We start from the raw sequence: 144,179 nt of genomic DNA on the forward strand, positions 1-144,179 counted from the left end.
GATTAAAATGATAAATATTATATTGTATATATTTTACCACAACTTAACACATAAAATTAAAGATTTACTTTGAACTAAAAGCATTTTGGTAATGAAAAGAGTCTGAGAATCCCACCCAGGGTTGAAGTGTGAGGTTATCCCATATGGGTTAAGTCAGGTTTCTTTGAAAGGCTGAACGTCAGTGTGAGTTCAGGCAGGTAGGTGAGGAGAGAAGGCAGGATACAGCTTGACGGTGTTTGGAACAAGGCACGAGTTTGGAAAACCCAAAGACACTGGTCTGCAAGAGTTTCACTTCCTGCTTCTTTAGATACTCTTGCCTTTTTCAGGGAAATGCACTCCATCTGGTCTGAGTCAATAGCACTTTTTGAAATACTGCTTTGAAGATCTTGTTGATGTGCAAGAAAACTTTAGCCTATTCTTATCTCCTTTGTTTTTGATGAAGGAAGCTTTGTGATTGGCCAGGAGACTTGCAAAACCAGTAAGACTCAAATTCACATCCAAAGCTCAGGTCTGTGGAGTTTGAGCACTTTCAATTCTTGGTCCAAAGATAAAGATCTGCAAAGAACTGCTGCCGAACTCTGGGCACCAGAAGAGTGAGCTGCGATGAGCTTTAACTCCTTAAGGCTGCTCCTGCCAAAAGCAGGGTCCTGCAGGAGGCCAGGATCCAGGCTTTGTCTCTCTGTTGCCTGGCTCATGTTCACAGAGACGCAGCCTATGGAAGAGTACCGTGCCCCACCAGGCTAGTGCCCAGTGTGCACATGAAAATGACTCAGTCCAGGAAAGCAGCTTAAAAGGAAAACAGGCTACAAAGTGGGAGAAAGATCAGGATGTTGGATAGATGCTCTTAACTGTGGGAAACGGTTTTTTACTCACAAACACAGTTTGGTGGTTACCAGAGGGAAGGGGGGTGGGGGAGTAATAAAGGATAAAGGGAACCACATATACGGTGATGGAAGACGACCTTACTGTGGGTGGTGGGCACACAGTGCTTTATACAGGTCATGTATCACATACATGCACACTTGAGACCTATATAATGTTAGCAATCAATGTCACTCTGATAAATTTAATTTTTAAAAAAAGGAGAACAAGTTACAATGTGGGAGGAAGACCAGGATGCTGGAGGGATGCTATTAACTGGGAAATGGTCTTTTAAAAGAAAGTAAACCAGACCTATTCGTGATTTTTCACACCTCAAGTGGTGAGAATTCCATGCTGAGAAAATGCCACACTGAGTCCTATTTATTTGCCTCATTTGAGGGACTAGTGGACTTCTGCTTTTTGGCCCAAAGCAAACCCATCAAAGTTGCCCCCAGTCAGCAGCAATGGGAGATTCCAAAAAGACTTGTCCTGTGGACAGTGTCAACTTTTAGAAAGCAAACTAGTTCTAAATGTAAAAACAGAATCCACCTAGCTGTAGATTTTGGCCTAGTTCCATATGGATTCAGCTAAGAATAGTTTCTCTTATAGAAGTGGCTTTCTGGCCTGTTTTATGTGGGCGGTGCCCTTGCATTTGGGACTCAGGTCCCTTGCTGCTCCTAAAAAAGAAGTACTCAGCCAAGGGAACTTTAGTCCTCAGAGCCAGGGAAGCTCTTCTCCCAGGAGGTGCCCACTGAGGACTGGGAGTCTCTGAGGGGGCCACAACATGGAGCACAGCGTGAAGAAGGAATTTTTCTCTGGAGTTATGTCCAAATGTCACCTGGAAAAGCATTAGGACCAAGAAACAGCAATTCAAATCCCAAGCCTAAGGACAAGTGACGGACGAGTCAGTCTGAGGCTGTCCATAAAGGGAGCTACTTAAATGCCCTGTGGTTGCAGGGCTAGTGAGCTCTGCAAGCCCTGAGTGAGGTGGGCGCTGCTGTCAATGACTCAAGAAATTTCACAGGATTCTCATCACTCTTTCAAATTTTAGCTGACTTCCAAGTTCTTTTTGTTCTGGCCCTGGGCTATTGTTATTTTGAAAGGCCCAGAATAAATCTCTGTCAATTGCTCAAAGTTTAAAACATTAAACCTTTAAGGAAAAAAAAACAAAACCCTGGGACTGAATGATCTAGATGTGTGCACTGCAGAAGAATGTTTCTGCCAATCTTTGGTAGTTACTGGAATTTTATCAAGTGGTCTCTGGCAGTTTATAAACATGGCCGGCCCCCATATTGATATTCTTTCCATTGAGAAGTCAAGGGCCCATGTCCTTTCCCTGGAGTCTGGGCAGGTTTGTAACAACTTCAATCTACAGAATATGGTGGAAGTGATTCTGTGGAAAGCTGGCCGTTTCGGGATGCTCACTCTGGGGGAAGCCAGCCATCGTGAAATATGTTGAACTCCCCTATGACCACCATACGGGAGAGGTCATGTCTAGGCACTCCGGTCAACAGCCCCAGCTGAGCTCACAGGTGACAGCCCGCACCCACGGCCAGCCACCCCAAGAGCCACCTTGGACGTGCAGCCCAGTCACGCCTCAGGTGATCCAGCCCCGCCCAAGTGCTGGCTACAACTTTCTGAGAGACTGCAAACAAGAATCATCTAGCTAAGCCCTTCCCACAAAATGTGAGCGAAGTAAAAAAGGTCATTTTAAGCCACTAAGTTTTGGGGTAATTGGTTATAGAGAAACAGTAGCCTGATGGTGGTACCTTGGTAGTTTGGTGATTTCAGCAGAAAAGGTGAGGAGATGACGCTGTTTATATACATGCCATAAATGTCCATTGTTAGGTTGATGATTATGGTTTTTTAAAAAATCCAATTTAGTTCTTAATAACCATTATACTCTTAAAAGTTATATATGCACAATTAAAATTACATATAGTCAGTTAAGAGTACAGTTGTTCTTTATATTCACATGTTAATATTTACAGTACATTTGTATTTCATCTTTGTTATACACATATTTTTGTTAGATGGAAAATATTCACAAAGCGCTCCTTATGTGCCACATACTGCCTCAAGTGAATACATTTAATTTTCACATTGATCCCAAGAGGTAGGTGTTATTATTACTATCCCCATTTTATAAATGAGAAAACTGAGTTACAGAGAGATTTAAGTATGTAACTCATGGTCACATAAGTCTTAAGTGTTGGATTTGAAATTTGAACCCAGGTAATCTGGCTTGAATCCATGAACTTTCTGACATTCTGCTGTCTCTCAAAAACACATCATTTTACTCCCAGTTGACACATGCGCGCATGCACACACATGCACACACTCTCCAAGGTAGCATACTGAAGTACCAAAGAAGTAATAAAAATACACAATGTGGGATAGTTTCATAAATGTAAATGACCACCAGAACTCAAGTGCAAATATCAAATATGTATTATGTGGGCTGGGATGAGTAAGAATCTGAGTATATAATATCTAAAAATTAGATTTTATAAGACCATCTATTCATTTATCCCTTGTCTCTAGTTAGGAAACATTAAGTTATAAAACTTTAACATGTAGGGTTATGAAGCAAATCAAGCCTTCCCCTTACTTTTAAACATAGCACAACCACCTTCCTGGGAAACCAACAAAGTTTTTCTAGAACAATTGCAAAATAATAGTTCCCATTAAGAAATTTCCAACTGTGCTAAGGCATAGGAGAGACCAAAAAGACAGAAGTATCATTTAAAGTGCCACTCTTTATAGTAAAACGAGTCACATTATTGCCACTAAGCTTGTAAAGCTGGCTATGTATACTGGTCAATATCATGTTTGTCAAGAAAACAGAACAAGCTATGGGAAAAGCTCCCTTTTCAAATGGCACTATGGGCGTTATATGATAACAATGACACAAAGTGTGGAGAAACAATTACTCACACGTAGTGATTAAGAACATAGCCTCCAGAGCCAGAAGGCTTAAATCTACATCCCAACTTTGCTACTTGCTAGCAGTGTGACATTGGGAATGGTCCCTCCCTGTGCCTCAGTTTTCTCATGTATAAAAAAACAGTGATAATAGTACCAGTGCAGAGCTGCAAAGAGGATTAAGTAAATCAATAACGTAAAGCAAAAGCATTTTGGACAGTGCCTGGCACAGGGTGCCTGTCATATAAATGTTTGTCAAATAAATAAATAAAATGGGTGCTAGCAGATAATTTACTCTGCAGTTGGCTAAAACCACTGGTGTACAATGCAATACATCTAGGCATATATATGAAGCAGAAATGTGTGATGATTTTTGTTCTAATTAAAACTGCAAGCTAATCCCGCAGAAGAACAGACATTTTTGGTTAATAATTATTTGATAAGCAATGGCATGAATAGAAAAGACAAGTTGTTTGAGTATTGATGGGGTGCTAAACTATGCGTGCATCAAGAATACAAGAGTAAAATAACTGCCAATAATTAAATAAGTGTCAATCCATACCCAGCTTTATTCACCAAGAACAGCAGTGGCCAAACACATGTCTCCAAATCTTAATTAAATGTTGAAGGGAATAATGAAAATTATAAATACTCATATAATCGACTCACAGACACTGAATGTCTTTTTGGTGCACTGTATGAAAAAGCAGTGAAATTACAAGCATTCCGGTTCTACACTGAGCTATCTATTGACCCAGTTATCCCATGTAACAAAGAATCACCAAAATCTTTGTGGCATACAACAGCGCTTGCATTGCTCATGTAGGGGAATCATTTGAGGATTAGCTTGGCAGCGCTCTGGAAGTTGGCTGGGCTCACACACATGCCTTGGGGTTGGCTGGATATCGGCTAAAGCTACTGGGGCAACTTAGCTCAGTTCCAAGTGTCTCTCACCCTCCTCAGGCCTGTTCTCATGGCAATGGAAGAGGGTCAAGAGAGCAAGCAGATACACACAAAAACGCTGGAAGGCTGGACTCAGAACTGGCACACAGTCACTTTACACCCTCTGTTGACCAGCAAGTTGAATGCCAACCCTTATTTGAGGTGTGGAGAAATGGACTCCACCTCTTGCGGCCAGAACTACAGGCTTACATGGCAGAGAGAATGAAAACAAAGAGAAGCAAAGTAAAAGACTATTCCATCATTCCAAATGGTTTTCCCCCCAATATTTCTTCTCTGAGGAATGCATTTTTTAAATGCACCTAAAACTAGTGGGCTGTATTTTTATACAACTCATAATGCACTCTGATTCTACAATATACCCTATATCATCATGAATTTTAAGTTAAAACCATAAATTCTTAATAAGACAAAACTGGAATGCACATGTTTAACTGCCAAGAGCTTTTCTGATACTTGAATATTTTTGTCATTTGTTGGAGAAAAAAATCAATGATGTAACATTGGGCAAATTTTAAAACCATAAACAAATACTACGGCAGAAGAGGAAAAAAATACCTTTCACAGCCACAGGCAATCAGAGTGGATTAGGAAACCAGCTTTTAACTCTCAAGTTGAAATTTCAAATTTCCAATTTTGAAACAATGTATGTTCTTAGATTAGATTTGGAAACAATGCCAAATGAAATTCACAGTGAAAAAATTCATAATTGCTGGATTTGAGTCTAATCTGAACACCGAAGACTCTGACAAAGCCATCAGCTACCTGCTGCCATTGCCAATAACTTATAATCGGAAATTAAGTGTTTCTAAATTAAAAGAAATAAGGAAAAAGACAAGAAACTGATAAGATGTGGAAGCAGACCTATGACTCAAGCTATTCAACAAGGAACCAAATGACAAGATTACTTTTCAGGAGAATAATTTGGGGAAAGATTCCAGACTCTATCATTCCTATACTTTACATGAAAATAATTATGGTGAATTTTTAAACGTTCTATGTATTATTTAAAACTTATGACAACTCTTTAAAAATATACCTAAAATTGGCAGGCTGCACATATGCTCCTTGCCATTATATTGTCTGCATACAATGAAAGTTTGAAAAACAAATAATAGTTAGCAAATGTCTGAAAAGGATCTTGCCAGCCCTGAGAGTCAGCAGAATACAGATTCTATACAGGCCCAGGCACTTAACTGATTCAAGAACAGTTACTAGGAATACAGTCATTTTGCATTGCAAAAGCCACATGAAAGGACTTATTGAACAATGAGAGTAAGAAAAAATGAAATTATCTCAGTGGAGAGAATGTCCCCAAAGTAAATTTTATTGTCCACTCACTGTTTGCAAGATGCTGGGTCATAAACTACATGGTGTGTTAGTTTCCTATAAATGCTGTAACAAATTACCACAAACGTGGTCACTTAAAACAATAGATATTTATTATCCGACAGACCTGGAGGCTCCAGCATTTGGAAATCAAAGTGTCAGCTGGGCCATGCTCCCTCCTAAGGTTCTAGGGGAGAATCTTTCTGTGCATCTTTTAGTTGCTGGTGGCTACAGACATTCCTTGGCTTGTGGCTACAGCCCTTCAGCCCCTGCCTCTGTCTTCAGATGGCCATCTTCCTGTGTGCCTTATTCTCATCTGTCCCTTCTAAAAACACATCATTGGATTTAGGAGCTAACTGGATAATCCAGGATGACCTCGGGATCCTTAGCATATCCACAAAGATTCTTTTCCAAAATAAGGTCACATCCACAGGTTCTGGGTGAACCCATTTTGGTTGGGGGGTGGGTACCATTCAACCCACTACAAAGGGGAGAGGATGGCAAAAACTCAGAAGAGAATACAAACATGAGCTTCAACTTTTTAAGTTAAGGATATCGAAGATAAAACAGAAGATCTCGTATAAAATGTGTGCATGCAGGCATGCATATTGACGACCTGAAGGCAGGTAAAATGGAAGGAAAGGCCTTGTAAGAGCACTCCCCTCTCTATTATATGGTGAGTTTGTGACTAAAAGTTCTCTTTTATTTGTTCTGATACTAAATAATTGATTTTGGTCGTGCCTGGGATTCCAAATAATTAGTATTCCCTTGCATGTGCAAGCATGTTGTTCATAAATTTTATACCCACACATCTGGTTTTAATTTGGGGATGGTAAAAAGGGTTAATCCAGAATAACAGGTGGAAAAAATTTCTGCCTGGCTGTGTTACCCTTTTAAATGATAACAAAATCACCTCTCTAACTTGTTGATTTGGCCTGGCTTTCTCTATAGGTCTCTGCGGGCCTCATACCGCCTTATAAACAGGAAGAGAAGCACCTATTACACACCATGTCCCATTCATTTTTGTATATAAACATCTTAGCACATAGACTTTTAAGAGTATTTGCTAAGCGAATGTATGAATGAGTGTATAAACAATGAATACAAGTTGTCTGAGGACTAGAAGTCACACTAAAGCTATTTAGAACTGCCCCAACCATGAGGCTGAAAACCAGAGCGACCCCCTTGCCAGGCCCTGCCCTCCCCCCACCAAGAGACACTGAACCGAGCTTCCATTCTGACCAGAGAAACTCGTGACATGGGAAAACGGTGCCAGGGGTAGTCCCAGAGCAGCCTTTCCTTCAAGAATCTCCAGGATGAGACTCGTGCGTCCCGCAGCTGCAGAGTTCCACGAATTCTGAAAGCAGATCCTCACTTCTGATACAATCTTTCCTCAAGAAACATTTGCATGTCATTCCTGGGCAATGGACGGTCCATGTGGTGCCACAGAGGAAGGAGGGTAAAATCTAACTCCCTGTTTTCAGATCGGGGCTGGCTGCGGAGCCCGGCCGTGCTGGGGCATCAGCATCCTTGTCAGATGGCTGCCTGCTGTGCATGATCATTTTCCCATTTTCTACACTGGAATGACCCTGAGGCTTATGGAAAGGAAGAGCGACCTAAAAGTGAAGTAGAAAGCCCCAAACCAAAAAATTCCATCTTCTAGCTGCTTCAGCCAAAAAAAAACCTTGGAGTCACCTTGACTCCTCTCTTTATCTACCATCCCACAGACAATTCATCAGTAAATGCTGTCAGTCTTCAAAAAACACCCCAATTTAACCACTTCTGGCTGTCTGTACCACCATCGCCCTTGCAGAAGACATGACCATCCCTCCCCTGTACTGAGATGTCCATCTTCCATCTTCAGCCCATATTTCCCTACAGTCTTTTCTCAACAAAGCAGCTAGAAGGATCCTTTTCAGTCAGAGCATGTCCACCTCTGCTCAAGCCACTGTTCCCACCGCACTCAGAGGAAATAGCCAAGTTCTTACAGGGGCCTTCAAGGCTCTAGAGGCCCAGCCCACTTTACCTCTGACCTTACCTCCTACAATTTCCCCCTCCCTCATCCACTCCAGCCTCAGTGTCCTCCCTGCTCTTTCTTGAAGCTCAAATACTTTTCTTAAAGTGGAATGTTATTTTTTAACAGAACCAAACAGCTGACCTTAGCTTTCTGACTGAGCTGCATGGCCCTGAACATTCGGAAGGATCACAGACCCAGGCCACTCTTAGAGCAAGAGCTTTCTGTTCTTCTCAAAGTATTAAGGGGGCCAGAGATCCAGTATGAAGTCTACCTTGCCACAGAATTGTGGCTGGGCCTCTGCAGGCAAGTTTCCTTGAGAATGGGTCTGACTCAGTTGAGTAAATGAGCATGCAAGCGCAGGAGTGAAGGAAAAAAGCCATTTCAAACATACCTGAATAAACCACGGGGCTGAATGTTACCAATTATTCTGTTAGCTGGTGCTACAAGCATTCTGTTTTCCAAGTTATGCTTTCTCAAGTAGAGTTTGTTGACGTCCTACTACCTAAGCTGCACACAGAATCAAACAGTTGAAAAAGCAACCAACGTGGGACTGAAAAGACAGATAACCATCAGCAGATCAAGTCAGCATAGGAATGTTTTATTAATCAAATATATTTACATTTCTGGGTCAATTATCTCTAAAAGTGTGCCTGTTTTTCATTTAAACATAATGTAATCCCAGTAGATTCTATCATAAGAGTACAGCTGCATGCATGATCTCATTGGTCCTTTGTAGTCTTTTTTTTTTAAAGATGTGCATTCAATAAAGCTAAAAACGTAAGCAAATTGTTTACCATTCTCACTGCAGGATAATCATTCTTGTCATACCAGGGGCCCTCAGAGCCAATGCTCCTCACCACCCACAGTGAGTTTCTCCTCATCCTCTCGACTGACTTGTTTAAACTTTCCAAACTCACAAAGCTGAAATTGAGCACTAACCCTAACCAGTTTAATTGGTAGGAAGATGGAGAGAAACATATTTCTATTCCAAAGGGGATCATTTACAATGAATTTAAAATTAGCATATTAAGGAAATTTACACAATGCCTCGATAGCATCTAAATATCATATTTCTATTAGCATACTATTACAAAGCTAGATGCTTTCCCCTTAGTATAACAAAATAAATTGACTTGGTGACATCATGTTTACAAAATTATTTTGCTCTTCTGAGCCCAAGTTTTCCTTAGTGTCTGAGTCACCACCTTGGCCTCTGCATTTGTATTATGAGGAAGAAGCCTCTTTCATAAGGTACTTATAACTTCCCAGGAAAAGAACTATGTCTCTAATTTTGCTATTTCATTCTCTCCCAGTTGGAGAAACCTGAGTATGTGTATGAGATTATTCAGAGAAAGTAAGTCTGCAGAGGTTATAGTTTCACATTAGATAATGCTTGAAAGAAGACCAAGAGGGACTGTGAGTCCGTGGACATTTAGTCTGAAACTGCTGCTCTCACCGACATGTGGTGATCACCTGCTGTGACAGGATTTTTTTTTTTAACTCCAAAGAGTTCTGCTGTAGAAATAGATCTCCAACTTGTTGAAGTTTATATAGAGATTGTTTTCAGTTGGGAGTGATGTGCCAAGCTTTGGGAGAGGAAGGCAGCAGCGGGGATGTTTCGCAAGGCAGGAAACAGGAAATACCAGCCGGAGCCTACCATGTTTGACTGACGGGGAAGGCATGTTCACCATTTCCATAAACAAATGCGCCTGTTAGGATCTGAATTTGGGGAAAAGTAGCATAGGCTGCGATTTCAATATCATGATAAGGGGTTGCCTTGTAATAAAGTCAGTTCATAAAGAAATTTTGTAAACGGACTTCTTGAGCACATCTTATAAATAGTCTCATCTAGATTGTGCCTGAGACCTTGAACTGGTTCCTGGAGCACCTCATTCATGGAGCTGCATTATTTGTGCCTTTGATAAAACAAACCTGACTCCAGCCTTCCCATCTCACTGCTTTAAACCAAGAGGCTAACCACATAAGCTCATATTCTTAATGGACACAACTGCATAATTACTCCACTGATGCCTGAAAAGTAACTCACTTAGCATTCGGTGAGAACAAAGAAAGAAAACTAGATTTCGCTTAGCTTTGTTCAGGACGCGTTTCGCTTGTCAATAGTGTTCAAGCTGAGTTCTTCATTTTTGGCCACTGCCCAACATCACCTGCCTTCCTGTCTGATGCCATTTGTCTCCTAATGTGTATCACATATTTGAGAGGATTCGTTCTCTTTTAATGTGGAATTTTAGTTGCATATTAAAAAAAATAAAAACAACAGGGTATTTGAAGCTCTGCTGTCCAGCAGCACAGATTTGGAGATTACAAAGTCAGCAACTACAACGATGTATATTTTAAGAGTATTTTAGCATTAATGATAGTATTGTTTCCACGGACACATTTTATAAATAAATTATACTTGTGTTTATTTTAAAAAGCTCTTGTTCTCAGGGAAAAAATCTTGGAATAAGGAAGTATCTTCCCTTTAAAAAAGTTAAACTGTCACGTGGTTTGGGAGGGGGAAAAAATAAAGAAGTGGCTAAGATTAAGAATATATGAGAAAGGGATAATGATAGTATCCTTGTCCTAGAGTAACTGAGGGTTAAATAATCCATGTAAAGCAGTTAAAACAGTGCCTGACAGTAATTGCACAGTATAAGTTGCTATCATTATTACCATTCCCCCCTACAACTCAGGGAATAAGCTCAGACTTTATTTTTCCATTAAAATCTCAACAGACCCTTTCGTAATTCTAAATACAATGGTAGTTTCTCAATATATAAGAAGACAATTCAATAGTTTTATGTCTTTGCTGTGTTTTCTGACTGACATGTTTAATCATTTTTCATATTGATCTGATGAAACAGCTGACATTCATTACTTAAAATAAGAAACGAAATAAATATTTTAAATGTTAAACGCATCCGTGGATTACAGGCTAAACATCTGTGGCAAAGCTTCCACAGATAAAGCAATATATTTTCAGTTTGTCTCTCTCTGCTCAGTTGTACTCGACAGCTGATCACTAGGTTGGTAGAATTTAATCTTGTGAAGGCCTGAAACATGCGGCTCTTCCCAGGACTCCACTTGCTGTTTTGCGGTAGTTCAGATAAGTGTTAGTGATCGGAAAGCCTCAGACTCGTGGGCAGATAAGTACCCAAACATCCAGTCACTTCGTAAAATGTCTCCAAACATTTTCACCTTGAAAGGATCCTGACAGACGAACGACATTTCTGGAACCTACTGATATCACTTAAAGAAGCACATCTCTTAGTCTCTTTCCAGATTTGCTGTCAGGAATTAGTAAAGGCTGTGGGAAATGAAATGAAATTCACAGGAAGGAAGGAAAATAGAAACTTTTTTTTCTGTTTTGAAAATGTGCTTCTTTAGTTTGTTATCCCTGGCCTGGTGTCCGCAGGCATACACAGTCTTAACATGAGAACGACGGATTTGCTCCTAAACATGAGGCTGCTGGGTCGGCTCAGGGCGACCCATTGACCCCAGGCTGCTCCCTGTTTTGTGCCATGTTCCCCATTTTAAACAATTCAACAGATATGTGCATTTAATTTTTTTAAATTCATGCAAAACAAATGTAGTTATAAAGCTACTTCTAATATGAAAAGCAATAAAATATTAGTTTTTTACATGAACAACCCTGATAACCAGTGACCAGCAATTAGTTTTGCAATGATGTACCAGAGACCTGGGGCCTTGGAGGGTGATGTTCTTTCCCTGAGCAAATCCAGCCCTGTCCCCATTTGTTGCCTTATCACTGGAATAGGGTCATAAAACTTCACGGAGACAATGGTCTTAGGATGAAAATACCCATGCAACTAGCCTGCCACTGATGAGGGGAAATTTATTTTCTCACCAATAGTCATTTAAGTAATGCTGCTTGATAGTGAACACCTAATATGGGATCTTACACAAACAAGAATTCAACAAATTCTTCTTGAGTAAATTGTTAAAAAATGAACCAACTGATTGATGAAGAAATTGGGTAGTTGGTACATGTTTGTAAATCTTTGCATATCTGGACTAGAATGAAATTTTTCCAAGTTATAATCCAATAAATTGTAAGCCCTGTGAGGACAGAAATTGTGTCATAATCTTTTTATGTTATTAAAAAAAGGCAGTTTCCCCATAAGATTCCAGTTGAAAAGACATGCAGTAAATATTTACTAATTGGATCAAATTATATAAATTACAAAAGATTTAGTTTTACAGCTTTAATTACCCACACAGTAAGTCTATAAAAGCATAGGTACCCTGAAAATAGTCATTTTCAACAACGGTGACAATCAAAATGAAAAGCTTATCTTAAGAAATCCTGTGCATTTCCTAGGGAAAATCTTCAGGTTTGTGCAAGGTTATTGGGATATTTTAGAAATGTGATGCCTGCAGCCCCACGCTTAATCTTGTGTACCTCGACTTTTAAGTGACATTAGCCTTTGGTGTAGACACATAGCTAGACCAATGAACATGTACTGTGATGGTAAGTCTGACTCTGGGGAGGAAAAAAAAAAAACTGCCTCCATTGATAGAGAAGGGCAAAGAGAGATTGCTTCATGAGCCAAAAACTGACTCAGCTCTGGTAGTCTCTCCTTCTCATTGTGGCTGTCTCCCCCTTGGCTCAATGATTCAGAGCTTTTATTCTCTTTATACCATGATTCATTAGGAGGTTGCTAGTAAGGGAGACCATTAAATCTTTATAACTGCAGTTTTTACAACCACTTACAGTGTTCCAAGGGAATATCTGTTGATTTTACATAGAGAAGGCTAAAGCGATTTTGGGGAGGTTTTAAAGAAAACCCCCTCCCTGGAACATACTTCAAGTAAAAGCATTTGGGACTCCAATGATCTCAGTACCTACTTCGAGGCTCCAAGTCCATTTGCAGGTGTAGGCCTGTCTTATGGGCAGATGGCCTAGGTTGGTCTGCTAGAATCTGGCAATGGCTCAGCAATGTGAAAATTGTGAATGTACCCAATTTTCTATTTATTAAGTAGAAAATATTTTTTAACCAAATTTGGTGGACAATACATGCCAAAAATTTCTCCCAATAATAAAGGAGAGAAACAAACTTCAATGGACCGGAAGGCTGAAAGAATCTTTTGGTACAGAGGTTACTGCCATATTAAGTGAAAGTTTGGGATCAGCTGGCAAAGCCATTAGAGCGGCAGAGACCATTGTTATGAAAACCTCTCTGGTGCCGGATATCGAGAGCAAAGCTTTGTTTCTAAACCTTTTTAGAAACAAAGCAAACACATAGTGGTACTGGAAATGTTGGCCATCCCAGGCCGTCACTTTCTTGCATGGGGGGAGACCCATGAAAACTGAGTAGGATGCATTGTGCTCAGTTATGAAGTGAGGCAAATGACTGAACTAATTTTTCTTGCAGAAAAAAAATGTATCAGAAACATGCAGGTAAGTCCCTTACTGTTTTAAAAATGTACAAGCAAGTGTTTCAACATTAGTAAATGGAACAGCTCGCTCATCTGTGTAGCCGATCCATCACTGTCTTGCAGGTTTGGGGCTGATGTGGCTACATACTCTTTCCACCCTTCCCACTGTCACACGTTGTTGGCAAATACCTCCATCACCTCGGGCAAGGAATGGTAAAATCAGAACACATTCCTGTCTACTAGAAAGAATACTTTCAATCAGCAACGTTAAATAGCAGTACAGAGAGCTTACTACTTGCATGACAAGAAGCCAACAAGAATTGGGAAAAAGTTGTAGGTAAATGACTTGAGATAGGACAATGGAGGTCAGAATTAGCCAAGCTCCTCTTTGGGGCTTATAATCATATATATATATATATATATATATATATATATATATATATATATTTTATATATATATAAATGAATTACAAACACAATTAGCGAAGCCCTGTTTGACTCCATTTTGAATGTGTCAGTGACACTAAGGGATAAGGAAGCAAAATTAAAAGGGGAGGAAGATTTTTCTGAGAACCAAATATGTGATGATCCATTAAACTGAACCCCGCAGTCCCCTTCCTTTCAGTGATTAGTTCGGTGATGTGTCTCATTATTTTTGATGAGGGAAGACACTGGGGAGGGTAAAAGACAAGGAGTTCCTTAGAAGGCGATGCTTTGTTATCAGGTCACCAAAAAATCTACAAAGAGAGGTTTGTTGCTGTTAAGTTAGCATTCTAGATAAAACAGTTTTATCTACAGTGGCCATCAAGGTAGGCTCAGTCACTGAGATGCTGCTGTGACCTCAGGGACAATAGTGCAGTAGCCGTTGTTTCCTCCTGAAGTGAATCGTTTCACAGTGTGACCCAATTTTATTGAGCATCATCACTGAACTACCAGAGGACTCACTAAAGTTAAACTCTTTTCCTAGCAGTCAATCAAAGAACAGCGCAACTGTGAACATAATTCTTTGTTTCAATGGATCGCAGCTGAGAGAAGAATATTATCAAAGGCCACAGGAGACGAAAAGGTAAGTCCTATCGAAAAATTAGCTGTTCCTGGGCAGCCTGTTCTAACCACAACCCTCTCCATGGCTCCTCTTCTCAGTGTTTCCTTGTGTAGGTTACTTTCACCTATTTTTGCAGAAATGCTCACTGAATACTCAGGAGGGCCTCCCTGGCTTCACCTATATGAGGAAAGAAAAGGAAACTGCTTAAAAGGGACTTGACAATGGGGCTTGGCACTATTTTTGCTCACATATTCAAGACTTTCACAGACACAACAAAAAAAATTACTTGAAGCCTAATACCTTATATTCAGCCTCATACCAAAGAACTTTTATTTTTTTTTTAAGCTAAAATGTTATTGAAAACAAAATTTTCTCAACTAGCTGCTTCAGAACAATATACTGTATTATGAAGCTCCGTACATTGTAAATGTTTTTGAAATGGGACAAGGTAAGTCCCCCATTTTTTTTTCCCTTGAATTTTGAAATTTAAACCATTTTCTTCCACTTCCAGGCTCTTCTGCATCGAGACCAGGCGGCTGGATGGAAGGAGCCACGTGAAAAGTGCATGAGGAGTGAGCGTGGAAAACAGAAATGGAATGCCCGTGGGGCTGAGCACGGCACTGGCCGAGCGAAGGCTCTTGCTTCTGCTTCCGCGGTCCCTGCCGGGCAGCCCGCACCAGGCCACGGCCAAACTGAAACAGCAGGAAGAAGGGCTGTACAATGGGTCCCCTTGAATCATGCTACTCGAAAAAGGTGCAACGAGAAACAAGTCCCTGTGTGTGCATTCTTAGTCACAACTGTGGGCAGAAGAACCCATGTGATTCCTCCCTTTGGTATTAAATAACAGTTTTAAAAAAGCTTTTTAGAAACAAAGCAAACACGTGGTGGTACTGGAAATGTTGGCCATCCCAGGTCAGTTGTCCACTGAAATAAGTCTAATCCCTAATCATAAATAAATAATCTTTTTCCTGGTCTGACTTCCATGCCAGGATCAATATCTCTTAACATCTTACTTATTTTATTACTGCTTTTGGTTTTCTGGGACTGATTGAAAGTTGCTCAGAGGAAATCTTTGGTTTTGCTTAAGTGTCCGTGACATTTAATCATGACTTTCCTTGCAGTTTAATTCCAACCAGTCAATCAGTTAATCCACTTCGATTGATTCGGGGCTCTCAGTTATTGGCTTGCACTCATTGGGCATCCTCTGGTGTCGGCTCAGCTGGGTGGCCTGCGTGAAGCTCCTCTCACACCTCTCGCACCTGGTGGAGGCAAGAGAGAAAATTGAGACCAGGGAGCGGGGCCTGCAGGGTGATGGGCGTCCTCTCATCCTGCCTAATCAGAACAGACACTCCAAAGTGGCTTCAGATTTTCCCGGCTCAAGTGGTTTAATTGGTGGCTCCTTCCAAGGCCTGGATGCCTGTGACGGGACAAAGCCCGTCTGATGCAGAACAGAGGGATCTGTCAATAGGCAGGGGAAGGTGATTTCTCCAGAGGGCCCTGTCCTGCTGCAGCTCTGATCACTGTCAGTTCAAATAGATAAAGAACAAAAAGAGATTTTTAGGAGTGAGCCATCAAAGCAGCAGCTTGTCTGCAGTTTTCTGCTCCGTAACCCGAAAGAGAAATTGATGACAAATAGAATTTCACCTGCTGCTAATTTAAAATCAGGAATTCTACTCTCCTCAAAACAGCAGCCAAGGAGCGATCATCTCGGAATTTGGAAACCAGAGGAAGCAATACATTAGTTTGCGGTGACTATGCAGGGTGCGTGTGGGTAGTTGCTTTTGTGCAAAAGTTTTGTTACAGTATCACAGCCCAACCAAACCTAGGATTAAAACAGTGTTTGTGGTTGGGTAGGGGGTCAAAAAATCTGAAATAAAACCAATGTTTGTGTTGTTCAAGAAGTTCCCCCTTTCAGAAAGTACAGTGAAATAACGTCCCTGTGAGCGATAATTAAGGGATAGTGTATGATGAAGGGGAAACTGGTTTCACACTTTAAGAGTAGCTCCTCTCCTAAAAAGAAAAAAAAAGGATTGTAATCTAGAAACACGGGGCCTGACCTATCTCCCAGGCAACACACATTTACTAACTTGATGGTTATTCAATCTACAGTACACACACACACACACACACACTGTGACAGCAACCAGGGCACAGGGACTTCCCTGTCACTACATTGCTTGTCTGGGCTGCCCACAGCACTGGCCGTGCACCCTCTGGGGTGCAGCGACCACTGCATCCATCCCCTTAACATCCTCTCTTCAAACCTTTGAAGGGAAATATATTCAGAAGAGCTGCAGACCACAGTCTCTGTTTTAAATAACACAACCTGCCCTGGCTGGTGTGGCTCAGTGGATTGAGCGCCAGCCTACAAACCAAAGGTCGCTGGTTCAATTCCCAGTCAGGGCACATGCCTGGGTTGAGGGCCCGGTTCCCAGTAGGGGGCATGCAAAGGCAAATGCACATTGATGCGTCTCACCCTCTCTTTCTCCCTCTTTTCCCATCTCTCTAAAAATAAATAAATTTTAAACCCCCCCAAAAACAACAACAGAAATTTATAATAAATAAATAACAACCTCTGGTCCCGAGTCACCGCACTATTGGGCGCCATTGGGCATGTGGCAAAAATCATGTGCCCATTTCTTGTTATCTAGTGAGCAGTCCTCTCTCCTTTTGAGTAAATTATGCAAAGTCCCTTGCCATTGAAATAATTACCTATCAAAACAGAACACATCTACCCACTCCAGAGATTCTTGCACATTTCTGAATGTAGGGGGGCCGGCGCTTGACCACCAGGCTTGGCTCTTTCAGGGCTCTGTGCCAACTGAGTGTGTCAGGGTGAAGAAGCTGTGTTTCTTTGATTGTCTTTCAGGGAATATTTTTAGCGGCCTGTTCCACTGTTAAAAACTGCACTGTGATCTTGACAAATGTATAATGTCAGCTTTAATGTATCAGACCTATCAGCTCAATGAAAATAACTCAGAAGTATTGATCAGGTAATGATTTTTGGTGTATTCATTAACGTCCATGGGCAGCTCATCCCCTCTCTGGAGCTCCTGAGGTGCTGATGACATGTTAGTGAATTGCTGATTGTTTATTCGAAAACTGATTAGTTACTGGATTAGTGTGTCAAAATATACTACCTTTCACTGCTTGACAAACTTTCAAATTATTATATTCCTCTTTTTTTTATTTCAAAGCCCTAGAATCAATTCCAATGACAGCAGAACAGTGTGAATAATTATGAGGAATGGCAATTTACCTGGGTCACGTTTTTTGCACTTCTAACCTTACATATTAGAATATAAAGAATTCAAAAGTAGGAAGTTTCATGCTTCACAGAAGGCAAAGTGTACATGTATATGTAATATTTAAACATCCAGATTGGACAGAGACATTAAAAAGAGAGTTACATTTTTTTCTCAAGTGTTTGCCTAAATGCCTCACAGATATTTACTCATGGAAAAATTTGTTGTAATAGTTAGGAAACTACTAAGTCAGATCTAACTGTGGCATGAGATCATTACTGAAAATTCATCTTTAGTGTCATCTGCCATCAAGTATGAGTAAAAACATATGCAAAACCAGGCTACTAGAAACATCTATATGGTCTGGGAATTAGAGGAACATAATTTGTATTAATGAGGAAGTAAAGAGAGCTAGATATAAAAATATTTTTTAAATAAAGGAAGGACCTCAGTTTTATGTATATCACCTTTAATTTTAGAAAAATTTCCTTCACAAGTTATTTTCATAGCTTAATAACACTCATCAGAAGGACAGACTCAATACCTAGGCAAATACGTAGGTGCTAGCGATCAGATCTGGATGTCAGCTGGGTTGGCATTTAACCCTGAACCACGATCCCAGAAAAAGGAATGCACACGGGTACCGCTAAGCCTGGACTTCATGCAGGGGAGCAGAATAAGGAGGAGAGAAAGATGCAGGTAATGAGCTGGGAGCAAAGAAATGCTCTCGCTCACGGGGTCCTCTTCATGGCGATGACGTCACAGCCTTCAACGGAACATCGCAGGAACAGTGAAGTGGAAAGTCGGCGAAACATTTCAGCAAAGAGAAAGTCCCCAACTTTCTACCAGTGTGGGTATTTTAATTAGATTTGATTTCCTTTTAGATTTGAGATCATTCTTTACTTACTGTGATGGTTGACTGGATTATAGGACAGGGAGTTTAACAATTACCATCTGAAATTGACAGAGATGCAAAATAAGGTCAAGTTCTGTTACTTTCTGTGCCTCTACAAGCTGTCAAAAAACACTTGAATTGAACTAAACTGCACAGGGCTTCATACATATGATGTGCTCCATGCATATTTCCTGATGTGCTTTTTTAATTTGCTTTGATTTTGCCTAGATCTTATTAAACTTTAGATGTTCTCTAGAATATCCTTTGATTTTTTTTTTATACTGCGCCAAACTGTCTTTACTTAAGGCAAAATGCAGTGATGAGTATTCTCCCTGCTTCTAACAGATGAAGAGAAGAACCTCTGCCATGGCAAGTCCTGTTCTTCCCACACACAGAAGCCAAGCGTGAAGCGGCTCACGTGGGTCCAGCCAGGGAGAGCAACGGCCCTAAAAATCCTGAAAGATCACGTTCAGTAATAGGGAAGGAGCAAGGATTTTTCATTGTGAAGAATAAGATTTAGACTGCCAATTTCCTTCTTTATTCCTTCCCTCTCTCTTCCCTCCCTCCCTCCCTTCCTCCCTTCCTTTCTTCCTTCCTTTTTTCAACCAAGTACTTGGCAATTGCTGTTACATGAAATTTCTTGTTTTTGTTCCTTGCTCTCTGTGACATCCAGGCTCACAGTACAACTGAAAGCCAAAACCTTAAATATATTCCTTGATGTGCATTTTTTCCTACATGCTCCTTTACCTTCGAAATCCTAAGCCTACAGTCAAGTTAGTTACTGACAGGCACAGGACCTACCTAAACCTTGCAGGATGGAGTCATTCAGTGGGAAGTCAGCCCATGAGACTGTGAGGCAGAGCCTGGAATGTAACTGATCTCTTAATGACAAATCTTCCCCAGCTTTCTCTGGATGGCAACAGTCTTGATCTGCCTTCAAAAACCATGTCTCAGCAGAAGATTTAAGAGACTGGAAAGATGTGACAGGCTCAATCTCGCCTGGTCCCTGAGAATTTGGGGACTGAACCATTTGGGGCATCTATTTGGAAGCTGCTCAATGTGGATAGTTTAGGGTTGTACATCTTTTACAAGATTCTTTTCTTTCTTTGCGACGTTGTTTAAGCCGATACCCATTAGTTGAAGCAGTAAAGTTAACTGTTGTGGTGAAACCCATTTTATTGACTAATCTGCAACAAAAGTTTTTTTGAATGTTTGTCTTATAATCTTGTAAAAGGATATCTTCATAATATTTACAAATGTCCATGGGATGTAAATATATCCATGAACTATGGTTGGAAGATTCCCAAAACTCCCTTTGGGACAGTTCAATCCTAACCTATCTGTTTGTATACACTAAAGGTTTGGCTTTCCATTTCCTAGAATATGTTAAAATCTTGCACTTATAAAATAAGCGTACACTCAGTTCTACCCCAGGAATATATATTTGATAAATTAAAAAAAAAAAGAAAACACAACCCTACAGCACGTGGCTAATCTTAATAAAAGTAGAGGCAGAAGAAATTAAAATATGCACATAGAATCTAATCCAGCCAACTCTGGTTCTTTGCTCATTTTTCTCCCCACATGAAATTAGGTTATGGTCACAAAAGCATACTTTTAGAAAGGAGAAAGATAAAATTGCTAAAGCCCTTCAAAACAGTAATCTGATGAATTAAAAGTAAGTTAAAATGGCAACTCTATTGGAAACATGACAAAAACAGGGTGTTAAAGAAAAAAAATTGAGTGGAGTCAACGAGGTTACACATAAGTAACACCTTAACATTAATAGAAATCTATTTCCCATTTTGACCCTGAAACCTCTTCAATTAATTACTAAAATCTATTTACACAGCAACAAGATAAAAATCAATCTGATCCCTGGCACTGTGTCTAGCTGGCTGCCCTCTCTAATATAAGGGCCAGAAGGAATGTCAGTCCTGCAACTCTTTTAAAAAGCTCTCTTGCTCAAGCGCTCCCAGGGAAAGGTGCCATTGTCATCTCCCACACCCAGAGCGATGGGGAGGCCAGAATCTGGGAACCCCCTGATAATCAGACCTTAGGGCAAGGAGAGAGTCCACCTTGTAGGACACAAACACCTGCATTAGGGAACTCTACTGCTGTGCTAACCCATCTGCCCCTTAGCATGAATTAAAAACAGTGGCCCCTTTGGGCTACCTCAGACCCAGAGGTCACAGCTGGCTGGCATTAATGCAGGCTCAATTTTAGAACCCATGCAGTCTCCATAGCCAGATGTCTTTATGCAGTGAACAAGCTGCACGCATGGACAAAGATGAAAATGAAAACTATTTTTATTCGTATCATAAGTTAAACCACAATGAAAAACAGTTAAGAATAATGAAGAAAGGTAACTAATTCACTCATTCAGGGAGGTGAATGAATAAGACAGCCTTTTATAAGCTCCCTCCTCTGTTGGCAGAGAAGAGGTGGCAGGATCCAGACCAGCAGGACCCTGCAATCCCCTGGCCCAGCCTGGTCTCAGCCTGAGCACCATGGCAACAGCCACGCCTGGAGGTCCAAAGGGAAACTCAGGGGTAATGAGAGTCTGGGAAGACACGTTGGCGGATACTGAGCAAGGGGATTTGTCTCCTACTGCCTGGATCATTATCTTTCTTGCTTGATCTTGTCCTACAGCAGGTAAACAGGCTATACCTCTATGCCTTTTTTTATTTTCCTTCTTAACTAGGGGAAAGCCAGCATGGTAAACAAGTAAAGGGAGATGTAAGAGGGCTGAACGGAAAAGAGTCCGTGTCACAGACAGGGGAAATGGTTTTGAGATGACCAACCAGTCATACATACTACTACTACTAGTACTACCACGACATACTACACACTACTTCACAAATGTGCGTGGACTGTCAGAATGGTCCTTTGTATGCCTGGAAAACTCCTGCTTATCCTTCAAAACACATCTTAGAAACAAAATAAAACAAACAAAACAGAAACAGACTCATAGACGAAGAGAACAAACTAATGGCTGCCAGAGGGGAAAGGTGTTGGGGAGCTGGGTCAAAAAAGTGAAGGGATTAAGAACTGAAAATTGGTAGTTACAGACAGTCATGGGGATGCCAAGTGCAGCACAGGTGATAGAGGCAATACTATTGTAACAACTATGCATGGGGCCAGGTGGGTACTGGAAATACGGGGGTGAATCACTTTGTAAAGTATGTGATTATCTAATCGCTATGCTGTATACATGCAACTAAAACAAAATAACACTAAATATAAACTGTAACTGAAAAATAAAATTTAGGAGGAAAAAAACTGCAGACATCATCTCCTCCAGATGGCATGGATTGCTCCACTTCTGTGATACTCTGAGACACTGTACATACGTGCCTTATTGTATTTCACTTCTGCACCTTTCACCCTATGTGTGAATACTTGTTTATCAACTGGGCTTCCCCATAAACTATGAAGTCTTCAAAGACTTGGGGGCCTAGTATGAAAGAAGGTGCTCAGTAAATACTTGCTGAATGAATGAACACATGCCTAAATGAATGAGTGAATGAATGAGTGAGTGAATGAGTAAGTGAATAGGCCACCTTGCATCATTCAGATGTCCAATCCTTTCATGGTTGTGCTATATCTAGAAATGTGCTTGAATGGTCAGCCAAAGCCCTTGGAATTCAGTTCCACCTCTTTCCACATTCCCTGAATCTTTGACAATTCAGACATGCTCTGTGTTCGTTTTGTTTTTCTTTTTTTATCAACATAATAATTCTGAGATTCAAAAGGCACATGGAAAAGTTGCAAGTTGGCTGTTATAATAGATTCAAACCTCTTTAACACACAGGGAAAGAGGAGGGGAACAGTTCACCAGAATCCTACAGGGTTCAAGTTCCTCAAGAGATGTCCTAAGTTGTGGCCACCCTGCCAATGGCCATGGGCTTGCCATCAGGTCTTCAGGAACCAGGAAGAATCTTAAAACGACTTACTCCTACTTCTTTATGTTATGATGAAAAAACAGACCCAGAAAGATTATCTCATGTCCAAGGCTGAACAGTTCAAGTGAGAATCAATGTATGGGTTTCCTGACTTCATTTTCCAAAGGCCAGCCACTAAACAAGTAGGTCCTTTTGCAGCCTGGACGTCGGCCTTCCTGGCTGAGCTGGGCAGCATGGCTCCAACCCGTTTGCCAGCTCACGGAAAAAGCTAGGAGGAAGATGGGGTGAAAGGTCAGTCATACTTACTTGAAGGGCTTTTCTCCAGTGTGGGTTCGGATGTGGTTGTTGAGCGTGGTGGCCCCTGCAAAGGCACGGCCACAGTAGCCGCACTTGAAAGGCCGGTCACTAGAGTGAGTGACCACGTGGTTCCTCAGTTCTGAAGGCTGGGAAAAGGACTGGGAGCAGTGCCCGCATTGGTAGGGTCTGAAACAAATAAAGAGACTGCCTAGTCATTATTTGCTCTGTTGGTCAGTGCAGGTCAGCATCATGAGACAAAGGCCACCACTTTTCGTTGACATTTTTTGTTTGGCATAGTTCTTTGGCCACTGGGTTCCCATTACCTTACTTGCTGCCATAGGAACAAAATTCATAGAACTGTTGAGACATTGGTTCCCAAACAATTTTTTTTTCTGGTAATAGCTTTACCATTTCAAGAACCCCTGCTTTCTTGTTTCTATCCCCTCCCCCAGGCATATATTAATGTATTTGGGGGGACATGGAAAGTACAGACTTGGTTAACTGGAATGTTACAAGAGAAAAATATATAATTGACTCTCATAATTCCATAGCACTTTTAACTTTTCAAAGGGGTTTAAAATCACTTATCTAGTTTAATCTTTACAAAAATCCTCTGGGGCAGGGGAAGCGGTCCTTATTATCTATGTCAGTTCAGGAAACAGGATAAACTTTCCTCACAGGAAATAAACTCTTGATTCCAAGATTATTCTAGCAGGGGTGTCCAACCCACAGCCTATGGGACACATGCAGCCCAGGATGGCTATGGATGTGGACCAACACGAAATCGTAAGTTTACTTAAAACATTATAAGATTTTTTGTTTTCATTATTGTTCGTGTAATTAATGTGTGGCCCAAGACAGCTCTTCTTCCCGTGTGGCCCAGAGATGCCAAAAGGTTGGACACCCCTGCACATTTGGATCTTATGCTAAGTGCCAGGTAAAATACAGGCAAGTCAGCAAGCTGCATGTGTGTTTTAATAAATACTAAACTGTGTTGGGATCTGTCTATAGCACAACCTCAACTTGGAGCTGTCTGATACAGCGCAGATGAACACAGGTAAGCACCCAGATTTATTTCTTTGTAAAATAAATCCCGAATTCTACTTACTCTCCCCACCACCCAGAGTAATATTTATCCATTGGATAAATTGGGCCTTTTTCTTGAACGTCAGCTCCCCAGTTTAATCTGGTAAAAAGTACTGATCTACAGCAGTGCAGAAACGACGGGACGTCCCCGTGCTTGCAGAAGGATGGCTGCGATGCAAAAACAAATGGAAGGAAGTTGTGACAGATACCTGATAATTAGCAAGATTTTCAGACAACATTCTTCTCATCTCATGAGAATTAAACCAATTTTTGGTTTTCATAAAATGATTAAAATTCTATTTCATCTACAGAAGTTCTTCAGCTTACTTAAGCAGAGTCTGCTGAGTGATATAAAACCTGGGGAGTTTTCCCTATTTGAAGCTATTTCATATCATACTTTGACAGGGCCCTAATTTGCTTATCAAAATTTTTGTTAGGAAAATTGAGAATCTGTCATGAGGGATATTAACAGCACTCATGTCCTGCACAAAGTCCTGGTTTGTGGCTCAGACGTTTCTGGCTACACTTAGAAAGCCAACGGCGAAAGCAGACTTAATTGTTCTACCTTTAGCAAATACATAAGCTCCAGTGACCAGAAGCCAAAATGTAGGCCTAGAAGACAATGGTGACCGAGCATGTACAACAATTCAATTAAGTGCAAAATAAAGTGTACCCTCTCATTTGTCAAGTGAAGTGCTTAATTGTGGCTACTTGCCTCACTGAACACAAATACTATTATTTTACCAGACTTCAGCACACTGAGCACTGATTGTAGAATTTTTTAGCTTGATTAATAGTCCAGGATTGATCAATAACTCAATACCATACAATTTTAATTACTTACATTTAGAAATCTATTTAACTGCTCTCAAACAGGTTTCAAGGAAATATATAAGAGTCCTTGATAAGGAGTTTATCAATCTTGACAAATTGCACATGCATTTTATTATAATTATAAAATAATGCTTTGAAGGTCATTAAAATTATATGTAGATGAAAATGTCCTCCTGCCAAATCTGTTCTTGGTTGTAACTATTAACCTTAAAGAGTTGATCAAGAAATCACTATCTTAGGGGTGAATTTTTTAAATGTTATTGAAGATTATAAATAAAATAATACATTAATACATGCTATATCCACTGACAATAGATTTTTCTAATAGTGAAGGGACCATTAACATTTATTAGCCTCTGGTTATCTATTTTTAATAGCTATCACAATAAACAATAAACCACTAAATAAAACCAATTAATCTTTTCTTTTTTTTCTAACTCTGCTGTCAAAACTTGGGGTGATTTATTTGCTATAGTCAGAAGTCAATCCATCCTTTTTATGCTAACAGTCACAAAGATTTACACACAGAAGAGCAGAAATGACCACAGAGAAGCTTAGGTTGAATTCTTATATCAAAGTAATACCAATCAAAGGCAAATAGGATTCTAATATATCACCCTTACCCAGCACCAGCCTGAGAGGTGTTTGCTAGGTATCCAGTGACCTATGTCACAGCTTTTAAAACGTTGCAGAATTTAGCTTGACTGAATGAAAAGGTCTAGGATAGGAAAAATAGCAGAGGTGAATCCTACTTCAGCCTCTGACCCCAATCAGCTGTGGGACTTGGACAGGTCACTCAACTTCCCTGACTATTTTTTCACCTCTCATCTCTCTGGTAAGGGGTATGGAGTGAACTAGACGCTCTGTTGCATCCTTGTGATGTTCTGTTCTTGCTTTAGAAGTGTACTGCCTGAGATCTGTCCAAGACACAGCCTCGTAAGAGACCACCAACAATATGATATATGATTTCCACCTTCCATCACATGTGCTAGCCAGTTCGCTGTATATAGAGCTTCCTATGGGGGTGGGACGGGGTGGGGAGGGCTGTGTGTGAACAATTTAAACTTTTTAGGTAAACAATTATGAATCAGAGCAACAAGAAAACCTGGTATCAAAATGTAGGACCAAATCTTGTTGTAGTAGATCTCAAAAAACAAAGTGATAGCCCTTTCTTCTTATGTACCTTGAAGAATAAGAATTTAGACCATAAGGTCACATTCATCTTTATAGAAGCTGAATTTATGTTGAATTTAGAACTAAAATGTGTACTCCACTTGCCACTATAAAAACAGATTGTGTTTCTCAGCCTAGAAATTAGCCCTAAGAAACCACAGAAGTTATACAGTGAGTAGACAAGATTACCTTCTTTTCCTGGATTGTCAATATTTCCTAAAAAGTGAATAAAAGCAAATGATCAAAAAGTAATTTTAGTCCTGACTGGTATGGCTCAGCTGGTTGGTCATTGTCCTGCAAAAGAAAAGGTCTCTGGTTCGATCTCAGATCAGGGCACATGCCTAGGTTGAGGCTTTGGTCCCCAGTTGGGGCATTTACAAGAGGTAACCAATTGACATTTCTCTCCCTCTTTTTCTCCTTCCCTCTTTCTAAAAAATAAATAAATAAAATATTTTTTAAGTAATATTAACAATGATTACATCCTAGGATTTCAACTAGGACACAGGAATACATTCAAAACAGAATGAAAACCTCAAGCCCAAAGCAGGGCCTAGAAAACATCATCACTACTGTGGAATCTCAAACATCACAACTTCTTTTGGGACAACTGGCCGTGGCAGTTAAGACCCTGTATGCATGTTTCAATTAGCACACCCTGATGCCTCACCTCTCAGTTTACTGCTGAGGGGTTGTTGGGGACACAGGGTTAATCATCATTACTCAGCTTCTTATTCGGATGACTAACATTCCCACTAACTTTTCAAAGGACTAGCGAAAAGGTAACACTTAAGGCATTAAACTTTCAGATATCATCAAGCCGCCTTCCAAAGTTCTGTCTCCCTTTGGTGAGCCTCCCCAGGAGAAGCACAGGAGGACTGAATGACATCATCAAGTACTGTGTTCAGCTTCACTCCTTCTAGGATGACACTAAACAACTAAATGGGGATCTCCTTTCTAATACACTTTGATTCTTCCCAAGCCATCATACATAGACAACACTTTATTATTCTCAAAACAAATCCAATGAGTGTTCCTCACAAAGGGATAACATCTTACAACCAGAACAAGCTCATGGCCCTTCTACTACTTGAGATGCCCGGCAGTGTGTCCAATGATGTAAGTGTTCTCTATCTACGTTATCCAGTATGGGAGCCACTTGCCACTTGAAATGTGTCTAGGGCAACTGAGAAACTGAATTTATTTTACTTCATTTTGGTTAATTTTGATTGAAACAGTCTCATGTGGCTTAATTCCTAAAGAAACATCAAGTTTCATGGAAAACTACAAGGTGCTCCATATACAATAATGAAATAACTGAAGCACAGAAAAGGCCTGGGTTAATTTAGTTAGCGTATACCCTGTAAGATTTTAAGCAGAAAGCAGTGAGACAATTCAGTTCATCCCCTGGCATTCTCTGTAACTGGCAGCTCCTCTGTCAAAGATTAGTCCAGTAAAATGTGCAATTCATTTACTTTTGAGTCTGTAATTGGTTTGGTGTACACACAGGATAAGAATGAAACATTTAACAAAATTAAGTGTGGTTTGGTTTAAAATATTATTAATATGTCTTTGATTTTTCTCAGGTCATGAGCGCCTCCAGGACAAAAGTTGATCAGTTGGGGCCACATTCCCTCCTTAGGTCACTGTTGGCTGTGTGGAGTGAGAAATGACCTTAATTCTATGTAAGGAGAAAAAAGATTTCACAAAAGCAGCAAAAGTGCAGAGCCAAAGGACCTGGAAAACATGGAATGCTAGGAAGAAGATAACCTTCACACTTGGGGGAGGAGGGACAGTGGAACACAGAACACTGACGCATTCCAAAGAAACTATTATGATGATGGATTATCTCCAGGCTCCTCCCACCAAACAGCACCTTCCAGAATCATCTTCCCCTCTGGAACCAGTGCATTCATATATAAACAATGGCATTCAAAACACACATGTGAGCAGCTAAGGTGCACCCAGGAGGCTAAAGGCAAACTTTCCCACGTGGCACAACCGACCAAAAAAGAGAAAAGAAAAGGAAAAGGATGCAAGATGAAGATGAGCATTATAAAGACACTCTGCAAAAAATGAAACAGAACGTATTCATCAGGAAATAATTTACCATGATTGAAGGCTTTGCTTACCCCTTTCTGGAGCTGCCCCCCCCCCCCCCACCCACCAACCCCTGTGCATGTGCCTGTTGAGAGTTTCTGCAGCAGAAAAACAGAAGAGAAAAGGGATTTCTAACTCCTAGTTTGAGCAAAAGTGAGTCAGGCTGCCCTGGGTTAGGTCATAAGCTTATGCAAAACCCCAAATGTTTATGAAGTCCCTAAATAAAATGCTGGTTGATCTAGATTCCAACAGCTTCTTCCCTTCGAATTCACTTAGGAAAAAAAAAAGTCAATTGACTGAGGAAAAGGAAGAAGAGATTTAGGGAGTTGTTTGTTAATATTAACAGAACAAAATCAAGAGATAGCAATTCTGTGGTTCTTTGGACCCTCGTTGATGTATTTTTATCTTTCACATTAACTCCTATCTTACTAGGTCAAGTGGAATCTTTTTTCTGTGTTCCATCTAAATAACGTGGTAGTTGAAAAAAGAAAAAGTGACGCTGGCAACCCTGGGTTCCCTTGGATCTCCTTTCTTTATATGAAGGCATAGATTTTTTGATGGTCCCTCACATGAAAAAGCTCACAAATATAGACACACAAAGTCTCTTTGATGAAGGCTCCAATGTCTTAGGTTTCACGGCCAAATATTCAGTCTGTTGAGTGAAAAATCTTTTGGACCCAAGATTCAGGGGGCTGTTTCAAATTTGGATCTGTTTGAAACTCTAACCTGTTTACCTTCTGACTTTGTCTTCTGTGTCTCCCTTTCTTACCTCTGGTTCTAGCAAGATTTTCCTATCAAAATAAAAGTGTTTGAGTTTTTCAAAATCAAAGGGAAATGGTTTTTGACTGTGAGTTCTAAGCTTTTTCACTGTATATGCCTGAATAGGCACAAACTGCCAAAGACTGAAAGCCACTTGATTTATGCTGCTTCACTAAAGAAAGGGTGTACATTCAGCAGTGGCAATTCTTCACATGGACAAAAGAGAAAAGGCTCCAAATTTTGCAACCATCATGCACAAATTTGACGTTCCACTTTAGTTTTGTATATTTCTCTTATTTAGCACCCATGTGGTTAAGAATTAAAGAGAGTGTCTTTTACTTTCAAACTTGCTGGTACAAAGGGAACATTCTAGGTTTTGGAATGGAAAAGAATTATTCCAGTCCTATATGCTCAAAGCAAACTATGTCCCTAGAATGCAACTAGTGGGTCAAAGTGACTGGGCATCTCCTATTTATCCTTTATCTCCGATGTCAACTCAGATGTAATGGAGTAACTCAAGCATCTCCTCATCATTACTAAGGAACACTGTACTTTTTCACTTTGCCTAGGAAGGGACTAAGTTTTTGAAGTCTTAATTTTAATTTATTTGTGAATAATGGTGACCACTTCTCATGTCACCAACAAAGCACAGGAAAGGGAGAGGCAGGAACCCATGCCCGAGTAACTGGATCCCTTTCTGGCTATCCACAAAGAAATCAAGCACCCATTACTACACCTCACCTGAAGAGGGAAGGCCTGGCCACCCTCAGCTTGGACGTCTGAGTCAGAGAAGCCCATTGGGGTCTAGCACAGGAAAGGAGTCTCAAGCCACTTAGACTTTTGCCAAGAACTCTAAATTAGCTTGGAATGAGCATTGATCTAACAGTCTCTCATGCAAGTGTATTTTGTACAAGTAAGTTTCCTAATTTGTCGTATACTTCTCTGACAGTTTACATAGATGTGTTACAAGTTAGGACACTATTATTCGACAAGACAGACTTCATAAGGACTTAAACCATGATACACGTAAGGTTTTCTAAGCTTGACTGGGGTGAGTCCAAATGGTCTGCTTTGGTATCTTCCTATATCATGATGTGTTTTCATTGCTTTATGTGACATTCAGCATGGAATTATATCATACTCACAGCTAAGCTTTGAAATCCAGAAACTTTCAACTATCATTTCATTTCCCCTTGCCTGTTCAGTTATTATGACAACAAATCTGTGCAAATAACAAATCTATCCATTTGAACTCACTCAATTTAAAAAGTTTATAATAACAGGATTTAATGCATCTTGTTAATACTAAACTACTAAAATGTTTTGCAGATTTTGAATCAATATATCTTGAAGCTATATGTATATTTGCACAGCAGGCAGACTTTCAGGAAAAAAGTCCTTTCTGCGTGAAGGAAACATTTTCAAAACTTTTGTGCCACCTCTAAAGCTGGTAGTACTAATTTTCACCGGGGTCGGGGCTGGGGTTTCTCCTATTGAAAGTAAAAGATCGTAAAGGCACAACTGCCTTACCAGCCCTAAAGCAAATGTTTCCACGCTAATTAGTTACAGCAATGCTTCTAGAAGGGCACAAACAAAAACATGTACACAGGTAAGTGTGCTTATGGACCCTACAATGGGTGGTTCTTATTATTTAGGGAGCATCCACTCCCTGTCTGCCACGCCCCCACCCCCGCTGCTGGGTTTCCTAGCGTACGGTCACCGCCTGCCGAGCTGGGAGAGTGAAGCTGGACGCACACTACAGCGCAAGGAGAGCCAAGTGGCTTAAGGTAAACCCAGTGGCCAAGTGAAGAAAATAATTCAGGAGTCCTGCTTCCTAGTCTCTTTTCCTGCTTCCAAAAAGTATTTCCTGCTTTTATATTCAATGTGCATTTTCAATGCTATTCTTAGATATTTGGGGTTTAATCAAATTTTCATAGGCCGTGAAGAAGAGATAAAACACAACCCTTTCTTTCTGAATTAATTTGATTTTTGTCTTTGGCGCTCCCAGCTATCAAGACTGTCCAATAAACCAGTTTTGATTCATAAATAATAGTTCCATTATATCTACTATGCCACTCGTCAGAGTACCTGAAATTTTAATTCACTTGTTCAGCTAAATTTCATCCTCAGTTCATGGCCATAAAATTCTTTATTGACAAACTTTCAAACCAACTTTGACTCTGAGGTATCTAGTCAACATTTTTCTTCTGTGTGGATATTAGTTTATTGAATAAGTGGCATCTGTTTTCCTCCACATCACTAGCAGAGTAGGTATTTCCTTTTGACAGCTTTGCAGGATTTATGGGTTCACATGCTCTGAAGAAAAATAGTACTAAGCAAAAAATTCCAATTCATTACCTCTTAGTACTTAATTAAGTTCACACCACGGCACACCGGAGGTGAACCCTGAAACGACTGTGACAGCAGCAGAGCAGCCAGCTATATTATCTTTGGAAGACAGATAGGATTCTAATTATCCTGACCTCACTTTCCCATCTATGATAGTCACAGCTATTCCTTCTACTGTGTTCCCCTTTAGGCTTGGACAAAACTGTGTGGAAAGCAAGAGCAGATTCCCCTCAATAACCACTGTTCCTGCAGCCCTTCTAAACAATAAAGGCATGGCCATGACCTTCCAGAACGCAGACACCTCTGACCACAGTGTGTGCCCCAAGGGGTGGCTGGAGGAAGGGATAGAGCCTGTCGGGAAGGCAAGCAGTGGGTCGCACTAAGCAAACATACTGCGAGCAGAAGAGTCATGGTTACCTGTCGGGGTTCTGCGTGCACACGTGCATCTGCAACAGGATCCTCTGCGTGAAAGTCTTAAAGCACTGCCCGCATTTCCAAAGATGCCAGTCACTGAACTCCGAGTGCAGTTGGCTCGTGGAAGTCGGGCTTGCAAGGACTCGCTGGTTTTTCACACTGATTTGATTATATCCTGACTCAATGGGCCCAGATTTATCCAGGAGAGAGAAGTTCCTGCTGCACGGAGTCTGTGGGAAAACGACGGAGCGCTGCTGAGTGGCTGGGGAGAGTTTGCTGCTCTTGCTGAAGGGCTGCAGGGCGTCCTGTCTACACATGGCTTCCATTACCGTGGAGGGGACATTTACTGGGAGAACAACAGAGTTGGAGAAGTTCAGTTTTACTGGCCCTTAAAATAAACACAATTAACATGCACTTTTAAAAAAAATTTCTTATAAATCAACATTTTGAAACTTTGTTTTTCTGCACTCAGGATTAACATAATAACAGACAATTTGATTTGGGGGGAAGCACTGTTATCACAACTTAATGACTCATTCAATGCCTATTATTATGCAACTACTGTATGCTGGGGATTGTTCGTACAAGGTCTTGGCCACCCTCACAGAGATCGCTTATGACTTTAGACATATGGACTCCATAAGGTGGCTGCACACTGCACACTGCACCCTGGGTTTGGAGGGAGTTCAGATGGGAGGCACAGCAAGAGAGAGGGGACAAGAACAGCAGCGGCTGCCCAGAGAGGGTGGCCTTGAACAGTGTAGGGAAGGTAGATTGAGGCCTTCCACCAGACCTTGCCAACACAGCACCGCTCTTCAAGAAAAACTGGCTGAAAAGATGATGGAACTAAGGAAGACACCTGGAGACAGAAGTCTGGCACGCTGGTGAGATGGTGAGAGAGACAGGCTGACCAAGCAGGGCCATGGGTTCTCGACACTGTGGGAATAAGGCAGGGGGCGGGCAGGGCAAGACCTCGAAGGACCTTTAAAGTCCAAAGGAATAAACAAAAGACTTTGGGCCTAGGAAATAGATGCAGACTGTTTCTGAGCAGAAACATCAAGAAAAAAAAAATCAGTGTTCGGGGAAGGCTTGAGTGAGGCATGATTTAGACAATTGTGCCATGGATAAAGTCAGAATGCAAGGCAACGAACTATGGTGCTTGCAACTTTGGCTTTGCAATCAGAAAGACCTAGGTTTAAATCCCAACTCTGCTTTTTATGAACTGGGTGATCTTAAGCAAGTTAGTTCATCTCTCTGTGTCTTAGTTTCCCCGTCTGCAAAATTAAGAGAGAGGTAGTAATAATCCTGAAAGTAACAGCACCATGGTTTTATGGTTAAAGTGGCCAACATTTTAACTCCACTATTTACTAGGCATGTGACTATGGGCAAGGATGGAACACTGACATCCACATTTAGTCCTTGGTAAAATGTAAAATAGTCACCCAAAAGGTTGAGTGAGATAATACATAGGTAACATTTAGTAAATGCCATGTTTACCATTCAATAGATGTTGAGCTCTATGAGCCCTGGTTTCCTCTTTGTTAAACCCCCTTTTATGAGGTTTAAATGAGATAATGAAAGTATTCATCACAGGGCCTACCATTAACAATAGCCAATCTTTTTATAATAGAAGGAAAAGAGACTAGAATGAAGATGAGCCTAAAATGGGACGGGGATAGGGGGAGGGAGGAAAGAACTAGAAGAAACATTTTTTGAGGAGGGAAACCTAAAATATTTGGAATTTATTTTTCTTTTTTTTAAAGTTGTTATTGTGTTAATAACATATATTGTGTATTCACTGGTCAACCCACATGTTCAGAAGTGATTAGAACCTAATGTGCTTAAAAATTATTATTCTCCCTTTTATAGTATCTACTGTGTCAATAAATGTATTCTTTGGTTATTTCAGGGGTCAAAAAGATTAAAGACAATAGCGTGGTCAAGAGAAGGAAATTAGAGACTAAAAAGTTTTTAAGTGTTGACTGGCAAAGAGATTGGTGATGGGAAATAAACCGTGGCTGTTGGTCATTAGTTCAAGGCCACATGGAAGGAAACACATGAACTGAGAGCTCTTATCCTTTTCAGGCACAGACAACTGCTGAGGTTCCTACGTAGCATGAAAACTCAACGTGCTCAACTAGAAGAGAGTATGGAAGAGGACCATGATTGCACAGGGGCTCTGTGCCTGAGTGGACAAGTAGACACCACATGTGGGGACATAGAGGGGGTGATGTGCTGCCACTAAGGACTCTTCAACTCAGAGCATTCTCTGTACACTCACATGTAATCACACAAACCCAACAAAAGAAATAATTCAGTCTATGACACTCTGTTGGCACAACCCATCCCATCTGGAGAAGAAAAAAATAAAGCAAGAGACTCAGAGGCCTGGAAAGAACCTAGAGTTTTCCTAGTTGGCAGTTCTTGACCCTGACTGATGTGAGACTCACAGGGGATATTTTTAAAAAATTAAATCAGGCCCTGACCAGGTGGCTCAGTTGGTTGGAGCATCGTCCCATGCACCAAAAGGCTGCAGTTCAATTCCAGGTCAGGGAGCATACCTCAGTTGTGGGCCCAATCCACAGTTTTGGCACGTAAGGGAAGCAACCAATTGATATTTCTCTCACATAGATGTTTCTCTTTCTCTTTCTCTCTAAAATCAGTGAACATGTCCTTGGGTGAGGATTAAGAAAATTAAATCAGAATCATTTGGTAGATCCTAGGTATCTTCATTTCTTTAAAGTTCCCCAAGTGCTTCTAATGTATAATTGGGGTTGAGAATCAGTGATAAATAAATAAATATTTATAAATAAAAACAGCTCAAATCTAAGAAAGTCCAATAACTTGCCAAGGGTCATACATCCACTTAAGGGCACACAGCTGCACTAGAAGCTTTAGCTTTTTGACTTCCAGAGAATTTCTTCTGACCAAACTCCTATACTGTCTCTGCTCACAAGCTGTATTTCACAAATAAAAAGGACATTTTATAGCTAGTACATCTCACATGAACATATCTATCTCACATGAATGTATGTCATATATACATATAAAGGTATATGTATATATACATTTTATATATAAATATTTATGTATAATTTCAATTTCTGGGGCAAAAGTATATAATGAAGATGCAATTTGTCCACACATTTTAGACTTTCAGAAAATCTGTGCTTGAACACAGACTTTATTAACTGAAAGATAAGGAGGGATGTCTTACCACATTTTGGCATTTTTTAATAAAAAATAAAAACAGTAGGATTGTCAGAGATCAGGGTAGAACTCATCTTGCTTAGCCCATTCGTAACTAATCCGGAAGAGACAAAGCACAGGGAAACCCACAATCTTTCAGGCAACACTAAGCTCTTGCAGACTGGGAAATGCCACATTAACGGGAAGGCAGGCACAGTGGGAAGACTGTGGAATGAAGATGTCATCAACATGCATGAGAGCAGGAAATCCAGCCAAAAGCTCCACCGTGGGGAAGAGGGTTAGGATGCCTTTGGGGGGAAATGATACTCTAAGTGTAGATGATAAATTCTGACATCTCACTTATGCTCCTGGAAAGCGACCTAATAAGTTAATTTTCCAAAAATTGTTATGGCCACAAAAACTTTATATTAAACTAAAGAATTTGTGGGCCAATGAATTTTTGTTAGGTTTAATGATCAATGTCAAAATGGTAATAAAGAAAAATTTAGACCAGTTTTTATAATAATCTAGGATATATGGGACCTGAGTTAATGGTAGTAATAGTAGTATTTAGGCAGTAAGATTTGAAATGAAATTATCTTCTGTCTTATTATTTCTTCTCTGGGACTCCCCAATACAAATGTTTGTTTGTAACTTTTTTGTTTGTTTGTTTGAGATGCAGATAGCAATGCCTGCACTCTGTAGTCTACTCTGGCGTGATCCGTCATTATACGTGTGAATAAATGCAATCCTACTGAATGAAATGAATATACAATTTACAGAGAAGAATAAGTAAGGATAGGAATAAGTAATTTTTTTTTTTTGCTCTCTAAGCTGTCCTGCAGAGCTCTAGCAAACTTCCAAGGAACCCCAGAGGTCTACAAAGTATAATTTTTTAAAGCAGGACCTAAAAGACACAGAAGATTATTCTTTCTAAAAACCAGCCTGACTTATAACAACAATCAAAAAAGCATTAACAAAATTCATGGAATTATCAGAAAGAAAATAGAAAATGAATTCAGACACACTATCTCACCCTACCTGAAGACAGTCCAGATAACTGCAAAGGCCCAGCGATGACTGACGAAAATGATCAAAAAGATGAAGCGGTTTCTACCTAAAGACATACCACGCTAGTAAATTCTCTTCATTCTACAAAACAAATATTAATGGGAAGAGGACAAACCCTTAAAGCCCTAAAAGATATAGTAAGAATGAACATAAACTCATCAAATCCTGGGAAGTTAAAACAATGAGAGGCAAATTTAGGATCTATAAAACAAAGTTCTGCTTCACTCGCCTGGCCATTCATTCAATCCACAGGTAGTTTCTGAGCGGCTGCTACACGCCTGACACTGTGCGAGGTGCTGCGGATACAGATGGAACAAGAAAGCCACAGCCCCTGTCCTTGGGCCACTTAAACTCTAGTGAGAGAGACAGACAGTAAACAGCTGTTTTTACAAATCAATATTTATTCAGTTTCGTCAAATCTAAAATTCCATTAATGGCAAGCCATATCATTAATTATAAGTCACCGTTCATGGTAAGATATCTTCCAGGCTCAGAAAGTGTAAAATGTGAAAAATATACAAATTTTAGATTGACAACGTAAGAGTTGATACAAGTGAGAAAAGTGCCATGAGAGAGAAGAAAGGAAATCACGGATCCAGGGTGACTGAACTTGGGTGTGAGGGACGGCTCCGCTAAGGCAGCGGCCTTGAATGTGAGTCCTGAAGGGTACAAGGATAAGACAGGGGTGTAAAAAGAGGAAAAGGCAATGCAAAGAGAGGAAACACTGGCACCTGTCCCGTAGAGTCTGTGTTTTACGCTGAGGTGAGAAGGTGCTCAGAGGTCTGAAGAAACTGAAAGAAGGCTATTGTGGTCAGAGAAAGAAGGGGAGAGGGGCTGCAGCGGGGGCTGGGAAGGAAGGCAGCGCCATCACCAATGCCTGCGGGAGCGGCAGGTAACAGAAAGAAGGGATGGGAGGCAAGTCCATACAATAGAGATTGCTGGGGTCAGCAGAAAACTGAATAGGGCATGGCCAGTCGAATGACGTTTGATTCTAATTTTGTAAAACAGTATGTGAGCCTTGCAAAATATTTCTGAAGACTATATGTGGCCCAAAGGCTATCATATTAAAGAACAGGAGATTTATTTTCAAAGTCATTGCAAGTCAGAAAAAGAATTTAAGCTACAGTGTGAGGAGACCAGATTTATGTTTTAAAAGTATCATTGCTCTATATTGTTAAATGAAAAAGGGAGGTGTAAAACAATGTATATAAAATGCTGCTATTTGTATAAAAAGGGGAGGGGACAGAGTGAGAGCCAGAGGAAGAGTGGGAGAGTATTCTTGATACTTAAATGCGCCAAAAAAATGTATCTGAAGGACATCTAAGAATCTGTCAACTGATTACCGCTTGGAAGGAGAATTATGTAAGTCCATGTTCTTTCTGAGCTTTGATCTATAGAACCAAACTACCTATAAACAAAACAAGTGAGTAAGCTGAACCGATAAAACTAGCAAATCAATGAAACTTCATTTTGGCTGCTGTGATACGAAAGGAGTGGAAACGGGCCGTTCGGAGGCCACTGCAGTGGTCCAGGCCAGAGCGTCTGGTGATGCTGACCAGCCTCGTGGCAGCAGAAGTGGGGGAAAAAATGCATTTAAGAATATACACCCAGCAGGACTTGATAACTGGATAGAAGGGTGAGGAAGAGCAAGGTGTCATGGTTTCTAGAAAGAGCAACTGGATGGACGGGAGTGAGAGTTATTGAACTGGGGGAGAGGTAGGTGGCGGGAGTGGACAGAATGGTTTCCGTTTTACATGCTTGAGACGCCTGTGAGACATGCAAGAGAAGATGTGGAGCAGACAGTTGGATAGGAGTCTGGGGATTACTGGAGAGGACTGGACCGGAAATATAAACCTGAGTGACCATTTTAAGTCAGGTTCCCTGGGAAGAAGGCTCTGAAATGGAGATTTGGGAGTTTTGTGTGCAGCAGATTTACTGAGAAATGCTCCTGAATCAGCACCTGCTGGGAAGTGAGGCAAGAGGGCCTGTTGAGAAAGGAGATTAAATAGGTCTGGGGCTGGGAAGGTCCTTCAGGGTTGCCGTACTTTGGGACAAGGGAGCCAGTCCTTAATACCCCCTACACTGACCATCAGTAGACACAGGCTCCAGCGGAACAGAGCACAAGCAAGGTAAAGAGGCTCTCAAGCTAAAGGTAATTTCTGGAAGTAAACGCACCTGAGAGCTGTCAACCCCTACACTACCAGGAACTTGGGGAATGAGGGCCTCAACCCTGTGCCAAGGTTGAGATCTAGGCAGCACACCATGGTACCCAGAGGTCACGTCTCTCATGACAGTGGTGTCCCTGTGTTGTCCTTTCTCTCTGTGAACGCATTATCACAGAGAGAAAGGTCACAGCGTGTGACCTTCTGTTGGAGCGCTGTGCAGATCCATAGGCATCCCAATGGGTGACTTTGCCTCTGCTCCTCTAGGATCTTACAGATTTCTCCACCTCTGAACTAATTTTTATATTAGTTTCCTAACCCAGGGTTTCCATACCTGGTAGGTAGGACAAAATCAAGCCATGCCATTCTGCAGTGAGGACTGCTTTATAGAGTGACACTCTGTTTTCACCCAATGGTTTAAGCAGCACAGTTCCCCCTTGAGGTTAGCATTTCCCTAGTCCTCATTCAGAGCTAAAATGTAACTTCCAGCACCTGGATTCCTGAGAGGAGTCCAATCCCAGCACCCCACTGCATACAGCGGCCTGGAACCCTGGCTGCTCCCAACTGCACTGATCCTCAGCTTCACACCCCAGGCCCAGCTCGGGCTCCCTGCTAAGGCCATCACACATGGCACGTGCATGGTGTTCTGCACTGTAGTTGTGGGCTTACATGCCTTCTCCTGGGCTGCGTTCCTTGAGGACAGGGCCTGTGTGTGTGTGCCCCATCGCAACGTCTCCCACAGAGCCTGCACACAGATGTTCTTGGTGGGTGGAGCTGTATGTACTCTCCTCAATGTTCATGGATGTGAAGCTTAAGCAGGGCTTCCTTTACCCCTGAGCTGAGTTTTTCATTATTGAAGGGATAGTGAGGGTGACAAGCACTACACAGAGGTGCCCCTTTTCACTCTCTGCTCTTTAGAATGAAAAGAAAAAGGCAGGCCTCCCGGAGGCAGAGTTCACTCCAGCGCAGCAACTCCTGCATGGCCCTCCAGTTTCACATTCTGCTACCTCAGCTTCTCGGGCCAAGGCAGAACCCGCAGCAGGAAGACTTGTTTGACATTTACTCCCAGGTTTTCTAAAAACATTTCCTCTGAAATGAATATGAATACACCATGGTCTTTACACTCTGCAGGAGCTAATCCCCCACTAGAAGCTTTGGGGAACCTGCGCCTTCTTGGGGATGCAATCTGTCAACAAGGGGAAGCTTCAGGCTCTTCTGAAAGGCCCACAGTGGATGGAGTGGCTCGCTCTCTGGAGATCTGTTACATTTAAAACGGGCTTTTTAAAAGAAAATAGGAATTGAGGAATTGTTTCCAGAGCCCAAATGCCTGTGGGAAACGCTGCCTTCTCTTTGAGGCCAGGCAGCTTCCAATGGCTCGTCGGGGCAGAGTGTGTGCCCCAAGGCCTCACGGCCACTGCCGGAGGCAGGCAGTTACTGGAGCCTGAACCCACCGCACACATGCTCAATAGGAAGTGTGCACTTTCCATGTTGAAAGAGCCATGGGAAGAAAATGATATTTTTATAAGTGGAAAGTGTTTAATAAGTATTATTCACTAAGTAAAATCATATTTTTCTTTAATGTCTTTGGCCAAGTATCAGTTTCATTAACAAAGAGAAATCTGGCTGAAATAGTTAATCACCCAATATTTAATGGCAATAAGATTCTTAATATTTATCCAGTGAGCATTTATTAATTGTTTACTCTGTGCATAGAACTATAAGGAGGCTCTGTGGAGGCACTTTGTCAAGTAAGGTCTTTGATCTCAAGAAGCATTTTTATAAGGTTCCTAATTTATTTTGTGGCTAGCTCAGTAGGATAAAAATTGTTTTAGGATTGCTAATCCAGTTGAGATGATTTAAATTACTCAGGACTGTGGAAGGTTTTCTGTTAAATTATCTGTCCATGCCCTTTCACACATTTGTGCTTTTAAATCACACAGAGTATTTTCTCAGTACAGAATAAGGAATCTTCATTGTAAGCATCCCCTGGTCTCTCAATGAATCATATGGAATGAGAATCCATCTTAGTGTTAGAGTCAAAGTCATATATCTGTCTCCCCCACACTATCTGATGAAGCTTTCTACTGGTTTCTTGGGTGGCCAGTCACATGACAGATATACGACTTTGAGACAGGAACTGAAATAAAATTCCTATAATACCCTTAGAGGGAAGGCGGATTGTCACTGTTGAGCATTTTAGTCAGTAACTTAATTCTTTAAACTTCCCTCTAACCTCAGTTAGAGCTCTGAACTAGACGCAAAAGAGCTGCTTAGTCTACCTACTGGGTTCATGATACTTCAAGCTGCTGTGGCTTTGTGAATTTTCTTCCAAGGATTTCAGGTACTAAATGATGTAACATACACCCTGGTAGAGTTTATTCAACACTCTAATTAGCTACACTTCATGTGGGTTGGACTCTAGAAGAAGGAAAGACTGAAAAGCAAAGCATATGGTGTATCCAAAAGTACACTTTTGAATGGCACTCTGACACTGAATTTGAAAACCAGGTGGCACACTCTTAGACATCCATTTTCGGGTGGCTTTGAATAGCACCCAGGAATCCTCCAGCCTGACCCCTCAATCCCTCTCATCCTGTCACAAGACCGCGAAGCAGAACGTTATAGATGCATGACTTCCACCCCAAAGATCCATGTCATCAGTGAGAATTGCATTCCCTAAGTTGTCATTCCATGGCAGTTTCCCTTTCTGACTCATAAATCAGTCAATAGCCATTCCATCCTTCCAGTTGCTGAGACCAAAGCTGTGGAGTTATCTTTACTCCTTTCTCTCTCTTTCAGCATCCAATGTGTCAGCAAGCGCCGTTGGCTTTCCCTACAAAATGTATCCAGAATCCAACCACTTCTCACCACCTCCACGACATCTACACTGGTCCAAACTATCATCATCTCTCTCCTGGATTCCTGCAAGAGCCTCTACCTGGATGCCTGCTCCGACTTCATCCCTTACTGTCTCTACTCAGTAGCCAGAGCCATCCTGTTACAACTTTAGTCAGATCATAACACTCTTCTGCTCAAAACGCGGCCCTAGTCCCCTTTCACCGAGCCCACTCAGAGTCAAAGGCAGGGTCCTGACAGTGGCCTCTTAGGCCCTACCAGACCCCCCCACCCTCTTACCTAAGGTAACTTCTTCCCATCTCACTCACTCCCAAACACCAGTGCCAATCTCTGTGACGCTTTTCCAACGAGCCAGGAACAATCCCCTATGAGGCCTCTGCGCTTCTAGACAGCCCGCCTGGAACATTCTCCTCCCAAATAACTTTCACCTCTTTACATCTTATCCCAAAGGCCACATATCTAGAAGGGACTACCCTGATTACTCTCTAAAACTGTGACTCCTAGCTCCTGGCATGCCTTACCTCTTCTCTGTTTTGTTATCTCTACAACACTTACCACCACCTGATAAACTACTTATTTACTCATGTATTTGTTGATAATCTGTCTCCCTCCATGGGGAGAGCCAGAAATTCTTGTCTCTTTTGTTCACTGCTGTTTTTGCAGCACCTAGCAACAACATTGGCCCATAGTAGGTGTTCAGTAAATATCTGAGCAATGAATAAATGAATGAGTGAATGAATGGCTAGTTGGACTATGTTCTCTGTACTTTAGAACTCTAGGCTTTGCTATATTTATTCCCAGATAATCCTCAACACACACACCATAAAACACCTTCAGAGTTTGCGGCAGGTTTTATTAAAAGACTTCTGGAGTCCTTTTGGATCAAGGTCCGTATTTCAGAAGGTGAGCTTACGTCAAGGTTCTATGGACAGACAGGCCCATGTCAGTGGATCAGGTAGGAGTTGGGGGGCTGACACTGATGTTTTTCTGTCTGTGGACCTAGAGCTAGTTTTAGGGAAGTAGGGGCATGGAGCCACTCCGGGAAGAGAGAGCACAACGGCCCCCACGTCCACATCTGCCTCTACCGCGCACTCATGTCCAACACTGAGATTTCCTCCTCTGCAAACAGACACTCCCTCAAACAGGAGTATCACAGCAGGAAAGAAACTTTCCAATGGAAACTTGGGAAGTCAGAGGAATGTGCGACATGTCTAAAGATCTGTGTTTTGACTTGAGAATGATTTCAGGTTAGAGTAAAGTAGAAAAGAAAAGTTGATAGTAATATGCCTTTTCAGGATTCTGTTTTTCACACAGAAAAATAAAAGCAATGTGGACAAGAGATATCTGGTCATCAGCATTTTGTTCAATAGTAATATGAACACTTTTTATTGGAGTTTGTGTGTGTGAGAAAGTTAAGTGGAGAAGGAAAAAGTAACATAAAATATTTTTTTTAAATAAGTTTCTCAAATACATCTGTTCTCTCAGCTTCCTTTTCTGTCACACAATCCCAAATGATCGGTTCACAGATTAATCAACTTTGTGACAAGACATAAACAGCACCATTGAAACCAGTGTCTCTCACTGAAGCACATCAAAATTAGTTAATTTTCTTCCAAATACTGAAAATCACCTTAAAATACTCTCCAAAGAATTGATAGAACAAACATAGAAAGTTTAAGTGAAAACTGCTGCAAGTTCGCATTTGCATAGATGTTAGATTATTTTTTAGAAGACACTGGCTGCCATGGTAAGAAAGAGAGAAGAAAATTACAGGGTTCATTTAGGCTAAGAAATTTAGAGAGACACAAGTTGCTCAGTGAGATATGTCTACAATTTTTACTACCATTTCTCGTGGCCATGACTACTTAGGAGGAGGCACACCCCGTGGACTGGGGGGGGGGGGGGGGGGGTTGCTCGTGATGGAAGGGCCCTGTATTTTCATTCTCTCACTTTTGCATGTAAGATGACTGCAGCGAAACTGCACAGCCCTTCAGGGCAGAAGTTGTATATTATGCGGCTCTTGCATCCCTGTGAGGTGGCAGGCAGAGAACCAGACACACAATAGACAATCAGTAAATGCCAGCTGCCTTAACATTGCTTCTGGCGATTACTTAAAACTCTAATAGAGGTTTTGACATTGTAAACAGGAGAGGAAGGATTGGCCTGTACAAGTCAAGATGCCCTGTGAAAAAGCAAAGGACGTACAGGGAAAAGAAAATGATGGAACAGACTTGAGCACATCTGTGTTATAAGGCACAGTGATCGCTTTTCAGGAGTTTCAAACAACACTCTTAAAAAGTTAGCTTTAAAATAGGGCTTTTGAGATGTAAATTCAGAGCTAAAATAAATTCTTACAGTTTTCATCCTGGGCAATGCATTGTAAGGGGATCCCAAAGAAAGACGTATAGCTGTCATTGTACCACACCAGAAGCTCGGTACCCCTGGGAATATCTATACAGGCTCGGTAGAATATATTCGACCTATTCAAAACAAAAGAAAACCCAGCTTAGTAATATGTAGGACTCATGTGCCCCCATCCACATTTTTATCGCCCCAAAAAAGTTCTGCCCAGCTCCACCTAAACAGTTTCTGTTTGTAATAAAATCGACACCCACCTTATCATTCCCAGCAACCAATTAGAGCCTGTGACCCAGTAGGATAAAGAGCTCACAGTTTATTTCCACACTGTCCCTTCCTAGAGTGTCTTGGCTGCAGAGACAGATATTTGGCCCAGGAGACAGCAGAAAGGAAGAGTTCATTAAAAAAAAAAAAAAAAAAAAATTCCTCCTCACACTGATGAGAAAATTCTCCCCTTGGCAAACTGCAGACGCTTCAACCTTGTATATAAATTAATACTATTGATTTCTTATGTGAAAGAAAAACATTACGTATCTTCTTGCAACTTGGCATTGGGAGTGCTCAAATTTGTAATAAAATTAAACAGGTCTGTGATATAGGGATGGAGAAAAATAGAAATCTTCCCCATTGTCTTCCTTCTAAAGTCTGATACAGGAGAAGGGAAAACCCCTCATGTGAAATGGATGGCAATTCAATAAATACAAGAGGAGCACTTTACTCGGGCTAAAAGATTAAACTCTGCAATGATAGAGTGAAAGTACCAAGAAATAAACCTTCTTTAATAACAGCTTTGGTACTGTAAAGAAAAATCTACAGATTAAAAAAAAAAATGAGACCTCAACTGGTTTTCTCAATGAAGAATTGCGACAAATATTAGCCTCAAGTTCCAGATAAAAGTGTTTAGGGTTGGTGGGCCTTAAATTTAGCCTTTCTGTAAGGAATTGGCTGTAGCAGGGCAATTTGTTCCTTGTACAACACTGCAGACAGGAGGCGAATCCTTCACCACATTTTTCATGGCAGTGAGATATGCACTTGTCAACATATTTTGTCACCACAAAGTGGCTCTTGGCAATAGGATCATAAAGATCAATAAAAAAGTGCAGATTCTCAATATTTTACTTGCAGCTGCAAAAATTTCATTTATCTTGTTATTTTCCTTACTTGCTGCCATTCTGTCTCATGAGGGCACTGCTAGCTAAGCAGAATGTTTTTTCCCAACATTCTATGAATATCTGACAAAAACTCCAGCCAGTTGTCCAGACCTCACTACCCTTCCTCCCTCTGCATCCCCGAGAGCTGTGCATTTTATTAATTCTTTCCACTGCTACGTAAAAAAAAAAAAAAAATCAAAATTGGAGCTGAGCTATAAATCACTGGCATCTCCTAACTTGAGAAAAATTGAGTCTACTTTGTACTTCACCCTTGTAACATTTCATCTCTCGGTTTGGCTTCCCTTAATATAAACACAGCGCCCGGCAAATGAATGTGCTAAAACCAAATGACACACTTTGCCGCTGAAAGAGCAGAACTGTTTTCAAGCAATGGGTGGTCTTCTGAGGCACGGAGTAGGCCGAAAGGGGGAAAAAAAAGTGTAAGCGTACACCGTTCCTTACAAGCGGGCAGAGCTTCCAAAACTCGCAGAAATCTCTGCATGTTGAAGCACATCAAAGGGATTTTTCCCTTTTCAGATAATATTTCCTTTGCTGACATGTATTTAGTATTGTGGTTGGATGACTCATAAAGATAGCTTCATGGCGTCCCAACACAGTTGAAGCAGAACACATGCCAACAAACATTATTGTCAGCCTCAAAATAAAAACAAAACGTTCAGCTAAGGGTCAATCAATCAAGGGCGCTTTGAAGAAAATTCCATTTAGATATTACAAATCATAACAGAATGAATCTAAACCAGCTGACTTTTTGTGAAGAGGACATTCATGTACAATAAAAATTAGGCTGGCTCTTCAGGGTCCAACTTTTCTATTTTCTTACTCTTGGACGTGGTCACTGGTGATGGATGCCAGTTTTTTAAATTGTGTTTTTGTAGTTCATTTTATAAAGATCTGAACTAATCGAAAACAGATCGGCAGAGAGAACATGAAGTTTAAGCGCCATCATGAAAGGAGAGCTATAAAATTCACTTAATATTGACAGATAGGTAAGGACTTACTCATGCCCACCTTCCTCCTTAGGGGTTTCTTGTTTGCCCAGATTCAGACTAGGCCTCAAGAGCTCCCTGGGTGCTTGTTCCGGAACCAGCCCAACTATCTCTTGCTGCATGGACAAGCACAATCTTTACTAATTCTCTAGCTCCGGGTTTCATAAAAATCTTATTGGCAGACACGCAGCTGCAATAAAGGTGAATAAAGGCCTGAATATAGCAGTGTAACCAAACACCGTTGTACACGCGTTCATTTGAACCCTTATTTCATGACATATAACTGCATCGGAAACCAAGGCAGTGAAGTCACATGCTGCCCAAATAAGTTCCTTTTGAGCTGGAGGCCTTCAGAGAGCAAGCCAGATTTGTGCAGCCTTTAACCTATAAGGGGAATAAAGCTCGTTCTCTCTTTTTTTAAGGCTTCATTTAAAAAAAAAAAAAAAAAAAGAGGAAAGGAAAATAAATAGCCACAGGCAGGACTCCAAGTTGCCGAGCACAGGGCCTCCCGCTTTGATGTGTCAATGGTGCCTAATAAAGCTAAACAGTTGCTTCTGATTCTAAAGGGAGCATGGCTGTTTATAACTGAGGTCATATATTTATATGGCACATGTTTTCGAGGGATTTTTGAGAAAAGAAGGCTTAGTGGTAGGGCTTTTTTTCCTATGTGATCTGTTTCTGCCCTCCTGTCTCCACTTCAGCCTTCTTTAGCACTAAATGGAAAAAGCTTGACCAACAGGTGCATTGAGTAGATGTGGCTTAGCATCTGCTTCTTAGCCCCCCAGAGGCCTCCCTATGGGACTCTGAGAAATGGGGGGTGGTTCCACCTTGTCTTTGGGCTTTGCTCCAACATCTCAGGAAACCAGAGGCTTCCCCATGCTCTGGAACCACCTCATCTCCTGAAACATTCTGAATCATCCAAGGACCAAAGCCCAATGCGTTGGCACCTTTCTAGGGGTCAAGAGAGGTTACTCTGGCTCAGATCTTGCTGCTGAGCCTAATGATTTTGGAAAAGTAGCCTTGGGAAGGCTAAGAGTCCTTGGTTTCCCAGGACTTTGGGCAAAGGAACTGTTCCTCCTGGGAGAAGGCCTGAAGATGATCTGGGCTGAATCTCTGCACTCTTATCCATCGGGGGGTGTGCACATTTCTGCTGGGGCACGCAGCCCAAGCCAGTGGGTTTGCTGGGCTCATTCAGGTGAGCATGTAGAAATAAATTTACCATGTGCACTGAGTGAAAGAGGCCTTCTACAAGGATGTTTATTCCTGAATTCTCATGAAATTATGGTTGCAAGAACTAAGGGAATTTCAGAAACCTAACAAAACAATTTCTGCCAGTTCTTGCAGAGTTCCTGCAAAAATTCCTGCAAAAGTGTTGCAAAGCTAGCAGCAAGTCTGAATTTGTATATGCAGGCCCAAGGGCTTCAGCTCCATAAGTGGTAAATTGAGATATACTTTACCTGTACTGAACTACTGTTAGATTCTGTTCTCCGCAGTGCCTTGCACATCGGATATACCTCATCCAGCTTGACTTACTAGGTTCCCCACCATCAATAAAGTGCTGTAGTGTCCCATCTTGGTCATATATCTAGAGAAGAGGTCAGAAGGTCAAGTAGTTAGAATGAATCATCAGCAATCATTTTCCCTGCTTCCCTTGGTGTCTTTATGTGTCGGCTGCAAAAATTTATTGTCCTTAGGTTTTCTAGTGCTTATTGTTGCTTGTGGAAATTCAACCAGAGTAACAGGAAAGTATTTTTTGGTGACGCAAGTCAATCACACTTTTCTTATCAAGCCAATCTTCCCTGTATTAAACATATTTGTGGTATCTCAAGGATGTGAGTGACCATGTTTCCCAAAGAATATTTAACCTATTTTGACAGGCTACTCTTAAGTAATGAGCTGCTGGATAAACAAAGCAAGCTGAAAGGAGAGGCCACACTGACATGGCTGGAACATCTACATTAAAGGCCCCCAGGCTCAAACATGTAACTGTTTGAAGGCATTCGAAGGCAGTAACCGTCTGTGCAACAAGCTGGCTGACACCTGGCAGAAGGCAGTTGGAGAGTTATGGAGCTGTAGAGAACTGGTAAAATAGACTCTGATTTGGATGAAATAAATGGACTCTCACCTCGCAGAGGCTGTAGGACTTCAGCTGTCCGGACCTGAAACTATTAGGAGAGGAGTCATCAAAAAAGACAGACCCTCGAAAAGCAAAAGAAAAAAAAAAAACTTCTATATCTTAATCGAGGTCAGTCTATTACCTATTGCCTTGGGTCATCTCAAACAGATTTTCTTCAGGACTGTATTCAAGGAAGTGAAATCTGCTTCACACCAGGCAATAAGCATGGGACAAAAAGTCTCATGCAAAACAACAAGCCAGCTGGGCACAGGTGGAGTCAGTGCCGGCAGCAGAGGCAATCGGCTCGCACTTCCAGACACCAGGTCAGCCCTGGACACCTGGGAGGATACGGTCTCTAGAGGAGTGGAAGATCAGGGGTTACATATGTATACCAAGTCTAGAAGGCCATTCCCCATCCAAGGGGCATCCAAGAAGCAAGTGGTACAGTTCTTCGAAGGACCATTGTGAAATTGGACCTTTGCAAATAAAATCTGCTGTGGGACCTGAGAGCTGCTGAGGTGTTCCTGACAGCATCCTGAGAAAGCATGTCTCTTACTCTTGCTCATCAGCTTTTCTAATTTTTCATAGTCACTGAGAATTCACGGAGAATGTCTTACAGAAAGTCTCATTGGTTATATTTGGGTCCTAAAATTAGTATGGTCATTCACATTAATTTAGATCAGTATGTCTAGCTGGGAGGGCCGAAGGGCTTAGTGATGACAGTCTCTTATTTTTTTTCTTTTATCACCATTTAAAACAGCTGTTTTTTTGTTTTTTGGGGTTTTTTTGTTTTGTCTTTCTTGAACTCATTTGTCTCTACCCAAACCTTTCCACTAACTCCCACAAATAACAGATAGGCAGCAATCTAATAAATACAACTGTTGAGAAGTTGTGACTCCATAGCATGCCACAGTGATCACAGCTGATAATCAATGTAGCCAGAGAAGAATGAATCTCTCAATTACATTATATTTCAGATTAATGACTTCTTTAAATTCCCAGTTTGGGGATGATGGCAGAGAATGGAAACATTTCATGTGGTGGGTACCTCTGCTACATGAACAATCTAATGACAGACTTGGTATTTAGGTCAGATTACACTGTAGTTATTTTATTGTTGTTTTTGTTTTAAGAAGCTGTTTCAAAGATTGAAGGTCTCAACCAGAGCCTGCTGTTGACAGCCCATGCAACGGTGAACAAGGACACCCGTTCCTTGAATGCCACTGTTTATCTATAATGGAGCCAAATATGATGATGGCCCAGCCCTCTGCCTTGTCCTCTGCCCATGTACAAACAAACCTTCCATGAGGACCGCTGGTGAAAATAATTATGAAGCATTTTGAGAAGTTCAATTCTCCTTTGTGCTTCTACGCAATGTCCCCAACATCAAGGAAAACTCTCTAACATTTATATGTAGTGGGTGCTTGCTACCTTCAGTGTTAGTTCATTTGAACACCAGACACCAGCTGGTCGGTCTTGCAAATTAGTATAGTATAAAAAGTGTTTCCTCCTACTCTTGTTTCAGCAATAATTTCCGTAAACTAAGCATATTGTGACTACAGGAATCCTGCAATGTTTGCCTCTCTGATGAAACTGCTACTTGCTTTACAAAAAAGTAAATGGCTACCTGTCAGGCTTTTTCGAAATATCACACAATATAGAACATGGCATGAGGCTGAGCCTCCCTGACTTCAGCTAATACTGATACTAAACTATTTCATATGACAACTCCATGCCCATAACTGTGCGCCCAATCAGAGACGAGGAAACTCATTCGACCATGACTGATCCCCTTCTTTCCCTCAGCCCCAGAGCCCAGCTATCACTAAACCCAGTGGAATTTGCCTCCCAGACGTTTCACATGTGTCCATCTCTCCCTCTCCAGTTACCTCCCTAGCCCCAATCAGCTTCTTTTCTCCCTGGAACTATGGCAGTGGTCTCTTAACTGATCTCCAACAGCTTCCCCAGGCCTCCTCCAACCAATTCTCTAAATGTAGCCAGAGTGATCTTCCAAAATACAATCTGATTACCTCCACATCACTCAACTCTCCCCAAAATAGAAAGCTTCGTATATGTCATGCAATGGCAAGTCATAACAACATATATTCACAGCATGTGGGGAGCTCATCATGCTCATATGGCCAGCACCTCCTTTCTGTTACACAGGGAGGCCAAATGTGTATGCCTTTGCATCTGGCTCCAGATAATGCCGGGCCCTTCCTGTTAAGTGTTAACATTTAAACTCAAGTGTTTCTTAAAAGAGAAACAATGGACCAGAAGGCACTGATGCCTATTTCTGTTCATTCCTCTAGTATTACAAAAGGATAAAACTGGGAAAACACCCAAATGTGAGTGCTAAATAGAAATTAAGGACAACTACTCAAAAAGGCTCTAGGTACTAATATACACCCTGTCATTACTGTCCATCACTAGCTCAACTTTGTTTCCATTTAAGAGCTCAGTTTAAAAAAAACAAGGGGGTCAAATTTTGCATGTACACTGCCTGTCTGTATCCATCGACTGTACCAGAAAGTGGCGGATGCTCTTCCTCCTAGTGAGGAGGATCTACAAGCGGGAATGTTTCAACAGGTTTCAGTCTAGAGTAGCAGCAATAATTTCAAGTTCAGGACGTTGCTCCTGGAGGCTGCATTAACATCTATATTTGCGTGACACTAGAGGAAAGTTTTAAGTTAGAGACCTAAGAGGTCTAAAAAATTTAAGGAATTTAAGGAGACAAAGTAATGCCAAGAACAAACATTATTTTGTTTTCATTACCCTAACAAAAGATTTAAAATAAGCAGAAAAACGTTGAAAATCACGTACAGAGTGGTTAGACAATCTCCTCAAGACCTGTGAAAATGTTGAAAAGGTGAGAAATTTTGTCTATTCACATCGTATGAATAAAGACAGGAGAGTTAAATTTAGATTAGGGAAAGATTCGTTCTGACAGAACACTTAATCACAGAATAGTTCTTCGGAAAACTGTAAGGTTTTATCCTAAATAAACATGAACAAAGTTTTAATATTTGTTCTGTTCTTTCTAAGGAAGCCAAACAACTGATTCTCTGGAAGTAAAGGAACACATAGGACACTTGGTGGGAAAAGGGTTAAATTCTGCAATGGAAAACCCTCAAAACTGCAGAAAGAATATTTGGCATGTTTGTTTTAGAAAGCTGGTTCCATCATTGCTGAAAGGGAGTATAAAATGCCACAGTCACATTGGAGAACATTTAGGCAATATGAAATAAAGTTGGCAGTGCCTGTCCTATGACTCAACAATTTCATGTCTAGGAAGTTACTCCAATGAAACTCTGATACATGTGCCTAAGGAAACAAGTTCAAGGGCATTCCTTGAAGTATTGTTCATAATAATTAGGATCATTAGAAGAATAAATAAATTGTGGTTTATTTATTCAATAAAATAGTATAAAGCACTTAAAAATGACTGAACTGGATCTGTTTGTGTTAAGATCCAGTTCATATAAATATCAAATATATATGTTGACTGAGAAAAGCAGGTTGCAGATAGATGCATAGAATACCATTTCAAAATATACAAAATAACACTTTTAAATAGTCTATCTTGTAATAGTGTATGTTGTGATAAACATATAGCAATCTATTGACCTATATACACATTGTAAAATTATGAAAAGGCGCACTGGAAGGATTCCTGATAATTTCCTCATAGTACTGGCTCTGGGAAAGAAGATAATAGAAGAAAACAAAAAAAAAAAAGGTTAGCTCTGGCTGAGTAGCTCAGTTGGTTAGAGCCGGTTAGAGCACTGTCCCGAAATACCAAGGTTGTAGATTTGATCCCTGGTCAAAAAACATACAAGAATCAACCAGTAAATGCATAAGTAAGTGGAATAGTAAATCAATGCCTCTCTCTCTCTCTTTCTCCTCCTTCCTTTCCTCTCTCTCTCTAAAATCAATAAATGAAAATTTAAAAGAAAACAAAGGGGGACTTAACCAGTGAGGTTCATCTGGTTGGGTGTTATTCCACACAATGAAAGGTTATTGGCTTGTTTCCAGGTCAGGGCACACACCTGGGTTGCAGGTTCAGTCCCTGGCTGGGGTGCGTATGAGAAGCAACCAACCAATGTTTCTCTACCTCTCTTTCTCCCTCCCTTCCCCTCTCTTAAAAAATAAATAAATAAATAAAATTTTAAGGGGGGGGAATAACACTTTATCTGGAATACTTAATTTTTTCCAAAAAAAGTCTAGAGCAAACATAGCAAAGTGTTAACACTTTTTTGGTGGCCTGTACATTGGTATTTATATATTATACAATACTTGGTGCTTTTCTGATTTTTTTCACAAAGTCAAAGAAAAAAGAAAGTATAAAGAAAACTTAGCCATTTCTTTCTTCAAAGTTTAGTTTTTGCCTGTGTTGTTAAAATAAAGAAGCTGATTATTTTACCCAAGGTTAAAAAGCTATACCTGTGTTAGCCTACTAGGAAAAATAGTTGTAATATGTATCACTGCATTATTGACCACTGATTTCTTTTGTGATGTTGCTGTTGCTATTTCAAAACCACTGTTTTTGGTCTATGCTTTCTCTTTTATATGATATCAATGTGACCAGAAACATAAGTGAGGGGAAGAGCTAAGTTTTACCTTTTTAAGGGATTTTTTACAGTTTTCAATCCAGTAACACTTATGTACCATATGTGATTGAAATAATGATCACAAATTCTGCTTCGTTACAAGCCATGCATGGCATTAACTGAAAACCACCATGCGAAAGGTGTGTTTTATTGCCATCCTGGGTATTAGGAAGCACCACTCTCTCTCATCATCTAATTTTCTTAGAACAAGAATCTACTTTAGATGAGAACAGCATGAGTAAAAAATGCACCAACATTGTGTTATAAACCCTGGTCATGAATGGGTTGTCCACGGCTTTGTCATTTATGAACACTGCCAACTTACATTAACAATAATAATAATCAGAGAAACAATGTTAGCCAGAGACTGACTTGGGTTCATTTTAACCAAAAAGCAAGAAAACCATATTGTTGGTTCTGAGCAAACTGTTTCTCTAAAGTCAGATTTATGGACTAATAGCTCTCAGGCTGAATTCAGACAATTGACCAACATTGTTTTTCCTCCACAGTGCTTTTAAAATTTCAACATTTTACTTATTTTACCATTTTTCTTGAAAAAAATCAAAATATGAGCCCCCATTCTCTGGCACTCATCTACTGAAGCTGAGAAAGAGAAGGTGGCCCCCGTTAGATCAGCCATGTGTTTTTCTCTTGGGTTGGCCTAAAATTCAGTACTGTTTTTCTTTTCCCCGTAAAATAAAAAACACATTTTTAATTTTCACCAATAACTTTACCAATAACTTTATTTTTCATCAATAACCTTATTGATTTGGATATTCTAAGTATGTCTGCTATTCCCAGCATAGTATAATGTTGATTTTTCTCAATTAATGTCTCTGTTTGATTGCTCTCAACTTCAACTGGTCTACCCAACGGTGGAGCATAATCCAGCAAGAAATCTCTCACACGGAACCTTACAAACCACTTTTGACATGTTCAGTCAGTCAAATCACCTTCTCCATACACTGCACAAATCTTTTTTGTGTGTTTCAGTTGCATTTTTACCTTTCTTGAAATAGTAAAGCTTAATATGCCGAAAATGTTGCGTATTTTTTTATCTTCAATATTAAAATCACTGTACAAAAATTCACCAATTTTCATGTTTTTTTAAATGCATGTTGATATGACAGCTGTCGCAAATCAATCTAAGAAAAATGTTTTGAATGAAGTTAAAGACAACTAAGTTCTACTAGAGCCATCATACAGAAAAAAACAAATGAACTTTTTGGCCAACCCAATATTTCTCCATAGTTCCTACCACTCCCTTTTGCCTTGCAGGCTTCTTCACTCACTGATCTACCTGCCTGGCCTCTTTAAGCATCTCCGTGTGTAATCCCAGCTGTAAAGGACTTACTGCTATGCCTGAACATCAGGCTATTACAACCGGGGCCACTCTGAAGGAAATCCGTTTGAACGGATAGCCTGGCAACACTGCAAACATTCATCCCTCCTGTGTTGCCCAGAAGTATCATCTGACTTGAGAGCCCAGCTTCTGTGCTGTAGTTTTCCAGGGTGTGGGACAGTAGAGAAAAGCATTCATGTCTTTCATTTTTACCAGCAGAGGCTTTCAAAAGTGGTCTTTTAAAGCAAGGGTTCCCCTCTAATTCAAAGAAGCCTTAAATGTAATTCCACTATAAAAACAGATAAAAATTTGCTGTGGCCTGCTATGAAAATCAAATGAAAAGTTTCCTGGTCCACTTATAAAAAACAGGTAAAAAGAAAAATCCATCAGGAATACCCCACCAGCTCGGCGAGGCTCACCTTGCTCTCAGGTGGTTCCTGGGACGTCACCAAGGGCCCACAATGAATGGAGGGACCCTGTATGAAAAACCGCAGGCAGTGCACTGCCTGCAGTAGGTAGACCCCCATGAAGAGGTCAGTCACCTATTCTTCTGCAAGAACACTGAGTACTCTTTGGCCTAGGAATTTAGAGCCTACAAAAATCAGATCTGGAAGGGACCTCAGACATCAACTCTCCCAACCTGATTGGTTTATACATAAGGAAATGGGGTCTCCAAAAGTTGGGGCCTAGACAAACTAAGATAACTACTGGTCAGTGGCAGAAGGAGGCCTTGTCTCCAGGTGTCCTCACACCCCACCCACATCCCTCTGCCTTCCTATTAGAAGTGCGCTGAGGTCTCCCTCGTCCCATGGAATCTTGCAAATACCCAGAAGAGAATAAATGATCTTAGCAACTGAGCAGCTGATACAAGGGAGCATATTTTGTGCCCAAACATCAGCACAGAGCCCAGCATGTAAGAGGAACTCAAAACATGCTGAAGTGAATTGAACTGAATTTTCACAATAATTCTTTAGCTTCTTAGAGATCTGAGATTGTGTTCAAAGCTTGAGAAGAAACCCCACTAAATACAATTAAAATGTCATTCTAAGCCCTTACCACTAGGGCTTTTGAAGGAAAATATGACATCCTCCTTGAACCTAACTTCTTTCAATTCTATGGACTGCAAAGGTGAATTTCATAGGATCATTGAATTGTATTAAACAACTGCCACTATAACAGGCTGAGGAGAGAGAGGTCATTGGGAGTTTCCGGTTTAGTCCTCAGACCTCGGCACCGTTTTAGTTCCTTTCACAGCACGCTGAGGACCCAGGGAGGAACAGATACAAAGATGGTTTCTCAGATCCCCTCCAGCTAGTCTCCACCCAGTGTAAAATACAGAAAATTTGGATTTCAATAACCAAGTGTATTAGTAATTTGAGAAACTCAATAGAAAAATACACTGCCTGCCAAGATGGATAAAAATGTTTTGCTGTGAGATTCCTCTGTGCCAGGAGGTGGAGGTGCAGTATTTTGTGGCCTGTGGAGAGCCACGGGCTACAACATTGTTTCAACTGGGAAAAGTTAAAACCAGAATATCTCTGTTGCTAAAGAAAAGATTTTACTTTTAATAGTGTGGCTGTTAGTGGAGACTTTCTTAAGTATTACCAGTGAAAACATGGAATGGAAGTGAAATGGAGAGGACAGAGCGCAGGAGTTAACAGCACGCGCGTGGGTGTCAGCTCCAATGCCTGTGGGTTATAACTGTGGCTCCACCTCAGGTGGCCATGTTTCCTCTGAGCCATATAACTTCTTGAGAAAGCTGAGACCGTCGTTGAAAAAAAATGGTGCTAATGATGGGCCCTATGTCAAAGGATTGATAGGAAAGTCAAGTGACCTACAGTACATGTAAAGGACTCAAATGGGCACTAGACACACAATAAGAGTCCAAAGAGCATTAGCTGTCCTTTAGGCTAACACTCTAATTATATGGGAAATGTCAGCACAGGCATAATCTACTAACCTGCTCGGGGTCACTGAACATAAGATAAATATGCAGCATATGCAAATTCATTATTGCTGAAGTTAGCAGACCATAAACTCAATGAGGGCAGAAATGCATTTGAAATATTTTTTAAATTTATCCACAGCTACCTTACACAATATTTTGTATATACCAGGAGATCAACTTCTGTTGACAGAGGGAGAGGAGGAAAAATTGGGGACGACCTAGGGGAGCTGTAGAAGTAAATCAGTCATTCTAATTTATGCTTTTATTTCCCAGATGGGTGTGTCAAAAAATAAAATAAAATATTTAAAATGCTGGATGAATGTGAATACTATCTAGAAAATAATAAAGAAGCATGTCTTTAGTCCTGTATTCTCTGTTTCCTAAATCTAATCAGTCTTCAGTTTAATACAGTGTTATAAAAATGTCATCCGAAAGACACAGGTACCCACCACACCTTTAAAAGCATTCCTGGAACATATCTGTAACTAACAGGTAATTATTACAAGCTTTTTAATTAATTCTGGCTTCGGGACCCCAACAGACCTCTCCCTGAAAATCACCTGTCATGTAGGATTGCTTGACCTTTGCAGCCACCAACATTTCTGGCCAGAGGAGGGCCCCACTCACAGTGTCTCATTTCCACATGAACGACGGACATGCTCAAGGCAGATGAGCTGTCTGCGTAACCCAAAGTACCTGGATGAGAAGCAGGAGACATCTGTGGATGGCAGCCTGGAGCATCAGGCCAACAGAGATTCCTATTAGCCAGGGTTCCCAGGCATTGCTGCCCAAGACAGAGAGGAAGACAGCAAGAATACCACTGTGGTCTGCCAGCCTCTTTACTTTTAAACTCTCCAATCCAGCTACATCGAGGCTTGAGAAGACAGACCCCCAAAACAATGTTTTCAAAATGAGTGAAACCATTAGCCCTTACTTTAACACAAAGAAAGAAGAGTAGGTCATACACATCTGTGTACGATTTTAGTTTATATATTACTTTCACAAGCTTATTTGAGCCTTATAACTGATCTTGAAGGTAGGCTGGAATATCATTCTGCTTTACAGGTAAGATACCTTGGGCTGATGGGGTTAAGTGACTCGCCCACAGTCAGGCGGTTGGTGAGTGTGACCAGGATGAAACCCTCCTGAATCATGGACGATCGTGTCATTGCTTTTTTCCTTCACATCCCATTTGTCCGATCAGGGAGAAATAGTAGAGCTTTTTCTTTAAAAGCATCTGAAATTTTCCAAATGAGAGCCATGAAAACGTTCATGATGATTAATAATGTCATTTATAAAACAAATCCCTATTTTCAGAATAAATGTCAGTTTAGTGAGAGCTATTTAATCTGTTAATAAAATTGACACAAAGCAACCATGCCGTGGATAAAGACAACTCCCCAACACTGCATTAAACCACTCTCCTGCTGCTGGCAACATGCCATAATTACCGGGAACATCAAAACACGGGTAAGGCCTATCCATGTTTGCGGATAAAGATGTGTATTTTACAATGAAACCTTCTTCATTAAAGCAAATATTAGCTACTGTGGCCATATTTGTTTGTGTTCAGTTTTTCAGCTTTTTCCTCATGTTTATGATACTATAAGTGTTTTTCCTTCATTTTAATCATTTCTTCCTCTTCCCGCCATTAGAATTAACTTTTCCTGTTGTTATTTCTCTTTAGAAAACTCTTTCCTCTCACTTTTATTTGGAATATTTTGAAATGTTTGGAATGGCAAGATCTGGAGACGAGGCTTCAAAGGCCAAGTAATAAACGCCCCATAAAATAAATGAGTAATGGTTATATATACCGTTGCTGTATTTTCAGTAATGCTGATATAAAGCTATATACTGTACTTTGTCAATTCACATTCATCAAGTCTCAGAAATATTAGAAAATCATTAGAGGTTTATGTTGAGCTTGCAGATAATACTAACATATAAGTCAAGACTGAAATATGGTAATCAGAAAAACCGTTGAAAAGTGTCAATAAACTGTAAAACACCCGTGGTGGGGTCTGTGAAGCCTGCATCAGAGAGCTGGCCATGTGAGGGAGTGGAAATGGGTATTTTGGTCACACTGTGGGCCAGCTGCTGTTCTGTGTCAGAAGAGACTGGGTGACTGAGGATTCCAGCACAGAGACCTGGGAGCTCCCGAGAGCCGCCGAGCGCTCGGTGAGGCAGTCGCACTTATCTCCGAGGATGCCAACGGCCATCGGTCCGTAGCCTGCCATCCATCAATCTGGAGCCCTCTTCAGACATCCTCTGTCTGTTGATCAGAGGAAGACTTTGGGGAATTAGGCCTCCATTATCAGGATTTTGTCTGTGATCTGAACAAGCCACTGAACCTTTAACTTTTCACTTGGCAGAAGCATATATGCTGGAAAAGTCCTGACAGTTCATTCATTTTGCTCCATCCTGGAGCCAGTTGATGTCTGACTGGTGAGACCCACCCTCTTTGATGTTGTACTCTTTTAGGAGTGCCCTGCTGTGAAAAAAATTTTATCCATCCAAATTAAAGAGAAATATTTCTGCATCCAGCTGTTAGCTGTGACATGTTTGCCATTTTTCAGGGCACTGGCTTGGTGCCATCCACAGGCTCTGCTGCAAACCTATCTTTCTCCCCTCCTCCGTTGCAGCAATAATATCCACAGGGCACAACCGTCTCCAGGGTCCACACAACATCAACACTGAAGAGGAAAATACTGCTAATCCCAATTGCTAAGAACAGCCTCAGAAATATTTTCATGTGGCTGTTCCCTTTTTTCATTTCTTTTCTTTCTTTTTTTAGTATCCTCATCAATGTCCTTCACAAACTGTAAAATTCTTTGACATAATTCACCCATTTAAAAATTGCTTCCATTCAGTTTTCCAAAAATCTAGTTTTTAATTAAAGTAACCAACAAGAAGTCCTGACTTCTATTAAATATATTTACAAATGAAATGAATTTGGCGCCTGTGAAAACTTGTTTCATATGGGGAGAAATCTGTGTAAATGAAGAAAAACTCTCATGAAAGCTTGTATAAACATTTAGATCTAAGTAATCAAAAAAGCCTGTGTCTTCTCATATTTATTAAGTGTCATTGGGGGCTTATAAAGATTGCTGCCATGAGCTGGGTGTATGATAAACAAAGGGCAGCTCACATTATTACCACGTTTTTCTCCATGCACTGAGATGACTGAGTAAAAACACCACAGCTCCCAGCGAGCCTCCCATTTCCAGCCCTTCTCACTCTTCTGTCTCATTTTCACTTGTGCTGAGGTAGAACGAGATCAGCAGAACTAGATCTCAGCATTTTGTGTCAGAGAATCTTGCCATCAGAATAATCTCAGACTGAGTAGCAAAAATGCACAGTTACTCACCATCCTTTCTCACATCAGCAAAGGTGGGCTGTAAAAAAAAACAACAAACAAACAAACAAAAATGCTATCTGTGAGAAAGTATCAATTTTGGAAAATAAACCACAGGGACATCTGAGTTAACATGCTCCTCCATTTGGAAAAACAAAACCTTCGTTTTCCACCAAACAGAAAAGGAGACCATTATTTTGTTAAAATAATTCTAAAAATATCACTAGTATGAGCTGATGGGATTTGCACATTATGAATAATAGCATACCAAATAGATCTTCACTAGACAACTATAAAATAAACATTAAAGTTATTGCACACACTGTGGCACACACTTGAATTCTCCATATGGTTCATGCAATATATCTTAAGGAATACTATTTAACCCTTACTGCATTGGAAATTTCTGTTTTATAAAGTCTAGTGGGTGCAACACTATATAGACCTTTGTGAAAACTATTACTGATTTTACACTTCAACATGGTAGCTAATGAAGAATACGATTTCTAAGCAGCTTGAACAGAAGCCTAGGTGAAAAGTGCTATGTTAAATGACAATATTAAATACTTACAAAGTAGTAAGTAGGGAATATCCCTTAAAAGTCAGACAGAGGCTACTTCCATGTATGAGTAGACAGACCATGCCCTAGAACTCACACACTTTTTAAAGAACTTTCTGAAGACACAAAATATTTGTCCCAATGAAGTAATGGTTTCCTATGGTTTTACTTTCTTTTCAGAGCAGTCTACAGCTTTATTTCTTTGCTGAAATGTGTCACTCTTTAAATTATTATGTTTTCCTAAGTCTACAACATTCTTTTCCTAACCACACCAATAAAATGTGATTGTCAGACACAGTTTATTAGAGGGGAAGTGACCATCTGTCCAGGGCACAAAACATATTTTCAGATCTTAAATAATTTAGGAGACATTCCTTATGTCAAGTCGAGACAGTAGTGAGCATGTATGCATTTCCCTGTTTATACCATCCTGCTTTGGATCCCAGAACAACGGCAGAGATGTCATCAACCCTCAGATTCAGTGCTTCAGAAAGTGAGAGTGTGAGGGTCGCAACTGGCCTAGAGCAGGCATGGTCCTGAGGGAGAGCCGCCTCACGTCGCCCTTCTCCCAAGAAAAATGCTTACAGAAAAAACTTAATGAAATTTCAAGTTTGTCCTGGAGCAAGAGACATAGGAGGAGGATGGATTTTGGCTTTTCTGAACCATTTCCTTGAAGGAAGGGCTGCACTGTTGTATGGAGGACTGAACCAACACATGTGTTTGCCACAGGTCTCCCCCCCATCAAGATCCAGAAGATGGTAAGAGGGTAGGAGATGGCGGCCGTAACAGCGAGCCTCAAAGGCAGGCTTCTGACCTTCCAGGCAGCAGTCTTTCAACAAACATTTAGTAAGCAGCTACTACATGTCATCCACTAGGCTTAATGCAGGTCATTAAAGGCTGAAGACCCAGTCTCTACCCTCAAATAATTCACAGTTCAACAGGAGAGATGCACACATAAACAAATCAGAAGACATTGATTCTGGCACCACAATCTGTAGATTTTTCTCACCTAAAATTTTGGATATTTGATGGTTAGCATGTGTTTACTACGTGTGGGAAGGGTCATCCTTTACAATTTTACAAAAAGAACATCAGAACATAAAGAGTTAAAAAAGCTAGTTATTGAAACAAAGTTTGGGCTGTAGGCAGAGTTAAACAAATCCTTGATTAAAATCTGCCAATATATAACCTCAATGAGGGGAAAGATAAAATCGGTCTTGTTTGCCATAGTATCCCCAGGAATTAACACAGAGCTTAGCTTACTGCGGTACCTGGTTCAATAAATGTCTGTGGGTTGGTTGAGAGGTTGGTTGGTTTGGTTGTTGGTAGGTTGGATGGATGGAAGGATGGCTAGTTGGCTAGCTGGCTGGCTAGGTTGGTGGATGGGGCGGTTGGTGGATGGATGGACAGGGAGATAAAAGGATGGATAGGGAGATAAAAGGATGGATAGTTACAAGGACATAGATGAAAGGATATGACAACTTCTAGGCACCCAGGCATTAAGGGCTAGACCACGTCTCTCTATCCTCTGGGCAGGCCAACACAGTTAAGGCAGAGTTGAAAATCCAACTGGGAGAATTTTAAGGGAGACAACATTACCTGAAAAAGTGTGCTTTGCTTCCCTGGCTAAAATGAACACTTATTACTTTCCCCACCCCAGTTCTTGGGTTGTTTTTGTTTTTTTTTCCTGTTTTATTGAGGTATAATTTCATTAAAGATTTTATTTATTTATTTTTAGAGAGGGGGGAAGCAAGGAAGGAGAAAAAGAGGGAGAGAAACATCAATGTGTGGCTGTCTCTTGCAAGCCCCCCCATTGGGAACCTAGCCTGCAACCCAGACATGTGCCCTGACTGGGAATCAAACTGATATCCCTTTGGTTTGCAGGTCAGCACTGAATCCACTGAGCCATACCAGCCAGGGCTTACCGAGGTATAATTGACAAATAAAGTTGTAAGATATTTGGAGTACACATTGCAGTGATTTGATATGCATATACATTGTGAAAGGACCACACCCCCATATTGTTGATTAATACATCCATCACCTTCACGTATTCTTTTTTTAATGCGAACATTTAAGTTCCTTTAAAAATGCCCAACAGCTCTCTGCAGAGTTGAACCTGCTGCAAAGCAGGTGGATGGAGACTCCAGTCAATGGCGAGGCCAGAGATTACTAAGAGCCTGGCACATACCTGCTTTTCTGCCAGAGCTGGCCATTCCTCTCATCCCAACCTCCAGAGTGTCCCCTGTGAGGGTTATTGTTACTACCCCTAGTCTTCCCCGTAGCTGACTTTTTTCCTACTCTCTATCATGCTTCAGCCCCTCTCTGCTGGGTCCACTGCTCTCTGCATCAGGATCCCGGTAGCTGAGACTTACTCCTAGTTGTGAACCTAGGTCAAGCGACTACTCCTGGAAAGAATAGTCCCTTTTTCAGCTTTACCTTCAAGTGAGGCTTGAATGGGGGCATACTACTCCTTGAAAGAAATTCAAAGTACTATAGGAAGTGCAGAAGTCATCCAGGGACAAATGACCATTCCTGGGACTCTTCCTGTTGCATAGACGGTCCATTTTGGACCCTGTAGAGATCCAGGGTGAGGCTTCTGACTGCGTTCCTGCAGTTCCAGGGCAAGGGCACATGCTTCCTTGCAGGGTGGAGCTCAGAGGAAAAGGTGAGGGGTGCCGCAGGGCAACCCCAGCTCCTCCTGCAGAAGAGTCTTCTGGGGACCCTCTCCAAGGGAGGTCAGCACGGCCAGTCCATAAAGAGCCTCAAGTTTAGACCTTTGAAGTCATTTTCAAGTGAGGTTATACATACAATCATACAGACAGACTGAGAGGATTAAAAGGAGGCCTTCTTTGCACACTCTTAAACTTGGGGCTTTTGACTGGACCACACTGCCTGTACTGAGCCATAAACTAACATTTTTATAAATCCTGTAATTAACTTATGAATAGCACAATTATATGTTTCTGGTATTAAAAGCATTAAGTCGTTAAAGGTAAACATTTAAAGTATACCTCTGTTTTTTGTAACCTTGTTTTGGCATTTAAAAAAAATTTTTTTTTCCGTATATCAAGGGCCTCAGAAAATGGAAGTGGCCCAGGCCTCTAAACGGCCCTCGTTTGGGCTTGTTGATAAAGCCCATCTCACACAGTGGGGCCAGGGGCTGGCAAGCGTGCCGCCAGCACTGCAACATGGTGCCTTCTCACAGAGAGACAGTCCTGTGCTCCGGGATAGGCCGTCAGGTCCACAAGGCACCATTCCCTGGAAATCCAACCAAGAGATCCGGTAAACCTAAACGTCTGGGGCACAAGGTCTACAAATCCTCTAGTTAGCAGAGGTGTGACGAATGTCAACACCAAAGAAAAGCAACCACCTAATTACCACGTTGTCATAACCTGTATGATTCCTAATTCCTAATGAGGATTCACTTTTTTTCACAGGAAGCATCTATGGGTTGAAAGAAAAAACAAAGAGATCTCTTACACTGGGGTCCATAGAGAGGTTTCGGACAAGGCTAAACACCCTGAAATCTCAAGAAAATAACATATGTACCTCTAAGTAAGTAATCTTCTGGAAAGATGGCCCATAGAGTTAGTAGATTCTGAAAGCAGTATCTGCACACACACACACACACACACACACACACACACACACACACACTCCCGTAAAATTCCATACATTCAGATAGGACAGCACTGAATGCAGAAAAGGAAGTAAGAACATTTATGGATGAGCTAGAATTCGTGGGGTGTTTTATGTATGTTTGTGGAGGTACTCTTTAAAGATTGATAGGTTTCTTTGGTCTCTGAGTACTTGATCTCATTTTCATTTCCTCCTCTCTGGAGCTAGAAACCCTGAGATTCCTATGTTCCTTTTACTATATTTTCATTTTGTATTTGATTGTAACCATTTTGATGTATTGGCTTTGCCTAAATCTCTGACCACATTTCCAGGACCACTAGGAAAGTAAATTGGAATAGAGTCCTTTGGTTGGTTTATTTCATAAGACAGATATTTTTAGGTTAGAAATCATGTGAGTGGGCCAGATTACACCGTGCAACTCAGTGTTTCAGCTTTGTAGACATTAACCACTGCCTTTTCTGGACTTAGTGAGTCAATGGTTATTAATACTCCAAAGCATTCCCTTTCAGCTTTGATCAAACCCTTTGATGGCACCATTTTTTTCCTACTAAAAAGAAAGTATATAATCACATTAAATCAGCCCATCCAATAGAACCACGTGCTTTGTAAGATATAAATGTATAAATTAAAGCACTGTTTACCTTTCTCTGGCTTATGCCTTTATGTTTCCTAGTTTCTTCATTGGTACATGAGCTACAAATTAGGAATCCTGAGTTCTAATTCTGACTTGGGCAATACTAACTTTGTGACGTACGTAATTCACTTTCCCTGACTCTGCATGTCCTCTGATGTAAAGTATGGACATTAAATAAGATGATCTTTAAGATCCTCCAGCTCAACTTTTATGAGCCTATGAATTAATGACTATGTAAATGTGTCCTCAAGATAAGTACATGGCTGCTGAAACCCAGAAGAATAAAAGCCCTAACACAACCATTTTGGGCATAAATAAAAATATTCCAATGTCCAATAAAGGGGGGGTAGAATAACATAAGTCACATACTTTTCATTAGATCTATACAAATTTAATTATAATTTATACCTTCCAAGCTGTTGAGTATAACTAAGTCAAGAATAAACTCTTAAGCAGTTATTTTCTTTTTAAATTCCACATAATTGATAGTGAACTCAATTAACAAATGTGTAATGTATACACTTAGATTTCAGTGAAACAAAGACAGTAATGGAGCAGAATCAGACAGCATGGGTCTGAATCTTGGATTCAGCAATTAGGACCTGTGTCATCCTAGGGAAAACACTTATCTCATTTGTAAGATCAGAAAGATGTGAATGCAACTTCAAAGCGTTTTTGTGAGGACGAAATGAGATAATCCATGTAAGTGTCTGACACATAGTAAGTGTTCAATAAACAGTACCACAATTGTTGCTTTTAGTGGTGGATATGAGTTTTCCTTTCCAAGACAAATTTCCTTCTACTTAAATATTCCTGAAAAACTAAGTGCAGAAGAAAATGACAAAGAATTTTCAGTCCTTGGATGTTGTGTATAAAGTGGAACTGGACAGGGCAGGAATGAAATCTCAGTTACGTGACATTAAGCACATTACTTAACATCTCCAGTTTGTTTTCTTATGTGTAAAAAGAGAAAAATAACCCCAGAGGGTGTGCAAGGATTTACAGAAATAAGGCATATAAAGGGCAGAAAATAGTGACTAAGAAGCCGCCACAAAAGAGAATTCCTAGAAAATAAATTTTTTTCTGTAGTACAGTAATCCCATGATTTTAAATATTAAAGTATTAAATAATAATTCTTAAAAAGCTCTATACAATTGTTTTGAATTAAAAATATAAATGCCAAGGTACTTGATAATGTTTAAAAGATTAATTGAGGCACATTCAAACCTGAAAATAAATTTTCCATATCATCTCAGCTTTATTTCACTGTAGCACACTGGATTTCATTTTAACTTAAACTAATAGTTTGAAGGGAAAAATAATATTACTTCTATATCCTCAAAACAATAAGAATTTGATATAGTGTATGTATTTTTACAAAATAATTCTGAGTTTGGGATATAATTACGTGAAGCTGGATTTTAAAACCAAGAAAATAAAATCATGAGAAGCTTCACAGAATTTATACTTTTCTCTGTCTCAACAGAAATATTTAGTTTCTATAGTCACCCTGTAATAACTGGCAGAAGCAACCCTAAAAAAGATCATTGACTATTTTTACAAAAATATTTAACTTAGAATCTGAGGTTCAGTTTAAAAGGGGGAACACATCTGATGAAATATTAGGCCAATAAACTTTAGAAACAATAATACCTATAATGATAATTTATTTAAAAAATAACAATTTGCCTTCTCTTGATCAGTAAACCATTTCAAACCAAAGTCCCAGCGAGGGCAAATACAACATTTCTATGCCATCAAAAGGAGGACTGAATACAAAGATTCTGTCTCATTCCTAATACTCATTTCTTGGACCTCTGCTTTTATTAGAAAACAAAATGATGTAGCCTAATGAAGACATGCCATTTTTTATTAGGTAAAAAAGAGTATATTTTCTATAAACCATCTTTGCATTTCTTTCACCATAAATTAAATACATGTCAAATTCCAAATGGCATAATTAAAACTCAGCAAATGTCTTTTCATTAAAATCTAATAATTTTGTCTTGCTGAGGATATACGTGAATCTTGGCTACTTTGTACATTTTTGCTTTCAAGGATGTAATGTAACCATAGAAGATGTTACATCATGTAAATAAATTTCAAAGATGGTATTAATATAAAAACTATATCACATAACCTTAAAAATTTAAGATAGCTGCCAGGGTAATAATCAGATCATTTTTTCCAAACAAATATATATTTCATCATGTCATTTTGAACTTTTTCTGAACTTTTTTTTTTTAAGAAAGAAAACTACAATTGAGACCAAATGTTTTGAAAAAGAAAATACAGGCCAGCCGATTTGGCCAACATAGATAATTTTAGGTTAAAGGTGTTACTATATCTTAGAATTTAACTCTTTTTTTAATGAGCCACAGTAATTATGCTATAATTATGTTTTGAGCTTGCAATAATGCTTAGAATATTTTCAAATGGCTCAATATCAGCTATGACTACCAATCACACAGTTCTTTTTTTAAAAAAATTAAATGCAGGGCTTAACTGCAGTTTGCAGTTAGAGCTACAATTATGTCAGCATCTTTTCACAAATAAATTGTAAAAATGAAGTCAACTCTTTTTTAGTATTAATTCTGGTAATTGTTAGAAAGGTAATAATAGAAACTAAATATTGCTATTGAGTGTCACAGATGCTCCTCGCCATTTTACTTACTTAGTTCTATAACCCAGTTGAAAGCAATTTATAGCACATGGAGACCTTTCCCGCAGCACCCTTTGTGCCCCCCATCCTGCCTCCTTCCAGGACATCCGCCCCCATCACCCAGCTCAGCCCCCGAGCCCCTCTCTCTCCTATTTAGTTCAGCTCATGTCAGTTCCAGAATCTCTGTCTTCTTTGAATTCAACTCTGCCTATAATAACCTGAAGCCCTGAAATCCCCACATTTTAAGGACCAGTTGGATCAGTCAATACAATCAAAACAGGAGATGCAGTGACTTTATGGGATTAAGTCCCCAGGGTCTGCACAGTGGGCACATACTGAGTGAAACCTGTATCACCAAGAGGGGTTCAGCATATGCCAATAAAGAATCAATTCTTCCAAGACCTTTCAAGAATAGCAAAGACCCTGTTGCCTACACTGCACATTCCTCTCTCTCAAGCTCACCATGCAAAGAATAAAATTATGGGTGGGAAAAGGATGCTAATTTAATAACACAATGGCAAGACCTAGCTTTCACTAAATATTATCTGTAAATTATGAGCTGTACTCCGTCTTGATTGTCCCTGGGGAGATCAGTTCCAAGACCACCTTCAAAAGAGGTAGCTTTTATAAGCTACCAAGAGATTCCGTGGTATACTTCAAAACTGATTTGGGCCAGGCTTGATGCCTAGTTTGAGGGATAAAAACAACCTCTCCTTTTTCTTATTTTTCAAAGAACTGCAAATTTAATTAGAATTTTCATTCACTTAAAACATGACCTAGTACATTTTAAAAAGCAGGAGGAGGGGACATGGCACTTAACAAGGGTCAGGAAGAGGACATTTCCAATGGCTTCCCTCCAAGCCTCCAAAAACAAACAACAAACAGCGCAAACAACTGAAACAAAACCCAATACTTGTCTAATATGCCCAAATCTTGAACATTTTGATTATGTCTGCTATGCTTTAAGGAAACATGATATATAAAAATTCAAATTTATAAGAAATAAAGTGGTGATTTTGCTTGACAGAAAGCTTTACTACAGTTTTCCTTAAAGCATACAGCTCCCTCAGAGCCCTGAAGTATGACTTGAATAAAACAAACACATTTGTAACATTTCAAAAATACAGCTACTGTGCGAAGTAGGCTTTACCTGTGTGTACACACAGATAAAGAGAAGAAATGATACAGGCGCTTAACAGTCTGGGCTGAAAGGCAATGAGTAAATGTTCATATGCATGTGATAAGATAACCCACCCACTATCAGAACCATTCCTGACATTCAGGTTTTCATATCTTCCTTTTCCTTCTAAAGTGCGTTTCACACTTCCCTCAACTTGGTTCAATTGCCAACAACTACTGGTCCTTTTTGCACGTAGGATTCCAGAAGAGTATGTCAGATGCTTAACCAGTATTCATTTGTGCTCTGATTTTTTTTTTTTAAGTTACTAAGCTAGTAAGAACTCAGATCTACAATTTTTTTTTATCTTTGAACACATAATCATGAACGGAAAAAAAAATTTTAAATGACAGAAAACCATGTGTGTTGTTATACAGTTCTGGCTTCTATCAGTGTTTGAAAGGTATGGGGTGAACCTGGAGCAGGCAGGACTTCCATTACTGCAGCATTGGCATAAATGGTTTTTGCTTTATTTTTACACTATCTATACCATTATGTATTGAATATTATCCTTTAAATGATTTTACATCAATTTCTCATGTTAGCTCCACCATAAGCAATAATATTTATAAAATTGTGGGCTTGATGTACAAGTAATTTCAAGCTCTGTGGGTCTCCTGTTTGGCTCATCTATAAGTAAAATGCCAGGGTAATGTCAAAAGTCTCTTCGAAATTCAAAAATTTGGTGATCCCAGGATTCCTAGAGTGATTTGTCCAGTCACCTTACACAGTAAAGCACAGCAGAATCAGACCCAGCCCTCAGGTTTCTGGACTCCCGATTTAGTTCTCCTTCATCCTCATCCTACCGTGCACACCAATGTGCAAATGACTGGGAAATAAGCGTACTGGGAAATGACAGCGAATGAGTATCGAGTAATCATTACCTTATGCCAGGAATGGTTCCAAGGATGCACCATATATTATATCCCTTAATCCTCACAACCAACCCTTCACCTGTCTCACAACTAGGAAACTGAGGCTTGAAGAGAAGTAGCACGCATGAGATTATAGGGTTATTTCCAAAGCGGTGTACCTGGGAACTGGAGGCCCAGGAGCCTGGCTGCAGCATGTGGGCTTTTATCAGAACAACATACGATGAATTTAGGGTGCCTCTCAGCTGCCAAGGTTCCCGCGCACACTTTACTGGCAGAACTCTGCGCATATGAGAGCAGTGGGGATGGACAGAGAAAGAACACCAAAAAGCAGTAGCAAAGAGAATGATGGCTGGAAAATGATAAGGACACTGAACAAAGAAATACACTGTATCATGCCGTCTTTTGCTTAAATTTAGCATGAAGTAAGATCGGCAATATTAAACTTTTTAATAGCATCACAAGTAACTGAAAAAAATCAAAATAACATTATATTCCCAGTCTCTTCCCTGTCCCCCGCCCAAAAAAAATTAAATTAAATTAAAAAGAAAAATTGTGGCCAAAATGTCCCCGAATAGAGTCAAATATATATATATAATCTAGTATATGTAACAGATTACTTGTAAATTAGTATGTATAACAGATTATGTATGTATAGTGTATAATCTGTTATACATAGTATATAATATATAATAGTAAATACAACAGTAAATATAATACTGAATACATATAATCTGTTATATTTACTAGCTACTTAAATAGTTTCTCACTAGTTTTTTTAAAAAATATTTTCATTCTTTCTACAAAAGAACAGAAAGTAGTAACAGTTGGAAACACTTTGGCTTCGCAGGCATCTCCTTTGTAAAACATTCTACTGGATTGGGTGAATAACATGGTATATCTCACTGCCATTCTAGGCCAACACAAACCCTATAAATACATTAAGACAGAGCAGAAATAAAATAGAAGTGGTGTGGTTCACTTTAGGCCTGCGTAGTTCATGTTACACTATATAACATGCCAAAAAATACATTCAAAGTTACAGTCTTATGATCATAGACTTAAAACTTGTAAATGGAACGGTTTACAAAAGGAGATAAAAGTCTGAATTCAGAGTGGAATGGGCCTGGAAATATAGCTTTATAATTGAAATCTTCCCTGAAATTCTCACAAGAAACCTAGTCAATCTCACTTCATAGAGATCTCCGCAAAACCCACACACATCTACCAAACGTGGGGTTTGGCCGAACAAGAAGGTTTCATTTTTACTGTAAGATCTTAGGTCATCTGAAATATAATTTTAATACTTTAATTTCCTTTACTTAGGGAGAGTGAAAAGTAATAAAATTTTTTTAAAAAATCCCAAGGCAGTATAACAGTTAACAAAACAAACAAATGAAACTCTAAAATAATTATGTTGAGCTCTGTTGTCCAAATAGATTGGTCTGGTTATTTTAATATTTCTATAACATGGATAAATATGTATGTGTTGGGGGGTGTAAATATTCATGAATAGAGTCTTAGGAATTTAAAAATTCATCCAAAATTCAGCAGTTTGAGATGACTTAATGAGTTTGATAATGGGACACAGAAACTTCAATTCTTAAATCATTTGTTTTATTTCAAAGCAGTCATGGGTGATTAATCAGCATTAGCAATAGTTTAGTGGCTTAGAAATAGTTTCTGGGGCTCTGGACTAGGGAGTTAAAGGTGATTTGGGGTAATGTTGCATTACTAAAACCCCATCTACAACAATCAGTAATGGACACGCCCTACAGTATTATTAAATCCACAGATCTTTAAATATCAAGCTGAACTGCAACCCTTGGACATGTGCACATAGTGGAGCCTCCTCATGAGAGAAACTCCTGTGTTCACTCTGGCAGCCAGGGATGCCTCTGTTTTATTTTGTTTTGTTTTGTGGAAAACAGCCTTAGCTTTTTCAAGATGATGAGTTTTGCAACCCTACATTGCCTTAAAGACTTTCCACCAACACTTTTTTCTGAGTTAATGATCTTTAAGGCTTCACTGGATAGAATGAGGAAAAATGTTTTACACGCACATAGGCAAAGGTAGCTTCATTCATGTTCATATGACGATGCTTTGCACTTGTGTAGGACTTTATTGTTCTCAAAATAATTTTATATTTGTTTACCTCACTATGGTTTCCAGCTTATGCAAATCATCTAACACTGGCTAATTCTGGGACAGCATGATTCTTTAAATGAAGACCATCATACAGATTTGTTTTCAGCAAAAGCTTTTAACTATGCAAGAACAGGGATTTGGATTTTTTTTTCTTAAAGAAATTTTTTTGCCCTTTTTATGCATTTATTTTGGTAAGATCTAGTTATTCTTATTGACGGTGAAAGGTGAATGTGCCAATCACTGAAGGTTAAATGTCCCTGAAATGTGATTATCTTTTAGCCAAGTATTGGAGGCAACCTAAGTGCCTATCAACAAATGAGTAGATCAAAAAACTACGGTACATTTACACAATGGAATATTAAGCAGCAGAAAGAAAGAAGGAGCTCCTACACTTTGTGACAGCATGGATGGAGCTGGAGAGCATTATGCTAAATGAGGTAAGCCGAGGGTGAAAGACAAATAACATATGATCTCACCTGTAAGTGGAACCTAACCAACAAAACAAACAAGCAAGAAAAATATAACCAGCAACGTTGAAAGAAAGAACAAACCGACAGTAACCAGAGGGGAGGAGGGTGGGGTAGAGGGGAAAAGAAGGGGAAGGGTCACGTCGAAGAACATGTATAAAGGACCCACAGACAAAGTCAAAGTGGGGAAGGATTGAGGGTGGGAGGTGAGAAGGGTAGGGCAGGGGAAAGTGGGGGCAGGAAAATGGAAACAAATGTATTTGAACAACAACAAAAAAAACACACTTACATAATGTTCTATCACACATCTCTGCATGCTGAGTAGTAACTGGAGATGCACCAATTAATTGAAATATACTCAAATAATTAATTCCTGGGAGCTAAACCACATACTATTTTGCAAGCAATCTTATACTAGAAATTATTGGTAGAGATATGAAGTTAATAGTTTTATGTCTGTTTATAATTATTCTGACTTTAATTTCATTTAATTAATCTATTTTATGACAAACATATGAAAAAGTTCAGTTCCTTTTCAAACATGCTCATAAATTAACTTCTTGTGTGTGCTACTGTAACCTAAAATATATTAAAAATTAGAAAGCTTTCTAAATAGGTTGTGTGGATATAACAGCTAAATCCATCTACTTATACCAATTCATATTTTGTTAACTGACCATACCAACCCTCTTCATTAAAGTAAGCTTAATCTATTATCTTCAAATTAACATGTACAATTTTTATTCCATTTTTCTTGATGCTAATTTGGAGTACTAAAATAAAGATCTTGAAAAACTTAACTGACCTTGAATGCATCCACGTTCTTTTAGAGCAAAAGTCTCCAATAATTAAAGCCAGCACAATCATTAAAAAAAGAGAACAGGAACCAAAATGCAGTGGTAAAATCAGGATCAGGGTAGAAAAAATATCATGTAAAACTCACACTTTTTTTCCAGAAACACTTTGAGTTTTTACAAAGAGGGAGAACTATATCTTGGCTGACAATTTGAGAAAGATAATCTGGTAATAGAACAGAGTGACTTTGAGTTGCTGGAACTATTTCTAGAGAAGTAACCCAAAAGTTGTAAAGTGATCCTTAACTGGTTTGATTAAAAGAGGGTAATTAATAAATGACAAGACAAAATGAAAAGTTCATTATGGCATCTGATAAACCACCCAAGAAGTTAAATCAATGATTTTCTGCTTAATTTCACTATTTGTTTTTCCATATGAGCTGCCAATTTTTTTAACATGCTACAGAAGGAAGAGAAACTTTCTCTTTTTTTTCTTTGATTGATAAACATCACAGATTTTTGTTTCAAATCAATTGAACTTCTTCATGATGATCCCTGCATTTGCTGTCACACTTGTGGTGAAGTCATTACTCCATCAGAACTCTTTATAAAAATAGCCTCCCCTCCCTTTTTTTTTTTAACTACTTTGACAAGAATACCATAAACAGTTCACATCACCCCTGACCTTCAGGGTGTATATCATCTTGTCAACATATAAACAAACACACTATTGGTTGTATTTTAATAGATTCTGTAAATATCAAGATCCAATTTATCAAAAGGTTCACCCTAAGTGACAGCTCTGAAATTCGGGATTGAATTTGCAATGCTAATTCTGACTTTTAATGAAAAAGGATATTTTGGTGAAGTTTTGTCCTTTTGTCTTTTTTCCCCAAAATAGTGTAATAAACTACCAGAACTTTTTTTTCCCCCTTTTCTGTGACGAAAGTTTTGATTCCATTTCCAAAGGAGGAGACTACTAATGCTATCAAAGGTGGTTATTTCTCTTGAAGAGAAACACATGTTTGTACAGGAAAAATTTCTATGAGATTCCTACTACTCTCTCCTTAGTTTGGCAAAATTCATAACCTATGATAATAAGAATACTTTGTTTTAAATGGAAAAGGAGATTTGGACATAAGAGATAAACACTATTTCTGCAATCAAGTCATTTCCTTTTTAACTCCATATTCACAGCCATCTCACACTAGGGGACTTTGTATCTTGTTTTCATAACATAAAATGTATCATCAATATTAATGTGTCCTCTCTCCTTACAATACCCTTTATTTTGGAGATAATTATAAGAACACTGTACACTTCATGGACCAGCAGAATTGGATGGACAAAATGTCCTATTCATTGTATACGGTCTTCTAGATAATATTTGTTAAAGATAACATGTAAGAGTTTATCGAACTTCAACTGTAAAAGATATAAATTTATATCTTAACAAAAAAGAAAAAATGATGAAAAGCTCATATTATATCTGGAAGCAAAATTTAAAAATAAATAATTAAAACCTCTAAAATAACAAGCACTTGGCAAGGGTCTGTAAAAGATTGACCTGCATAGACATATATATGTGTAAAACTACAATTCTACCATTAGAAATCATCCTTGGAAACTATCTTGAGTAGCCACATTTCTCTGAGTCTGGGCCAACCACTCAGCCCAAAACTCTGATGCATTTAGAAACATTCAAAGCTTCCTGAAATGTCAACACACTTTGAGAGTGCTCAACCAGAGATATGGGGATGATATACCTACTCTTGTGAAAAACTAAACAAGGAAACCCATTAGAAGGTACTTACAGAACATCCAAGATTTGGAAACTTCTCTTTGATATAAGTTAGGAAGAGGAAACAAACAAACAAAAAAAAACCTACATAACTCATTGTTACTTGGACAGAGGAATTTGTTTAGCTTTATGTGAAGGCTGAGCCAGCAATAATTCTAATTCTGAAAGGCCTGAGGTGTTTCTCCACATTTATGCACTCCATGTGTTAAGAAATGGGATTTTTAGTGCTGAAAAGGCCACAATGAAGGAAGTTAGCTCGAGTAATAAACAAAGGAAATTTGGATCTCTCCACATGAACATTTTAAAGTAGGACATCAAGAAAGCTAATGTGTACACATCATAACTAAACTAATGCTGTATTGAACACTGGACCTATGCTGAGAGAGTAGATTTCAGGTCTGCTCATTACACACAAAAAATGGTAACTGTGAGGAGATATGTAAATTAGTTTGGCGATAATAATCATTTCACTACATATATGTATATCAAATCATGTTGCACATATTAAATATACAATTTTATTTTTAAATATGCAAATGAATTTTTTAAAAAGAAAGATAAGGGCTATAAAAAGCACATACTCTGGAATGAGACATGCCCAGGTTAGAAATAATAACGATAGTTAATTTATAGACTGCTTGCTCTGCTCCAGACACTACCCTAAGTATTTTATCTGTATTAACTCACTGAATTTTCAAAAAATATATTATGCCCATTTTGCCTTTGAGGCATCTAAGATACAGAAAGGCTAACGAACTCACTCAAGGACAACTTCTATTAGAGAACAAAGCTCAGATGCAACCTAAGTCATCCTAGATGCAAAACATCTGACACTGTACCAGGCATATAACAAGCACTCAATATCAATAAATAACTCCTATCATCATTGTTCCTTCAGCAAATTTTTATCAAAACTTGAGATACACATTTGAGTCAGACATGACCTTTGACCTCAAGCTGCTTTTATTCAATCTACTGAGAAAGACAGATATTAAAATTTATTACTATAATGCATCATGGTGTTTAATAGACTTAGCCTCTCAGGGCCTCAGTTTTTGATGTATAAAATGGAACTAATTAAACTACCCTCAAATGGATCATTCAAGGACTAAGATGGATAATGTGTGCAAAGTGTACAGAACGATGCCTGGCACATGGTAAATGCTGTTAATGTTAATAATGATAGTTTTTTAACACAATGAACAGAATATAGTAGCAGGAAATGCTCTATGTTATTAAGAATGAAAAAATACAAATGCAGCTTTACAGCTGTAAAACTTCCCAGGCAATCTCTTGAGAGAATTAGTAACTGCTTATTGACTATCCTTTGGCTCAAATGCAATTTTTAATCTCTTAATACTATAAACACTTTAATGGAACACATAGACTTTATAGTTTTTAAAAATCCCTAAGTAAATGAGAGAATTTAAGTAAAGCCATTACAAAAAGAAACCCTCTGTGCCTGATTCTAATCCAACAACATTTGCACACTGCCATATGTATTAAGAAATTAGTTATTCCCCATGCTTGAGAGTTTCCTGATTCTTCAAGATGTGTTTCAGGGCTAAGTACTGGTGAGAAAGAGATAAAGAGAGAAGAGAAGAGGAGGGGGTGGAAAAGGAGGGAAGGAGGGAGGGAGAGCTGCAAGCCAGTTCAGATGCTATTTTTATAAATTAGAATTGCTTAGGTTTGAAATACTGGATTTTCTGAGTCTCTCTGGCTTAGATCCTGAGTGAAACAGAACCTCATACTCTAATACTTTTTAATGCAATAAAGGGAAGGATACATTTACAGAGAACCTACTATGTGACAATCAACATGCTTTGAAATTTATATGACTTAGTTTCATCTAGTTCTTATTAAAGTTTGGTAAGATTGGTATTCCTCACATTACAAATAAGAATACTGAACCTAAGAAAAGTTAAAAGTGACTTGCCCGAAGTCACACAAAGGGCAGTGAGGATTTGAAGCAATCGACATGATTGCTAGGGTCTTACTCGTCATATTATCCTGCATGGCTCCTTTCACATAATGGCTCACTCCTGGCATAGCACTAGAAGAAAGAAAGAGGCTTGGGAAGACCACACAATAACCTCTGTTTAATGTCGTGGAACGCTGCTGTCCTTGTTTGCAACACAGGGTGTTTTTTAGATACCTTGATTCAGTGGCTTTAGAGTAGACCTACAGCTTCAATGGCCCCCTCAGGAGAGTCTTACCAATGCACCTGGAATTTACAGCTGCTGTTAGTTAATGATGACCTATACGCCAAGTCCTGGACTTGATATATCCTCATTTGCTTCACAGTAGCATTATCGGAGAAAACTCTAAGAATAGGATTTATCTAAAAGTAAAAGTTTAGGATCAAAATCCTTGGCTTTATTTTCATCCATAGAGCTTTCCAGGCATAGAATTAAAACTTAATAAACCTTGAAAAGTATGAAGTCTCATAACCAATGACGTTTTCATTTTTTCAACCCCAAATAAGTAGTCACTTTTCCATTTACTCTCTCAATGATGCTACAGACCAGCTCTTTTACCCTCAAACTTAGAGTTTTAACAACTAGACATGAGAACCTTTTCTCAAACTCTTAATTTTTTTTCCTTCCCAACAACTTGCATGATTTTTCCAGTGTTTCTAGTGAAAAGAGTAAAACAAAGTAATCCAGTAGGATTTGAAAGTAGGGTGAGGTCTTTGCATAAATTTTCAAAGTCTAAGTTTTCAATAACATGTGTCAACAATAAACATGTGTCAACTTTCCTTATACCAACAGAAGAAACCATCTTGTGTCACATTATAAAACATAAAAAGCTTATTAATGATTATGATCAATATAATAATGTTCGGGAAGCTAGGATCAGATGAGTAGCTAAAAGATTTCTTTCTTGGCAACAAAGGTAGGGACAAGTACAAAACCTTTAGAGATTCTTGTTATTGGCTAGACATAGCTTCCTTAAAATTAACCTTATTTCCTACATTCTAAGAAAAATGCAGGAATATGTATCATTTGTTGTCCAGGAAGTATATCTTGCCTAAACAGACAAAATTTGGTTTAAATGAAATCCAAGAACGGTAACATCTTAAAAGAACTGGGCTGCCTTCTGAGACTGTGTCAAACCCAGGTATGGTGGTGGCTGACATGATGACATTTCCATAACTAATTAGCTAAGTCCAGAGAAAATGCTTTTCCAAACAGTACTGGTCCACTGGTCCCCTGCCAGGGTTCTCAGCCCTAAAGAATTACAGAGATACTACATTTGAAACTTCACCAGAAAAATCATGATCAATAAGGGTCAACAACTCCCTGCTTTCAGCCTTTCACGCAGTCACCAACCAACCCCCTTTGACATTTTATGCCCAGCAACAGATACAGTGATGGCCACAAATGTGACCTAACTCAAGGAATACTGGTCCCTCCCTCTGCCTTTATTGATATTAACCTACACTCTCTCAGATTAATGAAGAAGACTGGGCCTAGTTATGCATAAATAAGAGTAAAAAGCTGAAATGAATTTGTTAAGAATTCCTTGCAGGTTGGTTCCTCATTCCCAGAACTTGTCTGCTGTGCCAACTTAGTCCCTACTTCCTAACTATTGAGATGTAATATTGAGATGTAACCTTAAAGTAATATCTGGCCAGCTGTAAATGAACTACTACATCTCCTATTCCTCCTGCCCCCGCCCCTGTACACGTACACACAGGAACAACAGAATAAACATACAGGGATAAGGATGAGAACGCTCTAGTCCTGAAAATGAACACATATATGTTGTGCTCCAAGATCTCTGAGAAAGGACATTCATAATTTCTCTCTGGGACCTGCACTTTGGGTCTCAATGTCCTTCAGAGCATGCAACCCCTTCTCTTTTCAATAAGACCATTTTGGGAATCCACTTCTTTTTCAGATGTCTGAAATCAAAAATATTTTTTTCTAACTTTCAAGTCCTTCCTACTGAAAGTCATAAAAAGGGCCAAAGAAATGGAGGAGGAAATGTCCCATTCTGAATATCAGGTAACTTATTTCCTAAGCCAAATTACAATTTCCTCCAACTAAGAGTATTCATCTAGCTTACAATTTGCCTTAAATCTATTAAGCACATAGATGGAGTAAGATTGGAGGAGGGACCATGTCAAGAAGGCTTTGCATTTCTGGCAAATGGCTCACTGTGTATTTCATTTCAAAGCCCTAATTATGTCTGCATAAATAAACTGTGCTACGCGCTTGATGCATAGCCATTTGTCATATTAAAACAATGGCATCCAAAATAAATCCCCATTAACATTGTTTAACTTTAATGCTTTGGGGTGTTTGCTACTCAAATGATTAAAAAAATGGAGTGATTTATGATACCACAATTTAAATGAGGCACCAAAACAAATAGACTGTGAGTCACCAAGACCTAAAATATACTACAAGCCCAGCTGGGTTAGCGATACAAAAGATACCCACAGCTGAAGAGTCCCTGAGGGGGCGGGGGTTGTCAGTGTGGGTCTGTGTGGGTCTGCGTGCATCTGCGTGTGTATCTGTGTGTGTGTGTGTGTGTGTGTGTGTAACTATAAGGATTGAGCAGAATACTGGGAGAGTCTTCAGGAAAATGCAATGCAATGGTTAAAAAAAAGTTTTAGAAGTTTCCCACACTCAGTCTCCAGGGAAATATTTGTAACGATGAGGTTCTGGAATCAAAGCTTTAAGGTACAAAACATAGGAATACAGAAAAAATAATTATTTTCACAGATCTAGATGCAAAAACATAGTTTTTTTTTCTTTATTTTACTTTTCTCTTTTAGAAAACTGTTAGAACATCTTTATTTTATATGAAGAAAAAATTCAGAGCTTGAAGACATATCCTTTCAGAGGTCATGGATCAGTCTTCTAAAGTAAAACATGTTGCATAGGCCAGAAAATGAGTAAATGGCAGAGTTGTCTAACTGTCCAGACATCCCTGGTCTTAACCATAAATCTTCCGGATGCAGCAATGACTTGGTTTTTACTGCTGTCAAACTAGTCCACTTTCCTCCTGAGTAGAGCCATTTTAATCCCTATTCCCAGCCCCATCTAAATTAAGGCAGTGTGATTGCCAAAAACAGCAGTTTCTGAATTAGACACTGTACCTGGGAAACACCCAAACCATGGCATTTAATGCCAGCTCTAAATTGGGCTATTGTCTTCAAAAGCAGATTTGGATAAATCCATTCACCAATGGAGTAATAATACTTTTGCCTTAGCCCTGGAGAAGCAAACTTCCTGTAAATACTTCCATAAAAATACTTGGAGCTCTTTTAAAACAAAGCACCATATGAAGTGTGTCTAAACAGCACCAAAGTAAACTGAAATTTGGCAACATTCATTCTAACAATGGGAGTGGCTAAAGTGGACAATTTAAGATAAAATTATTTCCATTTAAGTCTGGATTATCCTGCTGGCCACGTACACTGAAATAACCAGATAGGCTTCCTGTTGTGCTGCATAAACAGTCACAAACTAAAAGAATTCTGGTGTGTTTGTGCACAATACTTGCAGCATGAAACAGAGATGCACAACCCAACTGGCCTTCAGCACAGAAGGAGCAGCCACCCAGCCTGGCGGTCAGTCTCCAGGGCTGGCCCGCCCAGGGCCAGGTCAAAATTTGCCAGGGATCCCGTCTTTCATCTGACCTTGCTCATTCCACTCTGGTGAGCTTTGCTTCATGGCTATAATCCACTCCATTTCGCCAGTTTTTCAAAAATATTCAAATATCCCAGCTCTCCCTTTCCCCACCCAAATTTCAGCTGTCTCTCCCTTTCTTCTCCATGTTATTCTTTTTTCAGTTGCCCTGTAATGAGAGCCCATCTGAGACAGGAGACTAGACTAACGGCAGTCAGAAAAGCCAGATAAGAAATCAGGGGGCACATCTTGGGGTCTGTATCAAATGAGCCTAAAGCTTCAAACTTTATTAGAGTGGCATGAGAGTTTGTATGGGAGGATAATGTGAGCATAGGCCTACAACTGCATCAATATTAATATGAGAAGAGTATGAAAGCAATAAAATGAAAATAATACATCCAACCGTAAGATATTCTTTCTGCAAACGTGGGCCCCAAGGATCTTAAGATAACTGGCAAAGTTTATTTACTTGGGGTTCTTTTTGCTTAGCCATGAACTGCAACCACCTGTAGAACCTGGGCATCCCATCTTCTCTGCCAAAAACGCAGTATCTGAAATGTTCAAAACTTGATGAAAAAAAATTCAATTGCCAGCTAAATGGTTCCAATCATCCCTGTAATGGAAGCTGAGAGCTTCTGACCTGACCACAGGTAGCTTCCCAAACCTCCAAAGCATGTTTTCCTACAACTCAAAGAGTCAAAAGGGCCAAATCATGAATCATGAGGTGGGATGCGCCTCAGAACACACAACAGAGGTCCTGTAGCAAAAACTACTAAATGAAAAAGGGAGGGGACGCATAAATGGTTTATAGTAGAAAAGACCACAATGTAGACAAGGGATCAGGGAAACTCATCCACTCAGAGAAATGTAAACTGATAAAAACCCTTGCGAAGAAAATTAGGGAAAATAAAAGCTGTATAAACATTTTAACTAAGAAATATAAAAATTACACCAGGAAAACAGTCATAGATATGCAAAAAACTACAGGGATTCTAAGAGAGTATTATCTATACCAGGAAACCATTTAAGCAAGACAAATACCAAAATTAGAGCCTACCCAAATGCTGAAATACTAGGAAGCCACCAAACTTATAGTGAAGAATGTTTAGCCATTAAAAAAAACTACAATATGTTATATTAGAAAGCTACAAAAATGTTCACAGTAGGATTTTAGACTTCGTGTTTTAAAAACCCAACACACTAATTTGAAAGAACACAAGCACCCCTATGTTCACTGCAGCACTATTGACAGTTGCCAAGATATGGAAGCAGCACAAGTGTCCATCAGTAGATGAGCAGATAAAACAACTATGGGACATTTACACAATGGAATACAACTCATCCGTAAGAAAGAAGAAAAGTTTACCCTTTATGACAGTATAGATGGACCTGGAGAACATTAAGCTAAGTGAAATAAGCCAGTCAGAGAATGACAAATACCATATGATTTCACTCACATGTGGAATCTAATGAACAAACTGAACTAACAAGCAAAATAGAGACAGACTCGCAGATAGAGAGCAGGATGGCAGCTAAGGTTGGGGGCGGGGGAGGGGAGGGACTGTGCAAAAATGAAAAAGGACTCCTGGGCATGGACGACAGTGTGGTGATTGCTGGGGGAGGGCATATAAAGGGACTAAATGGTAATAGGAAAAATACAATGAAAAATTTTTTTAAATAAAAGTTTACTGCCATATAAAAGACTAGAATTTAATACAATGAAAATAATAACAGTGAATACTTATAAGCAGAGAAATTATAGTGATTTCTTCCTACTTTCCTACATATTGTTTTTAAAAAATTTCCTTGCCAGGAAAAGATAACTACAGATATAATGCAAACAGAGAAATCTTAATACAGAATTCTCAACAGAAAGCAGTGAAAACACCCATAGAAAGAAATAATTACTGGGAGAAAAAGAAGTAATTGTAAAAAAACGCCTTATGTCATCTAAATCATCATCCATACCAGAAGAGAGTCCCATTTTGAGGAACTTCAATAAATAAAGGGTTCACATTTATAAAACAAAAAAACTAGGGAAGTAGGTGGTGATTATTTACATTTCAAACATTTTACTCCTCTAATAAATATTCATTTGAAAGGTGTCTTAAATATGCTCCTTGGCAAAGGTGTTCTCAAAACTCTTCATCCATCAGAATTAACAACACAGCTTTTATTAAATGCGAACTGTGAGACTACGTCCCTCATGATTCTGATTCGGTAGGTTAGAGAGGTGAGGTTCAGGTTCTCACTGGAAAAAAGGGAAAACACCCTCCTCCACTACTTAACTGTTATAGATTTAAAAAGACCTAAGAGATATTTCAACAAAATGTAATGTAAAGATCTTTTTTAGATTGTTATTAAAAAAAGTCAACTGTAAAAAGATTTGGAGGGGGGAGTCAAGGAGATATGGAAATTAGATGATATTACCATTATTAATATTACTGGATATGATAATGGTATTTTGGTTATGTGCTATTTTTTTCACCTGTATCTTTTAATCCTAAGTATTTATGGATAAAATGTGATAGTCTCAGGCAATTACTCTAGACAGTTTAACAAAAAAATATGAAATAAAAAAAATCAAAAAAAGGCAGTAAAGAACAGAGGAAACAAAAATGGAAAGAAAAATTATTCAAAGCGCACACTGGTTACAAGAGGATTTATTGTATTATTTCTCTCTATTGATTTTACTCTACTGCTTATATTTTATATTCTATAAAAAGTTTGAAAAAACAAAGTATCCCAGTGGTTTGGAAACCCTTGCCCTAGTGGTTTAAAGATATTCGGTTTGTAAAACTAGACCTGAAAAACAACTTTTCAGAACTCTCTCTCCTGTAAAAAGTAGAGAATTTTGCATTTTTAGAATTTTCATTTTCAAATATCAGTGCATTACCATTTATAAACATCAACTTACAGATCCTTAAAACAGCCCTGTTAAGCTCAAGGTTAAAAAGGGGGAAGGGCAATACTCAATAAGCACCTATTACCTATCATATATTAAAACTTATCCATTATTACCATAACCCCTATAGGAGAGGAATAATTCCCAATACATAGAAGTCTAAATTATGGCTCCAAAATGTTAAATAACATGTATAAATATGTTCACTAAAATAATGAAAAGCTATAACCTACATAAATGCTAAATGTTTAACAATAAGAAAACAAACAAGCAAAATCTGACTCATTCCTTTGGTGGGTAATATATTAAATAGAATGATTACAAAAATATTAATGATACTAGAACACATTTAGGTAATACTTTTAAGTAAAAAAAATTCAGCATAATACATAGACATGCGTGCACATGTGTGTGCGTGTGTGTGTGTGTAAATACATATATATATATAATTTTTTAGAAAAATACATTTAAAATTCTTGAGTTTGTCTCCAGGTAGTGGGCTATGAAATTTTTATTTATTTTTTTTGTATTTCTTGAATTTTTGGTAATAAACACCAATTGCTTGTTTACGAAGGAAAAAAAAACAATATATAAAGAAACTCAGCATTGCATAACTAGTCAGCTATACCCCGCAGACCGAGACTGTGGCCTGCCTGACTGCTGCCTACATGACACTGCCTCCAGATGCTGGAGCAAAACATCTTATCATGGGTCACATCGCCTCCATCCTACAAACAAGTGACAGAACACCAGGTAACCATGTCTAGACAACACTGTTCGGACATGACACATGCCAGCTTCAAAACAGTATCTAGAATATTTTTAAATAATGTACATTTGTTTCTATTTAGAATTTTTCATCTTCTCAAAACATGTATCCATTTCTGAGACTTTCTAAGAGCCACGTTAAATCTGTTTTTGGAGCAAGGTGAATTGTGAATAAATAAACCCCTTTATAAAATGAAAGATATTCAAAACTAACCAATAACTCTTTTACAAGATGTCTAATGGATATTGGTATGTAGAGGAAATGATGAGGGAAAACTTTTAAAAATAATAATTAACTCAAAATTTTCAAATTAAATAAATTTTGAAATATAGATTAAAATATAACTTTTAACCTTGTATAAAGGCCTGAAATAAAACCGAGCTAACTTAACTCAGTTAGTGTAACCATAGATATATTTTAATTTAAATGAATCTTTACTTAGCTTGCTCCTGTGAATTCCTTTCTGTTGTTTAATTTCCAAACAAGAGATATTACTGCTAGTCTTAAACGGAAGAATCATCTGGGAAGAGCCTGACACCTCTGACAATGTAGTTCTAAAAACAGAAAATTATAGATTATCGGAGAAAGAACTTTAGAAGTAGCAGTTCAGGGTCTGAAGCATGTCTTGGGAGGCCACCCAAGGACTCCAGCCTTCCTTGTAGTCCCCCAGCCCCAAACTCTAATCTTCAGCTCACAAACAGATGCATTCCTTTAATTCCAAGAGGGGGCAGGGCTAGGCATCACTACAGAAGCTCGTAGTCACTGTACAGGAGTGGAGATGGTACAGCTGAGGAAGCAGCGCGGCGGTCCTGAAGGTGGTAGGACTGTAAACCCCACCTATAACACGCGCCAGAGCGCCAGCTGTTCCAGCTGCTCCAGCTGAACTCGGTGCCTCTCTCCCCCTCGCAGTTCTTCATGTGCTCCTAGACGGTCATTCTTTCACCCAGGTCTTCTCAACTCCCAACCATTATCATCAACTTTGTTCTCATTCCTTCATTTTTTTTTTTTAACTCTCTTCTCTTGTTTTTCCCTATGCTAATGTGGGCTCACTTAAAAATCTGGAGTCCTCAGTATTCTTGTTAGTTGGGAGGTTAGTTTAAGTTTTAAGTTATTTTCTCTTCTTTCTTGATGTGTGGGAAATAACAACAATGAATGCTATCCAATGCATGATAGCCACTCTGTATACTATACAAACTTTTCTGGAAGTATCATATGCACACACAGCCCCATCTTTCAACTCTGTGCCCCTAGGTAGCTGGGTTTTTAGTTTTCTGTTTGTTTTATCCCTCTGTATTTGCACAGCTCAGTACTGTTTGCTGAAGGGACTACATAAGGGCAGAGACAATTAGAACCTGACTCTATCAAAATGGAATCGTCTGTGAAAAAGCATAAGGTTCCAGCAGATCATACAACTGCGTGTGACCTTACCACAATCACCCTCAGAAAAGAAAAAAGAGACATTTCTAACACAGAGAAGTGTTATCTACCTAAAAAGGTTCCCATTCTTCTTTTGAGCATCATTCTGTTCCGACATGTCCCCCCTCTATGCCCTTGTCCATCTAATTAGATGTTACTCAGTGTTACATACCAAATCTAAGGTATTACAACACTCAAGTGTCCTAAAAGTGCTGTGCACGCTGACTGACAGCTCATGTGTAAGATGCTTTTAGTCATCAACATTCTCTGGGGAGCAGGGATGTCTCTAGCTTTATCATAATCTCTATCAGTCTGAATGAAGGGAAGATCTCAGATGTCGGTAAAACTTCCATTCCCTATAGTTACACCAGCTGAAATAGTATCTGTTGACTCAAACCCACGTCCTCTTCACCTGCTGCCAGCCCTCCTCAAGTCACCTGCCTCAGGATTATGTTGTAGTAGATTCCAGGATCTTGGCACCTCAACTCTCAACTCTCTAATTAATTTTCAAGAAGCTTATTGATGTGCCTTCCTGTTCCTTAGTCTCATTTCTTCATATCGCCCCTCTGAGAGAGATCCACAAAGCAGGTTGATCTTTAAAACAAAACTACTTGCTTACTCCTTTTCTGGGCTTTTGCATTGTTATTCTTCCCATCTTATATTCCAGCTCTCCTCTTTGTTACTATTCCATGCACTCTTATCCCTGAAAAACTTGAATGCAAACCCACCTTGAAAGGCCTTAGATGACTCTCCTCCCCACAGCTCCTTCAACCACTCTCCAGTTTATCCGTCTGGATTTTTGCCATCCGGTGCTCTATCATATTCACCTTGCCTTATTTGTGTTATTTTAATATTTCTCAGACAGTTGATGTGTTGCTTATAGACTGTGAGCTTCTTCTGGACACAAACTGTGTCTTTCTAGCACAACACTATCATCCTACAACAACCCAGTATAGTACCTAACACACAACAGAGGTTTATCAAATCTATTTTGAATAAGTGGATGAACGGCTCTCCTCAGTCACACTGCAAACACCTCCAGAATCGGGACTGCCTCCATTAATTCTACACACATCTCCACAAGTTCTGGTCCAGTTCTCTGTTTGGTAGTCACCATGTATACAAAGCAATGTTGCAGGGACTTTACATTCATCCGTCTGCAACACGCTTCACCGTTGCTTTGAATGAAACTCCTTGTTCTGGCAACTTCAGCAAGATTTAAATAGAATCTATCCTTCGAGATTTTACATCAGCAGGGGGACTGAGAAAAACCCATTGGTGACTCTAGCCAAAAGGAAAGGTGATAGGACACCAAAAGGAAACTCATCTTATTTCCTACTAGTTCTCAACTCCTTTCTACTGTGTCTCTAAAACATCCATTTTAAACTTTGCAGACACACATTTGCTGCCATGCAAAGTCAAAAGCATGAGAATTTGCATTGTGCCAGGCCACCAAACAGAGTTTTCAGAAGTAGAAGTAGAAGTCACTGCCGCTCCTCTCCCTTGGCCAGGAAGAAAAATGCCAAAAACCAAAGATACCTTGAATGACCCACTGCCTTCTAGGGCAGTCGCCAACCTTGCCTGTGACCACTGTAGCCTGAGCGCCCTAGCGGCAATTGCCTGGGTATGTTTACTGCTCTCCTCCAGTCCCCACCCTCCTTACTAGGAGTCCTAAGTCTGTTAAGTGTTGCATAACTTTAGAGTTACTCTGGACCTGGGTCCAAAATTAAATGAACTGTTGCAATATGGGGCATCCGGAGCCCCAGGGGGAAAGTCATCAGAAAGGCCCAAAGCCCTTTTGGGGATCCTGAGCTCCCTAGAGGGGTGAGGGGAGCCAGTTTTTGCATAAAAGCCAGAGAGGCAAGACGAGAATCACAACAGAACGTGGTAGCTGGGAAGCCAGTTTGTTTGAGGTAAGGAACATAGGAATCTGCCAGCTCCACAGAAGTGAAATAAATTAGGAAGAACAAGGAAATTACTGGCTGGGAGACAGAGTTATTATGAAAAGCTGATTTCACTGTCCAAAAATGTTAGCCTGCATTTATTCTCAAAATTATCCAAATATTTCAGCAAATATCTATTTATACGCTTGTTTTCTGGACATTTGCTTACTGTTTTTCTCTCCTGTCTTTTATAAAGTGTGAAAGTGATTTGCTTTTGAAACCATTTCCTCACTTTCATCACAACCTGCAGGGCCTAATCTATCAGCCCCTCTACATCCACAAAAGTCTGCTCTTGGAAAAGGGCTTCAGCTGGCCTGAAGCAAAATGTCCTGGAATAGAAAAAAATTTTTTCACTTTGCTACATAATTAAGTTTGATTTGCATATTTATCCCCTCTAACAGCCACTGTGGACAGTGCTCCAAATGTGCTTTTAAAAGATATTCCTGTTTTCTTACAGAACTCCAGATCTGGAATACAAGATGTGCAAAGATATGAAACAACTTTCTCATTTGAACCCAGTTCAATATTACCTTGGCTATGCACAGTTTGCAAACCAACTTCTCTCTGTTTCGTGCATTTTAGAAAACAAAGCTCATAATAACAAGTGCATGAGTCATTCACATGGAGGTGACTTACAATTCAACCTGAATTAACTGTAAATGCAAGCAATTGGAAAAAAAAATTAAGGCCTTATGTTCAGTGTTGTCACTACATTTGTTAGGGATTTCATCACTGTGTGGAGGCGTTTAGTTCCAGGCTAACATTTGGACAGATGGAAAGCTCCCCTGGAGCACACAGGTCAAAAGAGCCAGCTCCAGGCCCTCTGAGGAAGAGCAGGCAGCCTCCTGGATCCAGCTTCCCCATCTCACTCACACCAGGCAGACAGAGCGCTCCCTGCATTTGAGAGGCCACAGCTACAAAATCGGTGAGCCGGTTGTGAAATCGCTTATAAATTATAAAGTGATGGACAAATGTTTACTGTTGTTTTTAGCATTGTTGTTGTTAGTATAAAGGGAGTTTTTCTGTGTGTGTTTTTTCCTGCAGGTATTTTGGCAAGCATGATCCAATACCCTCAGGATATCAAAGGATTAGTCGTATTTTCAAAGTAAGAAGAGAGGGAGAAAGGGAGGATCAACACAAATGTTCAAAAATTGAATTCAACCATATTAAGAGTATATAGTCAATATGTATTTTATAGTATATAGCTAATCATTTTATTGACTATATACTCAAAGAATCTTCAATATGGGGGCAGTGCTTATAATTTTATGTGGTAAACAGCATATTTTCATCTATATATTAAGAGAAAATACTAACTGCAATAAGAATGACACCAAATTATAGCTCAACTTTTCCCTTTTAAAATATTTTTCTGCATATTCCAAGTTTTCTTCCATAAATATGCTTAGCCTTTGTAATCATTTAAAAAATCAAGACTTCATAAGAAGCACTGTGAAAAATGCAAGAGAATATGAGAAATGGCCCACTCTGAGTAGAGAAGATAAATGAGATTTTCCAAAGATGATTTAGGTGAGTCAGAGTAAGCATCCCTCTCCTCAGGAAAGGATTCCAGTACAGACCTCAACTGGAACATAGAATGACCTCATGACTAACAGATTCCAACACATTTAGGAGTGGCAACACCATTCTGAAGTCACTATACTACTGCTTCACTGTCAACCACACAGGAAAAAGTGAGGACTGTTCCCATTCCCAGCAGAGGAGGGAAATGACAGGAGCCACCCAAACCATTCCTAACTACAAGGAGGGGCCAAAGTAGGTTTACAGTTTTGAGTACACGAAACTCAGCGATTTTGTGTGTGTGTTGTTATTATTTACTAATTACTGTATTATTTTCCATATGAACTGTAAACCTACTTTTGCCCCTCCCCATGTATGGTTCTTAATTTGCATTTGCCCTATAGATCCAATCTACAGAGATTTATGGAAATGGAGACACGTTAGCCCTCCTCTAGTCAAAGCTCTCCCTACCCACACTCCCCGGCTGACTGTAAACAGTCCCACAGATTTAAATTACAGCCATAGGCTCACAACTCCTAATTTATTTCTCCAGCCACCTCCTGTCCTTTGAGTTCCTCCTAAGAGCATCCACCCTTGCCCCACCACAGACTGTTCTCCACACAACGCCCAGGGCGGCCAGTGAGTGATACTCCTCACTTAAGATCTATTTCCCCCAGAACAAAGGTAGTCTTTCCCACAGGCTAGTTTATCTGACTGCAGCTACCTCTGACCTCATCGGCCAGCACACTGCTCTGAACTCACTTCTACCACGCTGGCCTCCCTCACAGCCACAAGGTCCGTTCCTTTTTCCATCAGGTCTCTCCTCAATTGTCACCTTAATAAAACTGCCAAATCTCGCAAATAAACATACAGGACACCCACTTAAAATTGAATTATAGAGAAATACCAAATAATTTTCAGCCTAAGTATGTCTCAAGTATGAGCTTACCAAACTAACCAAGGCTGCGCTATCAAGTGATAAAACAAAACTTTCACAGCTGTCGGGGGGCTGGTTGAAGGAAATGTGGAAAGGGTAGTGAAAACCTGGGATTAGCCCAAAGTGAATTATTGGGAAATGCAACTCTTAAAAAGTAAAAGATACAGGCTGCCTTCTAGACAAAGAAGCAGCCCAGGCTAAATCACAGCAGTGGGAATTAGCAAGACTTCGGTAAAGAGCAGGAAGCAGTTCCCATAGCGGGAAGGAGACAGGCGTAAGGCTGGGCTTGGAAGGGCTGTGGGGCTCCGCTGGTGAGGGGCTGATCTTCCCCCAGGAGCGCCTTTCCTCCCAACCCCTGACTCCTGGGGTATTAGCCATTCACATCCCCGGGTTAAATTCCTCCTCTTTCCCCAATCTTCTTCCCAGCAAGAAGTCACCACTTTCTCCTGTGCGCCGAAAAAAGCAATTTTTTGCAGTTTCCAAGCGGAATTACTCATGGTCCTGCCGCTCAACAGTCTTGGAGGGTAGAGTTGGCCTTAGCCATCTCTGTGACCTGCAAGATGCCTCACGCAGAGTAGTTTCTCAATAAATGTGTGTGTGTCCAAATGCTGGGGAGTTTACATTTTCTGGGATAATAAATATGGAGCCCACAGTCCTAGAACACTAGGTGGACTAATCGTGTCAAGGGTCTGAGCTACAGGAGTCTGTGAAGCTCTGGCTGGGGCTGGGGGACCAAGGCTGTGTCCACCAGGAAGGAGAGCTCCCACCCAGGTCCAGAGGCCAGGCCAGCTGCATGGCAAAGTCTGCGGCAGGGCCTAGGGGCCCATAATATAATGGGAGTTCAGGTCTGGTAGTGGGAGGGCGCAGGCAGCATAGCTACAGCCTAGTTAAGAAAAAGACTCGGCAGCCCACAACACCTCCATGGAAATCCTACCTTTACTACATATGACCTTGGGCAAGTTACCTTACTTCTCTGTGCCTCCATCTGAAAAGTTTCTTCACCTGCAAAATGACTGCAGTATTCTTTACTTCATTGGGTTATTCTGAAGAATGAATTAACCCTACAAAGCTCTTTAGCAGAGTGCCTGGCACATGGTCTCAGCTTAATGGTGTTAGCTCTCATTATTGCTATCAGAGCAACAGTATTTATTAAGCGCCTTTTGTGTGCTAGACACTCTGTTAGTTGCTAGGATACAAATACATTAAAAAGCTGTTACAGTAACTCCAAAATGTTGGGCTCATTGGCCAAAAAGGACTATGAGAGCAGGGTAAGTTAAGGATAAAGAGACACCTATTTGAGGAGACGTGCGATGGGGGCAGTTAGTGAACTCAGCTTGAAACAATGTCTGGATATAAAAATGGAGATGTCCCACAGACAACTGAGGATATAGGATTTACGAGTGATCGGTGCAGGAAATGGGATCTGAGAGCTATACCTCTTAGGGAGCCACTGAAACAATAAGAACAGAGAAGTTGTCTGAGTGTGAGAAGGTAAGATGAGAAAACAGTCTGCCGCATGCTCAGAGACTGCCTTCTGTCGATGGCAGACATGGGAAGCCAAGGAGGAAAGCAGAAAAAGATCAGCAAATTGGCAGATAAATGCCCTGGCTGGTGTGGCTCAGTGGATTGAATTCTGGCCTCAAAGGTCGCTGGTTCGGTTCCCAGTCAGGGCACATGCCTGGGTTGCAGGCCAGGTCCCCAGTATGGGGTGTGTGAGAGGCAACCACACATTGATGTTTCTCTCCCTCTCTTTCTCCTTCCCTTCCTCTCTCTCTAAAAATAAATAAATAAAATCTTTTTTAAAAAATTGGCAGATAAAGTTGGCATGTGAAAAGTTTACAGACTGCAAGTCGCAAATGTCATCATGCAAGGAGCATAGATGGCCTTTCTGTATGATATAGGCCTGCCCAGAAGGGGCTGGCAGGAGAAATGGAGACAATTCTGCAGTCAGATGTAGCACTGGCAAGAGCTGAGGGAGTTAAGGTGTCTGCTCATGGTCACATAATGCAGACCCAGTGAGAGCTGGAACTCATGCCCTGTGAAGACTACCAAATGCTTTCCAGTTGGCCACCTCCTCCTGAAGCACGCCTTGATTATGGAGGGGCTAATTATACAATGCAGTTTACATGCAGTTTATAGCTTTCTGCCTTTTTGGCTGCTTCCTTGTACCTGGCCAGGTAAACTTCTGAAATACAAAAAAGACAAAAGTCACAGGAGTCAATTTTGCTGTTAGTTCTTTCAACTCATGTACATATGTATGTATCTACCTACCTACCTGCGGGGATTAGGTGATGATGGGTTGTAAGGAAAGAAATTGGAAATGCCCAGAGATTAGCCAAGGTGTAGCAGGAATAAAAGCAAGGTTGAGACTACAATTAACATACAAACAAGTCTAGACCAGGTATGAAACTGAAGCAGAAGAGAGGCCAGGTGAGATCAAGAGTAACCAAGACAAGGAAGAATTGGGAAGGGAAGCCAAGAACCACAGAAGGAAGGCAGGAAAAAAGGTAGAGCCTGGCATTTACTTCTTAAAAGTGTAGTTCTGGGACCACAAGAGACATCTGCTAAGAAAATAGATTCCTGAGCCTCTATGCAGTTCTACTGAATTAGAATCTTTTAGGGGCAGGTCCCAGCTTGAATTTTACTGACCTCCCCATGCCTTTATTTTAGAGTTTAAGAATTATTGAGCTTGCTCTGCCTGGCTGGCTCAGTGGATTGAGTGTCAGCCTGAGAACTGAAAGGCTGCCAGTTCAATTCCCAGTGAGGGCACATGCCCGGGTTGCAGGCTGGGTCCCCAGGTGAGGGTGTGCCAGAGGCAACCATCCGATGTATCTCTCACACATGAGCTGTTTCTCTCCCACTCTTTCTCCCTCTAAAAGTAAATTTAAAAAAAAAAAAGAATTACTGAGTTAGAGGGAAAAATCACAAAAAAATTAAGGTCTTTTTTTGAAATTGTGATAAAATACACAAAAACTTTATCATTTTAATCATTTTTTGTGTATTGTTTAATAGTGTTAAGTATATTCACACTGTTGTGCAACCAATCTCCAGAACACTTTCATCTTGCAAAACTGACACTTCATACCAATTATAGATTACTATTATTATACCCATTATTCCTACCATTTGTCTATTTAATAGCTTTGCTAAAGCTCAACTAGCTATCCTAGATTCGGAGCTGACGTGTTACCTTTGGAGTGTGGATATGATTGTACTCCACAGGTTTATGGGGCAGAGTATAAGCTGAATTGCTTATCAAATATTTTGAATATCACCCCTGCTTAGATTACCATCTAAGTAAAACTCCAGATACCATAATAGAAGTGATTACAATATTAAATATATATATGAGAAAAATATTAATTTTATTCTAAATTTTCCTTCTTTATGACATGCTTTGGTATTTACATTTATTTTTTTCATCTAAAATTTTCTAAATGCAGACTGTCACTTAGAATTCATGCTTTTTATGGGGTCAACATTAACACATATTCAGAATTTGTATAACTTGCTGTTACATTGGTGCTCAGTGGTACACATATAGCACACACTTTGTTTTAAAATTAATTAATTAATTTTTCCAGATACATTTGTCTCCGCCTTCCCCCAACCAATTTCCCTTGCCCCCTACCCCCTCTCCTTCCCTCAATTCTTCCCCACTTTGGTTTTGTCCATGAGTCCTTGCTATATGTTCCTTGACTTTCCCCTTCCCTTCCTTTTCCCCCACACACACCTTTTTTATGGACAGTGGCAAATGTGCCATTATGTTGACTTCTTGTCATTTTATATTTATTGACAAGCCACAATATGCTAGCTATTGAGACATTTTTCTATTCAGGATTCAATATCCAGTGTCAGACCTACCTAATGAATTGCTCCTGACTTGAGGTCCATGGTTGAAAGACCTTCACGTTTAGGGTGTCCTCGTGATCTTTCTTGATGTTATTAGTCATTCCCCTTACATTTTAATTTTGTAAGTCAGTTCTCTGTTGTGGGGATTAAGTGTGATTTCACTTACTGAATCATGTACATCTAGGAAATGTTCTCTAGGTGCCCAATATTTGTACTTCCCCTTGTTGCCCTCCACTAGAAATATAGTTTTAGAACTTAAAGTCATCCAGTGATATTCTTTTACATCAATGTTGTGTGGTATCCTTTAATACATATTTTTTCCTACTTATAAGCAGTGCTAAATAAACATGCATTTAAATATTATTTAAGTCTGATTTTGTGGTAATTAAATCCCAATTGGGTGCCATGGTCTACTGTGTATAGTCTTTCTTTTTAACAGACAAATAATGAGGTTCTTCATAAACTCTGTGCAGCAGTCCACTAAAAACTTAAAATTTACAATTAAAATCCCAATTGAAAAAGGGAAAGTCTCTTTTGCTACAAAAAAGTCATAAATAGTCTCTCTAATTTGCATAATTGTCTAATATGGCACTCTTTTATACATGGAAAGCATTTTGAAAAGATTTGATCTTTTTTTACTAATACCTTCATGCACAAAAAAAGGAAAAAAGAAATTTTCTCCTTCCTCTCTGAGGACCACTAAAATTTCCCTATAGACCCCAGAAAGACACTGGTCTTATTAAAGATGTGTGCTATAAAACATACAAAAATATCGGTAGAAGTGTTTCTATAATATCAGTAGGTTCTGCAGACTGTTAATGAAATTTCCCAACAGAAAAAGATACAGAGAGGGGAGAATGGGCCTAGACACAAAATCAAAATCTATTCATGGGTGAGCCAAATTTAAACATTTGCAGGAGATCCTATGAAAACAATCCCACTGATTGCTGCTTTTAAAATCTTTTGCAATATCAAGGAGACAGTGCAAATATCTTTTACCAATCTGTGACTCAATGAAATAAATGTGTATTATATTACTTAGTCATCTCTTTAAAGGCCATTATAAAAATCATCAACAATGGTACCACTCACTGGTTTATACTTTTATACAGTTTGAATTTCTTATGATGGGCATTAACTATTTTCAATAGAAAAGTTCATTTCCCACCACTATAAAGCTGAATAATTAGATTTTCCACTTCGTAGAGTATGCAGGTCAAATTTTAAATTTAATTGCAATAAATTGAAATTAAGCTTTCCTCAGTAGTCCAATATTTTCCAGGACATTCTTCCCCAGGAACTATTTGTGCATTGTTTTATATCACAAGTTAAGTTTAATATTAGTTTCAGACAAACACAACAGGTTGTAAAAACTGTACTCTACCCTACAACTTATTTATGGGTTATCTACCATTATGGAGTTTGCATGAATATCTGAGAATTTAACACTGTTACTTTTGTGATAAACACTAATGTTCCCAAGTGTGCTAACAACACTTAGGTCTTGGTGCTTTACAAGACACTGAAAACATGACTTGATTACATTTCATTTGATTTCAATTAAAAAGCACTTAAGAATTAGATTACACTGAATGTTTCTATAGAAAACACTTCATTATCTGAGGCAGCTTTAATTTAAAATGATCACAGAGAGTGAAAAACACTGTTCATTTTAATAAAATGGGCTTAATCCCATATCATTATTTCATAATTGCATGCAGTAGATTTTGGTTTATTAAATAAATGTACAAGGGCACTGGCAAAAATATCTATAATACTGAGTGCCTCATTCACAGTTCACCCAAGGCAAATCTAGTCCCATGGCTTTTGAGTCTTAACAGGAACCAGAAGTACTGCAGGGAAAAAAAAACCAGTAAAAATGAGAAGATAATATCAAGACAAATGAAAAATAATGTCTTTTCACTGAATTTTTGAGCAGTGAATTTTATAATCAATTAAAAATGAGAATGAATTTCTGAGCAACTATAATAAGCAAACATAGTCAAATAAAAATGTAAGGTGCCACTGAGCCACAGGACTTTCCGAAACATTTCTCCCTTTTAACTAAAAACTACTGTGAGATCAAATTATTACATATACACTTAGAAATCTAGACAAACTAAAAATTGTTGGCTTTTCCAAAAATGTTAAGCAATTTTCTAAAGCATCTTTATTTCTAAGCCCCAGTATGTATTAGAGATCTAAAAGTGGAAAATGATGATTAAAAACAAAATGATGATTAAAAGTAAATGCCTAAAGACAGTTATAAACTGTCTTTATAGACTGCATGACTAGTTTTCATTGGTTAGATCACTGTACACACATTTGGCATGCCCATCTCTGATATTTCAGGAATAAAGGTAACTTTGTGGTTTGTGGTTAGTGATTAAGTACCAAGTGAACTTGTTGTGTGTGTTCTTGTATAGGAAAACCTGCAGCATTTTGAGCTTTTCACATTTGTAACAATGTCTTTATTATGCCTTCCAGAATTAATTGACCTAAAATCCAGCAACTCCAAGATATATCTATTGGATAATTAGAACTCTAAGGACCAACAAATAAAACACATTATTGACTTTTAAATCTTCAATCAAACAAATATTTACAGCTGCAATTTGCAAAAATTATTTCCTTTTAAATTGGCATCGTCTCAAAATCTGTGCTACTGACCTAAAGCGTATTCAGGGTCAACACCCTCCTCCGAAGTTAAGAATAAAATATACAAACAGTGCTACGACTTTAGAACTACCCTCACAACCTGGGTGGGTCTCCTCTGGAGACAAATGAAACATCATAATTATAAGCTTCTTTGAAAGTCTGCCTGACCTTGAGACCAAGAGCAGCAGGGGGGATGAGGAATAGTGACTTCGTTTAGTGACCAGCAGCGATAGATATCAGAGAATGTGCTTGTTGTCAATGATTGTTGCTGAAATCTGTCTATACCACACTGGAACAATCAATTTTGTAAATGATTGCAATAATCAAGGAAATTGCCTAATTTATAAATCCTTGCATACAGCATCTTAATGGATTCTTCCATTTTAATGCTGATGCCTTCAGAGCTAAATGAATTGTTGTCCAGGCTGTCATTACACGAAATGATAAAAACATTCCGTCTGGTGGGGAAACCACATCTCATGGATATTCAGACCCTCAACCCATAATCACTCATTAGTGACTTCCAAGAAATTTTCACACTGCTAAGCCTTACGAAGAGCAAAAGAGCGGGCTTATTTGTGTCTGCACTTTCCTGTAAATCCCTGCTTTAGTTTTGGAATTTGAACAAATTACCTTCCACTGAACTGTAATGCACTGGATGTGTCCCCAGTTCTGACAGACCCATACTGTCATAGCTGTTCTTTTTCCCTTTCTGTCTAATGCTGGGCTATTTTTTTTTTTTTTTACTACGAAGCCTCAAAGTGAGCAGACTCAGCCACTCTCAACTTCCAGATCACAAAGCACATCAACATGGATGATTCTGGATGCACTGAAGCAAATGGGTGATGTTCCAACCCTGCGAACAGGTAAATCTAGAGACTGTACATGGAAACCGTGGCTGCACACTTAGCTCTTTCCCTAAGCCTGCCACACGTAGATTGCTCTTCTCAGTTAAATCTTGGCCAATTGATTTCAGCCAATAGTGTGCTGTCAGTACTTTACTTACTGCTCAATCTCACTAACCTGACATTTATGGTGCACTGATTGGCCTCTGTCAGTGGTGCTGGTTGTAAATTCACTTTGAAAAGCTTTGTGTTAACAGCCTTCAACCAGGCTCCAAGAAGAGTACGAACAGGCAGCCTGACAATTGCTCGACCTCCTGCCCTTATTACAGTGAGTAAATCAGGGTTTGAGCCATTAGGCTGGAGCCTGGGGCCTACACAAAAAGGATTGACATGACGAAAGGTCAACCTCTGTCACACATGTGTAACAATTTGGATAATGGAATTCTGTAACTTATCTGAGTGAGGTGGCAAATGCTTACAAGGAAAAGTATACTCTGCTCTGGCTTCTCTGGCTTTTATGCTAAGTAGTTATACCAGAGTCTGTATTTCTTGTGTAAATACACAAGGAATGTCTAAACTCATGAAGTCTTGGAGTGTATATGAGTCTTTAAAAGAAGAAAGAAAAAGAGCAAAGCAGTATCAAAGTGGTTCTATGCACAGCATTCTTTAAAACGGCAAAACACTTTTCCCACACTATCAACGTATCACATCCATCCTTTCAGAAAAGAGAATTTTGATATCATGAACATGAGTCCTCAGCTAAATAATAGGCCATTTTAATATTCAATTTGTAAAATCCATGATACTATACTACAACTCTATGTGATTTCTGGATAACACAACAAATTTACTCAAATACTTAGAACTGCCTTAATTGACACACTGAAATATAAACGCTCCCCTGCAGGTTTCTCAGGCCCAGCGTTATCCTAATCACATTTTCACCAGCTTACTTGCTGCTGTCCAGTAATTGGGGGTGGTGGGGAGAATTTCATCTGTCCAGGAATCTCTGAGATTCTGATTTGAATTTCTCTACCCCACACTTTTAAGTCAATGTGAAAAAAGAAAAAAATTATATGACATAAGAAAATATTCAGTTATGGGCCAAAAAATGCTTTGAATTATTTTCTTTACATGGACAAATGCTATCAATAAAAGAAGAAGTCTGTAAACAATAGATAAACTGAACTGACTAATGAGAAAAATAGTCCTACTGATATAGAACACATCATTCTTTATAAAGCATTTGCAACTAAAGCACTGTAGCGTCACATGCGTATCTGAATTAAACCTCACTAACATGAGAATTTCCAAATGGCAACTATAATTGTTTTAAAGCAGAGTCATTTTTGGACTTAGAAAATCAAGGTGGCACTATCCAGGGGAATGCCTAACTCAAACGGACCAGGACTTTAAATGGACTTTTTCAACGCTAATTATAAGTACTAAGTTTTTATTTGTAACACAATGCTGGAAACAATTCCAAGAGGTGGCAGATGGTTTTACAGTTTATGTAAAACTACGAAATGCTCACGCTCTATCAAATGGGCACCACTATAAAAGACATCTTCAAATCAAATGAGGCAAAATCAAAGAGATACACCAGCTGTTACCCTGCATAACCTAAAGCATAATAGTAACATCACTATGGTTTACTTTTTAGGAGAAATTATTTGGATTTAATAAAAATGACATATTCAAAACCAAGCTGACAAGCAATTTAGTATATTAAATGATAAATTACTAAGAAACACAATTTTTACTTCAATATAACTGTGACAGCCACATAATTCTATCCCCTGGTGTTTTGATGAGTCAAGTCAAAAGGAGCCAAAGTTTATAAAGCAAAATATAAAGTATGTAATTAAAGTACTATCACAGGAACAATTTTTAAATGATTTTAATTTAATTTAAAAATTATTTTAATCTAAAATAATTTTAAGTGTTTTTCAACAGGCAAATATATACAAATGGGTACGGTACAATAAATGGAATTGGGTCATTTACTGAGCCATATAAAATACATTTAAAATATAAAATCAATTCATTTTCTTCTAGTACCAATTACCTATGATGGTTTTGAAATATAAACATGTAGCAACGTGTAATATATTTTTAATATTGGTTTTCATTAATGTCTCTTGATCTAAGCTAAATGGTAATGATGAAAAATAGGCCATTCGCTTAAAAGCAAAACTCTTATTAAATCTAAAATATTATGGCACAAAATCAAACCATAAAAAGAACCATATTATGTTACTCCCCTTGAAAAATAATGAAAGTTTCCACATAGTACAAGTGAAAATGAGACACTCAAATTTACTCAGGCAAAGAGAAGACAGGTTCTGTAAAATTAAATCCCTTTCTAGTACCTTGACTATAATCCTAACAAGTCACTACATTATTTCAATTAGCAGAATAATTTTTTAAGGTAAAAATAAGTACAATTTATTTTGTCATTGTTGCTAAAATTTCTTGTCAAATCAGACTTTGAGTTGAAAGGCCTAAGTAATTCTAGCCTATCTTAAACTGTAACTTTATTTTAAACTTCCGTGTTTTATTCCAGTAGAATTTTAAGTATACACTGTGTGCATTCCTCAGGTCCAGTCATATTAAATTCTGATGTTAAGCAGAAAGGGAAAACCATGTGCAACTAGATTAATTTATCTCAAGGGAAAAGAGCACATTAATAATTGAGATAATGTTTTCATAAATGTTGGAATCAAATGTGCCTTTTCACTTCTTTATTAGAAAACACATTAGGATAATATTATCTCACTCTCATCAATAAGACCTAATTGCTGAGAAAGGCTATGTTTTCTTTGCAAAACATTCAGAAAGATTTTTCCCATTACGTCCAAAGAGCTAGAAATATATCATACATCCAAGTCTTCTTGGAATAAATGTATGTAAGCAAGGCAAGTGATTATTGAATCCACTCTGTAATGTTTTTGTTTTAAACTATCTGAATTCATTTTTTTTTGTAGGACACATTAAAATTCTGATTCAAAAAGAAATTGACCAAAAAGAAACTAATAATTTCACTTTTGGCTTATTAATCTCCTTAAACTACAAAACAATTACTTTTGCTTATTGCTAAAAAAAAACTCTTAAAACTTCTCATAAACACCCAAAAGAGTCAAAACACATTAAAGGTAACAGAATGACATTTAGCTTTCTTTAAATTGTTTCATATTTAAGAACCAGGATTATATACAAAGAAAATATTACTAAAACATGAAAGCACACTTATAAACCAAACAAGCTCTTCATAGCTGATGTATGTTAAATATTAAAAAGTCATTTTTCTACAAAGAAAACATAGCTTTTAATTATTAAACAAAAGGAATAGCTAAGGTGAATCTGATTTTTTTCTGTAATAAGCCTTCATGTGTATAATAAAGTACAACCATACTAAAAACAATGAACTGTAAACTGAAACAAAAATCCATCATCTACTTGGAAACAGTGACGGGAAAAGATTAGCAATCCATTTATTGTACTAAAATAAAGATAAGTAACCCTGGTAAGATCCATCAGGACTTGAGTATTGAACTCTAAATATAAAGACATTTCTTCATCAGCAAGTGACTCGAAAAAAAAAATGTGAAGAAGAAAAACGATTCCAGTTGACTTTTAAAATAAAATACTCATGATTCAACTGCTTCTAATTTTTTTTAAAGATCTGCTTTATGTCAATCTGATATTCTGGAAGATATCTAAAAGAGTATGTTTTTAAAATGGATAATTTTTACATGAGTCATTAAATAATTATTGCCAAAAGTTTCCTATACACCCACAGTGTATTCCAATTACTGATTCCTTCTAATAAAAATAATAAAATGATTTAAAATTTTTTCACAATTTAGGTTTGAAAGAATAAAATTTAAGGAACAATCCAACATTTAGAATCTTCAATTATAAATTTAACTTAATTCAAATAGTCACATTCCATAAAAATAATAAATCATAATGCTTAAAAGTAAACTCATATTTCATATCTTAAAAATAAGTACACTAATAAAAACTGAAACCTATTAAAGTGTTTTATCTTATGAATGGACATCGACTCTAAGTTACCTGGCCCCAGTCAGTTACATTTTATACGATCTCTCAGGAGACTGATCCATTTTACTATCCTTTCAATCTCCTAAATGTATGTTATTCCAACTGTTCTTACAGATGATAAAAAACAAAGAGACTGTCTTGAATTAGGAGAAGGGACCTGTAGATCACTGAAGCATACACCCAGCAACTTATTTTCATAACACAGAACTAATTCCATGTTCCACCCCCTCCCCCACAACACACTCAACTCACATACACAAACAACAGGTAAAACTTACTTTATGTCTAATGAAGTATCAGCAACAATAGCAAACACTCATTAAATTCCCCAGTCCCTTACTACAACAGAAGTTAAACTTCATTAAGTACAAGTAAAGATATAAAATAAAGGCTCCATGTTTTTAGTGTTAATATGTAGCATTCATATTCTGTATGTGTAGTGGTCTCCTGACGACATCTCAATCATCCAAAGCCATTTTGGGGGGGGGGACGACCCATGATAAACAATAGGATTTTCTTCACGTTTATGGCTTTGTCCCCTAGCACTCTAACCTCAGGTCATCACAGGGCAATAGTGTTCAGGTTTAACAGTTTCAGATAGAGCAAATCTGTACCACTGAACAATTGCTTTAATATTTCCTCAGAAAAGTATTGGCAGATCTTTAACTGTATGGTGTTAGACTTCCTAATAATACCACTGGAACATGAAAACTGCCTAGAAGTGTTTTCTAAACTTTAAACCACATTGGAGGTTACAACTAATTAGTCAGAAACAAAAACCAACTGGGAAATATTTCAAAACCAGACGCTTTGACTATGTCTCACTTGTCATTTTTTTCTATCTGAAAGCTCTAACTTGTAACCTGTCTCTATGTACCAAGCCATTTTCTCCTGCCCTCTTTTCCTATAAAAATGTGTTTAAAAAAGGAAAAGGAAACTTTTGGTAAAATAAGTATGCCCAACATCTTTTTTCCTCACTCAAGACTCCGTTCTAGAAAGACTAAAAATGTATAATTTTCCAACAATAGTTTTGGAGTGAAATGGAATCTGGGAGCCAGGCACAGGGCACCAGCGATAACCGTAGGATACGTAGCCCACACATACCCGGTAGGGTACGCAGCCCACCTGCCCCTTGTAGTCATCTTGGGCTGTTCAGCTGTGAGCTCATACACTTAGCTCCTCCCCCATCAAAGGAGGCTTTGCAGACACAGGCCTCCATACCCCACTGTCCATAGATAGTCACATAAAGGTTCTGGAGACCTGGTCTGTTTTTCACAACACAGTATCTCCAGGGCCTAACATAGTGCTGGGCAGAATGAGTGCTTGGCAAAAACAGGAGTGGACTATTGAGTCCCATGAGTTTTAGTTAGTGAATATGAGGCAGCTCACAGTGAAAATGATCATCTTGACAGGCCACTGAGCCAAGTGTGAGGGGCAAGCTGCTGCAGAGATGAGCCATTAGTGCAGCCCTGAGGTCCATGCCAACTTGGCTGCTGGCATTTCAGAAACCTTCCTTCCTGGCTATTCCCGCTCCATGGTATTGCCCAGCCTCGGTCAGGTTTACATATTGCCCTTAGAGGTAAGACCTCCAGGATCTTGTATTTCATAAATAACTTCATAAGTCGGAGATAGCTAACGAGTGGGGGAATTACCTACTGGCTTAACGGTCTGTCTTTTCCAGAGTGGATCTCAATAATCAACCATGAAGTTTGGGAGAGAGCTCAGGTTAACATTTTTCAAAGAGGTGGTTTATTTTTAAATAATAGTGTCAGCTAAGATTGTGTTATTGAAGCATTTTCATTAATTGGATTATACCAAAGTGCTCAAAGTTTTCCTGTTTTGGTTTTCTGTCTTCTTGAAGAGTGCCTTGATGTACCGCAAAGTACAACAGAGAACCAGAATTTATGATTTCTGAGTCACAACACTATAATTTGCTTACTGCAGGAATTTTGAAAGTTATGAACAAAACATGTTGCAGTCTCTCAGGTTCAGTGTTTACAAAATTGTTTTTATCTGACAAAACGAGCCTGCCTCTCTTTCCCCCTATTTTTGCTTATGTTCCTTCTTGCCCAGTGCACACAAACATATTGGAAGAGCTTAAAACGGGACACAAAGTCCACCTAGCTCACACCCTTAAGGCCCAGGCGCCTCTGCTCCATCCCCTCAGCTGGTTTCTCTTTTTCTCAAGATCCCTGGAAATAAAAGATCAAATCTATTCCAGCTGGAACAGAGGGTCCTTAAGGTGATTCCACTTTCAAAAACCTGCAGACCCTGTCTTCCTGGCTGGGTTGCTGTTGCGTCAGGTGGGGCTCTGCACCCCTTTAATACAGGCGGTGCAGACACCGGTATTAGCATGACCCGAGAAATCTTTTCTCCCCTACTGCTCTCTAGGAAACGATGGAGGCTCGCTCTCCCCGAAGTTGCCACCCTCCAACAGCCAGGCTCTTCGCCGGCCAAAGCTCTGGCTCGGGGGCAAGGTGCTCGGCGGCGGGCAACTTACCTCCCAGAGATGCTGCGTGTTTCTTACGGCGCCGGCCTGCACTTTCTCTGGGGGCAGGAGTACGCCCTGGAAGGGCCCAATCCAGGTGCCCTGCTGGATCCTCTGCGCCGCGCAAATGCCGTATGCCAAGCCGGGCACGGTGCTCGTGCACAGGCACACCTCCCGCGGCAGGTCTCGCAGCCACTCCGGCAGCTCCGGCGGGGGCGCGGCGGCCGCGGCGCTACCGGTGCTCACCAGCCGGCGCAGCGAGTGCAGCGGCCCGTGCATGGGGCACTCTCCGTGGCGGTTGTCTGCGCACATATCGCAACCTGCCGGAGACACGCGGGAGGGAGGGGAGGAAAAGGTTAACTCCGCAGCTCCGGTGGCCCATCCTCGGGAAAACCCCCAAGACAGCAGCATCCCCGCCCCCGGTCAGTCACCTGCAAAGGAGGTGTCGCCGCGAGGGCGCTGAGGCTACTGGGAGTAGGAGGAGAGGTGAACCCCAACCGCTCCCTTGGAGTTCGCTGCACCCAAACGCGCCTGGTAGAAGGTCGGGACCCGGGAGCCCCCAAAAGCCTGGGTACGGATGACGCTGTAGTCTCCGCTGAACCAACGGCTCGAGGCTTCTCTTCCCAGTTTCTCTCTCTCCCTCTTCCCTTTGCCTCTAGTTCCCTCTGATCTTCTCCCCTGTTCCCGCGGATTCTCTATCGGGTGTTTCAAAGGGCGTTTGTCGTTGTACCATGAAGAAAGCCCGTCTCTTGCCAACCTGATTATCTTGGAGAGTTTCTGCATTGGTTGCTTGGATATATTTGGGCTGCCTCTTTTTATAATTATAGAAGTTACTTTAAAAATCACCAGAGCAGGTGGGCGATCTGTCTGTTGGGGAGCGCCATTCACACTCCTCTGGACCCACGCGCCTGAGAGGCCCCAGGGCCCCAACCCGAAGGCAGAGCCGGAGCCCCAGACACGCCACCCAGGGAGCCCCGGGCGTCCCGACAGTGCCCGCTCTGGGCAGTTCAGCCAGGTGGGGACTGATGGGAAAGCGGGGGCTGTTCTGGGGGTTTAGGACTGTCTATGTTTTCGTGCCGGCTCTTCCCAGATGCCAAAAAGAAACGAACAGCAAATTTAATGATCGGAGTAACGGCTCTTTAATGATCAGGATAATGGTTCACTGGAGAGGGCCCCAACTCCTGCCTAGGCCGTGGATTCCCCAGGCTAAATGCTATCATCTTGCATTATAAAGTGAGAGTTGTGAAGCTGCCTCTCTCCGACGTTCCCCAGAGCATCCAGAGCTCGAAGGGACCCCCCCACCCCCTCCCGGCTGGGCTGTAGAAACCCGGTGTCCTCCGACTCAAACTCGAGGTTAGAGGCCAGACGGCCGCGGGAAGCAGGGCCTGGGCGACCGCGCTGTCGGATCGCAGCGCCCTCCGGGTTATTAATGGGCCTGGCGGAGCCGCTGCGTCTGCGCTCGGGCCCGGCAAACCTGCTTGGGGAAGACAGCCTCGGCGCCCGCCGGCGCAACCTGGCCTCCCTGGCCCAACCTCCTGGGGAGCAGTGGCGCCCCGGAGCAACGGAGCTCTGTGGCACCGGGCCTGATAGAGAGCAAGTCCCGACAGGGGGAGATGGCCAGAGCTGGGCAGGGGCGGACGCGCCGGGCCAGTGCTGGGTGGGGGTCGCCCTTGGGGCCTCCCTGTGCCCAGCCTTGGTCAAGCCAGTCCTGGTGGATCTCCCAGGGTGCAGCCTCTTCATGCTGAAACACACAAAATGCCCAAGGAACTTGTGACAAAGTGAGTTACTGAAGAATCTTAAAGGAACGCCTAATCAAAACACACAGCATTATGAACAAACCCTCTTTTTGCCATTTGCTTCACAGTCAGCTCAGGGTTGACCATGTGAGCATCCTGTCTCAGGGAAGGGCTCCAGCCGGCAGCGCCTCTTCTGGGTCAGCCACTCCTCATGCCTCCCAGGAGAGCTCAGGGAATCAGGGGGCCTTCTGACTGCAGCTTCTTGGAGGCGTCCCCAGGCCTCTCAAGTGAAAAGCAGCAACCTGTTTCTGCAGGTAGTGAAGTGTCTATGCCTCTGGACCTTCATCCCACAAAGCCCCCTCTTCCAGCAACACAAACTAATGTAAAAACTGTGCCTGACTCTGCTTTTGACCTTAGGGCATAGATGGAATGTATTCTCACCCTTTTCTACACGTCAAGTCAACCCTTCCAGAACACACACAATTCACACACCCTCTCAAGCTTCTGATTGTGAAAATAAAAACTTCAAGATAAGCAGGGAATGGAAAGAAAGACAAAAACTCATAATTACCCAGCGCAAATTATGTGCCAGGCATCTATCTTGACCCAATCACCGTATTATCTAAGGGTCATGATTCCCATTTTGCAGGTGATGTGACTGAGGCTCCATGAACAATGTAACTTGACCATGGACCAGAAATCAGAAGTTGGTAGAGAAAGATTCACAGTCACATTTGCCTGACTCCAAAGCCTCCAACTCAAGAGATCCAGAAAGACTAGGAAGAGCTGGGAATTATTTATATCCATCATAACTCAATCAAAAGAATTGAAATATTTCACTGAAGTCACTATTTGGGGGCCACAAAAATTGTTACAGCATGGCTGAACTACAGAGTTTTCTCTTGTTCTTTCCCACACTCTTGACTTGGGGGTTAAAGTAAGAGAATAAATTTGAAAGTAAATAGATAATGCCCATAATTTTGAATTATAGTGCCTTTCAGCACCTTAGCAAAAATAGCTTACAACAAATGACAATAAGCAAAGGCAATATGCCCATAAAAATAAATCACCCCAGGTTTTTGATTAACTGACTGTCCCTTTCTGGTTGGCTCAATAAAACAAAGGGTGAGAAGCAAAAGCAGTTCAGTATTCACTTCCCTAACAGTACATACCAGAGATTCTGTCAAGTTTCAACATTTCCATAACATGGAACGTCACCCCAACTATATCAGGAATAAAATAAGGAACAAAAGTACCAACCTCAGCCACCACCCCCACAGCCAGCAAGCACATTTTTGGTATTTGTTATTAATGATAACACTATGGCTAGGCCTTTCTCTAAGAAGTTCTCTAAAGTTCTCTTCAACTTGTTTCATTTCTCTCCACAAGATATTGAAAAAACCTAGCGGCAGAGTGAAAAGTTGAGGTTTTCCCAATATTTAGAAGACTACATGCATATTAGGTCCACAGCAGAGTAGGCAAAGCCAATCTGCTTTAATTAGTCCACCCAACATGAATCTTCCTAATTTATAAACCACTTTGTGCTATATCAAAATACTCTGTCAGAAAAGTTGACCAATTACATCAAAATACATGTTATATCCTAACATTACTGTTTTTTAATACACAAAGCTATGCCACTGAAACCATTTGGCTTCTGAAATATGTCTTGGAGTTCCATAGAAGCTTGAGGATATTTAAAACAAGTAACTGATTACTTGGGGTTGACAAATGTGGCACAAGTAGACAAACATCCTAGCAGAGTGTTTTCTAGACAGCAAGCCATAAACACCTACATGAAAAGGTTTGAGGGAGAGTGGGCTAGATGCCCAAACTACACACACATATATATAATACATATATTACACAGAGCATTGCATGCCAAGCAATACATAATACAAGTCTATTTGTATTCATAAAGAAGAGGCAAATAAATATTCCTACTTTCCCTTAAAATCAGGGTAAGTTTTTATACAAGTTCATAATTATTATTCAAAAAAGGGTTTTCTGTATCTGTGAGAAATATGATATTATCCAAGCAAGCGAGATACTTTGAAATGCTATTTTAGCAGCAGGGCATATAAGAAAATCTGGTCCCTTTTCTATCATGAATAAATCTGCTGATGTCCCTGTTTATGGGTCCCTTAATAAGGGGAGGAGGAATCATTAAGTTATAGACTCAGTCGCCTACTACTTCAGTAGGCCAGGCCAAGCAGAGTGAAGAGCAGACTTTCACTCTTCATTTCATAGCTTTATATTGTTTGAATGTTTGTACAAGTGCATGTATTAATTTTGTAATTGAAAACAGATCTATTTTAAGAAAAAGGGGACAAAACAGGCCATGGTGGGGTTTTTGTTTGTTTGTTTTGTTTTGTTTTTTTCCCTTCCTGGTATTTTCGTTAGTCCATCTAGGAAAGGTGAAATATAAACCGTTTCAGGGCGGTTTTGGTGTCCGGAGAGACCAACAGCTATGTGCGAGCACAGGCGGAGCTTGGACGCACGGGAAGCACCAGGCTCCAGCGTGCCTCCCCCAGCCGTCGCCAGCCCTCTCTGTCTTCTGGGAAGGGAACCAAGGAGCAGCTGAAAAAGCCTGCCTCCCTGCCTAGGCAGAGGTAACCGCAGGGCTATAAATCCCCCCCAGCCACCCCTGAGGTCGCAACCCTCAGTCTCGCAGGCCGAGCCCGGCAAGGCTAGGGCCCATCGATCGCTGCCCACTGACGCTGCCCCAGGAGTGCCGCCTGCTGGCAGCGCGTCCTGTGCTCCGTGCATGGGCAACAGACGTATGGGCTGCTGCATGGATGGGGGCTGGCCGTTGGGGCAGAGGGCAGGCAGAGCTAGATAGCTAGGAACCTCCGGCAACCAGGGTTCACACCCCCACCCCACCCCCGACGCCCTTGCCCACGCCCCGCTCTCTTGCTTCAGCCAGCACTTCCCCCTAGTCCTTCCGGCGCTACTGGCTGGAAGGGGTGGCGAAACAGTGACCAGGCAGGCTGCCGGTTGGAGGCCCCCCAACGCAGTCTGCATTTTGAAGGCCTGACCCCCTTCCTGCCAGCATAGGGATTTCTTGCAAGGCCAAATGTGGCCCCCGCCACAGAAATCCGAAGACTCCCACTACGCCTCACCACCCACCAGGCCTTCTCTTTCCACTTTGCAGGGGTCTTCTAGGCTCCTCCGATAGGGTCTAGAAGCAGATGCAGACGTGGATGACTTAGCCCAGACACCGGGAAAGGGAGCCGATTGCGGTCGCGGCCCACCGAAGGTCCAGCTGGTGCAAAACCTTCTAGGGCTTTCCCTAGGCGAGTTTAAAGCTCCTGGTCAGTCTCAGAGGCGTGGGTTGTTCATACTCGTAGTGGCTGCCGGCTGGACCCCGGGGGGCCAAGGAGAAGAGACAAAAGAGGGAGAAAATAAAGAGGAAGGGAGGAAATGAGTATTTTATTTGCCTCCTGATGACTGTATTAAAAAATTAAATGGGAGTGCCTGCGTGTGCGGGTGAGAGAATATTGCATGGAGATAAACCTTGCCGGGCCTGCCCCTGCGAAGCCGCCATATACAATACAATGCAGAGATGATGAATAGGAGGCCCAAGAGAGATCGAAGCGGGTCTGGGCTGGCTCCACTCGCTCCTACAAAACTATAGGGCAATTAATTGTGGCTTGTCCCCTCATCCTTCATCTCCTGGTGGCACATATCGATGGAGATTACTGCTGATGGACCATTTTATCACCTTAAATAAACAGTCGCCACCTCTTCTAACCTCAATCTAATATATGGCTCTATGTTCAGTTTCAGGGCGCTAGATAACGAATGATGTAAAATAACTAAATCATGTGTGTTATGGGATGAGGCTGGGCCTGCACACAAAAAGAGAAAAATAGAACAACACGAAAGCCCACACACTGACGCCCAGCCTCCCACCCACCAGGGACCAGGTCTGAAGTTGGAGTCACTAGCTGGCCACTGGCAGCTGGGTGTGCCTCCGTGGCAGGAAAGCCTGCTGGTGGGTGACTGGGCCCGGGAGCTTCCCAAACAGGACTTGTGTTTTCCAATTGGGTGAGAAGAGAGTACAGAATGTCAGAAAATATTCACTCTCCTTTATCTTTTTCAAAATAGTGCTGGGCCTAGATTGTTTTCCTTCCCTTGGCCACCCTCCCCAAACTCTTGGAAAGGGTGGTGCTACCAATGGGAATGCCTCGGGGCCCTTGCTGTTTCTAGTGCTCTTGCGCAGAGCTCCCCTAATCCAGGAGGACGCAGACACCTTCAGCTGGGCAATTTGCAAAATGTCCGGACACCCGGCAGAGAGACTGGGTGGGGGCTTAGTTCTAATCTGTGTCCAGGTACAGGGCAGGAAGAGCTTCACCAAAAGGTATGAAAATCTAATTGGCTCAACCTTTTGGGTACAATCACAAATGCCAGGCATGCCCATGGCCCCTGCTTACTACCTTCCCAAAGTAGTGACAGTGTCTCAAACAACACACCAAAACCCAGAAGGGGCCACTGCCACAGAGACCGGGGAATCAATGGCTTCAGGCAACCCAGCAACAATGAGGGCAGTAATACAACAAGAAAAAGAAATGGCCCCATCCCCCAATTATATTACACACTGCCCCCACCCCCGACTTTAAAAAGATGAAAGAAGAGAGAGCTAAACACTCAGAGCTTCAGTGGAAAGTGTACTTCAATCATAGACTAAATTGAACACATGGAGTTAGATAACAGAAATACTGTAACGGAAACAGCTCACTCAGCTAGCTTATATGGTTTCTGCTGTTTTAAAATCTTTTCTTGGGAAAGAGAGCTACAAGACCTTTTGCTATGGCATTTGCCATAGATGCCAATAAAGTTTCAAGGTAAGACTACTGTTACTGATTCACAAGTGTTACTGGGTTGCTGATCCTAAGCAAAAAGTTACTCTTGTGTAGGGAATAGAAAGTGAGGAGGCCCCATTCTCTGCCTTGTAGAAAAAAGAGAAAATGACTCAATACTAAGTAACAAAATGAAACAATGCTAATGGTCTCTTCACAGAGTTCTTTTAAAGGAAGATAGCAAAAGACTGAAAGGAAAACTAGGGAAATCTACATGTCTTAAAATAATAGGTGCTTCCCTTCTGCCTGCTTCTCACCACCCCTCCCCCTGGAAAAATACAACCTGGGAAGGGGGAGAGCTCTGCCTAGGGAAACAGTGTCCCATGCTTTTCTGACTTCTTCTGAGTCCTAGTTGGATTAAACTCAATGGCTCCATACTTCATCTTTGTAAAATATATCCCAGAGTTTCAAATGAGCGTCTGTGCTTGCTGAGAGAAGTTCCTGGAAGAATGGGAGACGTGGTCCCTCAGCATTACACAGAACTACCCCTGCTTTCTATTTTCTTTCTCAATTGCCCTTTAATTAGCGAGCAACTAAAGTGTAACTCTAATAGGACAATATGACTTCCTTTCCCCTCTGTCTTTTCTCCTGCACTTTACATATTGAAGTAATCAATTGGACTCAAAAAGAGACACCAAAAAAACTAACATGATAGAAATAATTTAAATAAATCATACTTCATTTCCTCTAGCCAGAGGAAAAAAGTTACCTAGGCAATAAACTGGTTCAAAGAGCTATATACTAATTAGGAGTCTATCCTAATTCTTTCTCTGATCAGTCTAGGGTTTTCTCCGGTGAGAATATATTGAATTTCAAGACTGTACTGTAAACAGCACAGGAATCTCAACACACAGCCCGGGGTTCGGGGGGCACTATTGGTGGCGTTTCCAGCACTGGTTTCATTCAGAAGAGAAACTGCAAGTTTGATAAAACACTCTCATCCCACAGTGACTATACTTACATTTAGTAAGAAATGTCTTTTTTCAAAGCATTTATCTTTTTTATTTCACGTTTTAAAGAACTGCTTTGAAAGCAGCATATTCAAGAAATTCAGTAGGACATAAGTATTTTTTGAAATCCATTAAGAGAATATAATTTTTAAAACTTTTCTGAAGCTCTGAAATACAAGCGACTTCTCAATTGCCAAATAAATTTGAGTGGAAACCTTCATTTTAATTAAACCAGTATTTACCGTCAGATTCTAGAAAGGAAAATAAGTAAATTTAACTGCTCTTTTTGTTAGTAATAATTATCCCTATTAGAACAATTATTTCCCATCATTATGAAAAGATTAAGACAACTTAACCACTAGGCTCATGCACAGTTTTTTCATCAAAGTAATGAATTTGGGAGTCCTTCAAAAAACTATAACCTGGAGATATTTTGCTTTTACAACGAATTAAAAAGTTCACAGAGTGGTAAACAAGCTGCAAGAAGAAACTTATTCAAAATAAAATAATAAGACATGTTTATGATCCTCACACAGAAACTAGATGAAGTAATGAGAGGAAGAAAATGGGGAGTGAATGATCTTACAAATCCTGTACTGCTTTCACCCTCTTTCAACCTGATTTAATGTTCTCTCCACAAGTTTCTGCAAGTGTAGTTAGCACTTAACCCAACACATCAGGTGTAAACATATCATAATTTTTTAAATTACCAAGTAGAATCGGATATAAAGCAATACATGTTCTTGGTCTTCATCGAGAGTCTTGCTTCAAAACCTTGGGATGACCGTTTGAAATTATGAATACAGGAATCAAAGCTGGAGGAGACCTAACGTTTAATTAGGCATTTGCTATTTATTTAGGGGACAAGGAGAAGAGACTTCTTAAACTAAATTATTGTCATCCAATTTTTTCAAATAACTAAACCATCAAGCATGGCTACAGATTGCGAACGTTTACAGAGTCAAGGGTGCAAGGAGAATGTGGGATCCGCAGGGAACAACCCTATCCTGAACATGGAAAATTTTTCACTAAGTAACTGGCTCTCTCTCTCTCTCTATCTCTCTTTCTCTCCCTCTCCCTCTCTTCCAAATAAATGGTAGACCTAAGAGTAATCCCTGCCTGCAGGGAGAAACTAACCCAATTATCAACCAAGACTCTTACTCCCGCGAGGCCGGGCTAGCCAGCGGCTCCCGGCCGTTCCCCCAGACAACCCCGCAGCCCGAAACTGAACTGACGCAGTTAACTCCAGAAGTAAGGTAGAGACGAGGAACAAGCCCTGGAATCCACGTTCCCCAGAAATTCTGAGCCCCTATTTGTCCGTGCTCTGGCTAGGCCGGTCCTCTCTCGGGACTCTCCATCGAGCGCTAAGTAGCCGACCTTCCTGGGGCGCTGTCCCGCGGGAGCGCGGAGATGCGAAAGCCCCGGCCTGCGAGCGACTCAGGTCCTACATACTTGGGGCTGCGAAACAGAGGGTGAGGAGAGGCTACGAGGTAACCCCTAGGTGACACCCGGCCACCCCAATCGTTCTCCTTCCTTCTCTAACGCCGAAAACTTTTGTCACTGTGTTCTGGGTGGTGCGGGGCCCGCTGCCTGGACCAGTCCACCACCCGGGGTCCCTCTCGTCCGACCTGCCTCCCAGACGGGCGCGCGCCCTGGACGGCGCCAGCGCCACAGGAGAGAGCGCGCGGGCTGCGGCTACGTACGGTTGTTGGGGTCGCTGGTGTGCTGGTTGAGGGGGATGATCTCCATGCGCTGCTGGCCGTACAGGTAATAGTCCAGCTCCTCCGCGCTGCAGCGGAAGCGCGGGGCACCGCGGCCATCCCCACCGCTGCCGCACTTGGAGGGCCCCGGGACCGAGGCGGCGCCGAGACACAGGTCCTTGGGGGGCAGCGGCTCCGCGGCGACGGCGGCGGCCAGAGGCGCAAACACCGGGAGCTGTGCCACGGGCAAGGCCGAGAGACCCGCCAGCGCGGCGGCGGCAGCGGCACAGGAGGAGGCAGAGGAGGCCGAGGTGGAGGAGGAAGCCGGAGTGGAGGAGGAGGAGGAGGAGGAGAGCGAGGCGGGCCGCGGGCGCAGGCTGTCCGGCGGAGGCTCAGCGCGCTCAGGGGGTGGCGGCGGCGGCGGCTGGAGAGGCTGCGGCGCGCCCAGGGGACCCGCGGCACCACCGCCCTTGAGCGGGCCGCCGCCGCCGCCGTGAGGGAAGAGTTGCTGCCAGTGCTGCAGATAGGCTGGGTCCACTTTGAGGAAGGCCGAGCCGCCGGGGTCTCCAGGCTTCAGCATGTCCGACGCCTCGCGCTGGGGGCAGAGGGCAGAGAGGAGGGTGCGTGTGAGCCGGGCCCAGGCCCTGGTGCAAGAGGGACAGGCAGGACGGCCGGGGAAACCCTGGAGCGGGAGCCACAGCCTTTGGCTTTGCCAGCGGCAGCCCGGTTCAGCGGCTCCTTCCTTCCAACTCCTCTGGGGCGCAAAGTTTACTCTGAAGCCGCCGCGCCGCGCAGTAGGAGCTGTGTTCACGCCGCCTGGCCTCGCAGTCCAAAGCGCCAAGCTACCACCCTGCACGAAGCCCAGAGAAAAGGCGCTTCCCCACGGAACTGGGCTGCACGACGCAGCCCCCGCCCTCAGCCAGCGCCCGGAGCCGACCCCAGCCGGAGTGGCGCAGCCCCTGAGTCGCGCTGGCCGCCGGCGCTAGGAGGCGGGTCAGTCTCGCCCCCCGCCCCCAGCCCGGGACCTCCAGCCTCCTATCCTGTGGGCGCGAGACACTCAGCCCCAGAGGAGCATCGCCTTACCTGAAAAGTCGGAGCCGCCGGCGGCGGTGTGTGCGTACGTGTGTCTCTAGGAGTGTGCGGGAGCGTGGGCACCCCAGGTGCGCTACATGTCTCTGGCAGCGCAGGAGGAGAGGCTTAGAGATTCGGCTAGGGGTACGCAGGCCCGCGGAGGACGGGAAAGCAGTTCGGCCGAGAGCGCGGGGGCGCGGCAGGACCCGGGTGCGGGACAGGATAGCGGTCGGTTGTTCCGATTGCCCGCAGCTGCGTCCCGGCTCCTCGACTCCACTCTGGCAGCCTCCTGGCTGGACACGTGGGTTTTACGACAGCACAAAATACAGAGCGTGTGTGTGTGTGCGTGTGTGCGTGTGTGCGTGTGTGTGTGTGTGTGTGTGTGTGTGTGAGAGAGAGAGAGAGAGAGAGAGAGAGAAATGTGGGGGGTGGGGGGGATGCCAGAGGCAGGCCAGAAGAACCAAGGGGAGGGGAGAGGAAAGAAGGAAGTTCTAACTCGGCTGGATCCACAAACTGCCCGTGCGCCTCTCCTGCAGAAATATCTCCTTCGCCGTCCCACCCCCGACTTTTATTTTGGCGTGACGTCTCCCGCGCGCCTGTTGTCTCTTTCTGCCCATGATGTATCTTTTCTAGGTACTGTCTCGCTGCCCTGACCCAGAAAGCAGTGGAAACGTGGAAACCGGAATGCATCTCCACACAAGCTCCGGCGATCGAATCCGGTCGGGCGCGTACGGCTGGGCAAGAGGACCAAGTCCCGAGACCGGGTTTGCGCTTTTGCCCGGCTCAGTCCCCCCCGCCCCCCACCAGGAGTACTGCAGGGTGCCAGAGTCGAGTAGCCCATCACCCAACTTCTAACACGAATCTGAGGGTGGGGGAAGTGGGCAGGAGGAGGGAGTTGGGGGCGGGGTGGGTTGCGCCTGGAAGGAAAGAGTCCACTCAAGTCCACAGCAGAGGAGGCAAGCTTTGTCGAGCTGGGAGACAGGAGACCAAGGGTCTCTAAAGGGTGGCAGGTCCTGGCAGGGCTGGAGCCGGGCTCTGGGCTAGAAGGCGGCTGCAGGGGAGTCTCACACCACCCAGCACTTAGCCCACTCACTCTCCAGTTGTCTTCCTGCCGTACTCGCTGCTGCTGCTGCTTGTTGGCATCCAAGGCAAGTATCTCGAGTAACGCCCAGTAGTACAACTGTTCCGGGACACGGGTGAGGCTTGTCTGCCTTTGGGTGCCCGGGACTGCACCGCGGTGGGAGCGGGGGTCATGTATAGGTCTTTTGCCCCAAAACCTAGGATCCGAGGAGCAGGGTGGGAGTGCAAACCTACCACCACCTTGCCCACTACAGCTACTTGGGCCACGCCCGCCCTTCCCTGCACTGTCTCACTTCCACAAATTAGGCTCCTGCCTCCGCGCCCCGGATCTTCCAGGCAGTTGTAGTTTGCGGGGAGGGGGCGCGCAGACCTGATGTGTGCAACCCATCCTTTCAGGCGCGCTTTCTCCTCCTTGGAGTTCTCTCCACATCTCAAAGAGAAGAAATGGCATTTGTCTTTTCCCCCAACACACCAACTTATTTAGCACCCGCCTTTCTGAACAATTACTAGGCACACTTTCCTGATTTCTGCTTGTTCCTTTTTGTCTTCCCACCACTCATTTCTCCTGAGCCTGGGAAATACGCTGTTTAGACTTTGTCGTGGTCTCCCGCAAAATGCTTCAATGCTGTTTGGAACAGGGTTGGACTGAAAATGTTTTGACTGGCGTCGCTGTGACAAGCTCATCAGTCATCCCCGGATAGATTGATAGTACCCGAGTTTAAGGCAGACACCACGAGGGAAAACCCACGGTGCTGTGAACACCGAGGCGAACCGGGCAGGCTCCGCCGGCTTTGAACAACTTCATCGGAAGGAGAGGATGAAGTTCCAGGCCTGTTGCAATTAATCTCATCGCAGAACTGCCTAGCAGTGGCTGTCGGGCCAGGAGGGAAGGGGCAATCGTCTCATCTCCAGATTCAATGGTGAGAAAGGAAGAGACTCCTCTGTTCTCAGGGAAAGACCATCAACACCGGGGATAGGAGCCCAGACTCTGCCACAGCTCGGAGCTCTCTTGTCTCCGAGCAAGCCGGCTGCTTACGCGCACTCGGTCCCCAGTACTAGCTGTCCCCCAGACACTTGAAAATCTCAGAAATTGGAGACACTAGCGACAGCAACTGTTCCGGAGGCTTCATGACCCCATCCCCCCTCCCCGACACATACACTCTGGTAAGCCCCGGGGTCCTTCCTAATAAGATTAGCAGACCAGCTAGTGAGCGCTTTCCACATGCCAGGCACGGGTAGGCGCTTCAAGTACATTTAGTCTGCCCAGCAACCATGCGGAGAAGGCATTATCATTAACGCCAATTCTACAGATGGGGACACTGAAGCTCAGAAAGGTTAGTTACCTAAAGTCACGCCGCTAATGAGTGATGGAGACAGTGAGGCGCCAAGTGCGTTTTCCCGCTCACCCTAGCCAAACCTCTACCCCAACCGTCTGGACAGACGCCAGAGGGGTGTGGGGACAGCTTGGGGGGAGGTTTGTCTCCCCTTGCAGCCTGGGCCGAGGGAGAAAGGGATACTCTAGCGGAGCCTTCCTTCCCCACTCTGCGTGTGCGTGGTGTCCCAGACCCGCCCTTTTCGAGGACTCCCCAGCGGTCCCTGTCATTAGTGGGTCTCGGGTGACCAGTTCCCAAAAGCCTTAGGGAACTCGCGTGTAGGAGGTGGGCGAAAGTTTTAAGGGGCACTCCTATAAGGGCCAGGAGTCCAGATGCGCACGAATAAGGTCTCGAAGGGACTGTAGCGGGGCCCGAGCCTTCCCAGTATCTCCTCAGTGGGTCCACGACTCCGGGAGGGGCCCCTGCTCCGCCTGTGCCCTCCAAGAGCAGGGCCTGGCTGGAACGGAGGTCAGCGTGGTCCTTCCTCACCCGGCACTCCCGCGATCTGCCAAGGCCGCTTCCCATCCACCCAGCTGATCCTGGGCCCGCTTGGTCACTGCAGCCAGCCGCCCTGGCACCTCTCAGGTTTTTAGAAAGTGAGCCCACGGACCATCAGGATATGTACCCCTCAAATCTGCACCCCTCCACTTCTTGACTTAGAAGGAGACCGCAGAAACAAATCACTTCGACCACTTAGGAAGCGATCAAACCTTCATAAAAATCCATCGCTCCCAAATCAATGGATGAATATTTGCTGGGAATTTGTTCCGGAGGAATAAATAAGGAGCGTGGGTGTATTAAATGCAAACAGGGGCGGGGGGGGGGGGAGGACACGATGGTGTTTTTCTTCATTGATTAATGACCTCTAAAATAAAATAAGTGGAAAGAGTCTCTGGGATCGATAAATTAACTACCCAAATTCATTGTTTCCTAGAGCAATTTTTTTCCCGGAAAATTATCCTGAGGCGCCCACTGTACCCTTAGCTAGGAGAGAAGAAGGGAGTGGGAGGCCAGAGCAGGGAGGGAGTGACAGGAAGGGGCAGGAAAGCAAGAAGAGAATGCTGTCCAGGAGACCCTCTATCTGATTTCGTTTGACATACAATTTTCACGTTTGCCTTCCATATTAATTATTTTTTTCCTGATGGAGGATGGGAACAAATGGTCCGCTGCCTTTGACAGGACTCCAATAAAGAATTCAACAGCTCTCCTCTCCGCCCTCAGCACTCTGCTTCTAGGTTTAAGGTCATGGGTGGCTGAGTTAATAATTCATTAATATAGACATTTATTCAGAAGGGTTCTCTGAGATCCACCCTCCCAGCCTCCTCCCAGAGATTTATTTTCTTGGGAAATGGATTGGGGGGCAGGGGTGCTGGGCTGCAGGTGAAAGGAGGGAAGAAGGAGTAAAAAGAAAATGGAGAGTCTGGATATAGCTAGGAGGAATCTGTGTCACCCCAGCTTAGTGAACAGGTCCCTCTAGCCCTCTGCCACAAGCCTGGTTGAAAAATGTGGCATCCGGACTGCACAAGGACCCTGGCCTCCAGTCGTCCTTTTCCCTGCCTCTACCCCTGTTCATTGACACTTACTTGCAAAGCTCTGCTCCTCCATGCTTTTGGATCTGGCAAGAGCCATCGAACTGAGGACCTTGGAATGCAGGCAAAGGGGGAAATCTCTGGAAAGAGACTAAGCGCCCCCCACCTCCCAATTCCTAAAGGAGGAGCTTTGCAACTTGCCAGACCTGGGATCTAAAGGAAACTCCGCTCCTAAGGGCACAGGCAGCGTCTGGTGGACACTGTATCCCCTCAGAAAAGGACTGTGGGGGCATCGAAACAAAAATAAAACCAAAAAGTCCATATCCTCATGAAGTTTACACTGTAAGGGGGTGGAAACAAGAAGTGAACAATAAACAAGTAATTGTCAGATGGTAATAAGAGCTATGGAGAGCAATAAAGGATAAAAGGGACAGAGTGCTGTAGGTGGAGGGTGTTGCTATTATATAGTGGTCAAGGAACGCTGCTCATATAAGGTGGACTTAACGAAAGAGAATCCCATTTTTGTGCCTAGAGGGGGGTGTTCTCTGCCCTGACCTATGGCCCAGGGGTGAACACAATAGAAGGGGCCTCTCCTTAAAACCCCCCAAGACCCCGAGTAAGGGTTCTGCCTTCACACTTGGCTCCCTTTGCTCCTACTTCTTCCCATCTGGTTCCCTTAAAGACTACTCAGTATCCTTTAAAATACATCTGTTCACTGTTTACATCAGCTGAAGTCACCTCTATTGCTGGTGACTTAGAGCCTTACAAAGTGACCTACCCCACACTGTGCCTCAGTGTCTTCAGCAGTCACTGAAAAGATGGGCCTAATGTGGTTTCCCATCTTAAGCTTTTTTATGAAGCAGCTACCAAATTCCAGCCTCCCTCTCTACCACCACTTTATACCCCACCTTTGGGGTGCCATGCCTCTGTGTGCACTGAGGTGTGCACTGTGTAAAATGTACAGAGAAACTCAAAACAGGAAAACACACCATTTATTTTAATCACTTCCCACGTCACTTCGATACCTTTGATCCCTTTGCATCTTCACTCATCCGCCGTTAGTGACAGAAAACCATAGTGCTAGCTACCTTGGTAAAGAAACTATGTGAGGATAGGAAGCATGAGGTAGAAGGCACTAGAAAGCTTAGCACACAGTTCTTAGCTCCCAGGATGCCACAGAAGCCTTGTCTTTCTTCCGAGGTCTTGGCAGTTTGCACATGTGGTCTCCTCAGCGTGTCTCCTGTCACAACAGCACTGGGAAGGCAAGCTCCCCACTTTGCCGGGTCAGAGACAGCCTCTGGGGCCGAGAGACCAAGCTCAGCCTGTTTCTGACCACTCTCTTTCATCCTCCACCAGGATCACCGCACACAGCACCTGTTCACTTTACTTGAAATGCAGCCGAACCCTCCAGCTCCTTTCTCCCTGGTCACACAGCAGCTGTCACTCAAACAATGCCTCTCAGCCACCCCAGGCCTGATTTGGATTTGACCTACTGACCTCAAGGTGAAAGGCTCTGCAGTGCATTACCAATCCCTGGGGCCAGTTCATTCTCCCAAGAGAGCCTCTAAATATATCCTTTCCGTTTCTAGGGAAATCAACTATTATTATTTGCAAAAGCCTTGTGAGTTTATAACATATCAAGGCAGTCTGGTCCCATAAAGATTTAATGAATAGCTATTGAGTGAAAAACAGCTGCTTTTTTTTTCCCCCTTTAAGTCTTAACAAGTAAAGGGAAAGAGAAGTAATTAGACAAAGAGAACTGTCCCTTCACAAACTTACGTATTCCCTTCACTGTCTCCTGCCCACTTATCCTTCCCCCAGGAACTTACTCTTCCACTTCCCCCAGAATCTGTAAGAATCGATAAGCTCAGCTGAAATTACCTACAAATGAACCATTATACATAATATCTACTGTGCACCTACTGCATGCAAGAGGCTATTGGTAAGGATCTTTGGGACAATCTCCTTTGACGTTCTTCTAGCAAAAGCTGACTGGTTCTAACAGTCTTCTTTTGGTTACCAGATTGTTGCCTAAATTAGTTGAAGCCTGTAGGCCTTAAGTTATAATCAGGATGAAGCAAGCATATTGCACTGCATCTGTTTGAAATCAGGAACATATGCTATGCTCGATTCACATTCTGAGGGTTGGTGTTTCCTAGTGCATGGTGGGTTCCCCTGCCCGCCTGGCAAGAGCTGCTGCCCTAGGAGCCAGGAAGACTTCCAGTTGGCCTCATAAATGAAGGGGCCCTGAGGCCTTCCCCCCGAGTCCTTCCTGAGGGATCAGGACCCGTAAGCTCCTGCAAGGGCTCTCTCATACACCTGTGGGACCCTGGGAAGCGGGCCTGCCCCCTCATCCTACCCTGCCCCGGCTGGATTGGGGCCTGCCCGTACCCTCCTCTGAGTTAGGGGTTCAGTGGATGACAGTAATTGACAAGTGACACTGGAACATTGCTTGGAAAATTAACATTTTGGAAAGCTTGGCTTAATAAAATATTAAGTTTGACTGTGTTTCCTGCATTTTCTTCTTGTCTGTCTACATTGGCAGGCATTTTTTCAGTTGAAGCATATGTTTGGGTGGACATGTATTTTACTTGGCAGCAACCAAATAGTTTAAGTACAAATTTCAAAATCAAATATTTGCTCCGTAATCAAATGTTTTCAATCAGAAGCATTTCTCACAATTGTTTCCTCAAAATAAATGTTCATAATGGAGCCAGTGGAGAAAGCTAAACATTCCAATAAACTTCTTCCACAGTCCATCACTGCTATTCTGTCACCTTCAAGATTTTTTTTTAATTTTTAAAAATCTTTATAAATTTTAGAGAGATAGGAAGGAAGAAAGAGAAACATTGATGTGAGAGAGAAATATCAATTGCCTCCCATACATGCCCTGACTGGGATCAAACCTGCAATCTTTTGGTGAATGGGATGATGGGATGATGTTCCAACCAACTGAGCCACACTGGCAAGGGTGCCTTTAAGATTTCCTATTGATCACATTCGGTTCGATTTCCATGGGCTGCTTTACAAGGCTAGCCACCCCCCACTTCCCACCCCCCGCCAAATGCTTTGTAAAGTGAGTGCAAGCATATTCAAAATGATTTCTTTTTTGCTAAAAATGGATCTGAAGTACAGGCACATTTAGCAATGTTTCATTTCATTTATGTAGATGTCATTTTTGTGATATGATTATTGGCACTATTTATCTTCTCATTTCCAGTTAGAGAATTGTAAAAGTGGGTGGTAGGAGCCCCGTCTCCTTGACAGAGAGAGAAGAACAAGTCAGTGTGAGTCTCTGAATGACTGGGTATGTGTGTGTGAAGATGGAGAACTATTATGATTTGTCCCTCAAGTCTGAGATATGTTTTAAGAAGACTCATGATGATGTGGTCTGGCTATATTACTGAGGACTCTTTCAACTGTAGGTGATAGAAATTAAATAAACTGGTAACAGCTTTTTAAGAAAAGGGATGTCATGGCTTACATATTTAAAAAAATAGGTCATGGGGTTTCCGGTATAGATGGATTCATGAAGTCTTTTTCTCTATATCTCTTGACTCTGCCTTCCTCTGTTCTGCCTTTACCCTGGGGCAACACCTAGCATGTGGTTGCCCCAGAAATGCCAAGTTTCCCTATAGAAGAATAGGGAGAAGATAGCAATCCCAGGGAAAATATCACTTGTTTCACAACTGTTTCAGCAAAAGTTCTGGAATTGAGTCTTAACAGGATAATTTGTCACCCACCTACCCCTGAACTCATCACTGCAACAAAAGAAACGGAGGGTACTGCCTGGTCAGGCCTGGATTTTAGCTATAACCAAACCACATAGACTATGATCAGTAAGGATTAGTTTTCCAAAAGAAAACTAGGATGCTATTATCAGAAAAGTGGAAATGAATGTTAAGTGAATAGCAGAAGTTTCTTCCCCTACAAAGGCTTTGCCTGCTAGTACCAAAGGTCCCTTTTTGTAGGGAATATTGCCATTGACAAGCCCCAGGCTGGTCATAGCAAACTTCTATCCACTTCTTGGATAATGGGCGACAAACTGTATTTGGCCTCCCTTCCTAAAGCCACCTTAAGCGTCTCCTAGGAGCAGAGCCTTAACAATTTTGGCTTTGAGTGTAGGTCATCCTATGGCAACACCAAGAGTTAACAGATACAGCTCCCATCTGCAACTATGATATTTCCTTACTCACTTGCTAGGGTTGACTTAAAGTAGCCAATGAAACATAAGTAAGCTCTTGGGAAACTTCTAAGAAAGATTTTTAAAGAGAGAATGCCAAGGGCCATGCCCTTTAAACTTTTGACTTTTGTCCTTTGCCTCTTCCCATCTCTTCCTTCTGGAACACAACATAATAAGTGGAGGTACAGAAATCATTTTGCAATGCTGAGAAAGAAAGCTACAGGCTAAGGAGGGAAGAGCCAACTACAGAAGTAGCCCAGTCCCATGTGGAATCACAGAGCCTGGATCGTCTATCCCTAGATTTGTTGACCAAGACAAATAAACCCTTTGCTCACAGCCTAATTCAGCTTTAACCAATATGCAAACCTCTAAATCATCTATGTAATTTATGATATGGTTTACAGAAGGATTATTAATTACATACCCCAACTGGAGGCTCCTTGTTTTTATTCATTATTGTTGCTAACTAGGTACTAAGCTCATGGTTTCTGTGCTTTAGGAAGATGTACACTGTCAACATAGGCAGTATAATTAGATGGAACAGTTAGCGGACATAACTCTAAATCAGAGCATTTAGATTCAGACCTAGCTCTAACATTTAAATTAGTAGTTGTGTGACTTGGGAGAAGTTACTTAACATTTCTCTACTCCACAAACCTCATCTATAAATCCCTAGTGTTGTTATGAACATTCATTGTGTTGAGTCCTGGGAAAATATTCATAGAAAGCATCCTCTATGCTTTTATATGTTGGTATCCTGGAGGCAATTTTGGTTAACACATACAGCTCAGCAATGAACACACAGCACGTCGATGCAGATGGCTAATCGTTCCTGTTCCTTGTCTCCCCGATTTCCCCTCCCACTTCCATTGGGTAGAGACAGTTGACTCAAAGAACAGTCAGTACTTCCAAAATTATGCCACCAATTTCCTTATTTAACTCTAGCTGAAAACCAAGGTTGATTATATTTTTACCTCTAAATGTTTATAAATCACATCCCTGCCCATAGATAGACTGTGTTGTCAAGACAGACAAGGTGCCATCTCCAAGTTCTCCTTGGCCATATTCCTCATTCCTTCTCTTGCAAGTAGATTTCAGTCATATTCAAAATATTTATTCTGATGTTGGGGCTGATCTCTAAAATGCACATTTACTTGCTTTGGCTGACTATAATTTCTCCTTGACTGCAAGAAAAAGCTGGATATGAAATCAATACTTATGATTGAGACCATATATATTTCACACAAAAAGAAATGCCTCAGGAGGAATATATGCCATTTAGAGTCCATAACAAGTAGGCTAAGTGGCAGGTCACAGTCTTGATCATTAGGACACTCATCTTGGAGTTAACTGGTTAAAACAACAACGCCTCACCCCCAACCCAGGTACATGCTGTTTGCCAGGAAAAGAACTGGATTTCAGAATAAAGATAAGTACTTTGAGATAAAATTTATTAAGCATAGGCTGTGTGCCAAGTCATGGGTTAAGTGCTTTTCATGTAAAATGCACTTTGGTATGTGTAACCTTCTACGGGTAGCATTTAGGGTTTTCTCTTTATAGCCTTACTACCTAAGAATGTATCTCTAAATAATATTCTTAATTTCATCTGTTTTTGTGCTTTATGAATAGAATCATAGGTGATTGTTTTTTTTCTTTAGCATCTTGATTTATTTTTCAAAATTATATTTGTAAGGTTTATCCACATTGTTGTGTGTGACTCAGCTTGTTCATTTTTAATGTTACCTATTGTAAGAATATACCAAAATTTATCCACTTAACTGTTGATGGACATTTGAGTTGCTTTCATTATTTGGTTATTATGAAAAATTCTGCTGTAGGCATTCCTAAACCTGTATCCTGTTACGTGTATACATGAGGTTCTGCGTGGCACAGACCCATGAGCACAGCTGCTGGACCATGAGGTGTGCATGTCTTAAACTTTATTAGAAAGTGCCAAGCTGTTTTCCAAAATAGTTACATTAATTTGTACTCCCTACAAGCAATGGAAGAGTTCTTGCAATACCTGGGTTTGTTAACATTTGGAATTATTAGTCTTTAGATTTTTTTTCTATCTTGTGGCAAATTTTGACTTTACGGTAACTCCGTCTCCATGAATGCTAATAAGTTGAACAGCACTTCCTATACATACTGGCTATTTAGAGTTTCTCTTTTGTGTGGTATCTGTTAATGACTTTTACATGATTTTATCTTGGGATGTCTGTTTTTCAGAACTTAATCTGCAGGTTTTTCTTTAACCTCCTCTAGTTAATTATATGAAATACAGCTATCTTCTCCCCTTCTGTGGGAGATGATAGCTGTATTTCACATTTTCACTCTTTTCATGGAGTCTTAATATTCCAATATAAAATGTTAATCAAATTTTTATGTTCAATGTTCAGTGCTTCAGTAAGAAATCTTCCCATATCTTGAGGAAATGAATATATTCTCTGTTCTATTTTTTTTCCTAAGAAATTCATTGGACTTCCATTTTCAGCCAAGATGGGATAACAAGAGACTGGCTTAACCCTCCTGTCTAAAACAACTAAGAAATTGAAAAACAACAACAACAACAACAGTTTGCAAACCATTGAACACCAGGCAGTGAAAGACAACGGTCCCTGAGAGAGGGAAAGCAAATGAGATGAGTGCCTCAGTCTGCTGTCTTGAGACAGCCTCTGGGACGTGACTCAGGGAGGAGGAATCCATGTGGAGACCAGCAGACTCGCTGAGCTGAGGCAATAGAGCCATGATTCTGGGGAGTCCAAAGCAGCTAGAGTTTGCAGAACAGGGGACTCAGGAGAGAACTACATAGATAAATTCCAGAGATCTGCAGAAAGCCCCCTAGAGTGTTCAGCAGAATGCTTATCAATGTATGCGTGTGACCTGGCCATTTCTCCTTTTCTGAGGCAATCAATGATTCTAGTGTCTTACACATCCTTACAGAGATCTTCTGTGAGTATATATTTCCCCCATGTTATGACACACAGTGTTCTGAATTTTAGGGGGTTTTTTTGGGGGGGGACTTACAAATATAGCTTCGAGATTGTTCCCTACCTGTAAATAAAGAGCTTTCTCAATTTGTTTTATAATTTTATGATCTAGTCATTCATTTAAGCAGTTCTCTATCGATGGACAATTTTCAATTTGAAATTGTTTCAAATCTTCATTTACACATAAAGATTTTTTACACATAAAGGTACAATTTGATACACATACCCTTTCATACCTTCCAATGAGTGATATGCTGGGTCAGGCTCATACGGGCTTTCAAGAACTTTTTGTTAAAACTTCAGGCATTTTCAGAGCTGGTTGATATTAGGAGAATAGCTTGGAGTTGACCATGGAAGTAGTCACACCATTAAAATTGGCAAAGTCAACAAATAAAAAAAAAAATTCCTTTATTTTTGGGGGAGAGTTGGTGGTTAAGTATATATAGCCAAATTGCCCTTCATACATTTCTACTTACAGCCTATTACTGAATTCTCACTAACACAAGTGTTACCAAAATTACTGATCTTAGCCGATTTGATGCATGAAATTGGTTTCTCAATACTTGTTACCTATTATTGAAAATGAACATCTTTTATGTTGTTTTTATTTTTTTATTAAAAAACTATTTTACTTTTGTTTTATTAAATTCAATACTTTGCCTATTTCCTCCTTTAGATTGTGAGGGTTTTATTATTTGTAAAACTCCTAATGTAGTACTTGTTCTGTGATATGAGTTGCTCAAATCTTTTTAAGATCTTAACACTTATATTTATTATTTTCTATTTATTCCAAAAAGGAAAACTCATGAAAGAAAATGTAATTTAGTAACAGAGTCACTGAAAAAGAGATCTGACATGCTAAATTAATTCTTATTTTTATCTTCATTTTTTTTTTACCCATTCCCCTGCTTTCTCTCTTTTAACAACCATCACTTTGTTCTCTGTATTTATGGGTCTGTTTAGCATTATTTATTTGTTGTTGTTTTTTTTAGATTCCACATATAAGTGAAATTATTTGGTATTTGTCTTCATTTGTCTGATTTACTTTACTTAGCATCATACCCACTAAGTCCATCCATACTGTCACAAAGAGCAGGATTTCATTCTTTTTTATTGCTGAGTAGTATTGAATTATATATAATTCTTCTTCTTCTTCACATCTTCTTCACACATTCATTTATCAGTGGACACAGAGGTTGCTTCTGTATCTTGTCTATGGCAAGTAATGCTGCAGTGAACATAGGGGTGCATGTATCTTTACAAATTAGTGTTTTTGTTTTTTTTGGACAAATACCCAGCAGTGGAATTGCTGGGTGGCATAGCAGCTCGATTTTTAATTTTTTGAGGAATCTCCACATTGTTTCCCATAGCATCTGTACCTATCTACAATCTCACCAACAGTACACAAGTATCCCCTTTTCTACACAGGATTATATATAAAAAGTGCTTACAGCAGTGCCTAGCATATAGTAAGTGCTATATAAGTGTTATTATGATTTTACTATATCATAAATATAATATAAATCATTATATATTATTATAAGTATATAAAGAATTATTATATCTATATATAGTAAGTTTGTTCTTATATTAAATTGCCTACAGGAAATTGGATATGTAAGTGGTGCTACATGTTTAATAACAATATGGTAATTTGTTAAATATGTCTTTCAATTTTATGTAAAGTTGCTGGAATTGTAAATACAGTCTGCCCTCTTGCCCTGAGCTACATCATTAACCCTTCCTATACTTTTGTTACGTGGGCCAATCCATTCTTCTTTCTCCATGAGGCACCACACATAGGCTTTCTCTCGCTGCAAGCCTGTCTGACTCAAGCTTACTCATCTAAACTTGTGTCAGAAAGTCCTCCAATATTTCACACAGAGTTAGGAAAATTAGCCATCACTCTTCTTTGTTCCCTCTCCCCTTCGTCCTCTCACGATCTATTAAGGAGGGAGCCCTTATCAGGGCTCCCCTCCCCGCATACTCCCAGACCAACCACCTGACTATTGGGTAATGATGGAATCTTCAACTACCGTAAGATGGTTCCAACGGCATCACATTGCTATTCAAGAGTGCCAGTGGTTCTCAAGACATGCATCAAATAAAGTCAAAAAGCACCATTTCTTTCACTCAAATTCTTTCATTGGTCTGGCCCTGATCTAATTTGACATTCATTTGCCAAACTTCAGATAGGGTCACTTTCTTCTTGCCAGAAGGATCTCTCCACTCTTCCCCATAAGTACCACTATAATTTATGACCTTTGGCCTTTGCTTATTCTGTTTCTGCTTTGGGGTTTCTCCTCCCTGTTCCATACCTCCCAGAGGCCCCCATATTTTAGGTTCCTGCTTAAGTCTTACTTTCTCCAGGTAAGCTCCACTGCTCACACTCCCTTTTCTGGGAGCTCCCATATTTCTTTCTACCTGGGTCACTTCTTTGGCCAATGACTTTGGGAACTTCCATGTATTGTACTAAACTCTAAAATGTATGCTAGACTTTTCTCTCAAATAAAAAAATGTATTTTGGGAGAATAGAAATTGTGATTTAACTTTATTTTTACATACTACTCAGTACCTGACATGCCACAAGGCACATAGAAGCTGTCATCAAATACCTTGTGGATCATTGTCACATGAGTAAGTGTCTTAGTGTGTGAATAAATGAATCAATGAGGGTATACATGAATAAACATACAAATGAATCAATGAGTTTTTCCCTGGCCCCTACTGCATGGAGGCTTGTCAGAGACAAAACCAGAAGGGTCAAAGCCAGCATGTACACAGAGACCATGGCAGGGGTAAAAGATTGGGCTGGCAGATCTAAGGAGAGAGAGAGAGGAAGAGGGAGTTTGAAGCCAGCCCTCCCTGTGCATCTGGAGAGTGCTTCCTTGTGCCCTAAGTATACAGCGCTCATTCTTATTCATAATGCCAACCATAACTAACTACAAACTGACTTATTTCCCCATTAGTATCTGTTCATATTCCTAAATCCTTCCTAAAGAAGAGGGTTTTGCCCCTGAGATTCCCTTGTGGCCCTCACGCAGCCCTCTGGACTTGTGGAACTACATCTTCGTAAACAGTTCTTCCAATGAAGGAAGGAAAATTAAGGGATTCTTCCCTTCGAATGGAATGACCGATGAAATGATCACATTACCATTATCTCTTACAAATCTTCCCTATGGTCTAATAATTCCCATTTAAGACCTGATAAGCACAAGCAAGAAGCATGTAGTCCATTTTCTTTTAAATGGGAAATGCCAGCACACGTCTGTGGATTGGCAGAAAACACACATATCTCACACAGGCGCGATGCCGTGACATTCTAAATGAGGTCCGTTGAGTGTAATATTGGTGTGGAGAAACCTAAATATAAAACATTATGCGATTTAATCGACACAGAGGAAAGAGTCAGGAACTTGGCCAGTCCTAGCAAAGCCTCAGAGAATCTGAAAGGACAATTTAATTTTGAACTACATGGCTTTTATGAATTCTATTGATATACGGAATACAGAGTTTGGAAATAACAAGTGACATCAGCTCCTAGAATAATGAAGAACACTTTTGTTTATTATCTATGCCCAATTTCCAGATTCCTGAGTGAAAAGTGAGCAAATATACACCCTCAGAAGGAAATCCCTGCAGAGTTGAGTGTTCAGGCATTGGGGTGGAGCAGGGCATGTGGTAGGCCAAAATATATGGAGATCTAATTCAGAAAGAAAGGGGTGAGGATGAAAAATAGAGAATTGCTCTCACTTTTCCGAAGGAACAGAACTCCAGGGCTGAGGAAATTAAGTTAGAAGCCTTCTGGAAAACTTCACTGTGCCTGCCTTTTACACACTTCCTGTGGAAGGGTTCATTATGGGTAGATGTAACATATAAGTGTATCATGTTAAACTAGTGCACTGGCTACAGCTAAACAACCTGAAATGGGAAGCTGACCCCACACTAGCTTTCTAAACATGACCAGGTGGCCATGTCCACAATCTGTGCCCAGAGGCACAGATCTGGAAGGGATTGGCTGATTAGACCCTTTCTCTTAGGTAGTGTTAATTTGATAGAGAGTCTTTGGGTCTGTCTATAAAAGCAAGTTGAAGAAGAGAGCAAGGAGCTGAGTTTCCTCATCATAGCATAGTTAGAGAAGCAAGGGATAGAATGATAGCAGCTGTTGAAGGAACAATATGACTCATTTGCTAAAGTTGTATTGTTTCTTAAAGGACATCACAGCCTTAGTGGAGTGAGGCTCTTTAAGGCATCCTGAGTGAGTTTCCTTTTACACCAGAAGTGCCAACAAATACTACATAGTTATTCCCCACTTGGGACCTTTGGGGTGCACAGAGGTTGTTTAAGCAGTACTCATGCTTATTTCAGCCTCAGGTGAAAAAAATGCAGCCCCAACCCTTGAAGAGTATGCCCTTTATTTGTGGTAGGCATATAATTTCCTTGGACAAGAGGGTAAGAGTGGCTTATCCTATGTAGCACTGCCTGGTACATAGTAGGACTTTAACAAATATTTGTTCAATAAACAAAAGTTAGTTAAAAAATTTTCCCCACAATGTCCTCCTCTCCATCAGCTCAGAAAAATGTGACTCAACCCTGCCATCTTCCTAGCAGCTAGCTGACGGCTGTGAAAGGTAAGTCCACAGGCAGGGCAGATGGAAATGTGTCTTAGAGAAGTTGCCAGGCTTCATCCTGGCAGGACAATTACCTGGGTTTCTAAATATTTTGTACAGATCCAGCCTCTATGGGCAGAAGATACAGAGCTCTTAGCAGTAGTTGGAGGAGGGACTGGGAAAAGCCAGGTTGCTCTGGGCAAGCTTACTCTTTTTCCTTTCTTTCCTCTCTCCACTTCCCTCTTACTCTTGCTCCCTTCTCCTTTAAACATTCTTGCTCTTGAGCTAAGAATGTGGAACATGATCTAACCAATGGCAAATTCACATTTATTCTTTTTTCCATCAAATGCTTTACAATTCTTTTTTTTCTTTTTAATTCTGGAAACAAACATTTCCTTAGGAAATACTAAATGCATTGCTATTGAAGTCTTTGAAAGACCTCATCTCCTTCTTGAGGTCCTCCTTGTCAACTGAAGTCACACTGGCCTCGGCACTGTTCCTCAAACCAACAGATATGCTCTCAGCTCAGGGCCTTTATACTTGCTCTTTCTCTGCCTGGATTTTTTTTCTCCCAGATATCCTCATGGTTCAATCCCTCTTCTCTTTCAGACCTTTATTAAACTGTCACATTCCTCAGTCAGCCTGTCTTGATTTATTCCTTCCTTCCTTTATTCACCTCCCTTGCTTTATTTTTCTCCATGGTGTTTTAATTATCTCGTCTGATGTCTGCCTTCCACAATAGACTGAAAGCCCCTTGAGGGCTGGAATCTTTGCCTGTTTGGTTTCCTATTCGTACCCAGTGTAGAGAACAACACCTGCTCTCAATGAATACTTGCTGAATCTCAAGTTGAATGTGCAATGTTGTGAGGGGCAGAAGCACCACAGCTTATTTCCCATGGTGCCTTGCCATGCTCCCAGTGACTGACCCTGATCTCAGGCCCCACTCAGTATACTGCCAGGTGGGAACAGTAACGTGCCACTGGGTAATCACAGGATGGCTGCACAGTGTCAAGGGCCACATGCACTCTCTCAAACAGTCCAATGCAAGTGATTGCATTTGCACCCATGAATGAGATAGAGCTGAGTAGATTTTGTCCAATAAGATTAAGTGATCAGCTGTATCCCAAAGACTTAGCAATATCATTTAATACAAATGTTATAAAATGTGGTGGAGAGGTAGATGGTAGCAATGACAGAAGATATCATCATTTCATGTTTGAATCCTAATTGAAGTCCCTTCAGACAGTCATTACCCAGGACCAAAGAAAGAGTCTAGATAGATAAAAGACCAAAGTTACCTCCACCGCTTTGATGTTGCCATGTTATCATGAGGAAAGTAAAAAGAGGAAATTAGATAGTTCATTTGATTTTCTACTGGGCTGAAAGTCTTCACCTTCACTCCCTTGTCTGGATTAAAATGTAATAAATGTTATATAATGTTCAGGCTATCCTTCTACCATCAAACTTAAATTAATGGTGCGTAAAATGAGAGAGATTTGAGAAAAGAGAATAATCATTAGTGTTTCTCTCGACTACACACCTGGCAAAGTTAGCAGAGCATTTCCCTGAGGAACTAGAATTTGAAATGGCCAAAGTGTGCCTGCCCTAATTTTCACTGTGGCAATGCAAGATTTGTGATTCCGAAGAGATCTGTGATTCTGAAAGCTTAGATTGAGGCATATTGGTTTAATGACTCAGATTTTTTCCTAGAATTGGGCTGTGACTTATCCATACTTTCTCTTCATGGAGAACATTTGTACTCCTCATGGAACAGGAGCTTCATTAGACTATTTTCTTCCTGTAAAACCAGGGCTGTCTCACATGACAGGAGAGCAGTATGCCTGTCCCACATGGAACCTGAGCAGCATCTCATCTGGCCTATGTCAAGGCTTCTCTGCACATTCATGAGGCGCTTTATATCTGCATATGTACCTGGGACCTAGAGGATTCAGATCACAATTAACTTGCAGCTCACACTCCCTTTGCTATAAGGCCCACAGAGCAGGGATAGCTTTTAGATGGAGGGATGAATCACATGCTAATGTATTAGCAGAGGTGCCAACAGAAGCTACTAGGTTGTCACAAGAAGAAATGTGTCATCCCATGCGGCAGCCAAGGGAGAAGAGAGGCACATTCTAAAGTAGATTAGCACATCCAACTAGCGGAGGAGGCAAGTTTGTCTCCTTCTTACATATAGATTTGCTCATTCAATAAACATGTGGTTGAACAGCATCTCAGTGCCAGGCCCTCTGTAAAATACAAGGGGTGCCACCATGAATAGGGGCAGCATCTGCTCACAAGACCAGCAGGCTGGTGACTGTCAGGGGTACATTGGACAAAGGTACCCGACACATTCCTTCAGAGGCACTGAAGAAAGTTAGGAAAACGAAGTGGTGTAAAAGGTGTTTGGCTCATGACAGGGTGATTGCTATAGCGGACAAGAATCAACCGCATTTAAGAAAACTTAAATAAAAAATGGAAGGCAAGGTATAAGACAAGACTCTGCAGTTCAGGATCTGACATAAACAAGTTGAGAGCGAAATATAGAAAGAGCAATTTTTTTCAAATTCCTGAATTCCAAGTATTAAGTTACTGAAGAAATAGCTATTCAACTTTATGTCTTTGCTTAAAGATGGATTTTTAAAAAATAAAGTGGAGAAGAATTTCTTCTTTCTAAAGACTTCTCCTGACAGTGATAATGGCAGTAAGAGGTTCTGGGTAGTTTAAGGTCCCCAGGTTTCCATCAGAACCTCCCATTCCTTAGTCCCTAATCATTGGAAGGAAATGGACTTTTCTCTAATCTCTTAAAGACAGTTTTGCAGACACAGCTTCAAGCCGAGTCCCTGAGCCTTGCCCCCACCCCATTTTTTATCACCAGACTCTGGCACCCGTGGATATGTTCCCACATGGATATTCTGGTGGTGTTTAACACTTGATCATGCCTGAGCAGGAGCACAGAAGTGGTGGTTTTGTGAGCGGTAAAGGGGAGTTGTGCTGAGGTGAATAGTGTCCCCCCAAAATTCATGTCCAGCTGAAACCTTAGAATGTGATCTTATTTGGAAACGGTTTTTGAAGATCTTAGTATTTAAGATAAGAACCTACTAGATGAGGGTGGGTCCTAAATTCAATGGCAGGTGTGTTTATAAGCAGGTCACATGGAGACACAAACACACAGGGAAGAAGAAGACGATACAAAGATGGAGGCAGAGATAGTAGTTACACTCCCAGAAGCCAAGGAACGCCAGGAGGTGGACAAAGCGAGGAGGGTTCCCTATAAATCACTTTAAAGGGAGCATGACCATGCTGACATTTTGATTTTAGGCTTCTGGCCCTTGAACTGTGAGAGAATAAAGTTCTGTTATTTTAAGCCACCCCGTTAGTGGTACTTGGTTATATAGAGTGGCCTGGGGAAACTAATATAGGGGTCATGAGACACATCTGATATTTTACAAGCAAAAAGCACTAAATATAAGAGAGAGAGAGAGAGAGAGAGAGAATATGAAAGATCAGCAGGATGGCTGTGCTCTATCTCCACTGCTGCAGTGAGGCTGGGAAGTAGGCCCAGACCCTCAGGACAAAGGACCGTTCAAATTGGCCCACTAAAGTCAGCACTGTAGGCTGTGACTTAGGGGCAGGGGAGAGGAGTTGCCTCGGGCCTCCCCAGGCCTGTTGTAGGGCTAGAACAAGTTCTCTGCAGTCTCAGTCCATGGTCTTTGAAAGCATTCACAAAAACCCCAGCGTAAAAGTGTAATACAGACCTGGGTTCGAATTCCCACATCAGGAATTACTATGAGACCTTGGGCAAGTACTTATTCTCCTTGAGTCCTGGTTTCTCTGGTCTGAAAACCAGGAATTAAAAAAAAAAACAAAACCAAACACTGAACACTTACAATCCAAATATTTAACATAAAACCTGCAGCAACATTCATTGTCCATACAGTAGAACTGCTCTAGCTAGAATCACCATATGTCCTATTATGTCCCAGAGAGTCCTAGCTTAAGCTGTTATTCCAGTGCTATTATCAACAGCTCCCCTTTAATTCGCAAAAACTGTCCCAACTTGACCATGAATTATAGGGTCACCCAAGTTTGAGAAACTTTCATGCATACAGCAGAGGCAAAGTTGTGTTGCACACCTGAGTCTAGGCCTGAGGATGTAGAGTGCACCACAGTTATAGCTCAGCATCATGCCAGTGGATGACATTTTCTGTTATTTGCTTTCATTGTGTATTTTTAACATACATGTATGTTATTTATTTTCATTACAGTTCATTTCAGTGGAGGACAATATAGTATGATATGTAATATTGTACAGTATCGTGTATCAAACACAAAATACCCACTGATGTGTTTAATAATTAGATGAGTGTCGGGTCTGGTGTGGCTAAGTGGATTGAACGCTGGCCTGAGAGCTAAGGGGTCACCGGTTTGATTCCCAATCGGGGTACCTGCCTGGGTTGCCGGCCAGGTCCCCAGTAGGGGGCGCGCAAGATGCAACCACACATTGATGTTTCTCTTTCTCCTTCTCTTCCCCTCTCTAAAAATAAATAAATAAAATCTTTTAAAAAGTTAGATGAGTGGTGTTCTTAATGCTTTATATAGTGCAGAAATCCTCGATGGATTGTTACACAGATGTGTAAGATATTCAGGGATATTTGGAGCAAACTCATTGCAATTCTTGGGTAAGCCTAGAACACATAACTTTTTAATAATGCAATTTAAAATAATGCAACATAGTCTCTCTAACTCTCTATCTGGCACATTTTCAGAAGCGAACTAAATTGATAATGAGGGGTACTTATCTCCCTGCGCTGCGAAAAATAACTAGGACGGACACATGTAAAGCATGTGGCACACGGTGGAGGCTCCGTCCCCTGCGCTGGAAATAAAAACATTCTGCAGAGAGCAGAAAGTTCAGCCTCCAAACTCAGTGTGCAAGAATGATAACTTCCTTTATTTACACTTTTAGTGCCCATTTAGACTGAGTGACAGATATTTCATGTCACTTGGAGGGAGCTCCCGGCCTTCCCTAGGATTGTGACAAGACGTTCTGGGGTGCTCCAGTCATGCCAGGGTACTGGGTGTGGGGGCCACAGGGTGCTCGGTCAGCAGTCCACATGGTCCAAGTTGGTGGTTCTTAAGCTCTCGCTGCTGCCGGGCCACTTGGGGTACCGGGCTGTCCTGTGCAGCCCCTGTCATCCTGCCTCCTCCTGCTGTCTCAGTTCCCAGATGCGTGCCAGTGTTACAAACTACCACCACACACTCAGAGGCTTGAAACAATACAAATGTATAATCTTACAGTTGGTCAGAAGTCTAACTAAAATCAAGGTATCAGCAGGGCCGGTTCCTCCTGGAAGCTCTAGGAGAGAATCCAGTTACTTGCTTTGCCACCTCTGGAGGCCGCCTGCACCCCCGGTCTTGGGCCATGTCCTCCACCTTCGCAGCCAGCAGCGCAAGATCATCACACCTTTCCACTGATTCTGCTGACCTGCTTCCCTCTGGGGAGGCTCTTGTGGTTACCTTGTATCCACCTGGGCATTCCAAGATAATTTTTCCCATCTCAAGATCCTATCGGCAACTTAATCCTATCTGCAAAGACCTCTGTGTGATGTACGGTAACATATCCACAGATTCCAGGATTAGAATGTGGAAATGTCGGGGGAGGCATTATTCAGACTAGCGTACCCCACACAATTTTTCCCTCCCCAGAGCCGCACAGCCTCCCAGGTTCTCGGCCAAGGCAGGGCACAGTCCCCTGTCCTCTGGGACCCATAGTCCCCTTTGTGATCACGCCCAGGTACCCACCTTAGTGCTCTGCACCCCCACCCCCACCCAGAAGAATCTTTTTTTCAAGTGTGAAGGTAAAGAAGAGCCCCTCTCTCACCCAAACATTTTGTTCAAACCCGGAATCTTCTAAGCCCCCCTAAATATTTGGGCTTTTGAAGCACAAAAACAAGTAATTTGTAGTGTGCTGTTGCTTTTTGGCCACTCATCCCCCTTTCCTGAGGTTGCGGACCAGAATAAACTGTCTGATTAAAAAGAGGGAGAAGAAAGGGGGAAATATGTAAAAAGTCTGTAAATTAATATCTCAAAGTATCATCCAGTCACTTTTCCAAAAGAAAAGAGGCCCTTCTGAGGGATAAACTCAGAGACAGGCCGGGGGGGCGGTGGGGGGATCCCAGAGGAAACCAGCCTGAAGCCGGCTCGGAGCCTCTCTCTCCATCGGATGTCTTCTCCCCCTTATTTCCACTGCAGCCACTGTCTCTCTTGGCTCTGGGAGCACCCTCCTCCTCTTTAGGAAAACTGGCCCACATCTGCACAGAACCTTTGTCCACGTTTCCCTTGCACACCTGAGACAGGCTGGCACTTTCATAAAGAGCTGCACTCAGTGCTAAGACAGACAAAAAGGAAATAGCTACAAACTACAAAGAGCACAAAAAATGTATGACTCCCTTAGGCAACCGTCTGATCATGCTAATGCCCTCTGGAGGCTGTCAGAGCCGGCTAAGAAGAGAGTCTGGCCTGCTCCCTCCACCCCCTCGCACCCCTCCCCACGCCAAGGCCCCCGCCCCGCCTCACCTTTCTCGCCAGAGCAGGTGCCACATTATTCTCTGATGGAGGGCAGGCAGCAAACCAGGCAACTCCTTTCCTTCCTGGTGTAAGTTAAATAGGAGTCCATGTTCCCAAATCCACCATCCACCCTATACCACTCAGCCCTGCTTCCTCACTTGTGGGGCACCCCAGACTGAAGACAGCTCCGCGGTCACTGGCACGGCGATGGTCTCACCACCTGTGGAGAACTTTATTTCTTGTCCATAGGTAAGGATGGCCCCCTGTCACACACAGGCACAGAACTCTACAATATAAAAGTATCTCAAGAACGTGTAACTGTATTTTTCCCCACAAAATTGTACATTTATGGAGCAGGTATGTAAATTTTCCAAAGGAGCAACTATAGAATTCTAGGGAGAAAGCGTCATTCACATGTTTAAAAAGGAAATACAAAAGCAAACCAATTTTTAAAAATGGGCAAAGGACTTAGACATTTCTTCAAAGAAGATATACAAATGGCACATGAAAAGATATTCAACATTATTAGTCATTATGGAAATGCAAATCAAAACTACAGTAAGATACCACTCTGCACCCATTTGGATGGCTATAATTTAAAAAACACACACAGAGGAAAAAAATAACAACTGTCAGTGAGGATGTGGACAAATTAGAACCTTCATACGTTTCTGATGGGAATGTAAAATGGTACAGCCGTTATGGAATATAGTTTGGCAGTTCCTCAAAAAGTTAATCATGGAATTATCATGTGACCCATAATTTCCACTCCTAGATATATACACAAGAGAATTGAAAACATATGCCCACACAAATATCTGTACATGAACATTCATAGCAGCATTATACATAATGGTCGAAAATTGAAAACAATCCACATATCCATTAGCAATAATTAACATTATTTGAACAAATGTCCAAATGTCCTTAGCAGCACTGTTGACAAAAACCAAAAAGTGGAAACAATCCAGATATCCATCAATGGATAAAGAAATTGTAGTATAGTCATAAAAGGCAACATTACTCATCCATAAAAAGAATAAAGTACTGAGGCCTGCTACAACACGGATGGCCCTCAGAAACATTATGCAAAGTGAAAGAGACCAGACACAAAAGTCACATATTGTGTAACTTCACTTATATGCAATATCCAGAGTAGGCAAACCCATAGAGACAGAAAGCAGATTGGAAGTGACTGCCTAATGGGTATGGAGATTTCTTTTGCAGTGATAAAGTGTTTTGAAACAAGATAGAGGTGATGATCACGCAATATTGTGAATGTACTAAATGCTACTAAATGGCACACATTAAAATCATTAATTTTGTAGTATATATAAATATTCCGTTGTGTATATATACACACAAGGGAACATATACACAATGGAGTATTATTTGGCCATGAAAAGAGGAGATCCTAGCACTTGTGACAACATGGATGGATCCTGAGGGCCTTATACTCAGTGAAACCAGTCAAACAGAGAAAGACAAACACTGTAGTTTCATAGATACAGAGAAGAGATAGGCTGTTGCCAGAGGTGGGGTTTCAGGGTGGACAAAATGGGTAAAGAGGGTCAAAAGGTACACACTCCCAGTTATAAAATAAGTCATGGAGATGCAAGCAAACAAACAAAAATAATAAAATTATTAATTTTATATTATGTGAATTTAACCTTATTTTTAAAAAAAAAAGAAAAACAAAAAGAAACACAGAACTATGAGTAAGAGGGCCAGAGACAGAGTCCTGATTTTGACACTTATTAGCCATTTCATTATGAGCAAGTAACTTAAACTCCTCTGAGCCTCAGTTTCCTCATTGGTAAGTTGAAGAAATAGTACTTGTGCCACCTACTTACTGTTATTGGAACAAAATGAGACATTGTTTATGACATTTTTGTATCATGTAACAGGGATATAAAATGCTAGATATTATTGCTTTGAGGTAATAGTCATTAAAATGTATACTCAGCAAGAAAATCCGGAGCTTCTTGTCATACTTTCATTAAGATCCACATTGTGGTAAATGTACTCAGAGCATTCTATCCTTAATTAATTTATATGTTGCAAGCAAAGGACAAAAACAGACAATTCTTATCCAAAGCAGGCAACATCTTAAGAATTTACTCTACAATATCAAGTCTCACTACGGAAGTGACTGTAGGGAGGAAGATAAAATACACATCACAAATTCTTTATAGACAGGCGATAGAAATGTGACTCACTTTATATGCCCAAGAAGCACAAATTACTTATGCTATATCAGTCTTCCTTGGAGGGGGTTTTCATAATATTTTCAACAGAGTAATGATAAAAATATGGAGGGGTAGTAAAAACATCTTTAGTTTAAGAAAACATAAATAGGACTTATCTGGTGGTTGCAATGACTTAATGTTATTTGCCCTGTTGGTAAAAAATGACCTCTCCCAAATTTTAATCTGGCTTCAGTCTAGTTCAAATCAGGATAATGAGACATCCCTCTTAAAAATACAAAATAACATAAAAATCACCCACATGTTAAAGGAGTTAAGAAATACTACCAAAAGATCAAAAGATCGCTCTCTTCCTCCATTTCCTTCTTTCATACCATAAGCAGTCCCATAGGAATTCGGTAATAAACAAGAGAAGTCTGATGAAATCATTAGGATTTATATAGCATATTTACAAGGCCGGTAAATTGTTACTCTTCTCTGATTTTATATCTCTATATTAACTCCGCAAAGTATGCTAGCTTCAATTTCTTAAAACATTTAAAAAACTAAAACACAAGAGAGCTGAAGGTTTTATAGGATTTCACAAATAATCTGGACTATCTAAATATAACTTTTTCTCTAGAATGTCATAGTCATTTCATGACACTGGCTCCCTAACAATAAAAGCCTGTAGGAAAATTACTCATTATCTACTATTTAGTCATTTACAATAAAATCCTCTAACACAAACTAGACTTACGCAGTTGTTATAAGTTTATGCAAAATTATACTAGTTCTGTCTAGCCAGAATATGTGCTTTTATTGTGAAACTGGTTGAGTTTTATTACTAAACACACTCAATGTGTTCAGCAGTGAATGCTTTGGTGCTCCAAATTCTGTAAGCCCATCATAATAATTCTGGAATTATGACCGAGACCCAATACAGGTCGTTCTGAATAAGCAAAGGCCCCTTGTAGTTCCAAGCAACCAAGGACACCTCATAAACTCCACATTTTGAGCTTCTATATATTAAGTTACATATATGAATGGTTCATTTTCTCATTTTTATTTAATCTAAGGCATGTATGTACCAAGAATGACTGCTGACTAGCATGATACAGTAAGCTGATACATTTCCCAAAAGAATTAAACATTGTATTAAGATTATATCTAAATGTAACAATTCTGTATAGTTTGCAGCCCCCTTATTATTACTTTCAAGTTCTACACATCAGCCACCTGACCTGTAAACAGAAAAGGTCAGAGAGTACTGAGTGCTTATGATGCACTAGAGTCTGTCCTAGGTAGATGTGTGTGTGTGCACACACACACATGCACACGTGCCCCATCTCATTTTCCTCCAGCCAAAATCTTCAGGAGAAGGTGTTACCAACACCTCCTTTTCAGAAAGCAAGATACTAGAGATCAGAGAGCTTAAGTAAATTGTCTCAGGTCCCATAACTAGTAGGTCAAATTTGGGCTCAAACCAAGGGCTTTTTTTTTTTGACCCTAAGGACAAGGCTTACACACCCAAGTTAATGAGTTAACTAAGGAACCTAGCACCCTGACATGAAACAAGCCTCCTATGTGTTGAGAAGAGAAAACCGCAACCAAATCTCTCCTACAGTTAGTATTTTCTAAGTACTGGCTACGTGCTTTGCATTGTTTGGGGTGAACGAGACAGATGTGTTCCCCAACTTTGGAGTTTACACTCCAGAAGTGAGTTAAGACACTGAGCCATTGTGACTCAGAAGAACTACAGCAGTGGCAAGGATAACCTGCTGGAGAAGGGCCTCTGGCTCCCTAGCAGACACCCACGATGGTGGGGAGGGGTGGAAGTAAATCGTAAAACTGTGTAAAACATAATAAATGTAACATGAGAACTTTGGTTGATTTAACAACCATTGATAGAGGACCAACCAAGTGCAGGGCACCACGTTGAGCCCTTCTTTTCAGAAGGTATTCTAACATTTCGTGTGCCTCCTTTTCCTACATACAGTCATCTCCTAAGAGAACGCTGTACTTCCATTAAAAGATCACAGGTATGTATTAAAGATCTCACTGACTGTTCTAAAAGTGGTGTGAAGATCAGAGTCTCTTCCATGTGGGGAGCCTGGTTGGACCTGACGACGCGGGGGCGGGTGCTCCAGACCAGATCGCATGCAGGCAATGACCACAGAATCGGGGCATTCAGACCGTGTCTCCCTCCGATGCATCTAACCGTGGAAACTCAATCAGGTCCAGAAATGAATCAATTTCCTTTGCCTGTGTCCTTAAATTTGATGAATAGAGCCTTTGCTTAGAGCTACTGAAGCTGCTATTCATCTCAGTTAGTTGCTAAATAAAACGTTGTTCTTGGATGTAATTCTGGCGAATATGACTTTGGAGATTTTTCATTTAACTATGTAAGTCCAAATTATTCCCCAAGTGATTCTACATTTGAGCTATTTTGTTCCACATGCTCCATATTTTTTTCCATGTTAGAGACTAGGAATCTGGTTAGACCAGGTTTGCTTGTAAAGTGTGAAGAGGATAAATACGAGTACAAGTGCAAATTTGTGTGATAAAACAGCTAAATTCATCCTCATTACGATTTACTTTTCTCTTCAATGCAATTTGATAATCCAGAAAGAGTTTTGGACCTTTAATGATGACAGGCGAAATTAAAGTAAACAAATAAGCCTGTGTCTGGTAAGAGAATCACCAATCTGGACTTGAAACGGAGGGTCTAGTTGAACCTTCTTCATAGTTCAGGACCCTGTGGTGGTCTGTGGTTAAGGACTTGCCCACTGTCATGTAATAGTAGTGGTAGAATGTAATTGTGCCGTAAGTCCTCTTTATTCCTTTAAACTTCTAATACATTTTTATTTTTATCTTGGTGAGGCATGCTCATAGTTTAGAAATCAAAAAGTAACAACTAAAAAGCTTCTCACCAAAAACACCAATCCCGGACCCACGCCTCACCACACCTCCATCCTCTGTCTTTAGAGGATACGATTTTGAGCTGTTGCTTCCAGCACTTATGCATCTTCATTTTTCTAGATCATAAATTTTACTCCACAATTTTACTATAAATATTTCAAGTGGCATATGTATATTATAATTAGACACGCATATTTTCTTTAAAAAGTAAGTTGCAAACATCATGACACTTCATTCCTAAATACTAAATATAAAATGATGCTCTCTTTGCTTCCTCTTTTAGACATTATGTGACTTTCTGTTATGGGAGTTGAGGACTTAGTTTTCTTTTAAAGATTCTATTTAGTTTTAGAGAGGGGGAAGGAAGGGAGAAAGGTAAGGAGAGAAACATCAGTGGGAGAGAAAAACATCCATCAGCTGCCTCTCACATGCCCCAGTCACAAGCCAGGCGGGTACCCTGGCAGGGAATTGAACTGGTGATCACTTGGTTCGTGGGACGACACCAGCCAGGGCAGGACTTAGTTTTTCTACACTACCGTCCATCTGTTTCACATTCTCCATCCTCCCAGTATCATTACAGTATAATTTTGGGTTAAAAATATTCAATGTTGTATGCTTTGTTTTTCTGAAATTAATATTTGTCTTGATTTTTCATTTACTCGATGTGTTCTTTAATTAGTTTCTTATTAATTCTTCCTACACCTTCCAAAAACTTTTCATTGCATTTCATTCACAGGTCAATTTCATCCGTTAATCTATCAGTACACACATACACATGTGCACACACAGGTTTTGTTTGTTTGGTATTTTTTCCCCAAAGACACCCTTCTAAAGAACTCTAGCCTCCCTTGGCTGTCATCCTTCAACTGCCTCTGCCTATCTTTCTAAGTGTAGATTCCCTGTTTCCTGGGTCTCATGCTTGGCGTACTCCCTTATTTTGGTGGGGCAAACCCTTTAGTAGGCTCATGAAGAGAAAAAGGCAGCACAAAAGACTATGTCTAGTTCGTGAGTCACGTTGCTTCAGTCAGACTTATTGCCCCCTCGCCTGGCCTGCAGCTGTCCCCCTGGCATTCTGTTCCCAGTTACCCTGAGGATTCCTGTCATCACGCTGCTGCGTTCCAGCTCTATGCATTACATATACTTCTCTCCCTCTTTCTTGGTATATTTACTCCCTTGCTTTGGTAGGCACAGTATTCAGGAGCTTCCTGAGACAGGGTGCACGGGAGGTAATCTTTTTTACAACTCTCATGTCTGAAAATGTCCGTCTTCTACCCTTGACTGGTATTTGGGTTGCCAATGCACTCTAGACTGGAAATAACTTTCCTTCAGAATTTGGAGCTATTCCTCCATTGTCTTTTAACTTCCAGGGATACGGTAGAGAAGTCTGAAATAATTCTGATTCCCGACCCTTTGTATGTGAGACTGTTTTCCTTTTTTGGAACTTGTAGAACTTTCCTCCTATTTTGAAAGTTTAAAGGGATATGTTTGGTGTGAATCACTTTTGATTTATGTTGTGGACACCAAGTGGGCCCATCAAGTCAAGATTCATGTTCCTCAGTCCTGGGAAACTCTCTGAAAATTTTTTGATGCTACTTTCCTCTCCTTTTTCTATGTTCTCTCTTAAAGAAACTCCTATTATTAGAACAACTGTACTAGTTATCTAATTTTATTACCTTCAATCTCCTAGTTTCCATTTCTTTGTCTTTTTCTCTATTTTTCTGGAAAATTTATTCAATTTTCTTCTTCAGCATTTCTAATCCCAATCCAATACCATTTCTGCAATTACGCTTTTTTAATTTCTAAATATTATTTTATTTTTTTTGAAAGTTGTTGGGTTTTATTGTTTTTTTGTTTGTTTGGTGTTTTTTGGCCAATAACATTTTTTGCTAACTAAAGTATCTCCTCTTAACTCTCTGAGGATATTATCTTTTTGGTGTTTTGTTTTGTTTTACTTTGTTTTCTTCTTTGATTTCCCCATAATACTTTTTTCCCCTGTTGGTTCATTTTAGTTTCTGTCTTTAGGGTGAGCAATATCCCTCAGATAACTCTTGGATGTCTGCTTATGTTTAATATGAGGAACCAGAAAGCTGATTGGAAGTTTTGAGATGGTTGGTTTGGGTTTACCCATGTTGAGCTTTACTATAGAGCGATCTGGCTGGGTTGTTTGCTGGGGAGCCTTTGATATCAGTAGCTTTATATCTTTCCTCTCTGACTGGTCAGTTTCTAGCTGGAACACTTTCTCTCTCTCCTGCACATAAAGAAAAGGGCTGGCTTCCTGTAGTCTGAAAGTTAAATAGAAGAAAAGGCTGAGAGGACTCGTTATTCATTGCACAAACATTGGCTTAATTTCCTCTTTAAAAATATGGTGACTTCACCTTTAGCCCTGTCGGGCATCTCCCATTTTACCCTTGGCCAGAATAAATCTCCAGTGTCCTGCTGGCCTAGGAGAGTGGCAGTTCCCAGGGCAGAGGGGCAGCCAGCCGTGGGACCTGCTTGTTTCCGCAACCGCTCTCACCAGCCCTCCTGGTTTTGCTCTTCACCTAACCCTTAGCCTCTGGCTCTAGAAGCCCTGCCGCTGTGCCAGTGCCTAGCCTTTTGAGGACCATGCATGGAATCCAGGTTTGTTCTCGGCTTTCTCCGCTCCAGGTTTAGAATTCGGTCTCCTGCACCTGCTAGGATGCCTCCTGCTCATCTGCTTTCCAACTTACAGGATGCTGTTCTCATCTCCGATTGTACCCACCCTCTAGATGAGTTTCTCTTTTAAATCTCTTTGTAGTTCTCACAGGGTTTCAGGAGGGAGCAAAATTAGACAAATGTGTTTAATCTGTCATATCATCTAGCTCTATTGGTTTTTTTCTGTTCCATTATAAATATTTGTGCTAACTGTGGGGAGTATGTAACTCAAGAGTATACGATAAATATGCTACTTATATAAAAACCCACCTTAATCAGCTAAAGTAACTTATCAGATAAAATCATGAGGTAATGACCAGAGGTTCTGAATTTTAAAAGGAAAAAGTGGTTGAAAAAAGGAGGGAAAAGAAAAAATTTTCATTTATGTGCATGATGTTGTAGGTTTTAGCAAAACCTAACATCAATATGTGTAACAATAATTGATACTTTATTGAGCATTTGCTGTAAACCCTGACCACATGCATTTTATGTAAAACAACCAAAATCAATGTAATATTTTAGATGCACATTCATGCGTATATTTTTGTAGATGGCTGAAATCTACTGCAATCTGTAGGCATGCAGTTAACATGTATGTTTTCTCATGTGGACAAATGAAAGGAGATGATCATTGAAAGCAATGATTCTTTTCAGTGCCTGTTTATTGAAGAAGTAGGAATTAAAATGTTGAAATGCCAAACAACTGACAGGTCCTGTAACATCCTGAATTTCCTCTTAGATCTCTAAGTTTCACAAAAAAAAGACCTGCCATAGAGTCAATGTCAGAAGCCCAGGCCACAGGGCATGGCAAATGGTATCTCAACTTAGAAGAATTTGGGTAAGAGGAAAGAGTGTGTTAAAAAAAATCTTCAGTTGAATAGATTGATCTTAGTACCCAAAACTTTTTAACAAAAGCATATACATTGCACTGTTATGGGTAAGTGCAAAGAGGATAAAGTGGAAGCCCTAAGGAACTATGTTCTCAAAGTCTGGTCATTCTCCCTTCAGGGAGATGCAGCTGATGCCAGGAATGATGTCACGTGATCCCTCTCTGAGGGCCAACTACCTGGGCTTGACCCAAGGTGGATGCCATGAGGACTGAATGGTGGCTCAATGCGCCACCTAGACGAGCAAGCTGTTTTGCAACCGGACCCTCCCTCGCCCCAAGAGGCTTACTCCCCTCCA

The 144,179-nt window shown here is 40.9% G+C and overlaps 1 protein-coding gene across 1 annotated transcript; it reads right to left on the reverse strand.

Annotated features, from left to right (window-relative positions):
* Nucleotides 1–15,684: 15,684 nt before the first annotated feature.
* On the reverse strand, nucleotides 15,685–112,387 carry PRDM6 (PR/SET domain 6). The gene is made up of 7 exons (XM_054589323.1): nucleotides 111,811–112,387; nucleotides 102,572–102,879; nucleotides 46,846–46,973; nucleotides 43,228–43,352; nucleotides 31,598–31,940; nucleotides 22,892–23,068; nucleotides 15,685–15,799 (listed from the first exon to the last, which is right to left on the reverse strand). The coding sequence occupies exons 1-7, from the start codon at nucleotides 112,385–112,387 to the stop codon at nucleotides 15,685–15,687; spliced, it is 1,773 nt and encodes a 590-aa protein (XP_054445298.1).
* Between the last annotated feature and the right edge of the window lie 31,792 nt (nucleotides 112,388–144,179).

Source organism: Pteronotus mesoamericanus, unplaced genomic scaffold (genome assembly GCF_021234165.1).
Source record: "Pteronotus mesoamericanus isolate MK-2021 breed Mesoamerican mustached bat unplaced genomic scaffold, CSHL_Meso_final scaffold_167, whole genome shotgun sequence".
Lineage (NCBI taxonomy): Eukaryota > Metazoa > Chordata > Mammalia > Chiroptera > Mormoopidae > Pteronotus > Pteronotus mesoamericanus.

Bases quoted from the DNA above. Each gene is read 5' to 3' on its own strand.
- PRDM6 (XM_054589323.1), bottom strand. From the start codon at position 112,387: ATGCTGAAGCCTGGAGACCCCGGCGGCTCGGCCTTCCTCAAAGTGGAC. The intron at 46,974-102,571 runs GTAAGTTGCCCG...CCTCTTCTCTAG, and splicing joins ACACGCAGCATCTCTGGGAG to ATATATGACCAAGATGGGAC. The intron at 15,800-22,891 runs GTAAGTATGACT...TGCCTCCACCAG, and splicing joins ACTGGAGAAAAGCCCTTCAA to GTGCGAGAGGTGTGAGAGGA.